The sequence below is a fragment of the Choloepus didactylus genome, chromosome 27, assembly GCF_015220235.1.
Source record: "Choloepus didactylus isolate mChoDid1 chromosome 27, mChoDid1.pri, whole genome shotgun sequence".
NCBI lineage: Eukaryota > Metazoa > Chordata > Mammalia > Pilosa > Megalonychidae > Choloepus > Choloepus didactylus.
In genome coordinates, this window is record NC_051333.1 from 4,254,189 (window position 1) to 4,396,204 (window position 142,016).

The 142,016-nt window shown below is 47.3% G+C and overlaps 4 protein-coding genes and 1 long non-coding RNA gene across 9 annotated transcripts; 2 read left to right on the forward strand and 3 right to left on the reverse strand.

Moving 5' to 3' along the window:
• Positions 1-1,532: 1,532 nt before the first annotated feature.
• Positions 1,533-19,837, reverse strand: CACNG7 (calcium voltage-gated channel auxiliary subunit gamma 7). Its single transcript, XM_037820554.1, has 6 exons — positions 19,708-19,837; positions 16,657-16,881; positions 15,989-16,075; positions 15,549-15,689; positions 2,269-2,414; positions 1,533-1,861 (listed from the first exon to the last, which is right to left on the reverse strand). The coding sequence occupies exons 2-6, from the start codon at positions 16,850-16,852 to the stop codon at positions 1,604-1,606; spliced, it is 828 nt and encodes a 275-aa protein (XP_037676482.1). The 5' UTR covers positions 16,853-16,881; positions 19,708-19,837; the 3' UTR covers positions 1,533-1,603.
• Positions 19,838-21,551: 1,714 nt separating this feature from the next.
• PRKCG (protein kinase C gamma) lies at positions 21,552-44,529 on the reverse strand. Of its 2 annotated transcripts, XM_037820311.1 has the most exons (19): positions 43,793-44,529; positions 43,082-43,285; positions 42,473-42,504; positions 41,403-41,485; positions 38,105-38,216; positions 37,840-37,971; positions 37,222-37,378; positions 34,850-34,984; positions 34,566-34,653; positions 34,244-34,273; positions 29,536-29,688; positions 28,991-29,179; positions 28,092-28,183; positions 27,928-27,990; positions 27,669-27,807; positions 26,520-26,600; positions 23,727-23,834; positions 22,634-22,774; positions 21,552-22,449 (listed from the first exon to the last, which is right to left on the reverse strand). In XM_037820311.1, the coding sequence occupies exons 2-19, from the start codon at positions 43,249-43,251 to the stop codon at positions 22,261-22,263; spliced, it is 2,094 nt and encodes a 697-aa protein (XP_037676239.1). In that variant the 5' UTR covers positions 43,252-43,285; positions 43,793-44,529; the 3' UTR covers positions 21,552-22,260. The 2 variants fall into 2 exon arrangements, with proteins under 2 accessions (XP_037676239.1, XP_037676238.1); XM_037820310.1 differs by lacking the exon at positions 43,793-44,529 and having other exon boundaries at positions 43,082-43,785.
• Positions 44,530-44,861: 332 nt separating this feature from the next.
• On the forward strand, positions 44,862-50,403 carry LOC119521617. Its single transcript, XR_005214385.1, has 3 exons — positions 44,862-45,080; positions 45,301-45,406; positions 49,259-50,403. It is a non-coding gene; the product is annotated as an uncharacterized LOC119521617 (long non-coding RNA).
• MYADM (myeloid associated differentiation marker) lies at positions 46,116-53,638 on the reverse strand. Of its 3 annotated transcripts, none has more exons than XM_037820065.1 (3): positions 53,464-53,638; positions 50,410-50,475; positions 46,116-48,430 (listed from the first exon to the last, which is right to left on the reverse strand). In XM_037820065.1, the coding sequence occupies exon 3, from the start codon at positions 48,426-48,428 to the stop codon at positions 47,463-47,465; it is 966 nt and encodes a 321-aa protein (XP_037675993.1). In that variant the 5' UTR covers positions 48,429-48,430; positions 50,410-50,475; positions 53,464-53,638; the 3' UTR covers positions 46,116-47,462. The 3 variants fall into 3 exon arrangements, with proteins under 3 accessions (XP_037675993.1, XP_037675994.1, XP_037675992.1); XM_037820066.1 differs by lacking the exon at positions 53,464-53,638 and adding an exon at positions 51,180-51,611; XM_037820064.1 differs by lacking the exon at positions 53,464-53,638 and adding an exon at positions 52,106-52,198 and having other exon boundaries at positions 46,117-48,430.
• Positions 53,639-105,956: 52,318 nt separating this feature from the next.
• Positions 105,957-138,827, forward strand: NLRP12 (NLR family pyrin domain containing 12). 2 transcript variants are annotated; one of them, XM_037819775.1, is made up of 10 exons: positions 105,957-106,375; positions 111,024-111,104; positions 115,896-117,588; positions 121,459-121,629; positions 125,763-125,933; positions 127,899-128,069; positions 130,783-130,953; positions 132,880-133,050; positions 136,391-136,561; positions 137,531-138,827. In XM_037819775.1, exons 1-10 carry the CDS (start codon positions 106,099-106,101, stop codon positions 137,616-137,618), a joined length of 3,165 nt encoding a protein of 1,054 aa, XP_037675703.1. In that variant the 5' UTR covers positions 105,957-106,098; the 3' UTR covers positions 137,619-138,827. The 2 variants fall into 2 exon arrangements, with proteins under 2 accessions (XP_037675703.1, XP_037675704.1); XM_037819776.1 differs by lacking the exons at positions 127,899-128,069; positions 130,783-130,953.
• The last annotated feature ends 3,189 nt before the right edge of the window (positions 138,828-142,016 follow it).

Below are 142,016 nucleotides of genomic sequence, written 5' to 3' on the forward strand. Positions count from 1 at the left end.
AAAAAACAGGTCAATAAACTCAACTTGCAATCTTGGAGAGAAAATTGAATGAAGTGATGAATTAAGTGGAAGGTGAGTTTTGGTAACTATTATAAAGTGGTCGCAAGCAACACTAAGGTGGTATTTAGTGAGGCTGACCTGCTGTCATTCTCTGCCCTACGGTGCTTTACATGGACTGCTGTTCGTAATTACGATAATTAAATAATTTAACAACGACCACTCTAACCTTATTCTGCCACGCTAGGGACAGAGCTGCAAGAAGCCGCTTCTATCCAATCCCCTCCCCCCGAGCAGGCGGAGACGTGTTTGAAATAAAGTTTATTGAAGTTTCTGTCGGTATTTACATATGATACACGGTAAATAACAGAGCCAGGCCCCCCGCCCCCCTGCCCCGCCCCCAGAGCCCCCCTCCCCCCAGCCTCGTTAAAAATCGCTGCGTAGACAGATTAACTGTGGCGTTCCCCCCTCCCCCCTCCTAAGATGCAAACTAAAAGCCCCCGCCCCCCCTCCCCCCACCCCGGGGGCCAATCTGGTTCCGTGTAACACTGTGCTACCCTGCCCCTCCTCCCCTAATGAGGGGGGTGGGCGAGTCTCTGGTGACCCCCTCCCCAAATCTGTCCAAGGGGGCGGACGGGCCCTTGAAAGAGGTCAGAGTTGGGGGGCTGAGATGGGAAAGGGGATTTCAATGACGGGAGCGGGGGATACCAGAAAATGGAAGACTTCGAGGTTGGGGGGCGTCGACCCCCGCTACTGCCCCTCCCTCCCCCGACTTTGGCTCGAGGGGGAAGAGGCGGGCACAGACGTGGAGATGGCGTCGGGGAGCTCCCTGCACCCGGGGTCCCTGCTCTTGGCGGGGGGTGCGGAGCTGAATGCACCTAGGGGCTTAGACGGGTCGGGGGGAGGGAGGCAGGAAGAGAGAGGAGGGAGGGAGTTAGAGGAGGAAGAGGAAGGGAAAAAAAAAAACAAAAAGCCAAGGAGAGCTGACAAAGCACAGAAATCCGTGAGAGCCCCATAAAAGGCAGGTAACCTTCAGGAGGCTAAAAAGAGCCCAGCCGGTGAGAAAGTAGAAAGAAAGGGGGTCTCCCAGAGGAGCAGAGGGGCGGGGGGCGGTGCAGGAGAGGGGAGGGGGGGCCCAGCTCTCGCCCCGCCTGGAGCCGTGGGAAGCCAGCAGCCCCCACAGCCCCCGGGCGCCCGGTGGGTGGGGTGGCCGGGCGGGGTCCTGGGCCAGACGCCAAGAGAAGTCCGGGGCGGGGGGAGAAGAGGGTGGTCGGCATTCCCCGGCGGCTGCCCGAACCTCCTCTCAGCCCTGCGCCCCGATGGGAGGGTGGGGGCCCCCGGGGAGGTCGGCGCCCGCTCCCGCCGCAAAAGGGGCCTAAGGGGACCGGCAGGTGGAGGGGAGGGGGTCACTTTGAAGAGGGTGGATCTAGTGAAGAGGAGCGGGGGGGACAAAAGGGGGGCAGCTGCAGAAAGGGGGGGGCTGGGGAGGGGCGGCGCCTCGGGGCGCGCAGCGGTCGGGGCGTCCTCCGGGCGGGAGCGCGGGGGCCCGCGGGGGGCGGGGGGCGCTGCGCGGCCGGAGCCCCAGGGCGCTCCGGGGGGCCGGGCCTCAGCAGGGCGAGGTGGAGATGTGCAGGTGGTCGGGGTACTTGATGGCGGGAGGGTAGTTCTGCGTCATCTGGATGGACACGTCGCTGGAGATGTCGGACGGGCTGCGGCCGCGGCGCCACGCCTCGGGCTGCAGAAACTGGCCCGAGTAGTCGGAGCAGTCGCTGAGACGCGGGCGGTAGAAGGCCGGGTGCGGGCGGTACATCTCCTCCTCCGCGTAGCGCTTGGTGAACAGGTACACGGACATCACGCCGGCCCCCTGCGGGCAGGCTCCGTCAGGTCCCCGAGGCGGCTCCCCGGGCGCGAGAGTCGGACTCCCAGCTTCCTCTCTCCCCAGGACCCAGGGGTCCAGAACCCAGCCCCTCCTCCCTCAGGCCCAGGGGTCCAGCCCCCAGCCCCCTCCTCCCTCAGACTAGGACTCCAGCCCCCAGCCCCTCCCCCTTCAGACCAGGGGTCCAGGCCCCCAGCCCCCTCCTCCCTCAGACCCAGGGGTCCAGGCCCCCAGCCCCTCCTCCCTCAGACCCAGGGGTCCAGGCCCCCAGCCCCCTCCTCCCCCAGGACCTCGGAGTTAGGCACCCCAACCACCATGTCTCTCCTGACCCAGGAATCAGGCCCCCAAACCCTTCCCTGTTCAAAACTTAGCGTCTGGGCTCCACAAGACATCACCTCTTTGAGTAAGAAGGAGGAAGCAGCGAAGGCAAAAGACCACCCGTAGCGATAGTGGAAATACTGTTCAGAGCTGCTGGGCCTGTTCATGACCTCGTCGTTGATGCTGGAAATGTAAAGAACCAAACCCACCACCAAGGAGAGGCCTGGGGGAGCAGAGGGGGTGCCCCTGGTCCATTAGAGGCTGACCCTTTTCCTCAGTCCCAGCCCCTCCCCATCTCACAGCCTTCTTCTCCCCAACCCCTTGTGTGCTGGGCCTTGGCTGGGTGCAGGGAACCCAAGATGAATCAACACCCACCCCACCCACCCCCCTCAAAAAACAAAAACCCCTGCCCTTTAGGCACTTCTCATGCAATCAAGGAAGACAAATATGGATATGCATCAAAAATCATGTGGACATGGTATGTAGTGTAGGGGAAGTAGCACAGAGCTCTGTGGGAGCACAGAGGAGGTACTGAACATGCCTGGGGCAGGGACAGAGAAGTCAAGGAACACTTCCTAGAATGGCCCTTACCTGGGGCCTAAAGGACAAGGCCCAGGGAAGAATGGGGGTGCCCTTTCACACCACCCCAGGCACAAGGAACAGCACTGGCAAAGGCTGGGGCGAGGGGGGGGGCATTGAGCTGATCCACGTGGCCAAATGCTAGGCTGGGAAGCTTGGCTTCATGCCAAGGGCACTAGGGAGCCATGGAGGGTTTGGAGCAGGGTGGGCAGGGCTAGATCAGGGTGTTAGAAGATCCATCTGGTTGGTATTGAGAACAGGCTGGAGGAGAGACCCTGGAGTTGTGAGCTGGGGCTGTAGGGATAATAACAGCTACTACTTATATCACCAATAATCATTATTATTTTTATAACAGCCACTTCTTACACAGGTCTTGCTCTGTGCCAGGCACTGTTCTGAGTTGTTCATATATGAATTCGTTCAAACCTCACAACAACCCTTTGAAGTAGGTACTGTTTTTATCTCCAGTTATGTTGAGGAAGTTGAGGCAATGGAGAGAGCGGAAAGCAGAGCTCTGTTTTGCAAATGTTTAAGAGGTCAATGTCATTTCCTCCTGATGAATTTCCCTCTCAGCAGAATACTGCAAATGGACATCTGTGTGTCCATCAGACTCAGAATAAAATCTGGTTTTCTTCCATTGTCTGTAACAGGGGTCAGCAAACTCTGGTGGTGGGTCCAGTCCAGCCCCCTGCCTGTTTTTGTCTGGCACATGAACTAAGAATGGCTTTTATATAACTAACGAGTTGGAAAAAAATCAAAAGAATAATAATATTTTAAGGTCCATAAAGGATTTATGAATTTTGTTAGACAATTCCTCAAAAAGTTAAATACAGAGTTGCCACATGACCCAGCGCTTCCACTCCTAGGTATATAGTCAGGAGAAATGAAACCATAGGTTCACACAAAAACTTGCAGCATTATTCATAATAGCCAAAAATGAAAGCAACCTAAATGTCCATTAACTGATGAATGGATAAACCAAATATGGTATATCTATTCAATGGAATATTATTCAGCTGTGAAAAGGAATGAAGTACTGTTACATGCTAACATGTGAATGAATCTCAAAAACATTACGCTAAGTAAAAAAGCCAACCATAAAAGGCCACATATTGTATGATTCCATTTACATGCATTGTCCAGAATAGGCTAATCCACAGAAATGGAAAGTAGATTAATGGCTGTCACAGGGTGGGGGGGAAGGGGGAATTGGGACTGACTGCTAATTGCTATGGGGTTTCTTTTTGGGGTGATGAAAACATCCTGGAATTAGATAGTGGTGAGGGTTGGACAGTCTTGTGAACATACTAAAAACCACTGAATTACACACTTTAAAGGGGTTAATTTTATGTTTTGTGAATTGTATCCCAATTTTTAAAAAATACATGAATTTCAAATTTCAGTGTCCATAAAAAATTACATTGGCACAGAGCCATGCCCTTTCATTTATGTATTGCCTATTGGCTGCTTTCACGCTTCAGCAGTGAAGTTGAAGAGTTGTGACAAAGCCCGTATGGCCTGTTGAGCTGAAAATATTTACAGAGAAAGTTTGCCTATCCCTGGGTTAAATGCCTGCAGGATCCGATCCCCGCCAACCTCATCTCCTATCGGGTTCCCCTTCCTCCTTCACTCAGACCCATGGCCATCTTGCTCTTCATTGACCACACCAAGCTTGGTCCTGCCTCACGGCCTTGGGACCTGCTGCCCCCTCTACCTGGAAAGCTTTTTCCCCCCAGAGTTTCCCATACCTCCCTCCATCACTTATTTACATCTCCCCTTACTGTCAGCTCTTCAGAAAAGCCTTCCATGACCTCCTTGTGTTGTTTTCTTTGAAGCTCTCTCAATGCAATGAAAACTATACTGAGATATACCTCTCAGCAATCAGAGAGTCAAAAGTTTAAAATATTCATGACACACCCTGTCGGTGAGGCTGCGGGAATGCACAATGGTGCAACCCCTATGGAGGGAATTCAGCAATATATAACATGACTACAGTCATCTAACCCAGAAATCCCACTTCTAGGAATTTAACCTGAAGGTAGCCCTCCAAATATATAAAGATATACGTGTATAAGCTAACTCATTGCAGCATTACTGGAAATTGCAAAATATTGGAAATAAACTAAATGCACTTACATAGGGGATTGTTAGAATAAACTATGAAATATTTGCATAGCAGAGAACTGTGCTGCAGTAAGATAAGAATGAGGAAGAGTTCTACGAACTGTTTTGGGGTTCAATGATATTTCTAGACTATCTCGATAAGTAAAAGAGTATATACAGTATACTATCTTTGAAGGGAGAAAGAAAGGTACATAAGAATATATGTATGCTTATTTTTGCCAAAGAGACATAAGAAGGAAAATAAACTAATGAAACTGATTAATTACCTACCTATAGGAAGAAAGAGTTGGGGATGGAGCGGCACTTCTTTGAGTACATATTTTTGAATGATTTTGACTTTTGGAATCCAGCTAAAATTTTATGCATTCAAAATATAAAAAATCAACTAGGTTAGGGGAAAAACTAAAATTAAACATAAACAGAAATAAATTTAATTTTATATCTACTGAATAATACAACCGTGGAGGTGGTGTACTAATCCAAGTAAGTAGCTTTTGACTATAGTACTTTGAATACATATCTCAGTCTAAAGAAAAAAAGGTCTATGAAGAAATCTTGACCATCCCTTTAGTAGGTTTGTGGTTAGGAGTGATATAGCTGTAGCAGTTCAGAAATTATTTTGTGTGAATTGTAGGATTGAGCAAATATGTAAATATTTGGATGTTTTTGGAGAGCAAAACACTCTGAAGGGAGGGAGATTTGAATACAGAATGGGGTAAGGCAAGGAAAACCCTGTGTGTTTAGGTATCAGTATAAACTCCTGTTATTTAAATAGACATAATTTCCCAGCTTTGTGTCCTGAAAGAGCCTAGAAACAATCACACCCCAGCAGCAGCGAGCAAACCTGGCAGCCACATCTTGTTCTCTAATATCATTCCCTGAAAAAAGGAACTAGGGCTTTGAGAAGAAATGGCTTATTTGAAGCCAGGGGCAGGGACAGTAAAACAGCACCTAAGATCACATTGTGCCACTAAGCAAGGAAATACTCAAAAAATGATGGGGACTACTTACTAAGTCAAGCCCTCGATCTTGAAGCTTGCTCTTGTGAAACTTACGGCTGTAAAAGGAAGGCTAAGCCTTCCTATAGTTATGTCTAAGAGGCACCTCCAGAAAACCTCTTTTGTTGCTCAGATGTGGCCTTTCTCTCTCTAAGCCCGAGTCAGCAAATTCATTAACCTCCCCAGCTATGTGGGACATAACTCTCAGGGGCATGATTCTCCTTGACCACATGGTACACGACCCCAGGAATGAGCCTGGCCCTGGCATCAGGGGATTGAAAATGCCTTCTTGACCAAAAGGGGGAAAAGAAAGGGAACAAAATAAGGTTACAGTGTGTGCTGGTTTGGATGTATTATGTTCCCCAAAACGCCATGTTCTTTAATGAAATCTTGTGGGGGCAGATGTATTAGTGTTGATTAGGTTGAAATCTTTGGATTAGGTTGTTTCCATGGAGATGTGACCCACCCAATTGCAGGAAATACATTTGATTTGATCATTTCCATGGAGGCATGGCCCCACCCATTCATTGTGGGTCTTAATTAAATCACTGGAGCCATGTAAGTGCTCAGACAGAAGGAGCTTGGTGCTGCAGGCAAGAGAGACATTTTGAAGATGGTCATTGAAAGTAGACTTTTGCTACTCCAGAGTTTGTCTGGGAGAAATTAAGAGAATACCCCAAGAGAGAAATGTCTGGGGACAAAGCCATTTTGAAGCACAACCTGGGAGCAAAGGAAGAAGATGCCAGCCACATGCCTTCCCAGACAACAGAGGTGTTCTGGATGCCATTGACCTTCCCTCACTGAAGCATTAGCAAACCAGAACAGAGTGGCTAAGAGATTTCAAATAGAATCGAGAGGCTATCCTGGAGGTTTCTCTTATGCAAGCTTCAGCTGGACATCCCAAATGGCCACACTTTGCCAAGCCCTAACCAACAGTAGTCCTGAAATAACTAGCTCCCTATCTGAGATTCTATAAAAGATTCACTCACTAAGTATATTTTTCAGAAACTTAAATCCACCGAAGTGTTCCTATGCCAGACAAGTCCTAAAACCAAGAGGAAACAGCCTCTTCAAGAACATCTTTATGAACAAGTTAGGGTGGTCACTGCCTGGACACCCCTGAAGATCGAGAAAGTGGTAAACAAGAGGTAAGGGTAGCAACAGACAAGATAGGATTTAACAAAGGGTTATGAATACTGAATCTTTATATAATTTTATTTTAGATGCTAGGGTATTAGAATAGCTAGAAGGAAATAACTGAAATGATAGAACTGTAACCCATAACATTCTTTGATATTTGCTCTATAGCTACTCATTAAATTGTACTTTGAAAGTTATTACCTTTCTGTATATATCTTATATTTCACAATAAGGAAATAAGTGAAACCGTGGAAATCTAACCCATAACATTCTTTGAAGTTTGCTCTCTAACTGCTTGTTAAATCTTACTTTGAAGGTTATCACTGTTCTGTATATATGTTAAATTTCACATTAAAAAATGTATTTTAAAAAATGATGGGGACATTTCACAAAAGATGGAGAAGTCAGCTAAAAGGGGTCCTGATGGTCAAATTGGGGACAATTTGAGCATCAGAATCAATAATAATGGTAATGATGTACAGTATATTGAAATTAAAAAAAACACATGAGTACATACTGATATTTTGATAGATAGGTAGATAGGCAGACAGATAGATAGATAGGAGAAAAGAGGAAGTCCTTCTTTTCAGTAGCATACCAATTTATAAATGTAGGTGGAACAGCAGAGTTAGAAGAGAACATCATTTGACAACCTGGTAGTAATATTACATTCAGGCAGCAATCACCAATGGATGCTGAATCGTTGGGTGACAGGATCTCCCAGTAGAATAACTATTCATTGCAAAGGGATAAAAAGCTTCCTTTGTAGTGAAGAAACCTAGCAGACACTGCCCTAACCAAGTGATCAAAGTTAACGTCACAATTAATGGGGCAAGCGGACATCATGCACTTCCTGACATGATACACACAGAGACTACTCTGTTTACATCATGTTCCTGCTGCAAGTGTGTAATCTGAACCACTCATGATGAAATTGTGGGATGCTCTACGAAACAACTGGCTGCACTCTTCAAAAATGTCAATATGAAAGATTTTTTAAAAGGCTGAGGAATTATAAATGATGAAAGACGACTAAAGAGACACAAGTAAATGAAAAGCGCAATCCTAGATTGGATCCTAAATTGGGGAAAGGATGACTATAAAAGACAGTATTGGGACAATTGGCAAAATTTGAAAACAGACTGAATATTAGTTATAGTATTGTATAAATGTTAAACTTATAGAATGCATTACTTTAGCATGGTTATATAAAAGAAATGCACTTGTTTTTAGGAGATACTTGCAGAAGTATTTAGGAGTGACGTGTCTGCAACTTACTCTCAAGAGGTTCCATATATAGGTAATTGTCTGTGTGGGTGCACATATGTGTACATGAGAGAGAGAGAAAAAAAAAGGAAGACAGGGAGAGCGGGAGAAAGAAGGAGAGAGGGGGAGGGGAAGAGAGGGGAAAATGTAGGAAAATTGTTGCATCTAGGTGAAGGATATATGAGAGTTCATTGTATTATTTTTGCAGTTTTACTGTAGGCTAAATTTTTTTCCAAAATAAAACATTTTAAATAAAATAGAATAGATATCCCACAAGAGAATTTATTTTCAAAGTGTCGCCCTGCAAATTACTTATTAATTGTAAAGAGAAAAATGTGCTTTTACAAAGGAGCAGCCTGATGGACAACACATTTGCCAAGTGATCCTACTTTGTTCCTCTCCTAGTGGGACAACCTGACATTATTTTCTACCTGAAGTGATGTGATATAAAGTACACGCCACCATCTCTGAGTTTTCTTGCCAAGCTTGTTTAACGTAAATCTGATCAAGCCTCTGGTCTAGACATAACTTTCAAGTTATAGAAAATACAGGGAAAGAGAAACAAATGAAGCAGTACCATGAAGACACAATCAAACAAATCCAGGATACAGGGTGTTCTCCAGGATATCCTTTCCTGCAGTCTTCTAAAGGATGATAACATGGATCAAGCCGACAATATCTAAACCATTGATCAATCTTCACCTCTCAAAAAGAGAAACAACCAGACATGCTGTGTGTCCTGACGGTGTAGGCTGTGAAAAGCACAGCCTATTTATGAAGTGTTCTCACCCCCCAAAATCGAACTTCTTATAAACTGAACTACAAGTTTTTGGAAAATATACATATCACAGGAACACCTTAAACCACGACACAGAAATGCAATGGGAAAAATCCAGAATATGGGAATTCTGCATGACTAATGACCAGACTTCTTCAACAAATAAATGACAAGAAAAAAATAGAAGGAGAGAAACTGTTATAGATTCAAAGAGCCTTCAGAGATCTATCAACTAAATGCAATATGTGGAATTTGGATCTCAATTCATAATAAACTAACTGTAAAGAGGCATTTATGAGACAAGTGGGGGAAATTTGAACACTGACTGGATAGTAGATGAAATTAAGGAATTTTTCTTAATTGTTTTGGCATGTAATGGCACTATCGTTCTGTTAAATAAAAGAATGCTTGTTTTTCAGAGATACACTGAAATATTTGTGGATAAATGATGTGCCAGTTTGAATGTATTATGTCCCTCAAACTCCATTATCTTTGATGTAATTTTGTATGGGCAGATGTTATCAGGGTTGATTAGATTGTAATTCTTTGAGTGTTTCTTTGGAATGCACCCCATCCAGCTGTGGGTGATGACTCTGATTGGATAATTTCCATGGAGGTGTTGCTCCTCCCATCCAGGGTGGGTTTAAGTTGATCAGTGGAGCCATATAAATGAGCTGACATAACAGAAGGAACTCAGTGCAGCTGTGAGTGACATTTTGAAGAGGAGCAAGCTTGCTAGAGAGGAACATCCTGGGAGAAAGTCATTTTGAAACCAGAACTTTGGAACAGACACCAGCCACGTGCCTTCCCAGCTAACAGAGGTTTTCCGGACGCCATTGGCCATCCTCTAGTGAAGGTACCCAATTACTGATGTGTTACCTTGGACACTTTATGGCCTTAAGACTGTAACTGTGTAGCCAAATAAACCCCCTTTTTATAAAAGCCAATCCATTTCTGGTGTTTTGCATTCCACAGCATTAGCAAACTAGAACAAATGATATGATGTTTGAGACTGGTTTAAAAATAATCCAATGAAGTGGGGTGGGGGACATGGGAGTGGGATTTTAAAAAGATTAGCCACATGTTGATAATTGTTAATTGTTGAAGTTGAGTGATGGGTACACGGGATCACAGGATTTCATTATAATTTTCTTTCTTTTGTACATTTCTTTTGTACATTTAGAAAGTTCTATAATTAAATATATTTTAAAAGTCAGTATTGTCAAAAAAAGTGGGAGAACTATTCTAGACAAAAAACATTTAACTAAATGCAATGCATGAACTTAGATTGAATCCTGGTTCTGAGGAAAACTACAGAAGACATTTTGAAACTACTGGAACCATTTGGAAATGAACTAAGTTACATTGTGGGTTTATTGAAAAAGTTTTAGGTATGAAAATGGTGTTGCATTTATGTAGACAAATGTCCTTATTCTTAAAAGATGCAGGTGGAAACATTTAGAGATGAGCTACCATGCTGCCTGTCACTTACTTTCAGATGGTAAAGCCAAAAAAGTGTGCACTTGTGTGTATGTGTGAGGGGAGACAGCACGGGAGAGGGGTAGGGAAAAGAGGGAAAAAGCATGCAAAAACATGAGTAAATGTTGCAGTTAGGTGGATCTGGGTGGAGGAATGTATACATTTGTAGTACTATTCTGTAGACTTGAAAGTTTTCATTTAAGAAATTGGGGTGATTGGGTTAGGATAAAATAATGACCCCCATCACTCTCCTTCCCCTTAACCTGCTTTATTTTTCTTCATAGCCCTTATCACCATCTATCCTTTTACTTTCTATTTATTACTATTATTATTATTATTTTAACCATATATCTTTCCATCCTCACTAAGATATAGGCACCATGATACTACGTCCTAGTCCATCTTGTTCCATATTGTATTGATAGCATCTGGCACAATACCCAGCACATAATAAATATTGAGTGGATGAATATTCTTGCAATGCAACTGGAACCTCTACAAAGCTTGCCAGCTGCTGTCTCCCTTTTAAACCACCTAAGCCCATATTCCTCCATCCCTTCTAAGAATGAATCTTTCCTTGCTCTGAACTTCCACAGATCTTTCAACTTCTAGTTTTCTGTAGCTTCTGCATTCAAGAAGAGGGAGCCCATGAAGCTGTGCATGGTGAAAAGATGAAGAGGCATCTGAGATTGGTCTTGAAGATACTGAAGGAAGCACAGAAACCACCACTCACTCAGGTACCCAAATCACTCAGGGAAGCATCCTGATCCCCTACCCACCCACTTTACCTGTCATGGATGACCAGTCACAATTCATGTCCATTTACTTCCTCAATCCCTCAAAAACCAGAACCCCCTTTTCCATCCTCAAGTCCCCTGCCCCATCTCAGGCCCTGTTCTCTATACCTGCACAATTGCTCCAAAATCCTTATTTCTCTGCTTCAGATTGGTTCTTTCAAAAACCCAGACCAGACTTTCTCCCTGCCTGCTCAAATCTCCTCCTGGTCCACAGGAGAAAGTATTTGTTCCTCAGCCTGACATTTCAGGCTCTCTATGATCTGGTTTCCACTGACATCTCTTGCCTCATCTCCCACTCCAACCCCAGACCTAAGACGCATGGGTCATGCTACTGCTGTAAAATAACAAACATTGTCCATGTGCAGACTCGGGAGTGGGGGTTGATGAGAAGAAAACAAATATTTTCAAAACGGAAGAAATTTTTTTGCATTAGTTGCAAATTGTCTGAAAACAGTGTCAAAACCTAAGTCATTCCTTCTACCTGGCTATTTCACAGTGGTTCTCTTTCTCCAAAAATAACCTTCTCTTGCCTCTTCTTTTTTTCTCCCTCCCTCCCTTCTTCCTTTCTCTGCAATCCAACTCTCCCCCTCCATCTCCCTCCAGACTACATCTGCTTCAGAATTCTTAGAACACAGTAGGCAAGAGTCACCTACATTCTAAGCTGAATAGAAACAATCCGGCTTTAGAGCAAAAAGATTTCAGAACCATGGAGAGCTGCACACATGCCTGCCTCAGAGGATGCTTTCTAGGCTAGGGCCTTAACAGTCTGTGATTCCCTCTCCAGGAAAGGCTCTTTTCTTTTTCACCCGGAATTCCCTATCACCCTTTCAGAACCACCTTAAATGTCACTTCCTCTTGGAAGCCCTCCCTGATTGCTCCCAACTTCCCCAAACCACCCTAATACATCCTTCTTTTTCCCAGAATGCCCTGAGCTGTCCTTCTGTTTCAATAGATCATTCAGTGTGTACTTTGTGCCAGCAATTAATTTGGCCTTGCAGTTGCAAATGAGAGAGCAAGTTTGTGAGGTCCCTGTCCTTTTGGAGCTTACATTCTGGCAAAAGGAGACAGAAAACGAATGAGATAACATTAGCAATAAGTGCAATGAGAAAATATATAAAATAGGTGATATGATAGACAGTACAGTGAGTCCAAGGCAACACTAGGTACTGTTTTCAGGGAAAATAACTCTGCAGAGGGAAACTTGGAGCCCCATGAGAATAAGGAGAAAGGGACCTCCTGGGAGAGAGGGGCCAGAGAGAATAATTTGGATTTATTCTAAGTGCAGTGGGAATCCACTGAAAGGACTTAAGGAGCTGTGTGGCAAATTTGGGTTACAGGTTGGGGGCTCTTTTGTCTTGTCTGTGCCTGGGGTCTCTTTTGGGATTCAGGGGTGTCTGGAACCCAGCACACAGCCTGGTATTAGGATGGAAAGCAGCCTTGCCATTGCAGTGTGAAAGCTACTGTTGACGATACATAAATGAATGAGCATAGCTGTGTTCAGTCAAACTTGATTTATGGGCAGTTAAACAGTTAAATTGCAAATGTATGAGTAGACACATGCAACATGTTTGAGGATCAGGGGTTATATGGGGCATGCATGGGGAGCTTGCTGGAAAAGAAAATCAATGCCACTCTAGACTTCTCCCCACTTTCTCACCAACCCTATCCAGCCAGGCGTCTGGTTCTATTGATCCATCTGTCGATATCCCTGTCCCTCACAGCTCACCAGTCCTCTTTAACCTCAGAACTGCCCCAACCCCTGGCACTCAATAAAGTGTTTGTTATTATAACATTTATTTATTTAATTGTTCGTTTGTTTTTATTTTTAACTACCACTCGTTGAGCGCTTATTTTATAGGCCAGGTACTGAGCAGAGTCCTTTACATTCATGATCTAGATCAGCAATTAGCAAATAATTTCCCGGGGTCAGCCAAATTTGGACACTCTCTATTTTGGTATGGTTTGCAAGCTAAGAATGGTTTTTACATTTTTAAATGCTTGAAAAAATCAAAAGAAGAGTCCTGTTTCACCATGTGTGAAAATTACATGGAATTTAGATTTTTAATTGTCCATAAATCAAGTTTGAACATAGCCATACCCTTTCACTTAATATTGTCAATAGTCACTTTCGCACTACAAAGGCAAGGTTGAGTAGTTGTCTTGGAGAATGTATGGCACTCACAAGGCTTAAAATATTTACCATTTGGCCCTTTACAGAAGATTTTGCCAACCCCTGACTGAGATTTGTCTTCCCCACAACTCCACAAAGGAAGGCTCATGCTCCATTAGCTCACACAGTCAGAGAATGGTAGTGGTGGGATTTGTACCATGGTCTCTCTAGATTCATGGCCTGTGCCTTCAGCCGCTGCACCCCACAACCTTGAAAGCACACAATTGGATACCTTGGGGTGGAGTCCATGGGTCATAGTCTATGAAGTGAGCTCAAGGAAGGGGTTGGCGGTGGCTTCAATGCCAAAACACCACTCTGTGGTCACTCAGAGCTCTGGCTTCCAGTCCTGGCTATACTACTGATCCTTAGCTTAACCTCGGGCTGCAGGGGTGTGATATGGGTTTTCGGATCAGAGTACCCTTGATTCCAATCCCAGCTCTTCCACTAACAAGCAGCGTTGCCTCTTCCAGCCCCTGTTTCTGTATCTGTGAACTGCAAACAATGGTGCTTTCCTTATAAAGCTTTGGGTAGGTTGAGTAATAGTCCCCAGTGCTACCTACCCTTGCCCCACTTTCTCTCTCTAGGCCACTATTTTTCCAACTGAAAAGTGATGAGACCTTTCAGCTCTGACACTCTGGCATCGTGATATTCTACATATCTTATTTTAGCTTGGTGTCTGGCTCCACATGCTGTGATTCAAGTTTGCACGGAGGTTGCACTCTGGTTTCCCTGGAAAAGGTCTCGTCAGGTTAGGTTGAAGGCACGGGGGAGGCTGAACCTGGAGAGAGCTGGGTGAGGAGCGGTGAGGAAGCTGGGGGAGGGGGTATTTGAAGATCCCTCTTTAACTGTTTGCAGAGCCAGCTTGGGAAAGAGGGAGGCTTGCACGGGCCCCACCAGAGACGGAATGGAGATGAGATAGAACAGGGTTTGTTCACAAACTATCAACTGCATTAAAAGGATTTGAATTGAGTTTAATTAAATTTGTTGAATTAATTTGAATTGAATTGAAGAACTGACTCAGAGTGAACTGGGGTTAGTTGGATCGGACTGAGTTAAACTTGATGAAGCTGAGCTGGGTTGAATCGGATTGACTGATCTGAAATTTCAAGAGGGGTCGCATTTCAGAAAGAACCGTACTCTGGACCTCCAGACTGTAAACTTCTCTGGCAGAAGCTTGTTCTGGTATCTTGAACAACTCCTTGCTCTCCTCAGGACCTCACTATATCCCCACTTTATCAAGTAAATGGTTATAATAACTCCTCAGTAGAGATGCCATGGTAAGAGTTTGTGATCACACATGCAAAGAGCCTTGTACCTCAAAAGGAAAACAAACAAACAAAAACTGGAAACCAATATTGTATAGCTAACGATATGCATGATGAAGCATTTGGGGTGATGTGTACTGACGTCTGCAATTTATTTTAAAATAAAAAAAAATAAGAGATTGTTGCTTGGTTAGAAATATAGATAGATGGGCAGATATGGGATAAGTAAGTCTAGCAATATGTTTATGATTAACTCTAGGTGCTGGATCCATGAGCATTCACTACAAAATTCTTTCATCTTTTCTGTCAAAAAATTGTATAATAAAACGTTTTTCAGAAAATAAAAGCATCCTGTAAACTGAAAATTACTAAAATATCAGTAGTGGTTAAAAATACAGCCTCTGGAGGCGAATCCTGTGAGTTTGATTCTCAGCTGTGCCTCTCACTAGTTGTATGGACTTGAGCAAAATGACTTCATCTCTCTGTTTGTTCCCGTATCTGTAAAATGAGGCTATTAATAGCATTTACCTCATGGGGTTGTTGTGAGTATCAGAATAGAGCCTGGTACATAATTAGCACCCAATAAGCATTAGCAATAATTTGGTCCTCAAAACAGCCCCGGGAAATGGGCGCTGCTCTCTCCTCTCTCCACTGAGGTCACACAGCGAGGAGGTGGCTTTCTAAGAGGAAGGCGTGAGGGGCGCACGGGTTCCTGGAATTCGAAGTTGCCCCCAGCCCCTAAGCCCTCTCCTTGGGCTCACCCGACAGGATGAAGAAGATGCCAGAGACGAAGGCCAGGATGGTCCTCTGCGGACGGATGTGGCCGATGTTGCTGATGACGAAGGCCGTGAACACCAGGAAGAGACTGACCATGGGGAAGGGGGTGGCCGTGCGCACCGTCTCTGCGGGAGGGGTCGCGGAGGAGGGGGTGAGGGACTCAAGCTCTGCTGGGGCACTTCCCGCCGCCCGCCCCTTCATCCAGGCCACACCCCTTGGGTCTGGCTCCACCCCTTCCAGTTGGCCCCGCCCACCATCCGGGCCCCGCCCCTCCCGCCTGGTCCCTCCTCCTTAGCGGATGACTCCGCCTCCTATCTCGCCTCCCCGCCTTCCCTTTGGCCCCCCGGGTTCTCCAGCCCTGCTCTTTCTCCAAGGCCCGCCCTGCGATCCTGCCCTTGGTGGCCCAAGCCCCGCCTCCCCTCACTCAGAATATTCTCCGTGTTTTCCGTCACCAAGTTGATCTCCGGTTCAAGGAAATATTCAGAGGCCACGCAGCGACCCTTCTCCCGACCTGGGAGCAAGATGAGAAGGTGAGACCCGATGATGAGCTGTCAGGGGCAGGGCGGACAGTGGGGAGACCCCTGGATGGGGAAGCAAGGTGGAACCCAAGGGGTATGGCCTGTGCTACTCTTTGGGGATGGAGGAAGGGAGTGACGGTAGGATATCTGGGAGCTCCTCTTGGGAGCTGCCCTAGAAACTCCTGGATGGAGGGGGACAGGGCTGGAACCCTGGGCTCTAAGCGAGGAGGGGCTGTGGCCTCTGGAGAACGGCTGCGGACCAGGATTCCTAGGAGGCGTCTTGGTGGTTGCTGGGAGGCATGATTCTTTCATCCTGCCCACTCAGCAGGGAACAAGGTCTGAACCTAGAGTACAGATTCCAGCGAGGGCTCCAGAGTTCCCAGAGAGTGGGTGACTTGGAGATTATTTGAGCTTTGGGGTTCCTAGGAGCAGGGCTAGACATTTGGACCCCAGGTTATGGAACTCTGCCCTGGGGGCGCAGGATCCTGAGTCCTGAGGGTGGGACCATGGGTATGGACACCAGGGCCCCAGGTAAGGAGGGGAGAGCTGAGGGGAGGGCAGGTAGGGTCTGTACCTGCAAAGAAGCAGACCCGCCAGAGGCCGGCGTGCAGCGCCATCTTGACCTCGGTGGTCTGGTTCTGCGGCAGCACCGTCCCCTCCTCCATGTACAGCCAGTAGTCAGTGCTGACCGCGATGCCCACGAGGAGCAGGCCGCAGGCACCAAACACGCTGCTCAGCAGGGTCAAGGCGCGACTACTGCAATGACTCATCCTCAGTGGCGGGGGGCGCCCTGCGGGGCCTGGGTGGGGGGCAGAAGGGGGGTGGGGGACCCAAGATAAGACTCACCAGAGTCCCCAACCCCATGCAGCAACCTGGGACGCTGGACCCCAGCCAGAAATGCAACTCTCAAACTGAAACCTCCTTTCCAACTCTAACCTCTGTGTCCTCACTTATGATCATGACCCCTAACCCTGGACCCTGACCAGACACTCCAACTGTTGACCTCCAATTCTAGAACTGGGTCCTCCAACTGTGACATCTGTTTTCTGTCCAGGACCCCAACCCTGGACTCTGAGCAGAAACATCAACTGTTGACCCTCAAGCCCCAGGAATGGATACTGACTAGGGTGCCAATCCCAGGTCCCCAGAGCCAGAATAAAATTTCCAACCACGATTCTTGGCCCAGATCCAAAGCCCCAGCTTCATTTCCAATCATGTGTCTGGCCAGAAACTCTCATTTCAGCTTCTTGACCCCAAAATCAGGCTCCCCAACTGTATCCTCATGCCCTGACCCAAGTCCCCAACATTAGATACGAGACCCCACCAAAGTCCCTAACCCTAAGCCTGGCCCATGACTGAGAAACTTACTCTGATCAGAGACATCAACTCTAGGATAAGTGAACCCCCATCCCTGATCCTGTGCTCTGATCTAAGACCCCACTCTTGGACACCAAATTCTAACAAGGTCTCTAATCTCAACTCTGAGCCAGGACCTGGGTACCTGGACCCCAGGTATTGGATCTTGAACACTGGGTGCTTAGCAACTTGACCCAAATCCAGGCCACCCAATTCTGATTTCACCCTGACCTGGAACCTGAACCCTTTTTGTGGACCCTGTCTCTGGACTGCAGATTCTGGTCAGAAATCCCCAAACTGGGTCACTAACCAAGAACCCCTAACCCCATGTCTTAGCCTCAGACCCTTGAACCCAGAGTGACCTAAGACCTGTAGCAAAGTCCTCCACCTAAGTTTAAATGCTTGGACTCTTACCTTGACCCTTAGCATCCAATTCTAACACCAAGACCTTGACCTATGACCTTCTAATGCTGATCCTGTTCCCTGACCTCAATTTGAGACCTCAATTCTGAGATCACAGCCCGCAACCCAGATCCAAGATTTGAGAACCTTAATTCATCCCCTTCCCCTCCAGATCCAGCCAGGCCCCTGAACTGGCATGCTAGAACTCCATCCCAGGCCACCGTACTCCAGAACAGAGAGTCCTGGGGCCAGGATCTTCATTAGAAGACTCCAAAATGTCAAAATCATGACCTGAGACACACCCCCCCAACCCAGTGTCCCAAACAGAGCACCCCAGTCAAACAAGGGGGGTGCCCTCCCTCAAACTAGGAATCAGTGCTCAGGACTCTAGAGCCCCAATCATGAAGTCCAGGGCCCCCATACCCCACCACAGGATCCCAAAATTCCCTTCAAGACAGTCTGGACCCCAATTTCCCGTGCTAGCAATTCCAATCACAGACTGCCCTCAAACATCCAACTTGGAATCCTGATCTCTCCTAAAACTAGGCCCTCAAAACAAGAGTGTTCAGTCTCACAGCTGTGATCTCTCAAATTCCAATCAGAAATCTAAGACCTCAACTAGGGAGCTTCTCACTGAGACCCCAAAGACTCCAAATCCCTTATCCACAATCCTCATCCCCCACTGAGAACTTTCCCCCCAAACCACACAGTCCCACAATTCAGCGGATCCAACTTCAGGACCCCTATCCTATCCTAGTCAGAGACCTTTAGATCCCTAAATACCAGGAATCCCATCATCCTTTTAACTATGAAGTTTGAGACCCCTAAACACTCCCTTAACAATCTTACCCAAACATGAGAGTCCACCTTAACCAGAATTCCTGTAGCCCTGAAACTCTGCCCCACCCGGATAAGGACCCTTGAGTCTGAGACAACCCTCCTTCCCACTCAGCATCCACTCTCCAGCCCCCTGGAGGACTCAGGTACTTGAGTCCAGCCGAAGTCTGACCAGGTTATCCTCCCATCCCCCGCGCGGTGGCTGCAAGGCTTGACCGACAGACAGCTGCCTGCCCCTTTTCCAGTCAGCTCGGCTCAGAAAAAGCATCAAAATCCCTGTCCCTCTGACTGCCTTAGTCCCAGGGACCGGACCCCAGCCTCCCACACTTGCGCCTCCGACCCCCCGCTGCGACCCTTGCCCACCGTCACCCTTCTCACTTTCCCTTTTGAGTCCCCCTTCCTGGTGCGGAGTCCTTCTCCCTCTAAACGGCCCTCCCACATCTGCCCACTCTCCTCCAGACCGCGCCGTCAGCTTACAGCTCTTCTTCCTTCGGGACCCTTCCCCGAGGCCCGGAGCCTCCTTCTCATCCTTTTTACCTCGGCCTCTCCTGATTCCAGGCATTTCAAACCCCAACCCCACCCCCACTCCGGGTCCCATTCTTCAGGTCCCAAGTCTAAACTCCACCTCCCTTCAGTCTCCGGGGCGACGTAACTCCCTCCTTCTGGGGACCCTCTCCCAGACTCGCGTCCTGCTCTTACCGGTCCTGGGCCCTCCATCCTCCTGCGGGACCCAGTACCGCCTCCCCCAAGGACCCGCCTGGCGCCCTCCCCAGCGCCAACTGTCTCTGAGATGTAGGCAATCAGGAGGACAGTTTCCCCGCTGCGGGACCCTCGCACCCCCTCCTCCGGGATCCCCTAGGCCCAGGTGCTCCTCCTTCCCCCATTGCCTCCCGAACTCGGGCGTCCTGACCGCCAGAATCCCACCACCCGACTCACTCAGGCCCCGTCTAGCCCCAACCCCGGCTCCCGGCCACCTCCTGGGGCGTTCCCCCCCACCCCCTTCCCGCCAGGACCCTCCCCTTGCGCTCACCTCGCTCAGGGCTGGGCGGACACTCCGGGCCGCGGGCCCCGCAGCCGCATGACCGGCTCCGCGGCTTCCCCCGGCCGCCGCCGCCGCCACCGGGGTCCCCGGTGCCCGCGCCCCCCGCCCCGGCCCCGGAGCCCGGCGTCCCGGCCCCCTCCCGGCCTCCCACCCCCCACCCCCCGCGCCCGCGGCCTCACTCGGCGGACGGAGCCGGGAGCAGGGACCGGCGGCCGCTCATTGGCTGCTGGGGAGGAGGGGAGGGGCGGGGGGAGGGGGGAGAGGATGCGGGGAGGGAGGGAGACAGCCCTGGAGAATGGGGGAGACAGGCAGCGAGAGAATAGAAACCGAGGCAGAGCGTCGGAGAGGGGCAGGGGCCCAAAGAGAGGCGGAGAGCGCAGGGATAGCGAGGCACCCCGAAGCTTGAGGCGGAGAAATACAGAGACTCACGGGTCTGGAGATTGGAGGAGACCCAGAGACTGCCAGAAAGACAGAGCTAGAAAAGAAGAGGCCGAAACGGAGCCTAAAACCCCCCGAGGCTCAGAGATTCTAGCGCCCTGGAAGTGGAGCGCTCAGAGAGCCGGAGACAGCCAGGGAGAACCTGGGACAGAAAAAGGCAGACAGAGGCCTTAGGCTGAGAGATGCTGAGACCCAGGGACCTTGAGCTTGGGGAAGAGAGAGGCAGAAAGAAAGAGAGAGACCCTGAGCAGGGGGCGATCCTGGGGGGTCCCCTGATGAAGACTGGGGCTCTAGCCAGGCCTGGGGCGGAGCCTGGGGTCTGGGCTGCTGGAGGAGGCGGGAGGGGGCGTCCCGGGCCGGGGTCCCCGGAGCAGCAGGCGGGCGCAGGAGCAGAGTCGGGTCCTGCAGCCGCCGCGGAGCCGGGAGCCGGGCCAGCCCCCCGCCCCCCCGCCGTGATGTCAGCGGGGCCACTCTTAAAGGGGAAGGCCGCCCGCCGAGGGTCGGAGCGGGGGCTTGCGCCCGCGGGCACGGGGTGGGGCACCGCGGCGGTGCTCCGGGGGAGACAGGGGCAGTCCCAGCATCCAGCTGGGCCGGGGCCCGGGGACTCGGGACCTTGCAAAGACAAAGAGACACAGGGGCCCGCGAGGGAGCCTGCGAATCTTTGGGGCTCAGTCCCTTCCGAACACACCGACACCAGCCCGCCACCCTGCTGGCCTGCCCCTGCCCAGGGACTGCATATCCCATCAGGCCAGGCTGCGAGGGGCCGCACTTGGGGGAAGGGTCCGCCGTGGTGTCTGCTGGGAAGTGTAGTCTACGCGGACCGGCCCCTCCGCTCCCCACACACGCAGGTGGGTCGGAGGAAAGAGGACGGAGGGCGCGTCCGCCTGCCTGCCGTCTCAGTCGCTGACTCCTCAGTTCACGGGTTCTGGTTGTTTCTACGGCTTGGGGTCTCTCCCTCTAGTTGATTGACTCGCCGGGTCACTCAAGAGGCAACCTGCCCTTCAACGACCCCCATCCCGGACTTCTCCCCGGTCTCTGGGACTGTGTGTGTGTGAGCTTGGGCTGCTGTGGGTGATGTGTGTGCGCTCGGGTGTCTGTGCCCGCCGGCCCCACCTGACAATCTCAGTGGTCCGTGTGCCCGTCTCTGCCTCGCTGAGGGCTCCACTGCGGCCCTCTCTCCGTGGGCCTCTCCCTGTCTCTGTCTCTCTCTGTCTCTCTGCTATCTCTCCCCGTGGCTCTTGGCTCTCCCACTTTGTGGGTCTCCACGCTTCCCCCCCCCCCCCGCTCCCCCAGCCTCTGTCTCTCTCTGTTTGTTTCTATGTACAGTCATCGTCCCTCCTCCGCACCCCCTTCATTCTCCAAGCTTAGAAGAAAACATCCAAACACTTCAGCATCAGCATCCCAAATTTATTCCCCAGCAGCTGTGGCCGGGTGGGAGAGGCAGAGGGACGAGGAGGAGGAGGCGGGAGCCCCAGAGAGTGGCGGGCATGGGGGAGGGAGTTTCCGAGCAGGACTGGAGCCATGCACTGGCGAGCAGTGATGGGTTTAGGACGGGGGAGTCTAGAACAAAAGCTGAGTGAGAACGGTGGTGGTGGGGGGGTGAGCCCCCCGTACATCCCAGGAATCCCCGGGGCGTCGAGGAGGGGGCGCAGGAGCCTGGCGGCACAGCCCCCCACTTACTCCAGAACTGGAGTGGAGGTGGGAGGAGCCTCGGAGGGGAGGGTTTGTTCTGGACTCCGAGTCTGGAACAGCCCCCCCCACCGTGAGACTATTTCCCAGAGGGAGGGGGTGGGAGGAGAGAAATAGAACCTACCAAGACGGAGTCTAGAACCCCATGGGATTGGGGCGGTGGAAGTAGTTCTGGAACCTGTGGGAGCTGGGGGGAGGATTGTAGGCCCCAGCACGGCAGAATCGGGAACACCGGGAGGCTCTAGCGCCCGCAGGGAGCCCAGAGTGCCAGGGATGCTCGGGAGGGGGATCCGGAACCCACGGGGCAGAGGCCAGAATGCTGGGGGAGGATCTAGAATTCAAGGGGGCGGTGGAGGGGGCGACGGCCGGCGCGGCGGAGGGGGCAATGGGGACACCCGGCAGCGGCGGGGGGGGTCACATGACGGGCACGGGGACCGGGCTGACGGGGCTGCGGGCATCCGGGTGCACGAAATCCGGGTTAATGTAGGTGAAGCCCTGGAACTCAGACTGGTCGATGCTGGCCAGGACCAGGCGGTCTGGGGGCGTCAGCGCCGGCGCCGCCCGCGTGAAGAACTTGTCGAAGTTCTCGCCGCTGCGGCCGCACTGCGGGGCGGACAGGAGGGAGGGACGCGGCTCGGTGGGCGCCTTAGGTCTGCGCCAGCCCCGCGGTGTCGCTCCCCGCACCCTCGTCTTTTCCGGAACATCTGGACCTCCCTTTAGGGGGTTTCCTCTGAGGGAGCCTCCACCCCACCTCCACGCAGGGATTTGCTCCCGGAGGGTGACTGACCGGGCGGGGGCGGAAGGGCGGCGGGATCTCCAGCCGTTCCAGCCGCTCCCAGTCGATCCAGCGGAAGAAGCCGTGGGCGCGGATGGTGGGCTCCCCGTCAGGCCCCGAGCCCAGGCGCTTCCCTGGGTGCTTGGTTAGGAACTGCGGGAAACAGGACAGAGTCCCGAACAGGTCGGCCCAGAGGAGGAGAAAGAGACAGAAAGAAAGGGGCACAGAAACAGAAAGAGGAGAGAGAGAGGAATAGCAGGGGGGACAGGGGTGGGGGGCGGGTAGGGAAAGAAGAGAGGGAGAGAGAAAGGGTGTGTGTGGGGAGGTGAGAATGAAATATATGAAATCCAGACCCAGAGACCCAGGGACAGACAGACAGTGTGGGGGTGGGAGGGGCAGAGAAACCCAGAGAGAGGAGAGGGGCAGGTGAGGAGTCCCAGAGTCAGGGGTGGGGGTTGGGGGTGGAGAGGGAGAGGGGAGGGAAGGGAGGGGAGCATAACACAGACCCAAAGAGAGGGACAAAGACAAAGAGGTGGACAGAAACCCAAAAGGAGGCAGAGAAAAGGTAGGAACACAGAATGCCCCATCAGGTGTAGATGGAGGGAGAGATCTGAGACAGAACCCCAGAAAGAGATGTTCAGAGAGGCAGAGACAGAACCCAGGAGCTACAAGCAGAAGTGTGCTAACGTTTGTTGAGAACCTGCTATGGGCTAGGTGCTTTCTCCTGAGTTAATGTCATAACCCCAGAAGAGGAGACTGAGGTTCAGAGAATGCCAGTGATTTGCCCAGGATCTCACAGGGAGAAGAGCAGCAGGAGTTGAGGTGGGCCCTGGCCTTGCAGCACTTCCTGCACGGGCTGCGGTGGGAGTGCAGCTAGCAGAGGCCATCCTTGGAACTGAGGAGGCACAATGGCAGCGAATTATCATTCTAACCCAAGGTGTGTATTATGTAAACTTTCCAGCAGCTGCAAGTCAAGTGGCTTGACAAAGGGGAGACTTTTACGATGGGCACAAAGGCTTGGCATGGGTTAGTCATAGCTCTGGGTGGCAGCAGATGGGCTGCGTGGTTTAGGAGTCTGGAGAAGTCCAGAGTCAGGGGCTCTCACCCCCTTGCAGATGGCCACAGCTTCCCGGGAAAGCGACTTGGGGTAGGTGACGGTTTGTTCCATGATGGCCTGAAACAGCTCCTCCTCATCTTCTCCATCAAAGGGAGGCTGAGAAAGTGGGGAGGGTAAACAGTCAGAGGCTTAACAAAGTGCTTCTCCCACACCTTCCACTCTTACATCACCCACCTGGAACATGAATCACACATACACACCCCAAATTCCTAAGGGGAAACCTGACCAGCCTACAAAAGCTTTGTCTTTCTCCTCAGACTCTCTTTTTTCCTATCTCAGATGCTTCAGCTCTGTTTCTCTTTGCCATTCTGTCTCTCTTTATCTGCTATGCAAATCAGCTGGGTGTTAATTATGCAATATGTCATTTAATAGAAGACAGTGGGGGAAAAAACACAAGAATAACCATAAAAGCATTCTGCTGGTTTGATGAGAAGTCCCTAGCCTTCTGAGGTTAGGAAAGTAATACTGAGGGAGGGATTCTTAGTGTGAAGTCTATGAAGGTTATGTATAATATTGAGGGGGATCATGAATTTGGATGGGAAAAAATGGCATCTTTATTTTTTAAACCTCTAATTAAAATTCAGCATTTCCTTCAGTTATGAATGTCGGCAACATACTGCAGAAGCATCACCTGCATCTTGTCACCAATAGAAATCACAGATATTTTCTTATCACATTAGATTTGCCGACATCTCAAAATATCTGGAATTTGCTGTTAGTTTCCAGTAGGCCTTACTATTTAATGCATCAATATGTGCTGGTTTGAAGCTGTTCTGTACCCCAGAAAAGGCCGTTTTCTTTTAGACATTTTTTAAAATTTAATTTTATTGAGATTGTTCACACACCATACAATTATCCAAAGGTCCAAAGTGCACAATCAATTGCCCACAGTACCATCATACAGCTGTGCATCCATCACCACAATTTTTTTCCAATTTTTAGAACATTTTCATTACTCCAGAAAAGAAATAAAAACAAAAAAGGAAACTCAATTCCTCCCCTACCCCTAATCATGCCCCCTCCAATATTGACTCATAGTGTTGGTATAGTACATTTGTTACTGTTGATGAAAGAATGTTAAAATACTGTTAACTGTAGTATATAGTTTGCTATAGGTATATTTTTTCCCTATATACCCCTCTATTATTAGCTTCTAGCTATAGTGTCATACACTTGTTCTAGTTCATGAAAGCAATTTTTAATATTTGTACAGTTAGTCATGGATATTGTTCATCACAAGATTCACTATTTTATACATTCCCATCCTTTAACCTCCCATTTTCCTTCTGGTGACATACGTGACTCTAAGCTTCCCCTTTCCACCACATTCACACACCATTCAGCACTTTAGTTATTCTCACAATAATGTGCTACCATCACCTCTGTCCACTTCCAAACACTTAGGTTCAACCTAGTTGAACATTCTGCTCTTAATAAGCAACTGCTTCCCATTCTTTAGCCTTGTTCTATATCCTGTTAACTTATATTTCATGTCTATGTGTTTACATATTATAATTAGTTCATATCAGTGAGACCCTGCAATATTTGTCCTTATGTGTCTGACTTATTTCACTCAATGTAGTGCCCTCATGGTTTCTTCATCAACCCATTTTTTTTAAGATGGTTTTGTTCACCGACCAACTTTCCATCCTAAGTAAACAATTGATGATTCCCTGTATAGTTACATATTTATGTATTCACCACCATCACCACTATCTATATAAGGACATCTCCATTTCTTCCACAGGTCATTTTCTTTTAATCCATCCCTGTGGGTGTAGACCTATTGTGGGTGGGAACTTCTGGTTCCATTATTTCAAGTAACATATGACCCATCCCATTCAAGGTGGGTCTTAATCCTTTTACTGGATGGAGTCCTTTATGAAGGGATAAGAGAGAAACACCCAGAGAGAATTCAGAGAGAGAAACATCCAGAGACGGTTGGAGAGAGAGGGAAAAAAAAAAAGCAAAAAACCCAGAGGAGCTGAGAGAGCCACTGAAGGCAGAAACTGAAAGCAACAAAATCTGGGAGAGAAGGACCAGCAGACGCTGGCCATGTGCCTTCCCATGTGACAGAAGAGTCCCAGATGCCAGCAGCCTTTCTTCTGAGAAGCTATTCTGTTGATGCCTGAATTTGGACATTTTCATGGCCTTAGAACTGTAAATTTGTAAATTAATAAATCCCCATTGTAAAAACCAGTCCATTTCTGGTATATTGCATTTTAGCAGCTTTAACAAAACCAAAACAAATAATAATGCTTATATATTTCTATATCCCAATTTTCAATATTTAAACAACTATATACATTTAAATTAAATTTAGTTAAATTTAAATGTTTTGGTAAAAATATTTCAATTTGATTTGTTTATGTTGGAAGGCCATGTATTTTACTTTGTGCTTTTAAAAACATTATTCTGTGAAAGGTCTATAGGCTTCACCAGACTGCCAAAGTGGTCCACAGCACACACTCAAAAAAGTTGAAGATCTCCTAGCCTATGTTAAGACAATTCTTCAGAACCACGGACAGCGCTGTTGACTCAACCATCCTCTATGCTCAACACAGACTACGTATGCATTTCTAGCCTATGCAATCAGTCCTAACCTGCCCCTACTGAGATAAAGACCATATTAGAGTTGATGCCCACTCCATGTTGCCTTTACCCCTGCCTCCAATTCTGGGCACTGCAGACTGAAGTTATTGCCCAAGACTGACTACGCTCCTGATCTGGGCTTCCAAAGGCTCAGCTCTGCCAAGCCAGTTTCTCCCGAGCTTTCCTCACCTGTCCTGCCAACATCTCGTAGAGGAGAACCCCAAATGACCACCAATCCACAGACTTCCCATAGGGCTGGTAGGCAATGATCTGGCAAGGAGAATGAAAGGCAAGCAATCATGATTGTTCTTTGCCCCCTGAGAACTCTACTCACATCAAGTACTCTCAGCACATGCTCCTCCCACTCAGAATACTTTGACCATAGCTCCACCCCTTGGGATATGCGGGAAACGAGTCTTACCTACTTAGAACATTCCTTTGGTTCCAAATCTAAAGATTACCTAAGGGCAAAATCACAGTTTCCACCCACCTGGAGTACTGGGTGGTTGGACCTTCCCCTGAGAATATCAGGTGTATAGGGCCAAATTAGAGACCAGTGATTTTTAAATCTGACTGCATTTCAGTTTCACCTGGGGAGCTGTTTAAAATTAGACCTTCCCGACCCTGAAGAATTCCAGCTTCCATAGGTCAGGTTCAACGTCAAGAATCTGTGTGTATTTTTCAAAAGTTCTCCCAGGTGATTCTGATTACCAACCAGGATTTTCAACCACTGACTTCGATTACTCAGGCAATAGGGACGATCACTTGGAAAGATCACAGCCAGCACCACCACCCTCTCCTCCTCCCCCAACTCAGGGAAGCCAGGACGGGGCTGCGGCCACTTGCTCATTCAAACATCAGCCCCACCCCTTAACAAAGAGCAATATTCAGCCCACGTTAAATACTCAGGGGACAGCATCTGCCCCTGCCAGCTCGGAATGTTCAATACAGGGGAACCATTTAGAGCAAAGATCCGTTTGGAAGACATATAGCACCAGCTTTCATCTTATTACAATACACCAGGGAAGCCCCACCCACTTTGAATACTCGGGGTACCGCCTCCACACACTCAGTGTTCTCCAGGGAAGGGCCCCGCCCCTTCAGAGTACACTGGAAATAGTCTCCACCTTCTCAGAGTCATCCAGGAACAGGCCCCCTTCGCTTAGAGCTCCTAGGAGCTGGTCCCACGCTGGGAACCGCGCCCCGATGCTCGGTGCCGGTGGGAGACCCCGCGACTCGGCAGAAAGACCCCACGGTCAGGCCTCACCCACCCGCTTTAACACCAGACCCCAGCCACACCGGCTGGGCAAACTCGGGGAGCAACAGCGTCTGCGTTACCTCGGGGGCTATGTAGTCCGGGGTCCCGCAGAAGGTGCGGGTGGTGGACCCGGGGAAGACGTTCTCCTTACACATGCCGAAGTCAGTGATTTTGATGTGTCCTTCGGCATCCAGCATCACGTTGTCCAGTTTCAGGTCCCTGGGGGGGGGGGGAGGGTGGAGTTCAGCCGCCCAGGGTCGGGTGTTCGAATCCCTTCCCGTCCCCAGGGCCCTGCGCCGCGCCCCCATCTCACCCCTCTGACAGGCTGGGGCTGCTCACCGGTAGACGATGCCTTGGTTGTGGAGAAAAAAGAGGCCGATGGCGATCTCTGCCGCGTAGAACCTGAAGCAGGTTGACCAGAAGGTCAGTGGCTAGAAACCACCCCCCACCCCAACCTTCCCATCAACACCGCCCGCCCTGCGCCCCTCCTGGCTGACACTCACGCTGCATGGGGCTCCTTAAACTTGCCCAATTGTTGAATGTGGTACATCAAGTCGCCCCCGGTGACATACTCCATCACGAAATACAGGCGATCCTGGGGGCGAGGGGCGGGGCTTAGAGGTGAGAACACACCCGCCCAGGAGAGGAAACACCCTTTTCCTCCCACTCAGGACAAATGTGGACAGCTCAGGATGCACCCAGCCAGGGCTCCGGAGCAAGTGGCGGCGCCCCCTGGGAGGCCCCCCCACCAGCCGCCCGGTCCCTCCCAGTCACTGCAAACTGGGGGGTCCCGTGGTCTCAGAAATGAAGATCGAGGCCCACCATCCCACACACACGCCTATCATTAGCGACCAAAGTTGTTCAGGCCCCATCTGCAATTAAGAAAAAATCCCCAAAGCTAGACACGCCCATCCAGGGGTCCCTGGAGGTAGAGTCAGATAGAGTCACTTCCTCTCAAAACCCCGAAGTTCTGGCTCCTTGCTCCATTCCACCATCTTGGGGAAACACCCCGTTTCTGACAGGTCCTTCACTGAGAACCCAGCTGCACCCCCCGCCTCTCGGAGCCCAGTCCTGGGCATGAGCACTCAGAAGGCTTTCTCCATACACTGCTCAGAAAACCAGGGCGCGGGCTACACCCGCTTTAAGACCCACGCGGCCTGGCCACGCCCACCCAGGACTCCCCCAGGCTTCTGCCCACGCCCACCCAGGACTCCCCCAGGCTTCTGCCCACGCCCACCCAGGATCCCAGCAGTCTGGCCACGCCCACACAGAACCTGTAAGGTCCTGTAGCTTCGCAGTAAGCTCAGCCTCCCAAAGCAGGTGCCTGGGCCCCTCACCCCAACCCCCCCCAAGCGGAGACGAGGCCGGGCTCAGGGCCAGCCTCAGCCCCCGCCTCCCTTACCGGGGTCTGGAAGGTGGAGTGGAGCTGGGTGAGGAAGTGAGGCCGACCGCCCGGGCCTCGGCCCCCCAGTGCCAGCACGCGCTTCTCCACCAGCGTGCAGTCCACGTCGTCGTCCTGCACGATCACGTCCTTCTTCAGGATCTTGATGGCGTAGAGCTCATCGGAGCCCCTGCGCTCGGCCAGCATCACCTACGGGAGGAGGCAAGGCCCGGTCCGCCTGGGGGGCCTAGGGCTGCAGTGCCGGGCCCCACTTCCCTCAGGGACGCTGAGGACAGGATCCCAGGTCCTTCGTCTCTCAGGGAGCCAATCCAAGACCCAGGTGACCGCTGCCCTGAATTTGCTGCCCACCTCCTCGGGGAAACGTAACCTCATCTTTATGCCTTTCCTCCAGGAACTGGAAGGGCCCAGCCCACACTTATCTGGGCACTCAGGAGCCTAGTTCCGGCCCACTCCCACCCCCACTATGCTTCTTCCTAAGGACCAGAAACTTCCTCCATGCCCCCACCTCATATCCTCCCCTTCTCCCAGGGCCCCAGGAATCCAACCTTCCCAAAACTGCCTTTTCCTAGAACCATGAGGAAGCTGAAGTCGGAGATGTGCAGGCGCCCAGGGCTCACCCCGAAGAAGCAGCGCTTGGAGTCGGTGGGGCTAGGGGATGGGGAGGGGATGGGGGAGGAAGACGGGCCCATCCGCACCCGCTGTTGGGAAAAGGGGAGATGGGGAGGTAATCAGACCCCAGGCAGGGATAAGCCTTCCAGGATGCAAAAGGGGAGAGACAAGAGATAGAAAATGTGCCCTTCCTCCCCTGCTTAGGAATTTTTCTGGCTCCCCATTGCCTGGAGTTTGTTTATCATGTAACTAAGACCTAGAGTTCACTATATGCCTGTTGTCACACCCACTGTACAGAAGAAGAAACTGGCTCAGAGACATTAAGTAACCTGCCCAAAGTCACACAGCAGGTAAACAGCAAAGCCAGGAGTCGAACCCAAGCAGTTCAGTTCTAGAGTCTCCCTGCTCTTAACCTCTAAGCCAGACTCTCCTGGAGGGCTTGGTAAAACACATGGCTGGGCCCTATCCCTAGATTTTATGATTCTGTAAGTCCGGGGTGGGGTCTGAGAATTTGCGTTTCTGACAAGTCCCCAGGTGCTGCTGGTCTGGGAACCACACCTTGCTCTAAGCTAAGCCATGGTGTCTGCTCCACATTCTCCTGCCTTGGCCCACGGGAGGGGGCTAGTGGCTGAGCTGCTGTAATAGCTTCCACGTTTGTCCCACTGTGTCTACTATCATCCTTTCTAGTGCATCCTCTACACAGCAGGCAGAGCGGCCAATTAAGAAAAAATTAATAAACCAGGCCACATCTCTCCCATGCTTGGAAACCTTCCAATAGCGTCCCACTGTGCTAAGACTTCCTTCCAAGTGGCTTGCAAGGCCCAGAACTGACTGACGCCTGCAGGTGGCTCTCCTCCTCCCTGTCCCCGGTCCAGCCACCCCTGGCCTCCCGCACTGTCCTCTCTCCCACCTCGCGGCCTTTGGACAGGCCCGATTCGTCTTCCCTCCTCATTCCTCCCGATTAATTCTGACTTATTCTTCAGATCTTAGCTCGTGTGCCCCTTCTCCCCAGAGGCCTTTCCTGGCTTCCCCAGCCAGGTGAGCTGCCCCTCTCACTGTCTCCCCTGCCACCGTGGGCAGCTCCTTGGCAGCACTTAGTTGGCTATAGTTTACATCCATCTGTGCAATTATGTGCTCGTGGTCAGTGAGCTCCTTAGGGTGTGTGTGTGTGTGTCTATGTCTGTTTTGTTGTCTGAGACACAAACACTGCCTAGTGCATAGTTGAGGCTCAGTGAATTTATTGGACGATGCAATTCTGTGCAGAGCTGCACTCTGGAGACTGACCTCGGTGTCTTGGTTCAGACCCTGGTGCTGCCACCTGCGGGGCTATCTCCCTGTCACCATGTGGGAGAAAGAGTGTTTCACACTCAGGGATGGCAAGAGGATTAAATAGAAATTAACATATGCCAGGTGCGTGGAAGAGTGCCTCAAATGCCACAGGGGTCATTTGTGTTGGCTATTACTGCTCTACCTCAGTCCCCAACCCAAGGCCTGGAACATAATAGGTGCTCACTGGTAATGTTAATTAGTGCCTCGGAGTGCTGGGGCACAGCTGCCAGCAACACAGACGCAGTCCTGCTCTGTCACAGACACTTGTGAATTAGGGAATTAACCAAGGAGCTCCCAAGATAAAATTTCAAAGGAAATTATATGCAGTATCTTTGTGCATATGTTTTGGGTTTTTTTTTTGTTTTTTGTGTTTTTTTTCTTTCCTCAGAGCAGAATCTCTACTTCTCAAAGAAGTCTGCTAGTCTGCAAAGGTTGAAAGGGCAAAACTAAATCTCAGGTTCTCAGTTTTGGGTGTTTCAGGCCCAGCCACCAGCAGCCACATCTCCCTTCACCAATATCTGTGAACTCTCCACTCAGCGCACACGCTGTCCCCAACTTTGGGCCAGTAGACCTCTGCCCACCACCTGCTGAGCCTCCACAGATGAAACCCACCTCAGTTAAATGCACAGATGCACCAGCCCTGCTCCGTTTCTGCTGAGGGACTCTGGGCAGAAGGCTGCACTCTCTGAGCCTGAATTTCCTCTGCTGTTACTCCTGTCTCAAGCACGGCCATTCTCAGGAACACCATGCAAAAGAACTTTTGTGGAGTTTGTTGAAAGGGCAGCTATTCAGGACAACAAAGAGATTCTGACTTAGGTCTACCTAAGCCCCAATAGTACGCTCCAGTCATTGCAATGCAAGTGAGGCAAGAGCCATAACTTGAAAACCCTAAAGTTTCCACAAGAGTCAAGGAAACCCAGAAGAATTGAAACAGGGATACAAACAGATGCTTGTTTATCAAAGTGCACAGCAGCATTATTCATGGTACCCAAAAAGTGGAAACAACTCAAATGTCCATCAACAGATGGATGGATAAATAAAATGCAGTACATATGTGCAAGGAAACACTATTCAGTCATAAAAGGGAAGGAAGCTCTGACACCTGCTACAACATGAACCTTGAAGACATGATGCTGAGTGAAAGAAGCCAGACACCAAAGGGCAAACATTGCATGATCCCACTTATGCGAATTATCTAGAATAGGCAAATTCATAGAAACAGAAAGTAGACTGGAGGTTGACAGGTACTGGGGGAAGGGGGAGTGGGGAGTTATTGATTCATGAATATGGTGATTCTGTTTGGGATGATGAGAAATTTCTGGAAGTAGTGGCGATGGCTGCATAATATAGTGAATGTACTTAATGTCACTGAATTGTACACTTAAAAATGGTTAAAATGGGAAATTTAAAGTTGTATATGTTACTACAATAAAGAAAACTTTAATGGTTAATATGGTAAATTCTAAATAGGTATACTGTACCACAATAAAAAAAATGGTCAAGGAAAGACTATGATGTGTTTTATAAATCTTGGAGATTCTTATCGCTAGGACTTGTCTTTCAGGCTGCAGCTTAAATGTCATCTCTTCTGGGAAGCCCCCAAACTGGGTGTCGATGCCTCCTCGGGCTTCTATGAGGCCCTATGAGATCTCTGCTATAGCCAGTCACGCTCTGCCGTAATTATTGGTGTATGAGGTCTCTGAGTGATGGAGAAGCTCTCCTCCATCAGACTGTGAGCAACTTAAAGCCAGGCACTCTGCCTGCCTCCTTTCTGTTTCTCCAGCCTCGCTAAGCACACAGCTTCACACACAAAAGGTCTCAGAAAGAGGGTGCTGAATGGCTGAGGGTTTCAAGAGATGGGTGCCAAAAGCATTCCCTATTGCCTCAACCTTCAGAATATACCCAGAATCTGACCACTATGATCACCTCCACTACTATCACTCAGGGCCAGCCAGTGTCTCCTGCCTTCTTCTCCCCACTTTCACCCTCACCTCCTACTTTCTATTCTCTGCATAAAGCCAATGATCCTGCCAAAACCTAAATCAGCTCAGTTTACTCCTCTACTCAGAACCCTCTGATGACTTCCCTTCTCGCTCAGTTTAAAAGCCAAAATACTTACAATGAATGACAAGGCAGCCCTCCACGTCCCTCTCTGACTTCATCTCTTCCTTCGCTCCTACTCTTTTCCTCTGCTTTGGCCACACCATCCCCCTTGCTGGTCCTCAAATGCTCCCGGCCCGCTCCCACCTCAGGGCATTTGCACGCTCCCTTCTGTCTGCCGGGAAGCCTCTTCTCCCAGATATCCCCAGGACTTGCCCCCTCATCTCCTTTAAGTCTTTGTTCCAAGCCACCTCAGTGAGGACTCCTTTAATTACTGCAATTAAAACTGCAATGGCTTCTAACCCTCCAACATCCCTCTTTTTCTTTAATGCTTATTTCTTCCACATCATTTATCATGTCCTAATACCTGCCATCTTCTAATGTGTTATCATTTACTTATTTATTGTTTGATGTCTTCCCCAGGCTGTAAAGTCTCATGAGGGCAAGAATGTTTTCTTTTTTGTTCCTTGCTGTATCTGCAGCGACAAGAACCGTGCCTTGCACACAGAGGTGCTCAACGACACATTTTTTGAAAGAATGAATGAGGGAGAGAGCACTCCTTCTGCTGCCTGGAACTCTTGCCTCCCCCTGCTTTACCTGGGATATCCTGCCCTTCCTCCAGGACTCGCCTCTCTGCAAACTTTCCCTGACTCTCTCACAGGTGGTTCCAGATACTTCTCCAGATGCTATTTCTATGACCAAACACATTCCCATTGTGAATTCTCTGTCCATAATTCTCGCTGGGAATGGCCTGAGCCTTCTCTAGATATCACCCAGAACAGGGTTTGGCTGCCAGGACACCTCAGCAACCAGGTGTCTAAGGAGTCAGCGAGGGAGGGGAGGGGAGAGGGGAGACTCAAGAATCAATGCAGGTGTCACCCTCTCCCTGACCTCCTTCTGCCAAGGCTGTGTCCATGTCTCCTCTCCACTCCTTCGGGGCCCTGTTCTACCTGCAATCCAGCACTTTGTCCTGGGTTTTAAATTATCTGTGACATGTCCCTGCCTTAGGGGGTGGAGGGGCTGCTGGAGGGTAAGGAGAGGCAAGGATTCACCTCTAGATCCCTAGGATCAGCAAGCACTGCACCTGGCACAAAGTATGCATTCAACCAACGCGAGTGGAATTGAAGACAGAAATCAGAAGAGGGAGAAATGGAGGAGAGGGAGAGAGGAAGAGAGAGAGAAACTGCTGCCACTCAACGTCTCAGCTCTACTTACCTCATACAGCTCCAGGGGATAGTTACAGGCCTGAGGGAGAAGAAAGCCAGTCAGAGCCCCAGAAGAGGAAGGACCTGACCTTGAAGCAGGGTATGGGGTCTACCATACCCCCAAGCCGTGGGGATGATTAGGGACTACAACTCCCATCAGGCCCTGGGGCTAGAGTCCGCTAGAAGAGCAGAGGAAGACGCCCAGTGTCTCCTGGGACTTGTAGTCCCCTGAGGAGTGGGCACTCAGAGATGGAGGGAAAGAGGCCAACTCTGAACTGTGGGAAGCAGGGAGGTGGAGGGGGGGGGGGTCCCCTGGGGAAGCCACGGGGTACCTCAAACTTCTGGAGGAGGCTGCAGTTGTCAGCATCGGCCACCGGCACATTGTAATATTCGCCCTCCTCCTGGTTCAGTAACTTGTACCTGGCGCACAGACGGAGACCAGAGCCGGGCAGGGGCCGGGGAGATGGGGGGTGGGGGGTGACCCGTGGGGAAGGGGAGACGTCAGAAAGGAGGAGGGAGACACAGGGAGGCGGACAGCGGTGGAGAGAGAGAGACGGCGTGAGAGAGGGAGTGGCCGGGAGGGAGGGACCCCGGCCGGCCGCGGCGCCGCGCTCACCAGCCGTCCACGGGCGCCTTGAGCAGCTCCGAGACGCCGAAGGACATGGCGCCCATGAAGTCGTTGCGGGAAGTCCGGTCCCAGTCCCACACCTCCACGCTGAGCCGGCGCTCCACGTCGCCCGGCTTCAGGTTGCTGCGGGGCGGGCGGGCGCAGTGAGGGGCCGCGGCCCAGGCTCCCGCCCGCCCCTCCCGGGCCCCCCAGACCCGGCGAGCTGGAGACCGGGGGCCTCCGCGTCCCCCCGGCAAAGGGCCTTGCGCCCTGTCTTCCTCCCAAAGGGGTCTCCTTCCCTGTCTCGTGTCCTTAAGAAAACCTAGACGGTTCTCTCTGCCTCTTTCCCTCCGTCCTGCACGGTCCCCTTCCCATCCCTGTCCCCTGGCGGATTTCCTTCCCACTGGGAGTCTCCGCCCCCTCCTCTCCCTCCAAGACTCCGTCCGTCTGTCTTTGTATCACTTGGCACAACCCGCCCCCCAGCTTGTCCACCCACCCACAACCACCCATCTCCTCGCACACTCCCTCCACTCCGGCTGCTTCTCTTTAGGTTTATGCCTCGTCTTTTGGGTCTCTGTCCCTTTCTCTCCTTTCTCCCTAGTAATTGTCTCTGTCCGTCTGTCCATCCCTTTCTGCACCCAGGAGACTACCATCCCACACACATCCTCTCTTTTTCCTCCTCTGGGCTCTTCCTTTCTTTGACTCTCCTTTTCTCTCTAGGTCTGTCCCTATAGCTCTCTGCCTCTCCCCACTTCCTCCCACCCCACACCTCTGAATATCTGTGCGACTGGCTGTCTGTCTCTGTCTCTTTATGGCCTATCCCTCTTGCTCTCTCACTGATCTCTCGTCCAGGGGTCTCTTTTGGTTTCTCTATCCTTCTGCCTCGGTCTCTCCCTCTAGATCTAGCTCTAGCACACTCTACTCCCACCCACCCCACCTCCAGTGTTTTCTCTCTTTTTGACTCTCCACTCCGTGTGAGCTCAGTTTGAGTCTTTTTTTTTTTTTTCTGTCTCATCCTAAGCCTCTCTCTTTCTCTCTCACCCTATCTTTCTGATTTTCTCTCTCTCTCTCTTCCTCTCTCTCTCTCTCTCTCTGTGCCCTTCTCGGGTTCTTTGCCTCCCTGATTCTCTTTCACGTTCTCTGCCATCCATCTCCATGTCTCTGTCTTTCTGTATCTTTGTGCCCCATTCAGTCTCTGCTTTTTTAGGGGTCTTCTCTGCCCCTTACTCTCCCCACTCCCCATTTCCTGAGCTCTGTCCCTTTTTGTCTTTCTTTTTGCCTTTGTTTTTCTCTTTCTGTGTCTCTGAGTCTCTGGAGTCTTCCCTGCCTCCCCATTCCCAGACTCCCAGGTCTCTTTTCCCTTCTCTCTCTTTCTCTCTAGACCTTCTCTGTCCTCACCCTCTCTAAGACTGACACACACACACACCACACACACACACACACACACACACACACACACACACACACACACACACACGGCCTCAGTCCCTGACCTGGACTGCTGTCTGTCTTTCTCTGACTTTCTCTCTGGGATTCTCTCTTTTTTTCCTCTCTGTCTCTTTGTCCCCTAATCACAAATCCCCCAACTCCAGATCTGTCTCTTTCTCTCCATCCCCCTCTCTGGGTCTCCAGCCCCCTTTCCTTGGGTCTCCGGCCCCTCCCTCTGGGTCTCTGCCCCTCTCTGCTCACCATTCTTGGTCCCTGGCTGACTCCCTCCCTGGCTCTGGCCTTTTGGATGGTGCTTCTCAGGAGGCTGCGGGCAGAGCCACAGCATCTCCCTGCCCTGAGTCCACCCATTCTCCATCTGCACCTTCCGTGGGGTCCCGCGCATCCCAGCCTTCCTCCTATCAGGAGGTTATTTTAGTGATCAACTGTCAGGACTCTGCTCCCCTGCTTCTGCCATTAACTGATTGTGTGACCCTAGGCAAATGGCTTAACTGCTCGCTGTCTCTGTTTCTTCATCATAATAGCACACTCTGGTTGATGTGAGACTTTGACTATGTACTGTCAAGCCAAGTATTTAGCACAAGGCATGGCATAGACTAAACATTTAACAAAAGTTAAAATATTTTTATCATTACAAAGTCTGAGGGCAGAAACTCAGAAACTGAGGGCAGGGACCAAGTAGGCTTCACATCCACATCCCTAGAATGAACTTCAATGGAGTTTACAAAGAGCCCAGGTTTGTCTACTTTGGCTTCTGTATCTCCATCTCTTTCCCTCAATCACTCCACTCCCTTCTCCCCACTGCCTTCTGCCCTTTTTTGGTTCCCTTTATTCCAACACCTTCTTCCAGCTGCTCTCTGGGGACTTGTGGGCCACCAAGACCCTCAGCTCGTTCTCTGCCAATCATCACATTCTCCCCTGCACCCCAGGCTCACAATACGAAGGTCTCGTTCCACACGGGGTTCAGTGTGGCTTTCACGGTCCGGGTCTTCTGTTTCGTCAGGTTCCGAGGGTCAGGGATGAGCTTCAGTTTCACGTAGGGATCCGACAGACCGTTGGGGTCCATTGGGATGAGGTTACGGGCCTCACCGACTGAGGCAGGGAGGCAAGGGAGGGTAGATTGGGTTAAAGATCCAGGAAGAAGTCCCCTAGCCCTCTCCCCAACCAGCCATCAGGAATTCCAAGCGCTCAGTCTCCTTCCTGGGGAGCCAGGCATCTTGACTCCCTGCCTTGTCCCCAACCAAAGAGCCAGGAGTCCAAACGGCCAGCTTTTCTCTCTCCTCCCTCCCAGCCAGGTCCTCTCATCCCACCCTCTCAAGGATCCTGATACATATAATGGCCATTAAGAAAGAAGCAAGGCTCAAGGGGAGCTTTGCTGGGGGAGGGACGTGGCCGAAAGGTGCTGGGCCTTTGACCTTGGGACGAGGAGCGTGGGCGTGACCTTGGAGAGGGGCGGCGCCTCCCCGGGGAGGTGTGCGGCTTGAGCTGGAGAATTCCTTCCGCCCTCTAGCTGGGGGGAAGAGACGGGGCCGGGCGAGAGCGCAAGGCCTCACCGGTGACGTGGATCTCGTCCGAAGTTGGGGCGCGGATCTCCAGCTGCAGGCGCCCGCGGCGCTCGGTGTGGTCCACGCCGCACAGGGACGGCACGCTGCGCACACAGCGCCGGTGCACGTTCATCTCGCAGCCTGCGGGGACAAGCCTGGGGTTAGCACTTCGGGCCCCGCGCCCAGTCCCCCCACCGCCGGCGCTTCCCCGGAACCCAGACCCTGCGCCTCTGGAGGCGCCGCGTGGTGGCGAGGGCGCAGAGCCGAGACTCACAGGAGCATTTCATGCCCTGGTGCACCAGCCCGTAGAGCAGGGAGCCGCAGTGGTCGCAGAAGGTGGGGCTGCTGTAGCTGTGCAGGCGGAACTTGTGCTTGTTCCGGGGGTCCTGGGGTGCGGGGAGAAGAGAGGCGGCCAGGGAAGCTTGTGGGGAGGAGGTCCTGGGGCTCTAGAGGGGAGCGCTTTCCCTTTGCCTCCTTCTGCCTTGATCTCTCCATCTCACTCACTCACTCACTCTACAACTGATTTATTGAGCACCTGCTGTGTGCCAGGCACCGTTCTTGGTGCCGAGGACCCTGGGGTGAACAACATAGAAATCCCAGACCACATGGGATTTACTTTCTTGTGGAAGAGACAAAAGTTAACAAATAGATAAAATATATAGCAAGATGGATGGTAATAGGTTCTCTGGAGAAAAATGAAGCAGGAAGGGGAGTAGGGACCGCCAGGGGTGAGAGATTGAAATGTTAAATAGGGAGGTCAGGAACAAGCTAGCATTTAGACTGAACCTGAAGGAGATGGAGGCTTCCAACATCACCTAGTCCCTGCCCTCAACACCTCCTGCAAGCTGGCCACTGAGGACTTGAGGACCACCCAGAACCCCAGATCGTTCTCTTCTGTTTCTGGGCTATACTCTAGCTTCTGCCAACATAGCATAGCCTGCTTTCTCTGAGCCCCGTGTGGAAAGTGGACTATGACCCCTCAGTTACAGGGATCCAAGAAGCCTAAATGAAAGAATAAATGTAAAATGCAGGATATTGTTACTCTTCCTACTTTTTTTTTTTTTAATTGCTGTGGCTATTATTAGTAATTTTATTGCAGTCTCCACATAGACCTTGGTTTAACTAAGAGCTAGGTGATTTGGGGCAAAGTTTGTTCCCAGTTTTGAACTTCGGGGTCCTACTCTGTCAAAACAATCCATGTCTGGGAGCAACGTTAAATTTCCAGAGTCTGCTGAGGCATGGATTTAGGACATCAGCAAAGCAGATCTTTCTCCTCTCCCACGATGTCTCATTGTTAAATAATTTGATATTTGCCTTTTTCTAGGATGCATTGAAAGAGTTATCATGGGGCAAAAAGTAAGAACTTTCTTGGACTTCCGTTTATTTTGCAGTTGAGTGGGGTTTCTGTTTGGGTGGTGGGAGGGTTGGCAGGTGTCACAATGCCTGTTAATGTTCCAGGCCTCTAGACGGAGAGAGCTGCAGCTGACCCTAACTCAAAGGGTTCCTGCCAGACATGATATCCAGCCAGATACGAGCTACTATACTATACGTGGAAGCTCTCGGCAGGGTGGCAGCCCATCCGCCATCCCCAGGTAGAAGCTGTTATTATTATTCTCCAGGTCAAAGTCATCATTAAAGAGGAGAGAGCACTGGAGCTCCAATTACAGAGATGAAGCTCCAAATCTCAACTGTGCCCTCCACCCAGCTGAGTGGCCTCCCCCTGCCTGCCCCTTCTTCTCACTGTCCTCACTGTAAAGCAGGTGCCATGGGTGCCTCTTATGCAGACTCAACACCCTCCGCACTTCCTGAGCACTGGATCCATTTTGCTTACAACAATGTCAAAAGTGTTAAAATGAGAAGACAAAGGCCATCAAGAGGGATGCAGGAGAAAAGCCTCCTCCTCACTCTTCACCTCTGTTTCCCCATTGGGAATAATCTGTTTTAATAATAATAATGCTTCATGTTTTAGCTCTGCGTACGTGCCAGATACTGTCTGAAGTATTTTACTCATTTAACTCTCAAGGCGATCGTCAAAGGGGAGCACTTTGATCACTCCTATTTTATAGATGGGGTACTCAAGAGGTGTGGAAAGGCAAGTTAGCTTTCGGAACTAAGTGGTGGAGCTGGAATTCAAATCCAGACATCCCGGGTCCGGAATGACATTAGCAGGGCCTTGCCTTTTAAGCCGTTGGCAGGTTCAGTGATGCGGGCACTCCATGAGTGAGGGCTAGTGTTGGCAGTGGAGGTGGACAGGGAGGTGGCCACGAGTGAAAAAATCAGGAATGTCTGTAGGTGTTGGTAGACAACGGTGCTCAACGAATGCTCTAGGAAGTCACATCCTCTATGTGAACTTCAATTTTCTTCATCTGACAAGCTGGCAAAATGCCTCACGGACGTCTGTCTCTTTCTCTCTCACAGTTTCAGTGTCTGTCCCTAACCCCGGGTCTCACCATCTCTGTTTTTGATCTCCAGTCTCAGACTCACTGTGCCTCTTTCTCCATCCATTAATCATAAAACCGTCTTCAACCCTCTGTCAAACTCATTGACATAACTTCAAATTGACTGTCAAAACAAGCCCGACGTTGCCTAGATTCGTGCAGTTCCTCTCGGGCACTTGCCATAGGTGGCTATTTAAATTGCAATCAGTTTGAATGAAATGAAATTGAAATTTCTGTTCCTGGGGCCCAGTGGCCACTGTTTCAGTAGTTACGTGGGGCTGGGGACTCCTGTGTGGGACAGGGCAGACAGAGAACTCTGCCACCACCACTGGCCAACAGCAGATCATCAGCCCATTTTACAGGGGAGGAAACTGAGGCTCAGAGGGAAGAGCTGACATGACCACAGCCAGACAGAAAGTGGAGGGGGGAACAGGGATGAACACTCAGGGTTGACTGTTCCGTAACACTGGGGAGGACAGAGAGAAACTGTGTCTGTGTGTGCACATGTGAGCTTGCACGGGGGGGTCTGTAAATGCACACACGTGTGTATGTATGTACTGCAGATTCTCTCTGGGTCTTCCTCTCTCATCACCTCCTAAGCCGTTCTTCTTATCCATTTTCTATTTTAGTCTGTCTCTCTCACCCCTTTGGTCTTTCCTGATCCCCTTCTATTTCCCCTTGTATAGCTGTCCCAGCTCTCTCTTTCTGCTTCTGCCTCAGTTTCTCCTTCTGGTCTCCATCTCTTTCTACATCTTTGCTCCTTTTCTGAGATTCTCTCTCGTCTTATCTTGAGATTTCGGCATCTGCATCAATGTTTCTCTCTTTCTGTCTTTCAGCCCTCGATGTTTTAAAATCTCTTGGCCCCTGGATTGCAGCCCAGGCCCCCCCCCCATTAAAGAATGCCGGTCCTTGGCCCCTCACCCCTGCGTCCTCTCCACACCCCACCTGTGTCCCCGGCTTGTCTCGGTCCCCCCTCATTCCCCCTTTCCAGGCCAAGGGCAGGGAATCTGGGCCAGACTAGCTCCCCCTATCCTCCCAGCCCTGCTCCCCTCCCAGCCTTAAAAATAGCAGGAGAAATTGGGACGGACGCCGAGGGGGTGAGGGCGGGGGCGCGCCCGCTGTCCGGGCACTCACGTCCGTCTGGGGGCCCTTCCCGGCGCCTGGACACTCGAAGGTCACGAATTCGTGGCATCGCCGATGAACCACAAAGCTGCAGACTGAAGGAAAAAACCACAGAGACACAGAGACAGATGGAGACCCGGATAAACCGAGAGAGGCCCAAGGAACAGAAAACCAGAGAGACGCCCCAACACAGAGAGAGAGAAAGGGACCCAGAGAGAGAAAATCAGAGGAGAAACCCCCAACATGCAGAGAATGAGACAGACAGAGAGTCAGACAGACAGACTCCGGGGGACAGACACCCAACCCAAAAGACAGACCCAAAGAAAGAGGATTCAGAGAAGACACAGATGCACAATGCAAATGCTCACAGCCAAAGGGAGGAGAGAGAGAGGCAGAGAGAGATGGAGAGTGGACACAGGGACCCAGAGATAGTCCGACATGCGCAGAGACCAGAAAGCCAGAAGGAGAGATGCAGAGACATTCAGAGAGAGAAAACACGGAGAAATATTCTCAGGCAAGCAGAGAGAACAGCAACTTGGGGCAGAAGTGAGTCTGGGGGTGCCTGCTGCCGGCCCACCCCCCTCCCTGACTCACGCTGTTCTCAGCAGTGGCAGCTGGTCTTTTGGGACTCGCCCCCCTCTCCCGCCCCCCATAGCTGCAGGCCTGCCCGGCCCCCACCCGCCCATCAGTGACCCCACCCGGCCTGCCCCTGCCTAGGATGGTTGGTGTTGCCATGGAGACGGCAGCCTGGAGGGGGGGTGGGCTCTGACTCTGCATCTCCAGCCCCCCCCCCCTTTCAGTTCCCCTTCTCCAAATCTCCCTGTTTCTATGGTAACAGATTCTCCAAATATCTGTCCCCACCTGGAGCCGCCCGAGGGAGGGGCCCCGGCACCACCTCCGCCTGTGGCCCCACCACCGGAGCTCCCTCCCAACCCAGGCTGCGTCTCCGCCACACCCCCCCGCCCCGGGCTCCCCCACGCCTCTCTGGGGACTGGAGAACACGTGTGTCAAGCAGCCTCAGCTGGGGGGCCCCAGCCTCCACCCTCCGGAGGGACCCAGGAGTCCAGGTCCCCGGTACTCACCTTGACATTGCAGGCCCTGCTTTCCAATCCCCCTGGAAGAGGTGAGGACCTGAGGTCAGTGCAGGGAGGGGCTCTGGACCCCCCTCTCTCTGTGATGCACAGGGGACCCTAGTCCTCAGGGCCTCCTCCGGCAGGACCCAGGAGTCTGAGTCCCAGTCGCTCCTCTTCCGAGAACCCAGAAATCCTGCCCCCCCCCATTCCTTCAGACCCGGGAGTCCAAGCCCCCAGCCCTCTCCTTCCCCACAACTCCGGATTCCAGGTCTCCTGCCCCTTCCTCTCCCAGGACTTGGGAGTCTGAGTCTGCGGTCCCCTCCTCCCTTAGACTCAGGAGTCCAGGTTTCTGGTGCCTTTCCCCCTCAGACCCCAGGACCCAGGAGTCCACAGCCCCCCAGTTCCTTCCTCCCTCAGACCCCCAGCCCTTCTTACCCCAGGACCCAGGAATCCACAGCCCCCCACTGCCTTCCTCCCTCAGACCCCCAGCTCCTCTTACCCCAGGACCCTAGAGTCCCGGCTGCAACCCCCTCCTCCCTCCTCACTCAGGGGTCTGCTGTGACAGGAGTCTGCCCCTCAAAACCCTTCTTCCTCAGGCCCCCAGCCCCTTTCCCTCACCAGATGAAGTCGGTGCAGTGGCTGCAGAAGGTTGGCTGCTTGAAGAAACGAGCAGTGAACTTGTGGCTCTTGACTTCGTGGACCACCTTCTGCCTCAGAGCCCCCTTTCTGCAAAACAGGGGCCGGGGTCCCCCCTCTGAATCGCCTCCACCGGGGCCCAGGCCCGCCATGGCCCCCGGAACAGCTCAGGAACCAGGATCCTGCCTATCGGGGGGAACAGGTGGAAGGGAAGGAGACGGAGATCAAAGGTGCCCCAGAGAGATTCCGAGATGGGAAAGGGAGCGGAGAGGAACCTCCAGGCGCCGGGCGTGCGGGGCGGGGAGCAGCACCCCCGGGCGCGCCTGCTCCTCCAGGGGGAGCGGGCGAGAGGGGGGAAGAGCGGAAGGAAGGGGCGCCGTGGAGCCGGAGGCACGGGCGGCGGCGGTGGGAGCTCCAGCTCCGGCACCTGCTGAAATGTGGGAGCCCTGGGTGGGGGGAGGCGTTGCCATGACGACCGAGGGGCGGGGTTTCGGCTTAAAGGCGCCCCCCTCCCGGAGACACCGGACGAATGCCCTCCCCCCGCGCACGTGCACACGCCCACTCCGGGGACTGGCCGGGGGGCGGGGGGATCCTCTGAGCCTTGCCCCCCACTCCCGGCCATCTGTCGTCCTGCCGCGTGCCTCCCCCTCTAGGGTGCCTCGGGGTGGGGGTGGGGGAGTCCTGTGAGCCCACCGCGGCGGCACGCGGAGCTCTGTGTCCCGGGCTGGGCCAAGCTGTTTTCGTGCACTCAATCAACAAACTTTGCGTTTAGTGCTGAGCTCCACTAGTGAACAGGCAGGCTCTCTCCCATGTCCCTGCGTCCTTATTTCTCTCTGGGTCTCTGTGAATTTTTATGTCTGTCTCTGAGATTGTCTTTCTCTTGGTCTCTCGCTCTCTCTGGGCGGATCTTTTTTCTCTCTCTGTGTCTGGGAATTTCTGTTTCTGCACCTCTTGCTTTCCCTGTGTGTCCATCTGTGTCCGTCATCCGTCCCTTGACCCTCTCTGGGTCGTGGTCTCTCCCTCTCTCTCTCTCTCCCATCCCGTCTCACTGCATTTCAGTCTCCCTGGCTGGGCGTCTCCCTGTGTGTCAGTCCTGTAAATCCTTGGGTCTCTGTCTCTATTTGTCTCCCTGGCACTGCGAATCTCCCTCTGTGCCTGCGTCTCTGAGGCCCCCTCCTCTGAACGCTGCTTGTCCTTCTGTGTCCCTCTGATCCAATCTGTTCCTGGGCTCTGCGCGCCTGTCCCCCTCTCTCTGACACGCTCCCCACGCGTCTCCTTGGCTCTGTCAGTCTCTCTCTGCCTCGGGAGGTCCCTCTGAATGTTTGCGTCTGTTTCTTCCTCCTTCTGTGTTTCTCTGTGGTTCAGTCAGTCACCCTGTTTCTGGGCTTTTCTCTCTGACCTTTCTCTCCATTCGTCTCTGTGAGCTTCCGTCTCTGGGGTTCCGTCCCTCCCTCCCTCCCTGTCTCTCTGTGATCCAAACCCTGTTTCTCTCTTTTTCCTTCCCCCTCTCTGTCTCGCTGGCCCTGCGAATCTCTGTGCCCCTCCCGGAAGCTGGTCTCCCCCCCGTCTCTGTGCCTCCAGCCGCCCCTCTCCCTTGCAGGTCCCTCTGCCCTCCCCCAGCTCCGCGCGCTTCCTGGTCTGGGCTCTGCGGAGTCCTGCTCTGTTGCCAGGAGCAACGACGGCCCGCCCCGGACTGCGGGCGCAGTGCCTCCCGGGGCTTGTAGTCCGAGCCCGCAGGCCGGCCGTTCTCGGGACGAGGCCGAGGACTTCCTTTCCCGGCGTGCACCGCGGGGCTGGGTGGGACGCTGTGGCGGCGCCCCACCTGCTCTGGGAATTATGGGGTCAGGGTCTGGGATCCCGGAAGCTGAAGGGGAGGGGGAATCCGAGTCCTCCCCTCCTCCCTCCAAAGGTGGGGTCCTCCGTCCACTGACCTTCCGGCCACCTTCAGACGTGCGGCCCCACCCCAGGACAAAGGAAGGCGGTGAGGGGAAAAGCTCGAACTCGGCCCTGGGAATCCCACCGCGTTCTACTCCAGCTCTCCTTGGGTTCCGGAAGGGGGGTTCAAGCACGGGATGGGGGAGGCGAGGGGTGCAGAGCCAGACGCCCTTTGGAAGAAGGGATTGGTTCAGGCCCTAGTTCTGAGGGTACCACAGACACCGAGTGTGCCTGTAGCAGTTGACTCTTCCCCGTTGCTTTTGCAGGTGTAGGCGCTGAAAAGGGGTTGCATGATCCTGGAATTTCTTGGACTTTTGTACCCTGTGGTGCAGATTCATTGCTTGAGGAATTCGTTTGTCTTCTATTGACCAGGTGTGTTGGAAAATTTAAAGCTGGGGGTAAGAGGGGGCTGGTGGTGGACAAGTAGGCAGAGCTAGATCCTAAAGACTTTGCAGGGGAGGTGAGGGGGGCTTTGACATTACCCGTAGACAAGGTGGAGTGGGATGTGGAAGATGTGCAAGGGTTTGACCAGGGAGGGTAGGATCAGATCTTGATGCCTCCGAGGCCAGTATGAGCTGGAGGTAGGATGGCAGCAAGGCTGAGGCAATAGCACAGGTGAAAGTAAATGAAACGTGAACTGGGTCAGGTCTCTGGAGAGAAGACAGATATGAATGGAATTTAGAAGGAAGAACAGGCCATGTTGGATGAGTGACTGGCCTGGGGGAGAAGGTGAGGACAAGGTTCCGGGTTCTCAGCCCTGAAAGACTATCAGGAGATGGGGAACTTGTGAGAAAGTCAGTTTTGGAAGAAAGATGCAGCTCTCAAGTTGGGACATTGTATTTCTGAGGTGCTCATGGAACTCCAAGGATGGACAACTCTTGTTTATTTCTAACCCAGCCAGCTCTTCTGGTCTGAGGGAGTAATTTGGAAGACCCCACTAAGTTAGTATTTCTGATGAGATTAAAGTTATCTGGCCCCAACCCACCTCTCCCAACTGATCCAGGAAATCTGGACCTTGCCACCTATCCTGGAGCCCTCCCCAATAATAAAGAAAGCACAAATCCTTCCTATATCTTTATATTGAGGTAAAAAAAAAAAAAAAAAAAAGAAAATGAACATTATGGATGTGGGAACTGTGAAGGTAGGAGACATCCTCTGATTGACAGCTGGAGCTGATGGGAACCAGAAGCTCCAGGGAATTAAAAAAAAATAAAATATATATTTATACATTTATATATATCACGTTATGTGTGTGAGTCCCAGAGAAGCAGGAAGCAGCAACAGGAAGCAACTAGCACACAGAAACACGTGTGTGTGCACCATACACTCAAGCAAAGCCATTCCTCTGGCTATGGCAGCAGCAATCCCTGCCACCCCCACCCCACCCCCCAAAAAAGACACTGAAAAGAAACTTCCCCCTTTAAGAGTAGGGCCACCCAGTAATTTTTGCCCTTATGACCAGAAAAAGAAAAAAAAAAGAGAGAAAAAGCAGACTGATATCACCTTTAAGGCCGCAGTGGCCATTTTCTTCTCCCTGCAAAAGCAGGACAGGCTATTTTTAACACTGAGGATGGAGGGCCACACGAATGCCCCCCAAAGTATTTAAGCTGTCTTCAAGACAATGTGGTTCCTGGCCTGTCTCCCTTGTTTGATCCCATAGAGAACGGCTGGGATGGAAAGCATCTACCTCTGGCTTCCTTTAAGATATCCTCCAGGCAGTGGTTTTTTAGTAAGCCAGATAAAAATCCTGGAGCCAGATGGGGCCCAGGGAACCAGGGTCTGGGCTCCCAACCACTGTTAATTATCAACCTCTGGCGATTTTTTTTAATCTTAAAGGGGAGGTGTACTGTGTACCCTAGGCATTGGGAGAAAGGGGGCCCAATCCCTGCCCAGCCCCACTCCCCAAGAACACACACACACACAAACACACACAAACACGCTAAGGCACGGCAAGGGTGGGCAGGCATGCTTTGGCAACATAACCCCTTGGGGGCTCCAGGACATGAATAGCTGCAATGAGGGGTGGGGTGATGGAAGTGTGGAGCTCAGCACCTTTGGAGGTGGAGAAGAAGAAGGAAGTCTTGGGGGCTCCCGAGGAAACCGGAAGAAGACAAATGGGAAAGAGGTGGGCAGGTTATAGGTAGATGGGAAAACAAACAGGGAGACCAGAAAGAAAAAGAAAAACAGCTCGGAGGCCAACCAGGATATGGGCAACAGGGCAAAACTTGAAGGAGAGGAACCAGAAAGGAAGAGGAGAGGGGAGAAAAGGAGTAAAAGAAGTGGAGGAGAGAGCAAGGTGGAGCAAGAAGTGAGAAGGGCGGGAGAAATGGGAAACAGGAAGAAAAAATAACTGAGCAAAGAAACCCCAAACAGGAGAAGAGGCCGACGAGGCCGGAGAGCGGGAAACGGGAGCCCCTGGTGAGGTCCTTCAGACCCTGACAAAGACCAGGCGGGCAGAGTAGACCAAGTCAGCCAGGTAGGCCAGCAGGTTGATGGCCGTCAGGATGGCCACGGCCAGACGGCGGTCCCAGCTGCAGACGTTGCTGGGGTGCCTGCTGCTGCAGCCCGAGTCACGCGACCGCTGGGGGTAGCCGCCGTGCCTCTCGTCGAACTGGTAGAGGGGCCAGAGGACAAGCGCGGTGGCGTAGAGGAGGACAGAGAGCAGGGCCAGCCCCGAGAGGAAGCTGGGGAAGGGGATGGGGAGCATGTTGGTGCAGTCGCCGAGGTTCAGCAGGATGGCCACGGCCGCCAGGATGAAGCAGATGGCGTAGACGGCCACGCACCACTCCAGGGCCGGGTGGCGCTGGTACAGGTAGGGGTTGCTGAGGAAGGCGAAGATGATGCACGCCACGAAGGTCTCCAGCACCTTGAGCAGCCCCGGCACAGTGGCCATGTACCCGGTGATCTCGCCGGGCCGGGCGCGGGTCCAGGCCACTTCGGTGGCATAAGCCACGCAAGCGATGCAGGAGAAGGCGGTGGCCGCAATGGCGTGGTCCCGGACACGGCCGTGGGACAGGAACTGGACGTAGGTGGTGGGGTAGATGATGGAGGCCGAGAGGCAGAAGAGGGCAGCGTAGCAGGCGTAGGTGATGGGGAAGTTGCGCCAGGACAGGGGAAAGCGCAGCTGGAGGCCGCCGACCTCCACGATGAGGATGATGAGGGTCATGGCGAAGCAGAAGCACCAGGTGAACATGGACCAGTTACCCATGGGCCCCACCCAGGCACCCACACTGGCCACCAGAGAGAAGGCCACGCAGGTCGACAGCAGCTGCAGCAGGCGGAGGAGGCCCAGGGGCTGGGTCAGCGCCCGAGGGGACCCCACGATAGTGGAGGAGCCCAGGCCCGAGGACGACGTGGTGGTCGTGATGGTCGTGCGGGTCACTGTCACCGGCATGGCTGAGGGGAGAAGAGGGTGTCGTAAGAACACAGGAGTCCTGGCCCCCAGGGTCTCCTCCCTCAGACACAGGAGCGCAGGCCCCAGCCCCTCCTCCCTCAGACCCCAGCCCCTCCTCCCTCAGACCCCAGCCCCCTCCTCTCTCAGACCCCAGCCCCTCCTCCCTCAGACCCCAGCCCCTCCTCCCTCAGACCCCAGCCCCCTCCTCCCTCAGACCCGGGGGTCCAGGCCCCCAGCCCCTCCTCCCTCAGACCCGGGGGTCCAGACCCCCAGCCCCTCCTCCCTCAGACCCCAGCCCCCTCCTCTCTCAGACCCAGGGGTCCAGGCCCCCAGCCCCTCCTCCCTCAGACCCCAGCCCCCTCCTCCCTCAGACCCGGGGGTCCAGACCCCCAGCCCCCTCTCCCTCAGACCCCAGCCCCCTCCTCCCTCAGACCCGGGGGTCCAGGCCCCCAGCCCCTCCTCCCTCAGACCCAGGGGTCCAGACCCCCAGTCCTTCCTCCCTCAGATCAGGAGTTGGGGCTCCCCACCCCCTTCTTCCTCAGACCCAGGAGCCCAGCCCCCTGCCCCTCCCCTTGAAAAAAAGGAACCTGGGTTCTGGCTAGGAGGTTCTTTGAACATGGAGTCTTCAGTTTAAAAAACCAGACAGTCCTAGGCATACAGGGATGAGTTATTCACCCAGATTATAGCCCCCTCCTATCTAGGACTCAGGTTCCTCCCTGACCCATGTCAAACCCAGGAAATCTAGGCCCCTACCTCTCCCATTCCCAAGAGACCCCTCCCCTCTCTTTGGGACCCCGCGACTTAACTGCACTTCTTTCTTGCCATTCCAGGCACTCAAAGCTGCGCGGGCCCTGCCCTCATTCTCCGAGAGACCCAGCAACCCAGCTACTGAAGACTCTTTAGCCAAACACCCGTCACCCCCAGGTGTCAGCTCAAGAGGCCCCATCTTCCATCTCTCAACTCCCTCCCCTTGGGTACCCAGGGCTCTGCACCCCAGGCTCTGGGGCCAAGTTCCTTCTTTCACCCGAGGAGCCTAGACATTTCCAGCCTCCGTGCTCTTACTTTCCCAGAGACCCACATCTGATCAGGGCTCCCGAGTTCTCACTCTATCCCCTCTTACAGAGCAGGCTTCTGCTCCCAGCTTGTGGAAGGCCAAGAGTCTCCCCCTTGGTCTACAACTGGGTCTGAGCCCTCCGCGGTACCCCCTCCTCTCTCCACCCCTGCCTGGATATCAGGACTGTAAACTCTCTTGCCCACTGGGTCCACAGGGAGTCAGGCCTGCAGTGTTTCGGCCCCAGGAAGCTGAGCCTCCTCTTCCCTGCACCCCCTGGGGCTGAAAGAGCAGCCCCCTCCCCTGAACACAGCCAGCTGGTTCCCCAGCTTCCAGCAACCTCAGCTCCCCAGATTCCCGATAGTCAAGTGACCCGCCCCTTCCAATGTTCAGCTATCCAGCTTCAGACCTCAGAGCTCCAGGCCCTCAGGCCTGAGTATACCAGGGGTCCTACACGCTGGGAAACCACCTTCTTTCCTGTGTCCCTCTAGAGCCTACAGCTTTTACATCTTCCTGCTGAAAACCTTCAGGAATTGGATGCCGAGACTTTTGGGAACCAGGTTCCAGATCCTTCCTCGGGTCCTAAAATGTCTAATAGCTCTGCTGCCACCACTAAAAAACTCAGGAGGTCTGCCTCAGCCACACGGAAATAAAACTTCCTCCTTCTGGAGACAAGGACATAGCAGTGCACCATGAGGCTTCAACCCCTTGCGGGCCCAGCTGTCCTGGCACCAGACAGCTCTCCAAGAATACAGGAGCCCGGCTCCTGAACAGCTTCTTCCTCAGATACCCCAGTGCCCGGGACCTTCTCCCTAAGGATCCAGGCTCCCAGGCCCTTCTCCCAGGATCTAGGAGTTCCAGGCCCCAGGCTCCTCCTCCCCCAGACCCGTAAAAGGTGCCCCGTCCTCCTTCAGACCCCGGCCCACTCACCGGCGGTCTTAGCTCAGGACCCAGACGGAGAAAGATCTGGCTCTGGAGGCGAAATTGGTCAGACAGCTGGAAAAAGCCAGAAAAGGCATCAGCGGGCGGCTGGGACTGGGCTCCGCCCTCCCGGAACCCCGGCGACCAGCCGACCCCACCCGGGGGCTCGCCAAGAGCGCGGCTCCTCCCCGGGACAGGGCTCTCGGCCACCAGCCCTGAAGGGGTCCGGGCGGTGACCCCGCAGAAGCCCCGCCCCTGCCCTCCCCCCGCGGCGCCTAAGTGCGTGGGCGGGAGCCCAGAGTCAGGCAAAGTGCGCGACCCGCGGGCGACGTGGGGGCGCGAGCGAACTTGACCCCGGCGCGCCCCAGGGCAGCTGCGAGGCTGGCGGGCGGCAGGGCCTGGGCGGTGGCTGCGGTGGCGGGCGGCCCGGCCAGCCCCGGCGTCCGCGCGCCTTATAAGGACCTCAAATCGGCTCAGCCGTCTGGAATGTGGCTGCGGAGGCGGCGCCGGGACCCCCGCCCCGGCCTTTGGGTTTCCGGAGGATGGGAGCCCGGACTCCCAGGTCCTGGAAAGCGAGGATTGCAAGCCCCAGCTGTTGGGGCTTTGAAAGAGTGAGTTCTGGGTCCCCAAAAGGAAGGGCTGGAGACCTGGGCTCCGGGTCTCTAAAAGAGGAGTGGGCTGGAAACCCGGACTCGTGGGTTCGCCTTGCTGAGCCCCCCACCTTGTGGCCGGAAACTGCATAGGGTGTTAGCAGCAAATCCGGAGATAAGTAACCACACCTCACACCCCCTTCCGGAACTCCAGAAGCAGAAACGCCAACATGGGCCTCCCGTCCCCGACACATCGGGGTGCCACGCGGGAGCCGGCCACCGCCTTCTCCCCCACGCCCCTGCAGAAGCCGTTAGGAGGAAGTCGGGACTAGTGCAGCTTCTGGGCTCTAGAAGGCGGGCTGCTGAGCCGACCCGAGGAGGAAGGAGGGAGAAAGAGGCGCACAGCCCATTCAGGCTGCGGTGGAAGGTGGATTAGCAGGGAGACCACTCGCCCAGCCCTCTAAGGGGTGGGGTCCGTCCCCGCCCCTGGGGCCTCCAGCCGTCGCTAGAGGTCAGAGCTCAGGAATGCACCGCAACAGGCAGGAGGAGCAAACTCCCCTTCAGGCTTTTTGGAAAACACTGGAGGAGTCCCCGCGCCACGCCCAGACCCTCCTATCCTCCCCACCTCACTCCAGAGACCCGGAGTCCGGCCCCTAGACCCCATCCACTGCTCTGACCACCCAGAACGACCGGCCCGGAGAGGTTCTCAGCTCCGTCCTCACTCTTAGGAGCAGCCCCTGGCCTTTCAGGGGGTCCGAAATTCGGATTGTGTCTCCTGGAGAGGGAGAGGGGTCAGTGATTCTGAACCCCAGCAGTTCTCCTTCCCAATCCCAGGCCTCCCAACCCCAAACTACTCTCCTCTTGAGGAGGGTCGGGATCCCAGCCCCCTTCAACCTGTGGGTCTCATCCCTCTGCCCTCAGACCCAGGATCCCGGGTCTTCTCCCTCACCCCGATCCCCTCCTCTTTCACGTGTCCAGACCCGCAGCCCTTTCCTCTCTTAGAACCAGGAGTCCCGGCCACCCCTAGTCGTACCAGGGATCCAGACTTTCTGACTCCCAGCCCACTCCTCTTTCTGCACCCTGGGATCCCACCCTCTGCGTCCCCGCAGCCTCACCTCCGGGTCTGCGGCTGCCGCGGCTGGAGAGAAGGAGGAGGAGGCGACAGCTGCAGACTAGAAGGGTCTGGGCTGGGTGGGGTCGGCGGGCTGGGGAGCGAGCGCGGGCGGGGCCGGGGGCGGGGCCGGGGACCGAGCTCGGGCGCCCAGCTGGGCCCGGGGCAGGGACTTCCCCGCATCCGGGCTCCCCCGCCCCGCCCCGAGGGGAGGGGCTAGTCCCGGCCACGCCCACCGGGATAAAATCTCGCGGACCTCCCGCGCCAGCAGCGGTGGGGGTGGAGGGCTGAGGTCACCGTTGCCGTGACGACAAAACAGGAAGACACAACAGCTGGCGCTGTGGGGGCTCCTGGGGAGTGCCCTCCCCGACCCAGCCCCAGAGGCGTCTCCAGGGGCGGCGGAGGAAGGCCGTTGCCATAGCAACCCGTCTGTTTCGGGTTTGTTTAGCTCTGAGACCCCCAGCCCAGGCCCTCCGTCCCACCCCTCTCAGTTCTCCCCTCCCCGCCTCTGCTCCGGCCCCGTTCGCGATGGCCGAGCCCTCGGACACCTGGGCGGCCGCGGGCTGGGGGATCGGACCCCCGTGGTTATGGGGTCTCTGGGCTAGGGTCTGTGTCTCCTGGGATCCTGACACAGAAGGTCGAGGGTGCATTAAGGGGTTTCTGGGCCAGGCCCCTGACTCCCGGGTCCCTGGAAAAGCGGAGGCTGGATTCCTAAATTTCAGGATCCTGAGCGAGGAAAGGGCACGGGTCGCCTCATCCGGGGGCCCGCGGTGTGAGGGGCTGGAGGGCCGGACTCCTGGGCCTGAGACATCGCAGTTGACTGGGGCGGGGGTGGGGTGGGGTGGGGGAGCTGGGGCAGAATTTCTGCGCCCCAGGCGGTAGGAGTTGGGGGCTCGGACTCCCGGGTTCCACGGGCTGCCTGGCTGGGGGCCCAGCTTTCGGGCTCAAAGGAGCAGCATCAGCTTGCGGCTCAGACTCCTGGGTTTGGGGAGCAGATGTGATTGGAACCCGAGCCTCCTGGGTCTGGAAGGGAGAGAGATTTTTGGCCTGCATTCCTGGCTCCTGGATAGAGGGGGGGACTCAAAGCCTGGGTCCCTGAGCGAGGATGGGCCTGGGGGCTGCGGGCTCCGGATTCCCGGCTCCTACCAGCGGGGAGGGGGCGCAGGGGCCCGGACGCCCCGACCCCGGCGCAGGGAGGGGCCGCGGGCCGGGCGGCGGAGTCCTCCTTGTGGGCGGCTCTGCGGCCTTGAAACGGGTTGACGCGGCGCAGAAGGAAGGGGAAGCTTCAGGATGGGATGCGGGGCCCTGGGCAGGGGCGGGTCCCGGGGCGCCGTGTTCCTCCCTCCCGGCCGTGCTACTCACCGCGCTCCGCCGCCGTCCCCGGGCGCGGCCTGGCTGGCGGGGGACGCTGGGCGGGGTCTGGCGGCGGCTGCGGATGCTCGGCGGGGCTGAGCTAACCCGGCGCGTCCCTGGGCGCCTTCCAGGCCGACGAATGAGGGGGCTCGGGGGGCCGAGACCCGGCGTGGGAACCGCGCGAGTCGCGAAGGGAGGGGGCCGCGGAGCTCCGCATTCCCGGCCACGTGCCCTGCGGGGGCGGGAGGGGGACCGGCATGCCGTGGGCTGTGCAGAGGGAGGGGTCTCCCTGCCCCCAGCCTGAGGTCCTGCCCAAAGAGGGAGAGGGGTCAGGTGGAGGTGCCCCAGGGACCTCACCAGGTTCCATTCGCAGTAGCCATCCCTCCAGCCCCCACCCCACCTAAACCAATCCCTCCAGTCAATTCCATGCTCTCCTCGCTTGACCCCACAGTAGCACTCTTGGTCTACCCCAAACAGCCCAGAGGCAGACCCCACTTTGCTGTTCAGTGTTACTATTGTCCTGTCCTCTGGAAGAAGCGTTTCTCCTTTAGATACCAAAACCCGTCAACGGGGGAGTTCAGGGTTGCCTGGAGAAAGCAAACATTTAAAGAGTGAGTCATCCGCTGTTCTTGACCAGTGACACCCTGGGATGCCCAGATCTGGGCTGTGAGTTCAGAAGCACAGCTCCCCAATCCCAAGGATGTCTTCTCCAGCCTGGCACTGAAACTGAGTCTTATTCAGGCCGGGCCCGGTGGGGCTCCTGGACCTGCGCTGTCTAATAAATGGAGTCCCTTGATCAGGAGCAATATTGTCTGTATCACCATGATACACGATAGTGAATAAGGCTATTCAGTGAGTCCACAGACTGGCAGAAGTGTGAAGGGCAAGGAAAGCAAATAACAAACCCAGAGTTCTTTATTCCAGTGAGGAAAAACCATTGCCCAATCCGTAATGGAAGGAGTCCAGTGTAATCCTTCTGTGATCGGGTATCTGGCGGGTGTCCCTAGGAAACAGTGCCTCATTGGGGGCTCAGGGGTGGGGGCTGCTGCCAGCAAGTTGGATGCCCATCAATGACATGCCTAGCTAAACCTCAGGGAGGCAAGTCGGTGCATAAATAACCCATCATAACCATTTTGTTAATGAATCCCTTAAGCAAGCAATGGGGAGGCTGGGGAGAGGCTGAGTGACAGCCACAGGATGGTCATCTTGTCTACGTGACTGCTGGTACCATGCTCTGTAATAGAGACTCAGCAGGGAGAGCTCACCTGGCATAGAGATCTTTCCATACTCTGGGCCTGTTTGAAAGGTTTCATTCATTCATCAACAAATATTTATGAGTGCTTTTTATGTGAGAACAAAACAGACTAACAAATACCTACTTGATTGGGGATTTTATCTCTTTCATTAGTGGCAAAGGGCTTGTGATAGAGCAATTTCTTCATTTGAAGGGGATATTTCCATTCTCTTCAGACCATTGAATTTTCAGAAATTTCTCCAAGGGGATAGGCTGCTCAACTTCCTTGGGGTTTATCTTGCGTGTTCTGGCATGTATGAATAAAACATAGACTCTCTGCTTCTTCTTGCTATCTAGAACTTCTAAGCATGATGTCATCAATATAATTCACAAGAATAATATCTATGGTTGTCAAGCAGATCAAGTTTCCTGAAGCTTTAGGGGACAGTGAGTTCTGTGCCTCTCCCAGCGTCTGGTAACTGCAGGCGTCCCTTGTTCTGTGGCCAAATTATCCAGTGTGTCTGTGTCTTTGTCCTCTTCTGTCCATCTCAGCTCTCCCTCTGCTTCTCTTACAAGGAACCTTGTTGGATTTAGGGCCCTCCCAGATAATCCAGGGCCATCTCCACATTTTAAGATTCTTAACTTAATCAGACCTGCAAAGGCCCTTTTTCCAAATACGGTTATGTTTACAGGTTCCAGGGATTAAGATGGGGACACATCTTTGGGGTCACCACTCAACTGTCTACACCATCCCAGGTGAAAGCAAACAACTTCTAGTTTCTCTGCCTGCTGGGATAGAGTAAGTAGATTGGCCACAGTAGACACCAAGGGCTGGGTTGATTTGATCCAGTAGGGAGATCACATCTGGAATAGTTGCTGCAATTGGAGTTACTTGTCTAGTGCCCTGAATTCTGGGTACTGAGCCCTGTGGAAATGGGCAAGAACTGGGGGCTGTGTGGATGGAGACCCCACGCATCCAGCACCATGCAGAAGGAGGGAGTCTCCTAGATATTGACGCTCTCGGTCTTCCATAAACCTGCTGCCCCAGCTCCTCTCTGCTCAAGGCCTTCAAAACCTTTGCTCTGTGCCCTTCGGAATTGTTCCAGAATCAGCAAATTCCCCTAGAAGCACAACTTCTTTTATCAATGTTCTTTCTTCTATAGCTGTTTTGTTGACGTGGATATCTCCCCTAGGCTGTTCTTATTTGCTTACCTGCTGGCCACACCCCTCATTCTCCTCAGATGATTTTCTGAAGTTCTCTAAAGATCTCCCCAGGGGCCATGAGCAGGTTAGGGGTGGGCTGAGACACTGACTCCCTCGGCCCTCAGGAGGGCCTGGTTGCCTCGGCTGTGACAAGCTCACCTGTTTACCCCAGCATGCTGTGAGAACATTGTCACGGGTCTGTCTGCCCATGGTATGCAAGTGTTTGGGATTCGCTGACTTAGAAGACAGCAACCCTGCCTCACCTCCATCCACATGGACATCTGTCCAGTCGCCCACACCTCTCTCCATCAACCACTGCTTCCATCTTGCTTTCTCAACAACATCCACTGTCACTTTTTCTTAACCTGATAGGAACCCTCAGTCCTTTAGTTACCTCCTTTCTTCACCATTCCCTTTATTCAGAGATGATTCCACGATCCGTCATTTCAATAACAGTGTCAATACTCTAACACTCTTTGCTCTTCTGTCTTTTTATTGCCCTCATCAGAGAAAAAAAAAAAAGCCCATCTATCAGCTTTTTTACCCTGTGCTTGCCCCCAAGCAGTTGAGTGCTACTGGAGGAAGTTACAACTCTGGGCAGAATATTTCTGCCATAAATATGTAATCAGCAAACTCAAATGTGCCTTCAACATCACCCAGAATCCTATTACAATTCTCTGGTCAAGTTGTTCTCTTTCCCCAAAGTGGCAAGTGCACTATTTCTGTCTTCTTCAATCTCTGGCACCTCCACTTCCCTTTATTCTCAGCCTGTGACCTGCCTTTTATTTACAGAAATAATAGAAGCCATCAATTGGGAAGCCCCTCGACTTCCCAATACTAAAACCATGCACCTGAGTACATCTCCAGGCCTGTCCCATAACAATAAACAAGTTTTTCTCATCTCATGCCAAATTTGTCTCATTCCTCTTGAATTTTTGATCCTTAAACACATCCTTCATCTCATAACTTTATGCTATTACCATTCCCTCTTGTAAAGCCAGCATCTTCTGCTCAAAGAACCTTTCATTGGCTTTTTTAAAATCTTTTTTTTTTTGGTAAAATTAGCCATTTTAGCCATTTTTAAGTTTACAATTCAGTGGTATTAACTGCATTTATAATGTACAACCACCACCAACCACTCTCTATTTCCAGAACTTTTTCATCACTCCAAACAGAAACTCTGTCCCCATTAGGCAATATTGCTCCATTCCCCCTTCCCCCAGCCCCTGCTAACCTCTAATCTAATTTCTGTCTCTATGAATTTGCCTATTTTAGCTGTTTCATAAAAGTGGAATCATGCAATATTTGTCCTTTTCTATCTGCTTTATTTTGTGTCTGGTTTGTCCATGTTGAAGCGTGTTTCAGAACTTCATTCCCTTTTTTTAGCTGACTAGTCATTAGTTTTTAAATATTCTCCCATTTAAAAAAAAAATCAAGAACTCCCTCAACTTCTCCTTCACTTCAGTGACCACTCTCTATTTATTCTGTCTTACAGAATCGGACTCATTATATTAGTTATCCACTGCTGGTAACAAATTGCCACAAAATTAGTGGCTTAAAACAACACACATTCTAGTTTGTTCTGGATCACTAAAGCTGCCAAAATGCAATGTGCCAGAATTAGGTTGGCTTTCGCAATGGAGATTCATTAGCTCACAAGCTTATAGTTCTGAGGTTGTGAAAATGTCCAAATTGAGGCATTATCAAGACCACACGTTCTTCCTGAAGACAGGCCGCAGGTGATCCTGGATCCCCTGTCAGAGGTAAGGCACATGGTGGCATCTACTGGTCTCTCTTTTCTCTTCCAGGTTTTGTTGCTTCTAGCTTCTGGCTTCAGCGGTTTCCTCTCTTTCTTTTGCTTTCTCTCTTAGCTTCTGTCTTTCTTTCTGTATATCATCCTCTTATAAAGGACTCCAGTAAGAGGATTAAGATCCACTCTGAATGAGGTGGGGTCACATCTCAACTTAAGATCCTATTTGCCAAAAGATCCTACTTACAGCAGATCCACAACCACAGGAATGGATTAACTTTAAGAACATGCTTTTCTAGGGTATATACAGCTTCAAACCATCACCCACATGTATTATCCCACAGTTTCTGTGGTTCTGGTGTCTGAGCACTGCTTAGCCAGGGTCTCCTAAAAGCTGAAGTCAAGATGTTGGCCAGGGCTGGCTTTCTATCTAGATGTTTATGTGGGGAAGGATCTGCTTCCAAATTCACTCAGGATGTTGATAAAATCCATTTCTTTGTGGCTCTAGGGCGAGTCTGCCAGTAGGAAGTCTTATAAACATATAAGACATTCCATCACCTTTGCTATACAATGCAACATCATCACCAGAGTGGTATCCCGTCACCTTTACCTTATTCTGTTATTTAGAAGCAAGTGACAGTCCTTCCAACACTCGGGGGGGGGGGTGTCATTTTAGGGTTTGTCTGGCACACAAATTAAAGCAGCTGTTTATGATCAAGAGCTTCCCTTAACTTGCTTTTTCTTCCTTAACTTGCTCCAATGTGGTTTCTAACTGCATCAATCCACAAAAATTGTTTTTGTTTTGGTCACTGTATGAGTTTCTTATTGTTGTTGTAATAAATTAGAAGTTTAAAACAATACAAATATATTATCTCATGGTTTTGGAGGTCAGTCGGTTCGAATGAGTCTCATTGGGCTAAAATCAAGTGTCAGTAGGGCTGTATGCCTTCTGGAAGCTCTAGGGAAGAATCTGTTTCCCCTAGCTCCTCTTGCAACTCCTAGAGGTCACCTACACCCCTTGGCTCGTGGTTCATCCCTTCATCTTCAAAGCCAGCAGTGGCCAGTCAAGCCCTTCTCCCGTCCTATCACTCTGACACTGACTCTTCTTCTGTCTCCCTCTTCCACATTGGAGGACCTTGTTGTTATATTAGGCCCACCTGGATATTTCAGAACACTCTCCTTATTTTAAGGTAATCTGATTCGCAACCTTAATTCAATCTGTTGCCTTAATCCCCCTTTGCCATGTAATATAACATTTTCACAGGTTCTGGGAATTTGGATGGGCCACCACGATTCTGTCTACTACAGTCACCAATGACCAACCTGTATTTGCACGTCATCTCACCTGATGTTCTGGCAGTATTCAACTCAGTTGGCCATTCCCTACCTTTTTGAGACAATTTTTTTCAGTTCTCATCTTTTTGATCTCTTAAGCAACGGATGCTGCTAATATCTTCCAACTGGAAACACTATCCTCCAGGGTCATGTCACATCACCTTCCTAGTTTTCCTTTTGCTTCTTTGGGCTCCTCCTCTGCCTTCTTTGGAAGATCAGCTCCTTTTCCTGGCCTTTAACTCCTAGAGTTACTCAGAGCTCCTTCCTAGCCTTCTGCTTGTCTCATGACATTCTCTAGCTCGGGGATCCCACACACCACAGGATTTAGTTACCACCAATGAATAAATGACTTATGGATGAGTTAAGATGCTAGTGCAGCTGCTATAACAAAGACAAAATATCAATGGCCTAAATTAGCACCATCCAATAATGTGAGCCACATAATTTAAAATTTCCTAGAGTAGCCTCATTTTTTTTTTAAAGTAAAAAGACATAGGTAAAATTAATCTCAATAATATGCTTTATTAAACCCAAATTATTGGTGAGATGTTTTACATCCATTTTGGGGGGCTGTCTTTAAAATCTAGTGTGTGTTTTATGCTTAAAGCACATCTCAGTTTTCATGGGAAATAGTTGATCTTGAGCTATGTAGAATTCATACCATTTACAGTAAAAAAAAAAAAAAAAATAGACTCACACACACCCAAGTTGTCCAAACAGACTTAAAAGGTATCTAATAATGGAATCAAGTGTCAGTTTTTAAATTTAAATTAGTGCAATGTAAATCAAGTTTAAAATTCAGTTCCTGAGTCCCACCAGCCACATTCCAAGTGTGGCCAGCATTGCCAAAATGTATGTGAGTTCCTTATGCTCAGAATGGAGCTCTCACATTTTGGGAGTTTGTCAGCCTGTATCAGCATTTGGATTACATACTAAAACACAATATGTCACGACCAAGAAGGGTTTATTCTAAGGATGCAAGGATGGCTAAAATTAGGAAACCATTAATGAAGTTTATTGTATTAACAGAACTAAGTGCAAAAAAATCATATCACCCCCGTTCATGCTAAAAAGGTGCTTGATAAAAGGGCGTTAGACACCCGTGGCCTGCGGGGTCCCCGGCACCTGCTCCGTGAATGGATTTCTCTGGGCTCCAGTGTCAGGATGCGTGAAGCTTCCACTTTCCAGAATGCTCTTGGAGGACTTGAGCATATATGTACCTTGTAGCCACACTTAAATCTCCAACTTATTTTGGGGTGATCTCTCACTGTGGGCACACTGGTGGAAGCCAGGGTCCAACTCACTAAGAAGCTTACAGGGGCCGGGCTGGCCACCTCCCCGCTCCCCAGTAGGTGGGGGGTGTGCAATTGGATGCTTCTCCCTGTGGCCTTGAATTAGGCAGGAACAAGGCAAGGGAGTAGGAAAATTCGAGAGCAGCGAGGGTGAAGTTGTCAGTGGTCAAGTATGAGTGGAGGGGAGTGACCACTGGTGCTGGCGGCAGCGGCAGCTCCCCAACCCGGCTGTGGTTATGAGCTGCCCTGGGATGTGCTCCTCTCTCAGCTGCCAAATTCCTGTGCCTTGTTCCCTAGTCTTCCCGTGCACCCTGTGATTCACTCACTGGCCTTCCAGTAAAGCCCTTCTCTGCTTCAGAAGTCCACAGGCAACTTCTGTCATTTGCAGTCAAAACTCACAGTAAATAGCAGTAGCAACCTCTTCTTGCCCCACAGCCGGAGACTCTCAGGAATTCCCCTTCGTTGGCCTGCAGGAGGTTCTGCCATCATGAAACGATTTCCTGATTTCCTTTCTCACGTGGCTGAGTGGATGAACAGATGGCCACTGTTGTCTTTAAGAAGGTTATACGGAGGTCTTCTGTTTTGAAGAAGTAGGATGCATCTTGCAGTGGGGGTTGGGTGGGGAGCGAGAAAGGAAATCTGATGTGTACAACTCCCCTGCTGAACATACTTGTCACACTGGAAATAAATCAAATCTCCATCTATGGAAACTATGGTACATAGATCTGATGGAATAATGTGCATATCAAAAAAAAAAAAAAAAAGAAAATTAGGAAGCCATATTTACCTAAATGAAACAATGTTTGGGATATAGTCTCATGTGAAAAAGGCAAGATGGAGAACAGTGTTTGAAGATGTCTGCCTTTGTGTGAACAAATATAAAAATAAGAATATGGATTCCTATTTTACTATATTTGCATAAACACTGGAGGGATGCACACAAAAAACATTGACAGTGGTGACCACTAAGGAAAAGTTAAACAATGAGGTGCATGGTACAGGTGTGGGAATGAAACTTCTTAGTATATATAAACACATTTTTAATTTTAAATATACTAATGTATTCCTTATTTAAAAATTGTATATATGGACTTTATGACTCAATGCATGTAAAATACTTAGAACATTGTCTCCTCATTAGTATATGCTATTATATGTGTGTGTGTGTATCTGGGTATGTTTATATATTTTATATATATATCTATGCCAATGGATAGTTCTGTAAAGATACAGAAGAAATTGGTGAGAGCAGAGGGGGAGGGGAGCTGGGCAACTAGAAAACAGGGATGGGTGAGAGACTTATTTTCCCCCATCTACCCTTTTGTATTTTCTGAGTTCTCTGCCGTGGTAAATATATTACAAAGTTGAAACACACAACCATGTGTGCATTTCAGTGAACTATTTATAATCTGCCAGGCAAGGAGCCTCATGATGCCGGATGAATACAGATGCCTTTTTCTACCAAGCTTCCAGGAGCAGGCAAGAGGGACCCCGTCACTGGGAAAATGTCACAATCCCAGAAATCCCCAATTTCACGGATAAAAATAGCATGGATCGAAGACTCACAGTTTGAAGAACCAAAGGCCGAGATTTATGCCCACGTCTGCGATGTGCACCCCTGGGGTTCTCCTCGTGCTGGGCAGCTGAGTTCCGGGCGCCAGCGTGCGCTCTCCCCCCGCCAAGCCCGCACACTTGGGCCCCCTCCAAGGCCAGTGTGGTGCTCTGTGTGACCTGGCAGGGGGCCCAGAACACAAGAGGCGTCCGTGAAAATATCCCATTTCAGGTCGGTTAGGGCGGAACCAAGGCTTTCACCACTTGCGGTCTCTCCTTCTAAATTTAACTGGTGTAGACAAAGTTCAGGGAAACAGCTGGGGATTGTGTCCAGAGCCAGCCCCGCGGGGCCATCCACAGGTGGTTCGCCCACTAGGGGCTCATACAGGTAAGTGCGATCATCCTAGACAGGGAAGAGGGTAATTGTTCTTTCATTCAAAGTGAAAGGGGGCACCTCAGTGGCGGGGGCACAGCTCACTGCTGCCTCGTGCACAGGTTCAGGGGAGACACACAGTATTCTCCAGACACATGAAGAAACTGTTTTGCATGGGAATGCATAACGCAGTGTATCCTGTGCTGGGCTATGACTGTGATTAACCGTACAAATACAAAATAATACTACAAAGTTCTTTCATGAACTAGAACGAATGTACAACACTACTGCAAGGAGTTAGTAATAAAGGGTACAAGGGGGAAAATGTACCTATTGCAAATTGTGGGCTGGAGTTAACGGTAATATTTAATATTCTTTCATCAAATTAGCAAACATACCATACCGATACTATGGGTCAACAAGGGGAATGGGAGGATTTGTATTTTATTTTTTATTCTTATTTCTTATCTGGAGTAATGGAAATGCTCTAAAATTGATCATAGGATGTAGGCACAACTATGTGATGATAATGTGAGCCATCGATTGTATACTTTGGATGGTTTGTATGGTGTGTGAAGATATCTCAATAAAACTGAAAAAAGGAAGAAGATATTTCTGAATAGCAAGAGATGTAATAAGAAGATTTAAAGATGTGGGGAACGCAGGGGGTCTGTTTTAGACTGAGGGGCCAAGGAAGGACTTTTGGGGGCTGACATTTGAGCTGGGTTTTAAGGGATAAGGAGCTGCCTCCACCCAAAGATTCTAGGGAAGTCTGGGTGGTCCAGTCATGGGGAAGAGCAAGTGTGAATGCGCAAAGGAAGAAGGCTAATGTGGCTGGATCCAAAGAGATAAAGGAACTGTGGGGAAATGAGGCAGACTCTGTGGCACTGCAAAGGGTAGTTCTGTGATTGTCACAACGTGGGGTTATCATAGTGGGCAGTCAAGGTGGTAGTGTCGCAAAGAAAGATGCATGGACTGATTAAACAGAATAGAGAGCTCAGAAACAGATACACACATAAAGCCACTTCATTTATGATCAAATTCACACTGCATTGTGTGAACTTTTTTTAAGTGGTGCCGAGTCAATGACCCTTACCTCACACCATAGCCCAAACACATTTCCAGATGGCTTGTAGGTCTAACTGTGAATGATAAAACAGTAAGAATCTGGCAATAAATCATTTAAAAACAACTTTGTGATGTGGGAATTGGCAAAGGTTTCCCAGACAGGACATGAAAGCCTTGTGAACAAATGGAAAGTGATAAATTGGACAGTCTTCACATTAAGAATTTCTGTCCATCAAAAGTTATTTTTGGCAAAGGAAAGGGGATTAGTTAGGAACAAAGGAATTGCTGAAGAGGAAATGAGAAGTGATAGAGAGAAGAAGCTACTGTGCTTCTGCTGTATGCTGGTTAATTAGGAGTTACCCCCAAGCCCCAAGAGAGCGGAATGGACACTAGAACCTGAAAGAGTCATTTCCAATTTGGGGAAAAGTAGAGAAATGAAAGAGTTTGATACAGGGACACTGGGTGTCCAGAGGGACTCAGAGGATTACAGGGGTTGAAAATACCGTGAAAAGGGATGCTGACAGGAATGAGAGTGGGAAGTGTGAGGGACAAATGACTTCTCAAGTCCAAATCCCCACTACAGATTTTTCTAGGCTTTGTCATCTCTGAGTGAACATATGTTTTTTGCCTATTTGGGTCTGGCCTCCAGGATATACAAATCCCACATCACCCTTATATTCTTGTATGGTTTCCAGATGTCTTAATGTGTCAGTCAGGTTTTGAGGCAGGAAACAGATAACATACTCCAATGAGATAATTTAAGGAGATTTTAACTATTTTCAAAGGTGTGGGTAGGGTGTATGGGAGCCCATGTGTAGACAAATACCCAGGTGGGAGTAGCCGTGAGGTAGCATTACCACCCCCGACATGACAATGGCAGGCTCGGCTCATTGCTCTCAGGGGCCCTTGGAAACCCCCTCACTGAGCTGGGCAGAGCTGATGCCCCAGTGGCATGATCTTTATTTTGCTCAGTGTGCATCCTGGATTATCAAGTGGGAACTTTTATTTCTAAGCAAAGTTTACTGAGGTCTTCTGTGATTAAATCTTTTTTTGATTTCAAAATATTGTATATTCACAGGAAATGAAAACACAGTACAGAGGGGTCTTGTGTGCCCTTCTACCTGTTTCCTCCAATGGCTGCATCTTATGTAACTACAGTACAAGATCGAAACCAGGAAATCGACACTGGTATAGTGTGTGCAGGTAGTTACATGCCATTTTATCATGTGTAGATCAGTGCAACCACCACCACAATCAAGGTTCAGGACTCGTCTATCACAACCAAGTTCTCCCTCACCCATTCACCTCCCCACACCACACCAACCCCTGCCAACCTCTACTCTGTTCTCCGTCTCTATTATTTTGTTATTTTACGGATGTCATATAAACGGAATCAGAGGCCATGCAACCTTTTGCAATAGCATGTGATGGTATGTGACCTTTTGAGATTGGCTCCTTTTTTTTCATTCAGTATAATATCTTTGAGATCTGTCCAAGTTTTTGGGTATCCCAATAGTTCATTCCCTTTTTGGGGGAGTAGTATTCCATTGTATGGTGTACCACAATTTGTTTACCCAGTCACATATCAAAGACCATTTTGGTTGTTTCCAGCTTTTGGTATTATGACTTCTATGATCTTTTGAAAAAGTGGGCCGCATAATTGTCATGAGAAGAGAGATATGTTGAAATTCCAAAATCTCAATTCAAAAGCACATTTCTTGGGTAATGGAATTCAGTTGGATCTTTAGGCAAAATTTGATAGGCCTCTCCAAGGAGACAAAGTCTTTTCAGAATAAACAGATTCACTGTTAAAAAAAAAAAAAAGTACATTTCTTTGTAGTAACAATTTAATGTTCCATGTGTAGGAGATCAGTTAAATAACCCAGGCTAATAAAGTCACATGATGGAATAATACACATACACAAAAAAATAATTAGGAAGCTATGTTTTTACTGGCAAGGAAGGATCTCAGGATCTCTTATTCAGTGAAATAAGCAAAATGCAGAACAGATTAGGAATATGCCATCATTTGTGTGAGGAAATGTTTAAAAAATGAGAACATATTTTCCTGTTTGCCGGTTTTACATAAACACTGGAAAGATGCATAAGAAGCAAAGCGGTGGCATCCAAGTGAGGAAGGAAGATAAAGTCTTCAGGTGCGGCTGTGGGGATGAAACTTCTTAATGTGTACACTTAAATAATATTTGGATTCCTTGAACCTATAAATGTGTTGCCTGCTTAAGTTATTATATTAATTACAAGGCTCAAAGCAAGTCAAGTATTTAGAACAGTGCTTCAAAACTGTGACACCTCAGTACATGCTAACTATTAAGTAGCTTCTTGTAAATGCAGTGAATTTCTGGAAAGAATACAAGAAAGTGGTGAGAGTAGAGGGCAATTGAGAAACTGGAAAACTGGGATGCATGGGATACTTATTTGACACTGTCTCCTCTTTTGTGCTTTGTACAAAAAGTACTTTACACTTTGCCATTTATCATGTAAGTTTTTCCTAAGAAACTAGATACATAAATTGCTTTCTGGCCAGCAGGAGCCTAATGATGCCAAATGAAAGCAGCTGCCTGCTTTTTGCCCAGTGCCTGGGAGGAGACTTGAGTCCCTAGGGAGATTCAGCCTTATTACGAAGATAAAGGCAGTGATAAATGAATACTGATTATTGGCATGCCCCCAAACACACGGCTGGAATGCCAGAATTCAAATCCAAGCATCTGTGATTCCTAGACTTGGACTCAATCCTAGCTCTTTTTACTGGGAACGAGGGACCCGTGAGTCAGGCCGTGTCCACCCCGGCGGGCTGGGAGCTACTTCAGGGCTGATGCCACATCCAGTTCCTCTCTGGGTCTTCGGGAGCCGGGATGTCAGGAGGCTTCCAGAACCATGCGTCATTTCCCAGAGAGACTTAGCTCTGGAGTATGAGAGAAAAGCTGGCCAGGGCCCAGGGACGGGGGCCTCACTCCTTGTGATCTCACTCTGTATATTCTTAGGCACAAGCTCCAGGGTGGGGTGGCTCAGCTAAGGAACTGGCCAAGTTTCATGGGTGGTTCTGGGTCCTTGAGGCTGTAGAGTGCTTAGATCTCCCTCTAGGGGGTGATAATGGGAAATGCATTTATTCTAGATATTGATGAAAACAATGATGATGCCTTCTTGTTGACTATGTCTGATGTACCAGACACCGTGTCATCATGTTGCGGAGAAGCTATGGCAGTGGGCAAGACAGACACCATCTTTGCTGCTTGCTAAAGCTGCTGAAATGCAGGATACCAGAAATGGGTTGGCTTTTACAATGGGGGTTTATTAACTTACAATTTACAGTAAGTAAATTGAATAGCAACCTCTGTCCCCAGGCTCCTCATATCTTATTATGCTTCTTGCCCTTTAACTATCTGGAAACATCTTATTCATGTGTTTGCTTATCGTCTGCCTTTCTTCATAGAATGATACCGTTAAAGGGCAGTGTGGTAGTTTGGAGCTGTTATGTACCCCAGAAAAGACCATTTCGGGCTACGTAGCCCGAAAATGTCCAACTCAAGGCATCAAAAGGACAATCCCTGGACTCTGAAGAAAGTCCGCCAGCATCCAGGACACCTTTGTCACATGGGAAGGCACACGGCCGGGGTCTGCTGGTCCTTCTCTCTCAGGTTTCGTTGCTTTCAGCTTCTGGCTTCAGTGGCTTCATTTGTTTTCTGTGGGTCCTCTCTTACTTTCTCCAGGGCTTTTCTCTGTGAGCTCTTAATTTCAACTCTTAGCTTCTGTATGTCTTTTATCCTCTTATAAAGGCCTCCAGTAAGAGGATTAAGACCCACCTTGAATGAGGTAGGTCACATCTCAACTGAAACAACCTAACCCAAAGGTCCCACCCACAGTAGGTCTGCACCCACAGGAGTGGATTAGAAGAAAATGGTCTTTTCTGGGGTACATAACAGCTCCAAACTACCACACTGCCCTTTAACGGTATCATTCTATGAAGAAAGGCAGACGATAAGCAAACACATGAATAAGATGTTTCCAGATAGTTAAAGGGCAAGAAGCATAATAAGATATGAGGAGCCTGGGGACAGAGGTTGCTATTCAGACTGACCAGACAGAGAAGGGTCATCTGAGGTGGTGTCGTTAGGTTGAGGAGGCCACCAAGAGAGCCCAAGGAAGGCTGGACATTCCAAACCCAGGAATGCGTTAGTGTGAGGGCGCTAAACAGAAGGGATGCGATTTAAGTGTGAGAAGAACAGACAGATGGTGGAACAGAGGCAGGACATGAAGCTGTTGAGGTTAGGAGGAACCAGATCACGGAAGGCATTTTAGGATGTGCTCAAGATTCTGGCTTTTGTTCAAAATGAAAAGGGAAGCAATCAGAGGCTTTTAAACTGGATATGACATAATCTGATTTCTGTTTGTAAAAGACTCCTGCTGTGTGGAGAAAAGATAGCAAAATGGTGAGAGTTAAGACAACAAGTCAAGTGAGGCTTGAGTGGGGCCCTTGGGAAAAAGGGTGGTGGGCTTCAACCAGAGGTAGCAGGGGAGACAGCGCTACATAGCCCGACTGAGGAGATTCCCTCACCCGGCAAATATTTATCGAGCACCTTGTGCCTTGTTATAGGCACTGGAGACAGCGGTGAAGAAAACAATGTCCCATCTTCATGGGGATCCCATTCTACATGGGGAGATAAATGATTAACTGTGTGAATAAATGGATAGAGCTTATCATGTCAGACAGTGACAGAAGCAATGAAAGAAAATAAAGCAGGGCACAGGGATAGGAGTGACTTAGTGTAATTCTAGGTAAGGTGATCAGAAAGGCCTCTCTGGAGATGATGGTGTGAGAAACAAGCACTATTCCTAAAAAGGAATAAACGCTCACCCAATTGTGGAGAGGAAAAGAATTTATTCACAATCTTGCAAGAAGGGGCGTGCAACCAAAGTGTGGTGGCTAGTGCACAGAACAAAAGACCCAGCAGTATTTATTCCCTACGCCTAACCCGCAAGTCCCTCCTCTGTTTCTTCAGTGGCTGGTACTTCAGAGGTTACATTCTATTGGAACTAGCCCCAGCAAATCTGAAACATGCAGCCCCAGCAAATTGACACAGTAGAAATAAGTCTCCCTAGCGAATTTGAAACATTTGAAAGAAGTCTCCACCCCTGACTATAATTGTTATGCCCAGGCCTCTTTCCTTTGTTCTTTAACTGCAGAACCAGTCTGAGCTAGTTTGGTAACAAGTTATGAAGCCATTTTAGGAACCTCTATCCTGTGTTTCTCCACCTTGCAAGGATAGTGGGCGGATAAACAGGGGGACCGACTGACAATAACCTTCTGCCAATCCCTGAACTGCCCCCACCCTGTGTAAAAGCTAAACTTAACCTAATTCTCACAGTGGTGAACTTGAGGCCTGAAGGAGGTGATGGAGAAAATGAGGAACGTCCTCCAAGAAGAGCCCCAGGCAGAGGGACTAGCAAATACAAATGCCTGGGAGTGGGAGAGTGTTTGGCTTATTCTAAGAAGCACTAAGTGGACAGAGTGGTTAGAATAGAATGAATGAGGGGAAGGAAAGTGGGAAATGAGATCTGAGAACCCGCAAAGTTTGGGGAGACACATGGAAAGTAGATCCCTAAAAACTTGGCAATGGATCCAGCTGGACTCCCTATGAACAGCATGACTTGGGCAAGTGGGGATTGACAGCTGTCACTCATGCTGTCCACAGTGAACGCCCCCCCCCCATATGTGGCAAGTGTCCAACTCATGGACCGGTTGTTTCTTTTGTCCTTTTTTTAAAAAAAAATTTCATGAGGCGTTTTTGAGACCATATACTTCATTATACATCTATCTATATCAGCACACTCAAAGACGGACAGTCTATTAAGGGGATTGTAGACTCACTCTGCTACAGATAAATCCATCCAGGGATTATTGGCTGAGATAATCTGAGGCTCCCGTTAGACTCGTGATGACGTAGAGGCATCCATTCAAGGCAAGGCAGCCCCGTCACTCAGTCAGGTGTATCAGATAATATCATAGGAGGGAGCCCTGGGGCATTTCTGCGTGTTTCTGCTGGATATGCCAAGAATGCAAGGCCCTGCCTACTCCTTGGCCATTTCTCAGGGTTGAGTTTGCAGCAAGCAACCTTGATGGATGAGAAAACGTCTCCCTCTGCTACGAGAGGTGGAGTCCCCAAGCTCAGGGCCCTTCAGCTCTGACACACCCAGTGCATGTGCAGCACCCACCTGGTCCTTCTTTGGGGCTTGGGCGACGAGAGGAACCAACACAAATGTGAAGGCTCTGTGCCGTGAGCGATGAGGTCCTTCGCCTCCAACTCAGGAGCCTTGTGCCTTTTGCTGGCATTCGTGAAACAGGAACACGAAAATATTCTAGCTTATAAGTACGTGAAATTCCAGACCCTGAAAAATATGCCTTCAAGCAATAGATTGTTAATCAGTGTACAGTCTCTGAGAAGTTCACCAGAGGATGTCGGTTTGAACACCCTAAATCCCAGTCTTCGAGGAATAGAATCTTGGTCTCCAAGGCCCAGGGAAGTATATGCAGGGAAAGAGCTGTCTCTAAAGGATTGGGAAAGATGTCTGGACCATAGTAAAAGGAGCTGTTCTTCTTAAAGTTATTAAATTATTATTTGTTAGGTCGGCATACGGATACAGGAAGCTATCATCTGGGGATATTCTGGGAAGCAAATGAGTAATCAGATTACTGTTGACTCTGACGCAGTAATGACAAACAAATCAAGTAAAGGGATTTGGGGAGAGTGTCTGAAAGACAAGTCATGCCATGTAGGATTTGTTTTCAGACCCAGGGCCATTGCTTTGGGCTGGGTCCATCAGGAGAGGGGCAGTTGTTTGAACAGAGATAATTTAATATAAAATCATCAACTAGGCATGAAACGATGCTAACTAGGTAATAGAAACGGCAAGTGTACTCTGAGGTATCACAGAGATAGCTACTTCAGGAAGCAGAGGCCAGCCCTAGAGCTGAGGAAAAAGGGAAGAAGTTGGAATTATTACAGTTTAGAAACACAGAGGAGGAGCCCCAGGGAACTAAAACTCAGACCCCCGATGAGGTGGCTCCACGTGTCTGGTATTGGTGTCTCAGTTGGGGGACCCACAAGGCTGGTTCTGCAGAGAGTTAGAAAAACTGAAAATGGGAATCGAGTGTTGCTGCAAGAAGCAAAGTTGGGGAGATATTCTCAGGAAGAGGAAGCTGACAGGAAAGAGCAAGTTCTTTTCCCTTGCTCTAGCCTTGCTTTTTCTCTCTTGTACCTCCTGTGGGCAAAGCCACATAGGGAGCCAGCACATAAAAGTGAAATATATTTTGGAGAGTCCCCAGCATCACAACCCAGAGTACAGATGGGTGGGTTTGGGACTGAGAGACAATAGCCAATGACTATCACAATCAGATAATCTGGTTAGGAAATTATCAGACACTGACTGAAAGGCATATAGGGATTGATTCTGAAGATTATAAATCCTGACAAAGTTTTGGGAGATAAATTTATTCACCAGATTATGGGATCAAACAACATGAGGGAGAGAGAAATAGCTGAAGTCATTATTGATCCATCCACTCTGACTGGGAGATGAAACATTCGAGGTGATAAGGGTTCACTTGCTGTCAAAGGCTGATAAATTCATCCAGAGATCATGGACTCAGAAATTGGGAGGAGCAAAAGAAATCCATCTAGAAATTATAGACTCAATCATTCTGAGGGACAGATAAACTTACTGAGGAGATTATGGATTCAGACATTCATTGGGATGGAGAGTTTAACTCCAGACAAGGGATTCTGGGCCGAGGTGCTCAGACACACTTGCATAAATCAAGAGCTTCTGGAATTGTAAACATTCAGTGGGAAGTCCATTCTGTATGTCATCAGATACCCTGAAGGGCACGTAAACACGTTCTGAGGATACAGGGGTCATGCAGTCATAGAGTCACTAAATCAATTAAAGAATTAAGGACTCAGATACTCTCGGGGATACATAAATCAATTCAGTGCACATTGATCGGCTCTGATGCCCTCATGTATAAATACATCCTTTCAGGGGACTCTCCGTTTGGCAGGTGAAAACAGAAAGGGGTCTAAGGCTCAGATACTCTCAGATCAGTGACTCATGTGCTGGCAAGATGGTGGCACAGTTCCAGATATCACACCCGGACATGAAGACGTCCAGGGGACGGATCCAAACCCAGGGCTTCCTGACACCAGCATCTGCATGTTAACCACAGGTAGTGCCACCACCCTTCACTTATTGGGGCTGGTCCCCAGAAACTAGGGCATAGCCTTTATTCTGAACTTCCGAGAAGGAAGCTCTGCTTCTGAACTTCCTTTGACACATGTCTTTGGAGGTATGTGGGAAGAGGCAAAATAGCATCATGGCTAGAAGCAATGGCACTAGTGGAAACAGCCTAGATTCCAACCCTGGTTCCATCAACTAAAGGTCTGTCTGGAAAGAGGGCTGGGAAGAGGGCTGGTAACACTTCCTGCCACATCCGTATTCTCACGTGCTCCTCCCATCAGGAGGTGGAGCTATTTCTCCTCTCCTTGAACCGGACAGATTGCTAGGTAATGACCCAGAGAAGAGCTCTGAGTATTAGCCCCGGGTTGTTTGCCTCTTCACAGGGGAAGCCCCAGGAGCCCCCTCTGGCTCCAAACTCAAATTCGTACACATCCAGTTGCTTTAAAAATTGCTCATACAAGAGACTTTTTAGCCATTGAGAGCCAGTCTGCTTTGTGTACCCATTATCCCACAGAATTGCACCCTACACTTGTTGGCCATAGATGAAAAGAACCATGTAGTTAAAAGGCCTCGAGCTCTGTTTCTGCTCTGAGCTCTATGACCAAGAGCTGATGGAGCAACACCCGCCTAGACTTGTGAGCACCACCCCTGCCGCCCCTTCCTCCCTCCCCCAGGACTTTCCCTTGCTCTGCCTCCTCTTCTGGTGGTCCTTTGAGCAACCTTTGGTTAGGTGTCCCACTGAGAGAGAGCCCCCTCCCAACAACCTGCCCAGTGTCGTCCCATTAATAGTTTGTACAACACTGCCATCTAGTGGTCATGTATTTTTCCTTGATCAGCCCCCAAATCCCTCACACTCATTGCAACATCAATAGAATGTGGTGAAAGTGACACTGGATTTCAGGCCTAATAAGCCTTGCAGCTTCTGTTTTTGCTCTCTTGGGAGCCAAGCACCAGGTTAAGAGCCGATGATAAGATAACACCTGGGGAAAGAGATGTCCCGGTGCAGCAACTGCCTCAGCCGAGGCCTCAGGTGTCAGGTGAGGCCACCCTGGGCCTGCCAGCCCGGCCCACCTGTCGGAATGCAGCTGCCCGAGTGACTCTATCAACAACACATAGAACCTTCCAGCTGAGCCCACCTAACTCACAGAATCATGAACATTAATAAATCATTATTGTTTTAAGCTATTTAAGCTATTGTTTTAAGCTATTTTTGGGAGGTGGTTTGTTGAACAGCAGCAGATAATTGAGAGTGTCCTTGAGTAAGCAACTTCACCTCTGTTTCTTCATCTGTAGACAGAGAAGGATGACGACATAGATCTCATGGGGTTGCTGTGATGATTAAATGATTTAATGCATGTAAAGTACACAGATCATTGCCTAACACAGAGTGATACTGATCAAAAGTGGTGGGTTCTCTGCCTGATGTGCTCAAATGACCAATTCCTGAGACACTGGGTTTCAAAGAGTTTATTGCTAAGCAGGAATCAGGAGATCAGGTGGCCTATTGGCCTAAAAATCTGTCTCCCTGAACTGCAGTAACTCTGAAAATTTTACAGTATCAAAAGATGGGCAGGTTTTAAGGATAATGAGCACAATGGCTTGAGATGACAAGTTTAGAGGTGATCTAATTATCAAGTATGAGCAGATTGATTACAAGCTTAGTCACAGAATGTATGTAAGAAAATGGTGGCTTAATATGATGATGGGTGTGATTTTTAGCATTATAATAAGGTAGAGGTCACTTATATGTTAAAGTTTAAGCTACTGTGCATGTCAGGCGGGCCCATTTTGGTTAGATCCAACTCCTTCTAAGAAGATAGTTTTGGAATTAGAATGGGTTATTTCTGGGCTGACTCAAGGCCTTTCATTAATAAACATTAGGGGCTGTCTTTAGTGATCATAAGACTCTAAAGTTGAAAAACAGGATAAGGGGGTACAAGTGGGGGTTAATCACAAGATTTTCACAATCACAAGATAAAGGCTAGATAGTTACACAATAGTTATCAGAGATCAAGGCAGCTGGATTACAATTCAGAAATTTGAGGTATTTCCTTCTGGCTAATCTAATACACTAAAAAGTAAAAGAGATATCTATATAATGACTCAATAATCATAGTCATTTCTTAAATCCTAACTTCTTGGTTACAAAAGTTAGTGGTCAATAAATGTTAGATATGATGATTATTTAAGCTCTATGAGTATGAAACGTGCTTGGCAAGGCTGGTTTCCAACATGTGTTTTTCCAGCTGTAACCTCAAGGTTTATTAATCCTGTGGAAATACAAAATAAATAAAAACTATAAGCCTTATCTATATGATCAAAGTTATAGTTGAAACCAGAGACCACATGTTTCAATTCATAGTTAATGAGAAAATCTTCAGAAAAAAATCTCTAAGTAAAGAAACTGTTGACACAAGTGAGCACTGGGTGAGTCTTTGGTCTTTGCTTATATAGCCAAGAAAAAAGTTAGCAAATATTTACATGCCAAATGCCTTAAAATTAAAGTCAAATATATATTCATTCCATAACCTTCCATCATAAAAAGTCATATGTTTCTAATGTTTGGAGTTTTGTTTTTACCATTCCAAGGATTATGAACTTGAAACCTTGAAACAATGCCTGTTAGCTATGGACAGCTATGTTTATTGGAATATTTGTTGTGCAAAATTCTGTTGATCAAAAGCTATAAACCATGTTTGTAAAAGGAGGGTGAGTTTGCTGAGCAAACTTGTGATAATTAACCATGGAGTAGGACCTTGCTGGTGTAGTTTCAAGTGCCTCAACCTGTAGAGAAGACTGCATAGATTATCTTAGAGTTTGGAACAAATATAAAGTCATTTTTTCCTTGCAAAATTATTCTGTGTGTATAATAAATAAACAGCTCTAACAGATTAAGTTTAAGAGAGTTGTTCTCAACTGGGGATGATTTTGCACCTCTAGTGGACAATCTGCCATGTCCTGAGATAAATTGGTTGTCATGACTGGTGGAGGTGCGTGCTGCTGGCACATGGTGGGTAGAGGCTAGGATGCTACTAAACCCCCTGGGACGTACAGGATAGTCCACAACAAAGAATCATCCAGTCCCAAATGTCAACTCTGCCAAGGCTGGGAAACTCTGGTTTAGAACAAAAGTTGAAAACCTATTTTTCCACAATTGACTTATTCAACAGTTTCTTAATTTGGTAATCTTTTACAGAGACTTCCTGTATGCTAGACCTCAGGCTGGAACATGGTTGAAGACACAAATTGGACATGGTGGTCCCTGCCTTGGAGAGAGCCATAATCTGATATAACTGGCTGCCTCAAGACCCAGATGTTCAAAATGCACTGTGACCACGGTTCTAGAAAGAGTTTATGAAGCGAGGGTCCTACATGTCAACTGTGCATTCTTATTCCTGAGCTTTTGATTTGAAGAGAAAACATGAGCAATTATTTTGCTCTGCAATGCATAGGTGGCATCTGTGATACATTCTTAGCTCTCAATACATATTTGTCAACTGACACATATATATGCATATGAACGACTGTGCCTTAAACAACTAAACGAGTGAGTGAATTAATGAAATAATGAATACATTTTCAAGGAATAATAAGTGCATTTAGAGAGAGGTAAAAGTGGCTGGATTTGGAATTTCCCTAATTCCTTCATGGAAAAAAAAAAAGTACAGTAAAGTAAAATACCTATAGACAATATCTTCTGTAAAACCAGTGATCAAACATCCCATGGACCTTAGAATACAGGTGTAGAATACAGGCTAGAATAGACAAGACTATTCTAAGTCAGGAAAAGGAGAGAGCACCCACTCACCTACTGGATCTGAGACCAAGAAATGAAATTGGGAGGGGCTATCGGCTTCAGTCTGTGGAGACACGTTTGTAGGATACTGTAGGAAGATCTGAGGGTGTTGGGTGTCCAGGCTCTTGAGAGTTCTCAGTGCAAGCACCCTGGCATGCTGAAGACACACTCGGGGATTAGAATACACCTTCATCAGGGCAGGAACTCTGGGACCAAGAGAGAGGGAGAATTTGGATACTAGTTAGAGAATGAACCAGGGAGAGAGATGCATGGAGAGGCTATATAGTTTCAAGTACCTTCTTATAAACACAAGAAAAAAGAGCCCTGGAGCTGTGAAGGTAGGCCTTTCTATCGAGTCATCCTCAGCACCTACATGGGAAATCACCTTCTGAAACGGCAGGAAAACCCATCTCATTTAACATGAGCTAGAGAAAAGGATCATGTTTCAATCCCTTACAGAGACATTATAGGACAAAAAAAGAAAAAAAAAAAAAAAGAGAAATGAATGATGATCTTAACAAGATGCTGAAAGAAAATGAAGATACATCAGAAAAAAATATGGCCACAAAACAGAGGGAAAATATAACCTAACTCTACAAAAGGAGCAGAGGAAATTAAGCAAACAATAGAAATTATGAAATAACACCTAAATAAAATGAGAAGATTTCAGAAATAAGATGTGCATGGGGAAAAAAGATGACTTGAAAAGAGAGCTGAGGAGGATCAGAAAAGAACTAGAAATTTTGAAAACAGACATTTCAAGAATGACTACCAAACTGTAAGAAACACAAGAATTAATAGACCCACAGAAAGTAAGTTAAGTGAAACTGAGGACAGAAAGAAGAAAAAAAAAATCAGATATGAATGAAGAAATAAAAACTATTCAAAAGAAAGTGATGGATATAAAGGAGAGACAAAGAAGATCCTGAATACCATAATAGAAATTGCTGAAGGAGAAAACCAAAACAATGAGACAAAACAAATAATGAAAGCCATGATCCAATAATTTTCCCAAAATGAAAGATTTGAAGTTTCATACTGAAGGGCAGAGTATGTAACTAGGAAAATTAACCAAGAAGGTCAACAACTAGATGTTTTCTACGGAAAACTACTAGATCTTTTTAAAGGAGGAAAACGGACATTTAGCTATCCAAGCACTAGACCAAGCTACTTAGAAGGGAAAGAAAATCAGATGGGCCTCTGATTTTTGGTACTATGTTCCCAAAGAGAGTGGTTTAACAAAATTATGACACTGGTGGAAAGAAGATGAGTCATGGCTTTAAATCCAGCCAAACTGCCCAAGGATCCACATAAACAGCAATGAAATGTAAGAACTTAAGAGAATATCATTCCTATACACCCCTTCTGAGTAAAATACCAGGGCATGAGCTTAGTAAACCAAGAAATGACTGAAGGAAGTTTAGACATATGGACTGGTAATGGGCACTAACATCTATTTAATGATAGAACTAAGATCGAACCAACACAATGGAATAGTACATAATTGCCAAATACACCGATAACATGGATAATAAAACTCTTGCAGAGAATATATGGAAAATATAATAGGCTCATTGGTTGCCTTCTAAGAATTGACTTGGAGTTCCCCTTAGACAACAATGGTATTCTTTAACTTGCATTTCTAGTGATTTATTAGGTAATACAATCTTTGCCGCTTTGTTGAATGATAGCTAATATCATTGTTGGTTGAGATATTTCCGTTTTCTCTCACTTCCTCACCGGTGAGTCACTTAGAAGTTTATAGCGCAAGGCTTTATTGGTTTCACTGCCTCTTGAAAGCTCTTTGCAGAAACACTTCCTGCATCTGGGCCCCTCTGCTGGTGCTCAAGACACAGACCAGTGACTAGCTGGAGCTACAGAAGACAGGGGTCAGTTTATATAAGATTATAAAAGAGGGCACTCTTCCTTGTCTCATGGGAAAGTGATTCCAAATTTGAGCATCGCCATTCACGGAAGCCCAGGTTTATCTTATTTCCTTCCCTTAATTGACTGCAGGGTAATTAATCTAAAGACAACACTGTTTGTGATTTTCGGTTGCCGTTAACCTATAAGTTGCCCAGAGACCTAGATAGCTTAGCTCAGTTTGCTCATCTGCAAAAGATGGGTCCTATGTTTCCTGGTGTGTCCTTCAGCTTTCTGGGGTACAGGCACATGTAGGACCTGAGATATTTATGGTCAGTACAGCTAGCACTGGTCCCAATACTTTTATATGCCAATTTTCACCAGTGGAATTGTTCCCAAAACTAGCCAGATGGGGTAGTTATTCTACAATCATGTCTCCACTTGGCAACAAAACCACATCCCTTCTGTTTGAAGCCTGAATCATGAATTTACTATTTCAGGTAGGATGACCCTAAAAAGATCTAGAGCATATGTTTACAGAATCACTTTATCTGTTGAGCTCTGTTCTAGTTTGCTAATGCTGCCAGAATGCAAAACACCAGAAATGGATTGGCTTTTATAAAAGGGGGTTTATTTGGTTACACAGTTACAGTCTTAAGGCCATAAAGTGTCCATCAACAAAGGGTACCTTCACTGGAGAAAGGCCATTGGCATCTGGAAAACCTCTGTTAGCTGGGAAGGCACATGGCTGACGTCTCTTTCTCCCAGGTGGTGTTTCAAAATGGCATTCTCCAAAATGTCTGCATTAGCTTCCAATGGCCACCTTCAAAATGTCTGTCTCAGCTCCAGCTAGCATTAAGCTCCTTCTGTCTGAACTTACATAGTGCTCCAGTAAACTAAACAAGGCCCCCTGCTGAGTGGGTGGGGCCACACCTCCATGGAAATTATCTGAGCAGAGTTATCACCTACAGTTGGGTGGGTCACATCTGCATGGACACTGAACCAATAAGTTCCAACCCAATCTACACTAATACGTCTGCCCCCACAAGAATGCATTAAAGAATATGGCTTTTTCTGGGGGACATAATATATACAAACCGGCACAAGCTCTAATATGGACCTTTTTGTTGTTAAGCGGTGTTTACTTCCAACACAGTGAATTTGCATTTATATGGAGAAATTTATTCACATTATCATGAGTTTCCTACAGTTTGACTGAGTTGTGTATAGCTTAAAGACAATCCAAGTTGCAGAGACCTTGCAGAGTCAGATAACAAGAAGGGTGTGCTTGTTTTCTACTGAAGACACCCAGTATTACTTTTGGTCCATTTCAAAGTCTTTTACAATTTTTGTCTAAACTTATAATTTTGACTTCTTATCCGATAGCCATGCAGGATGTGAAGAAGGGAGGTGAACAAGCGAGTATAGACAAGGGTGACCCTGAGGGCTTACCGTGGTGACCACATTCCAATCAGCAATATGGAGGAAGTGGAGAAGAGACACAAAAACGTGTGTCTGTTTCTGTCCCTCTCTATTCCCTTTTCTTGTCTCTGTCATTTTTATTGGTTTTGTTGAGCACCTTCTCCTTTTGTCTCTGAGTCGTATCATTTGCTTCTCCAGAGAAATTCCAGAATCAGAACTTTGACCCTTTGTGATAAAGGAGGCTGTATAAATTCCAGCAGGTAAAGTCAGTGCTGTTACCTGCTCTGTGGGTGCCACTCAGGCCATTCTCCAGGAGGCTGGGGGACGGCAGGAGGGAGAGGGCTGGGCATATAGAAGGAATTGAAGATGGGGAGAGCTCCCGGATACTAGACAGGCACTGTAGAGGGGGCTGGTGATTCCTTCCTCGGGGGGTCTTTGAGGCGATAAGACTCCCTGGGTTATCCGTGCTGAACAGTTGGATGAGGGTAGCCTGGCTACCTGCAGGTACTGGGTCTTATCAAAGCACGGGTGTCAGTTTGGGTGTGTATTAGTTAGGGTTCTCTAGGGAAACAGAATCAATGAGAGGTATCTATGACTGTAAAATTTATAAAAGTGACTCACGCAACTGTGGGTATGCACGAGTCCAAATTCTGTAGAGCAGTCAGCAAACTGTCAACTCCACGGAAGATGTCCGATGAACTCCTCAGGAAATGAACCGGCAACTTCAACGAACTTCTCAGGCAACGCTTCACTGGGCAGCCAAAGAAGTGAAGGTCCTCTATCTGTCTTGCTTATAAGTCTTCAACTGATTAATTGGATTAAATCCAGCCAATTGCCTTCTCTCATTGTGGAAGACATGCCCTTCGGTGAGTCATCAGTCACAGCTGCAGCCAACTGACTGATGATTTAATAAACCAGCCTGTTGGTTTATTAACCAGCCACAAATGTCCTTGCGGCAATTGTTAGGCCAGTGTTTGCTTGACCAGACAGCTGGGTACTATCACCTGGCCAAGTTGGCACATGAACCTAACCATCACAGGGTGTTATATCTTTAGCTGGATACTAGCCACAGAAGTGAAAACATGTCAGCAGAGTGAGAAAATATGATTATTTTAATAACCCTCATGCTTTTATCACATGTGATAATTTGCAAAATACTTTCACATCCATGGATTTGTTTGGTTCCCACAGAACATTTATGGAACAGGCAGAGCAGGTGTTAGTCTCATTTTAGGAATGGAAAAACTAAGGCTCAGAAAGGGGAAGCCACTTCCTCACAGCCACAGACACGATGAATGGCAGAATGGAGGCTCCAATCCAAGTTGGTCTAACCCCTCGGATAACGGTCCTTTCTGTTCTGTTTTGTTTGTTTGTTTGTTTCTGATTGAAGGGAATGGAGCTCTGGGGAACCTAAAGCAACTGAATTGGAGACATTTCCATCTGTTATTCATTCACTTTCATCCCCTCTGAGCCCCTCTTTTCCCTCTCATTAGTTCACCCATTCGCTCAACGACCCATTGCCTCATCCAATCGGTGGTACATCGTCCACTCACATTCTCATCCACTAACAATTCATAAGACTCATTATCCATTGGCTCAATTAATAATCATTAACTTATGGGCCATGACTCACAGGCTCTGCGTTAGGTTCTGGGCATAAGGACGACTCAGACATGTCCCAGAGCTGGAGTTACTGCTTAAAGAGCACAGCCTGTTGGCAGTGATGAAAAAGTTCTGGTAATAGATGGAGATGGGGGCACAATATTGTGAATGTAACTGATATCACCAAATGTGCTCATATATGTGATTAAAATGGGAAATTGTATATTGTGTATATGTTACACAATAAAAATTAGAAAACAAACCAAAACCAAACAAAAGAAATGCCCCTAAGGTACTAGTGACACTATATGCACACACACAGATATGCACATTTATATAAAGATGCATGTGCACACACACACATACATATGAGATGGATGAACAGTGTTCTGTTTGCGTAGAAGAAATATTCCAGTCCAAGAGATTCAAAGAAGGCTACATTTTTCTTGCAATACACACACACACACACACACACACACACACACACACACACACAAATGATCTGGGAAATATCCACCCTTTATATAATTTCAACTCTTGCCACACTCACAAATCTTGGACACTTACACCTGTCTCTTTCCAAAGCTCTGGCTTCCCCGTGCCCGAGGACCCTCTGTTCACCATGTCACAAACTCAACTCTTGATCTAAAACCTGTTTGCTTTCTCTTCCCTCTCTCCATGAGGACCCCACCCAGTGACAAGGACAGATAGAGACATGTCCTTCATGCGTTCCCCTCCCTCATCGCTCCCACAGGCGTCTTGTGGTCTTATCTCTGAAATGCCTCCCAAACCTGTGTCGTCTTCTCACTTTCTGGCATTCATTATGAGGCACATTTGTTATTATTGCACCAGGCTCCTTATTCCTCAGCCTGTGCCCCTCAGGCCCCCACCCTTTCCTTTGCATGTCTAGGTTTGTCCTTCCTCTGAAGCCCAGACTCTCCAGCACCACCCAAGGGCCCTCTTGATCCGATCTTGAGTTCTCCAACCCAACCCCCAGTTACGTCTTTAACACTAGATTAATATGGAACAATTTGCTGTTCCCTCAGCAACTGAGGCTGTTTGGGGCCCCGAGGTCGTTGTGCATGCTCTTGTCTCAGCTTGAAACGCTCCCCTCGCTGTTAGAAATTTATTAAACCCTTCCTTGACAGAGGTGAGTCTGATTTCCTCCAGGAAGCTCCTCTGCCTTGTATTTTTCCCTATTTCAGCACAGCATTTGCCATTTGTTTGGGTGCTTGCCTTTCTCCTCTACTTCACTCTAAGTGTGTTCTTCGTTTCTGTGTTTTCATCAGGATCTCCTATTAAATAGATGCTCAATGATTGTTTATTATATTAAATAAAAAAATCTTAAAGCCCGTGCATGCCTTAAATGTGGGTCTTAAATGGATGGCTATTAGTTCATAGGTAGAATGCCCCAAGCCAAAGAAGGACAGGTGACAGGTGTATACCTTTTTTTTTTTTTACTGTATAGTTTAGTATTAAAAAAAATTTATTCAATTTTATTGGGATATATTAATATACCATACAATCATCCAAAGTGTACATTCAGTTGTTCACAGTGCCTTTCTATAGTTGTGCATTCATCACCACAATTAATTTTTGAACATTTTCATTACTGCAAAAAAAAAGAATAAGAGTAAAAATTAAAGTAAAAAAGAATACCCAAAACATCGCATCCCCCATCCCTCTCAATTATTCATTTACTTTCTGGTCCCCGTTTTTCTACTCTTTGATGCCAATAGTCTCTTACGTCTTGTTTCCAGCTCTCTCCCCCCCCAGTCAAATCCCTTTCCACAGTAACTCAGGCCATGTAAAGGAAAAGTTGCACGTTACTGGTCTCCTGCCCGAGCGGATGATCCCTCAGCAGTAACAGGTCTCTTGGGGGCAGGGAGCAAATTCTTCTGCGTACAGGAAACAACAGTTTTTTCACTCTACATTTACAGCAGCTGATACGGGGGGCAGCAGTGCGCGCCGAGCGCCCTCCTAGGTCTTCATCGGGCTGTCTGCGGTCACCCCTGCCTTACCGGGGCCCCCGGACTCACACACGGGGCTGACCCCCGGGCTCCGCTGCCCTCACGGATGGGCCCCCCCGGGCCGGGTCTGGCCCCAACCGCTCAGCGGCGCTGGAGTTCGCGCTCTCGGGGATCACCGAGGTGCGGGGGCTCCAGCTCCTCCTCTTCGCCCCCTTCGCGCGGCCCCTCCCGGGAACCTGGGGGTCTCGCCCTGGCGCTGGCTGGCCGCCCCCTCGCCGCCCCCAGGTTCTGCTTCCTGCGCAACTTCTCCCCGCTGGAGCTCGGGTTCACCTCCGCCGCCCCCCTCAGCTCCCGCCCACCTCCTCCCCGGCCGCAAGCCCATCCCACGAGCCAGGTGCTTTGCGCAGACGGGCTTCCACCTCCTCCTGGGACCGCGGAGACCCTGCTGCAGGCGGTGATGCCTGCCGACCGCCACTGGCCATCCGCCACCCCCTGAGGTGCCCGGCGCTCCCGACGGCGCGCGCCTGCCGCGTCCTGGTGCCGGCGCGCTGGGGGCGCAGCTCCTGTTCCTCGTGGGGCCCACCCTGGACCTTCTCTCCTGCCTTCTGTGACCCCAGTGTCCTCAACCACTTCTTCTCGGACGGCCCCACTGCCGGAGCTGGTGCGCGCCGACACCAGGCGCTGCAGCCGGTCTCCTTCCGGGGGGCCGTGGGCACCTTGCCCAGCGCCGTGCTGGTGAGCGGCGGCTCCTGCGGCGCATCCCGTGCGCCCGGCTGCACCTGCCTTCCCCCGGGGCGCCGCCAGGCCTCTCCACCTGCTCGCCCACAGCCCGGTGGGCTCCCTCACCCACGGGCGCTGCGTCTCCACGTACCTCAGACCCCGCAGACGGGGCGGCTGAACCCCAACAGAAGCGTGGCTTTCTTCACCACCACCCTGTCGCCCCTGCTGAGCCCCTTCGTCTACTGCCTGCGGAACGAGCTGGCCCAGGAGGTCGGCAGGGACGTGCTGGCCAAGGCGCCGGTTCCTTCTGGGAAGCTCGGGGCGTGAGACTCCCCGAAGGCTGCTTCGCATGGGTTTCATTGTCTTCCTTTTCATTCCTTTTAATTTTTTTCCCATTTTAGTAGGAATAAAAAAAAAAAGCTAGTTTAGAAGGTGATTGTGGTGAGTTTACAGTGGAGAAATCTGACAAACACGACCCCAGCCAGGCGATCAAGGTCAGCATCAACAGGGATAAGCTGTGTTGATGTTTTGGAGGATGGGGTGGAATTGAAATGATCTGTGCATCTTTTGGATCATGGTTTCATAAGGCAGTTGCTCGCTGCCTGGAGAATGTTGACAACTGGGGCAGGCTCCTTAAGACAAGGCATGGAAGCAACCTATGGAAGATGGCAGAGATACCAGCTGGGTCCCTGGACAAGTTTGGGGAGCAGAGGCTACCTTTGGACCACCCACCGAATTCTGACTTCTTATGTGAGAAAAAATTAAGGTCTGACTTGTTTAGCCACTGCGATTTGCGTTTCTTTGTTATAGCAGCTGATGGTGATTATTCCCTAACTACAGAGCTTTAAAACATAGGGCCCAGAGCATAAACTAGGATGGGAAGTCACAGTAAAGGGAGTAGAACTGTTGTACCCAGTAAAGTAAAAAGGCATTCACTCTGGGTTGGAGATATTGTTCCCATGCAAAACGGCTGCGTCCTAAAGGTATAGCTATTTGGGAACCCTGGAATTTGAGGAGAGGACATGGGAGACGAGATTTGCCTGAGGAAGAAATGGTCCTAAGAGCTTAACAGCTTAGTGGGTATAAGGCAAAGGTACAAGGTGAAAGGTGGCAACCAGCAGGAGACTCCAAAGAATGGATTAAATTAAATGGACTCTGTGAACGGTGATGTCTGAAATTTAGGTTTAAGTTGTTTCTTGTTCTGTGCTGCAATCCTCCAGATTTGCCCTGTATGCATCTTTGATAAAGCTTTATTTAACAATTAACTTGGGATCTGGCTTGAAGGTTGAAGGGAGGGCTGTGGCACATTCTGGAGCAAAGCAGCTGGAGAAAGATGGAGCAGCTGGAAGAGATCATGTGGCAGCTAAAAGAAATTGCAAGAGCTGACTAGTCATAACCAGAAGCAAGGAGCCCCTTCCCTGCCCCAGGAGCCTCGAAAATAATTTGAATGGAACTGAATTTCCTGCAGCCAAATATCATTTAGGGGCTCAAATAAATTTTTTTTAACTATTAAAGGTTAAGAAGCATCTAGGGACACATGAAACAAGAAATGCATGTTTCAAAGAGATGGTGATGTTCAAATTGACTTTTGTAGGGCAGTCAGCTTTCCTGATAGTGAAGAAGGAAAGGATGAGAATAAATAAATGTGAAAGAATATAGTCTTAATGAATATAGTAAATAGCTGATGTTTGCTCCCTGTTGATCTGGGAGATGTTGAGATTTCCCAGGTTTGATACAGTTCTGGTTGTCTTGTAGACTGCCTTATAGTCAGACCTCTCTAGGGGTGTTATTATAAAATAATAGTTTATTTTCTCCTCTCACAACTTTGAAAAGTTAAAAGAAGAGAAACAAATTCTCTACTTGGACAAACTCAAAACATAGCTCTTTATATTCTGTTGTATTTCTTTACAGAACTTTAAGCATAATATTTTGCATTCCCCTACGCAATTGTTATCATATGTTATAGATAATTCTGTACCTATTTTCACTCAACATCACATCATAAGCTTTTTTCATATGATTGTAATTGTTTCATCTGTTAATAAAATCTTGAATAACTTCATTATATTATGCTGCGTGAATGTGCCATGATTTATTTAATCAGTCCCTTACTTTTGGGCACATTTAATCTGCTCATAGTTGGACTATTACAAATAATACTATTTAGTACATTATTGTACATATAACTTTTTCCATATTTAGTACCGTTCCCTCATGATTTACTGCTTGAAATGGAATTATTAAGTAAAAGAGCACCAATATTTTTGAGTCATGGCTCAGTTTGCTACAGCTGCCAGAATGCAATATACCAGAAATGGGTTGGCTTTTGCAATGGGGGTTTATTTACTTACAATTTACAGTTCTAAGGCCTTGAAAATGTCCAACTCAAGGCATCAGCAGGACTCTGAAGACAGGCTGCCAGCATCCGGGACACCTCTGTCGAAAGGAAAGGCACATGGCCAGTGTCTGCTGGTCCTTCTCTCCCAGGTTTTGTTGCTTTCAGCTTGTGGCTTCAGTGGTTTCCTCTCTGTCTTCTGTGGGTCCTGTCTTAGCTCATCTGGGGATTTTCTCTAAAATTCTCTGGGCTTTTTCTTTTTTCTTCTGATAAAGGACTCCAGTAAGAGAACTAAGACCTACCCTGGGGCAGGCCTCAGCTGAAACAACCTAATCAAAAAGTCCCACTTCATTGTTCACGATTACCAAGAGGTGGAAACAATCTGAATGTCCTTCAACAGATGAGTGGATAAACAAAATGTAGTGTGTACACACATGACGGACTATTATGCAGCAGTAAGAAGGAACAATATCGTGAAACATATGACAACATGGGTGAACCTTGAAGACATAATGCTGAGTGAAGTAAGCCAGACACAAAAAGAGAGAGATTGTATGTTACTAATGTGAACTCTGTGAAAAATGTAAAATAAAGGTCTTATATTGTAGAATGTAGGGGACCTAGTGACAGACAGCAAGTAGTGAAGGGGAAACAATAATCTAATAAGAACAGATAAGATATTGAGGGTAATCTTAATGATATGAGAATTATCAGGAATGACTATGGTTTGTTAATTTTCTTGGCATATGGTAAGAACATGTTGGAAGCAATGTAGTTATTTTAGGTTATTTGTTTTTCTTATTCCTTTGTTTTGTTTGAAATATTTTTTTACTTTTTTGATAAACAAAGTTTAAAAAAAAAGTCAATACAATAGAATAGCTGGAAGGAAATACCTAAAACTGTTGAACTGTAATACAGTAGCCTTGAATCCTGAATTCAAACTTATAAGGTGTGACTGTGTGATTATGAGAACATTGTGGCTCACACTCCCTTTATCTAATGTATGGACAGATGCGTAGAAAAATGGAGACAGAAAGTAAATGAATAATAGGGGGGATGGGGAAAAGGGATGTTTTGGGTGTTCTTTTTTACTTTTATTTTTATTCTTTTTTTTTGGAGTAATGAAAATGTTCAAAAGTTGATTGTGGTGATGAATACACAACTATAGGATGGTATTGTGAACAATTAAGTGTACACTTTGGATGATTGTTTAGTATGTGCATATATCTCAATAAAATTGCATTAAAAAATGGTCCCACTTACAGTAGGTCTACACCCACAGGAATGGATTAAAATAACATGATCCTTTTTGGGGTACATACAGCCTCCAGACTACCACAAGTCATGTTTTATATTGGCAATTGTTTACTCAAAGGGTCATATCAATTAATCCTTTGACCTAAGTGATTGAGAGGGATTCTTTCTCCTTAGATTGGTGGAAGTATTTCTAAAGTAAATAAGAGAGGGGAGGAAAGGAAACAAGGAGTAAACAGGAGGGTGTAGTAGGGAGACAAACGATTAAACACTGACGACCACAGTTTTTCTTACACAATGTGTTCCTTTGCTGACTGTGACTTCCCCACAATCCAAAACTAGGATCTATCCCGGCCTCTTCCTTCTCTCTCACCACCACCATGCAATTAACTGATCACTTAATCCATCTATTTCTATTTCAAACATCCCTTTCCAATTAATCTTTTCCTCTCCATTCGCAGAGCTCCAGCCCCAAATCAGGCTGCATCCTTATCATCAACTTTCTCGTGGAATAAACCTGACTTTGTCAGACCATAAGATTTTTCCTGGTTGACTCAGGTTACCTGGGCTAGGATAATATGTGATTTCAAACCATGCTAAGTCCTGTGAAGGACATATCCAGGATTCTGGGAGGGTCTGTAACAGGAGACGTGACCTGGTCTGGGAAGTTAGGAACACAATACATTTTCTTTCCATGCCACTCGCATCCCCACGATGGCAGGATTTAACGTCATCACTGAGTTCCTGAGCTTCCCGATTGATCAGGGCAGGGGCGGTGGGAGCCTGGTGGGCTGAGCTGTCGGGCTGTCCGTGAAACCTACTGTGGGAGGGGGCCAGCCCTGCTGGGAGCTTCCTGCTGGGCTCTGTGGTTGGAGAGAGTGAGGACACCGCCAGGAAGTTTCACAACCCCCTGTCCTCAGGCCCCAGTGGTGCTGTGACTGTGATGGTGGGCAAAAGGGGCCCTGGCCAGTGGGGCACCGACTGGCTCTACCCGACAGCTTAGGGGTACTGTATGATGGTCTGCAGGTAACTTCACTTGTTTGGGCCTCAGTTTACCCCCCTTCCAAATTTGAGGAGTGGCCTGATGGGTCTGATAAGTTCAAGAGCTTGGACTTTGGAGCCAGACAGACCAGGGTTTGAATGTCAACTCCATCATTTTCCATCTCTGCAGTGTAGGTCACACCCTCTGAGCCTCAGTTTCCCCATTTTTAAAGTTGGAAATGATGATTTCTATTTTATGGCCAGTTGGCAATGAGCTGGAGATGGTGGTGGTGGTGGCAGAGCCGAGTGTGTTTGGAGGGGGCTAGCTCCTGCTGTCCTCTCTTTTTGACACTGAGTGTAGATGTAAAACTCACATGTGACCATCCATGGGCAGCTTCTGACCCCATCCAAGCCCACTTGAAGCCTCAGCGTTTTGCTCTATCCCCTGTAAAGGCAAATCCAGCTTCACAATAAGTTGGGATGTCACCTTTCCTGATGATGGGGGCAGAAGAGAGTGTTCATCATACAACATACAGTAAAACAATTAAAATTCCCATTCGTTAGCTCTATAGACCATCACAGAGTCTCTCTGCCATCTGACGCTTGGCCTCTCTTCTCTTTCTGCCTTTCCACACGGGGCTTCTGAAATTCCTTTTCACCCTGAATGATTCAGCTCGAGCTGCAAACCAGCACACCTCATGCTGCAAAACTAAATCCCTGCAGGTCACAGGTCTCAAACCTCAGTGACTTCTCAAAGTATCCCCTCAACTAAAACAGGTCTTTTCTGGAATGGAAAAAAGGAGAATTCTTCTGTTAGAAAAATAATAATTTCCCTGTGCCTTTATACATGGAAACCAGTATTAACACAAAGAATTATGTTAACATTCTTTAAAGAATTATGCTAACATTATGTTAAGAATTATATTTATATTATATATTATATTATATTATACTATACTATATCATATTAACATTCTCAGTACAATCACCTGGAGAGCTTTATGAAAATACAAATTTCATGGCCTCACTTTCCCCCAAATTCCCACCAAGAGTCTGATTCAGGAGGTCTTGGGAAGGGTTCAATCCCATATTCATATATAATGTTTTTAAGTTTCCCTAATGATCACGCTCTCTACCCTCAGCTGAGAGCCAAGGAGGTGATAAAAAGCCTGATTTGGAAGGAGTTAGCCCTAGAACTGCCCCTTGCTGTATCGGCCGTGGGGCACTGAACACATCGTCACTGTGGGTGCGTTTTCCCCTTGGGTATAAGGGGTACAACGCAGTCCCTACCTTCAGGGTTGATACAAAGTATCATATGCAGTGCCTGGCACAAATTCACTCTTTCATTCCCTCCCTCTCTCATCATTCATTTAATGCATTTATTCAGATATTGATTGGGCAGGATGTATGTGCCAGGCATTGAGAAATCTCTTGATTATCTCTCTCATTACACTACTCTCATAACGGTGATGGCACATCCGGGTTACATCCAAGCCTCAGCCAACCTGCTCTTGCTGCCCATTGGCTCACACAGGAATCAGTCACTAGCAAAGAATAGCACCCACCGTTTATTGAGGACCTATTACACTAGTTCATTCAATCGTCACATCAACACTGTAAAGTGGGTGTTATGATTATGCCCATTTTCTGCTGAGGAACCTGAAAATGAGAGCTGGGAAGTGGTTTTACTCAAGGTCAGGCAGCTGAGTCTGTCTACCTCCAGGAAGTGTGGTCTTGCGATGGCATCACACAGTCTCAGGCTTGAACTTTAATCCTGAGAATTTTGGAGTTTGACGTTATGACAAACTTGTGAGGCCAGATTCAGGAACTTGGGGTTGGGGTTAGATTCGGGTCAGAAACAGGGCTCTGAATATGGCAGACACGTCTAGACTACGGTGGGAGGGCCTATTAAGAAATAATTTTGCTTATTGAACTCTGTGCTGGTGCTTTGTAGACCTCTAACCCTTACTTTTATCCTTACCTGCAGTAGGTAATGCTTAGGGAGGGGGATCGACTGATGATGAGATGAAGGTGGACGTTTGCTGCCTCCTGGGAAAGCATTTGCTTTTCTTGATAAAATGATGGCACCCATTTCCTGGTGCCTTGTGCCTTGAACGTGGCTGGGGTGCTGGGAGCTGTGACAACCACCTTATCCCACAAGAGGAAGAAAGCTCATGCTGAGGATGGGACAACCAAGCCGTAGAGTAAAGTCTGTGTTCCTGATGCATCATTAGACAGCTGAACAGCTTACTCCAGATTTATGTGGAAAAAAGAACTATTTACTTAAATGACAGATAATTTGATAGCCAGATACTGTAAACTACATTGTGCAGATCATCAAGGTTTCTCTGGGACTCAATCAAACAAATTGTGGGATAAACTATTTTTGTCATATGTAAAGGAACAACCATCTGAACAGTGGGATTTCAGCGATTTTCTTACAAGAACTTCCTTGACCCTAAAGATCTAAGAAAATTCTGTTGAACTCCTGCTAATTATATTACCCCATCAAGATTTCTATAAAGTCCTGGGAGATTATAATCACCTGCTTTAAGGACTCCTTTGTCTCTTGGGGGTCTGATTCCAAATGTGCGTCGCCTGTGTTTTTCCAAAAATGAAATTCAGAACCTCTTTGAGTTCTTCAAGGAACATCCACTCACACAACACATTTCTGAGAAAGGTAGACTTTACTGAAGATTTCACAGGGGAGGCAGGGAGGGATTTCTATCACAGAAATGACAAGGAGTTTGCACAATATGCATCACTATTAAAAATATGCAACCCGAGGGTCCATCGACAGATCAATGGATAAACACAAAGTGGTATATCCATACGCTGGAATATTATTCAGCCATAAAAAGGAATGAAGTTTTGATACATGCTACAACATTGATGAACCTTGAAGAAATAATCCAGACACAAAAAGACAAATGTATGATCCCACTTCTATGAAATACCTAGAATATGCAAATTAATAGAAACAGAGAGTATATTACAGATTACCGGGGGTGAGGGGAGGAGGGGAAATGGGGAGCTAATGCTTAATGGGTACACAGTTTCTCTTTTCCTAATGGATGGTGGCGATCGTGGCACAATATTGTGAATGTAATTAATATCACTGAATTGTACAGGCGAAACTGGTTAAAATGGAAATTTAGTGTTGTATATATGTTACCACAATTAAAAAAAGAAAAAACAAGCAATAAAATCTAAAAACCTTTTTTAAAATGTCTGTAATACACTCATCACCAGGACTTTTCTGATTACCTCAACTTGTTCCAGCCTTTCTTTCTCTCCTATCCATCTCCTCTCTCCCTATGGAATCCACATGTACTGCTTACGTCTTCTCAGCATCTACATCCCATTCTCTGGTCACAGAAGTGTCTTCCTCTTGGGAGCCATCCCTCCCTTAATTTTAATCTGTGTGCTTTGTGTGGGGTAGAGCACTGGGTCCCAGGTTTTGGCTGACCAATTAGCCACAGCAATGGGCCCATAAAAACTATGGGGAAGTTACACTCTCTCTTCTGGCTGCTTAGCAGGTGGTGTGTATGTCTGGAGACGCTGATGGCCATTAGCATCTGTGCAGGTTTGAAGCTGTTATGGACCCCAGAAGAGCCATGATCTTTTCATCCAATCCTGTGGGGTGGGACCTTTTGATTGATTGTTTCCATGGAGATGTGACCCACCCAAGTGTGGTGAGAACTTTGATTAAATTATTTCCATGGAGGTGTGAACCCGTCCATTCAGGGTGGGTCTTGATTAGTTTACTGGAGTCCTTTAAGAGAGCTCATGGAGAGAAGGAGCTCAGAGAAGCTGAGAGAGACATTTTGAAGAGAAGCTAAGATATGTAATCCAGAGTTTGCCCCAGAGAAGCTAAGAGAGGACCCCCTAGATAGTTAGAGAGAAACGCCCTGGGAGAACAAGCAAGGATGCACAGGAGCTGAGAGAGAGAACCTAAGAGAGACAGAAGCTTAGAGACATCTTAGAGAAAGCCATTTTGACATGCAACCCAGAAGAAAATGACCAGCAGACACCAGCCATGTGCCTTCCCAGCTGAAAGAAGTGTTCCAGATGCCATTGGCCTTTCTTCAGTGAAGGTATCCTCTGTAGATGCCTTAGTTTGGACAATTTTATGGCCTTAGAACCATAAATTTGTACCTACTAAACCCCCTTTATTAAAGCCAATCCATTTTTGGTATTTTGCATAATGGTAGCAGTAGCAAACTGGAACAGCCTCCATAAGAGGAGGAGAGCCTGTCTGAAATGAAAACAGTACAAAGCAAGCTAAGCAAAGAGATTCTCAATGGTCTGTCATATACCTGGGTCAGCTGTGCCTGGAGTGAGGACAACCCCTGGATGCTTTTTCACTCATACAATTTTTTTAGTGAGTTATGATTCACATACCCTAAATTCACCCTTTTAAAGTATACAGTTCGATGATTTTTCATACATTCTCAAAGTTGTGCAACCATTACCACTATTTAATCCCAGAACATTTTCATCTCCCAAAAAGAACCCCCATACTCATCAGTGGTCACTCCCCAGTATCTTCTCCCCCCAGCCCCTGGAAACCACTGGTCTACTTTCTGTATCTGAGGATTTGCCTATTCTGGACATTTCATATAAATGGAGTCATACAATAGCTGGCCTTTTGCATCTGACTTCTTTGACTTAGCAAAATATCTTCAAGATTCATCCATGTTATGGCATGTATCAGTACTTCAATCCTTTTTATGGCCAAATAATATTCCATTGTATGGATATATCATATTGTATTTACCCATTCAATAGTTGATGGATCCTTGGGTTGTTTCCACTTGTTGACGATTTTAATAATGCTGCTATAAGCGTTCATGTACAAGTTTTGTGTGGACATGTGTTTTTTTTTTTTTTTTAATCATCATTTTATTGAGATATATTCACATACCACGCAGTCATACAAAACAAATTGTACTTTCGATTGTTTACAGTACCATTACATAGTTGTACATTCATCACCTAAATCAATCCCTGACACCTTCATTAGCCCACACACAAAAATAACAAGAATAATAATTAGAGTGAAAAAGAGCAATTGAAGTAAAAAAGAACACTGGGTACCTTTCTCTGTTTGTTTCCTTCCCCTACTTTTCTACACATCCATCCATAAACTAGACAAAGTGGAGTTTGGTCCTTATGGCATTCCCAATCCCATTGTCACCCCTCATAAGCTACATTTTTATGCAACTGTCTTCGAGATTCATGGGTTCTGGGTTGTAGTTTAATAGTTTCAGGTATCCACCACCAGCTACCCCAATTCTTTAGAACCTAAAAAAGGTTGTCTAAAGTGTGCGTAAGAGTGCCCACCAGAGTGATCTCTCGGCTCGTTTTGGAATCTCTCTGCCACTGAAGCTTATTTCATTTCCTTTCACATCCCCCTTTTGGTCAAGAAGATGTTCTCCATCCCATGATGCCGGGTCTACATTCCTCTCCGGGAGTCATATTCCACGTTGCCAGGGAGATTCACTCCCCTGGGTGTCTGGTCCCACGTAGGGGGGAGGGCAGTGATTTCACCTTTCAAGTTGGCTTAGCCAGAGAGAGAGGGCCACATCTGAGCAACAAAGAGGCATTCAGGAGGAGACTCTTAGGCACAAATATAGGGAGGCCTAGCCTCTCCTTTGCAGCAACCGTCTTCCCAAGGGTAAAACTTATGTTAGAGGGCTCAACCCATCAAACCACCAGTCCCCTATGTCTGTGGTCTTGTTAGCAACCATGGAGGTGGGGTAGGCGAATACCCCTGCATTCTCCACAGGCTCCTCAAGGGGGCACTACATCTTTTTTTTTTTCCTTGTTTGTCTTTTTTCTTTTCTTTTTTTTTTTTTTTTTAACTTTCCCTTCTTTTTTAAATCAACTGTATGAAAAAAAAAGTTAAAAAGAAAACAAACATACAATAAAAGAACATTTCAAAGAGACCATAACAAGGGAGTAAGAAAAAGACAACTAACCTAAGATAACTGCTTAACTTCCCACATGTTCCTACTTTACCCCAAGAAAGTTACATAATATAGCAACATTTCAGTGAACTTGTTCCTACTACATCCATCAGAAATTAACAGACCATAGTCATTTCTGGGCATCCCCAGAACGTTAAATAGCTTATCTGTTCTTCTTGGATTATTGTTCCCCCTTCCTTAATTGCTCTCTACTGCTAGTTCCCCTACATTCTACATTATAAACCATTTGTTTTACATTTTTCAAAGTTCACATTAGTGGTAGCATATAATATTTCTCTTTTTGTGCCTGGCTTATTTCGCTCAGCATTATGTCTTCAAGGTTCATCCATGTTGTCATATGTTTCACCAGATCGTTCCTTCTTACTGCCGCGTAGTATTCCATCGTGTGTATATACCACATTTTATTTATCCACTCATCTGTTGAAGGACATTTGGGTTGTTTCCATCTCTTGGCAATTGTGAATAATGCTGCTATGAACATTGGCGTGCAGATATCTGTTCGTGTCACTGCTTTCCGATCTTCCGGGTATATACCGAGAAGTGCAATCGCTGGATCGAATGGTAGCTCTATATCTAGTTTTCTAAGGAACTGCCAGACTGACTTCCAGAGTGGCTGAACCATTATACAGTCCCACCAACAGTGAATAAGAGTTCCAATTTCTCCACATCCCCTCCAGCATTTGTAGTTTCCTGTTTGTTTAATGGCAGCCATTCTAACCGGTGTTAGATGGTATCTCATTGTGGTCTTAATTTGCATCTCTCTAATAGCTAGTGCAGCTGAACATTTTTTCATGTGTTTCTTGGCCATTTGTATTTCCTCTTCAGAGAACTGTCTTTTCATATCTTTTGCCCATTTTATAATTGGGCCGTCTGTACTATTGTCATTGAGTTGTAGGATTTCTTTGTATATGCAAGATATCAGTCTTTTGTCAGATACATGGTTTCCAAAAATTTTTTCCCATTGAGTTGGCTGCCTCTTTACCTTTTTGAGAAATTCCTTTGAGGTGCAGAAACTTCTAAGCTTGAGGAGTTCCCATTTATCTATTTTCTCTTTTGCTGCTTGTGCTTTGGGTGTAAAGTCTAGGAAGTGGCCTCCTAATACAAGGTCTTGAAGATGTTTTCCTACATTATCTTCTAGGAGTTTTATGGTACTTTCTTTTATATTGAGATCTTTGTCCATTTTGAGTTAATTTTTGTGTAGGGGGTGAGGTAGGGGTCCTCTTTCTTTCTTTTGGATATGGATATCCAACTCTCCCAGCCCCATTTGTTGAAAAGACCATTATGGCTCAGTTCGGTGGCTTTGGGGGCCTTATCAAAGATCAGTCGGCCATAGATCTGAGGGTCTATCTCTGAATTCTCAATTCGATTCCATTGATCTATATGTCTATCTTTGTGCCAGTACCATGCTGTTTTGGCAACTGTGGCTTTATAATAAGCTTCAAAGTCAGGGAGTGTAAGTCCTCCCACTTCGTTTTTCTTTTTTAGAGTGTCTTTAGCAATTCGAGGCATCTTCCCTTTCCAAATAAATTTGATAACTAGCTTTTCCAAGTCTGCAAAGTAGGTTGTTGGAATTTTGATTGGGATTGCATTGAATCTGTAGATGAGTTTGGGTAGAATTGACATCTTAATGACATTTAGCCTTCCTATCCATGAACATGGAATATTTTTCCATCTTTTAAGGTCCCCTTCTATTTCTTTTAGTAGAGTTATGTAGTTTTCTTTGTATAGGTCTTTTACATCTTTGGTTAAGTTTATTCCTAGGTACTTGATTTTTTTAGTTGCTATTGAAAATGGTATCTTTTTCTTGAGTGTCACTTCCGTTTGTTCATTTCTAGCATATAGAAACATTACTGACTTATGTGCATTAATCTTGTATCCCGCTACTTTGCTAAATTTGTTTATTAGCTCTAGTAGGTGTATCGTTGATTTCTCAGGGTTTTCTAGATATAAGATCATATCATCTGCAAACAATGACAGTTTTACTTCTTCTTTTCCAATTTGGATGCCTTTTATTTCTTTGTCTTGCCGGATTGCCCTGGCTAGCACTTCCAGCACAATGTTGAATAACAGTGGTGACAGCGGGCATCCTTGTCTTGTTCCTGATCTTAGAGGGAAGGCTTTCAGTCTCTCACCATTGAGTACTATGCTGGCTGTGGGTTTTTCATATATGCTCTTTATCATGTTGAGGAAGTTTCCTTCAATTCCTACCTTTTGAAGTGTTTTTATCAAAAAGGGATGTTGGATTTTGTCAAATGCTTTTTCAGCATCTATTGCGATGATCAATTGATTTTCCCTTTTGACTTGTTAATGTGTTGTAATACATTGATTGTTTTTTTTATGTTGAACCATCCTTGCATGCCTGGAATGAACCCCACTTGGTCATGGTGTATGATTTTTTTAATGTGTCTTTGGATTCGATTTGCAAGTATTTTGTTGAGGATTTTTGCATCTATATTCATTAGGGAGATTGGCCGGTAGTTTTCCTTTTTTGTAGCATCTTTGCCTGGTTTTGGTATTAGATTGATGTTAGCTTCATAAAATGAGTTAGGTAGTGTTCTATTTTTTTCAATGTTTTGAAAGAGTTTGAGTAAGATTGGTGTCAGTTCTTTCTGGAAAGTTTGGTAGAATTCCCCTGTGAAGCCATCTGGCCCTGGGCATTTATTTGTGGGAAGATTTTTGATGACTGATTGGATCTCTTTGCTTGTGATGGGTTGGTTGAGGTCTTCTATTTCTTCTCTGGTCAGTCTAGGTTGTTCATATGTTTCCAGGAAATTGTCCATTTCTTCTATGTTATCCAGTTTGTTGCCATACAGTTGTTCATAATATCCTCTTATAAGTTTTTTAATTTCTTCAGGATCTGCAGTTATGTCACCTTTTTCATTCATTATTTTGTTTATATGGGTCTTCTCTCTTTTTGTTTTTGTCAGTCTAGCTAGGGGCTTGTCAATCTTGTTGATCTTCTCAAAGAACCAACTTTTGGTGATATTTATCCTCTCTATTGTTTTTTTGTTCTCTATGTCATTTATTTCTGCTTTAATCCTTGTTATTTCTTTTCTTCTACTTGGTTTGGGATTGGTTTGCTGTTCATTTTCTAGCTTCTTCAGTTGATCCATTAGTTCTTTGATTTTGGCTCTTTCTTCCTTTTTAATATATGCGTTTAGTGCTATAAATTTCCCCCTTAGCACTGCTTTTGCTGCATCCCATAGGTTTTGGTATGTTGTGTTCTCATTTTCATTCGTCTCTATATATTTAGCAATTTCTCTTGCTATTTCTTCTTTAACCCACTGATTGTTTAGGAGTGTGTTGTTTAACCTCCAGGTATTTGTGAATTTTCTAAGTCTCTGATGGTTATTGACTTCTAATTGTATTCCATTGTGGTCAGAGAATGTGCTTTGAATAATTTCAATCTTTTTAAATTTATTGAGGCTTGTTTTATGTCCCAGCATATGATCTATTCTGGAGAAAGTTCCGTGAGCACTAGAAAAGTATGTGTATCCTGGTGATTTGGGATGTAATGTCCTGTAGATGTCTGTTAAATCTAATTCATTTATCAGATTGTTTAGGTTTTCAATTTCCTTATTGGTCTTCTGTCTGGTTGATCTATCTATAGGAGAGAGTGATGTGTTGAAGTCTCCCACAATTATTGTGGAAACATCAATTGCTTCCTTTAGTTTTGCCAGTGTTTCTCTCATGTATTTGTGGCACCTTGATTGGGTGCATAGACATTTACGATTGTTATTTCTTCTTGCTGAATTGCCCCTTTTATTAGTATGTAGTGGCCTTCTTTGTCTCTCAAAACATCCCTGCATTTGAAGTCTATTTTATCTGAGATTAATATTGCTACACCTGCTTTCTTTTGGCTGTAGCTTGCATGAAATATTTTTTTCCATCCTTTCACTTTCAGTTTCTTTGTGTCCCTGTGTCTAAGATGAGTCTCTTGTATGCAACATATTGATGGTTCATTTTTTTTGATCCATTCTGTGGATCTATATCTTTTAATTGGGGAGTTTAATCCATTTACATTCAACGTTAAAACTGTGAAGGCATTTCTTGAATCGGCCATCTTATCCTTTGGTTTATGTTTGCCATATTTTTCCCTCTCTCTATTAATATCCTTTATTTTACCCATACCGAATCTCTTTAGTACTGAACCTTTCTCCAAGTCTCTCTGTCCTGTCTTTGTTTCTCTGTCTGTAGGGCTCCCTTTAGTATCTCCAGTAGGGCAGGTCTCTTGTTAGCAAATTCTCTCAGCATTTCTTTGTCTGTGAAAAATTTAAGCTCTCCCTCAAATTTGAAGGAGAGCTTTGCTGGATAGAGTATTCTTGGCTGGAAATTCCTCTCACTCAGAATTTTAAATATATCGTGCCACTGCCTTCTCGCCTCCATGGTGGCTGCTGAGTAGTCACTACTTAGTCTTATGCTGTTTCCTTTGTATGTGGTGAATTGCTTTTCTCTTGCTGCTTTCAGAACTTGCTCCTTCTCTTCTATGTTTGACAGTGTGATCAGTATATGTCTCGGAGTGGGTTTTTTTGGATTTATTCTATTTGGAGTTCGCTGAGCATTTATGATTTGTGTATTTATGTTGTTTAGAAGATTTGGGAAGTTTTCCCCAACAATTTCTTTGAATACTCTTCCTAGACCTTTACCCTTTTCTTCCCCTTCTGGGACACCAATGAGTCTTATATTTGGACGTTTCATATTATCTATCATATCCCTGAGGTCCATTTCGATTTTTTCAATTTTTTTCCCCATTCTTTCTTTTATGCTTTCATTTTCCATTCTGTCATCTTCCAGGTCACTGATTCGTTGTTCAGCTTCCTCTAGTCTTGTACTATGAGTGTCCAGAATCTTTTTAATTTGGTCAACAGTTTCTTTAATTTCCATAAGATCATCCATTTTTTTATTTAGTCTTGCAATGTCTTCTTTATGCTCTTCTAGGGTCTTCTTGATTTCCTTCATATCCCGTACTATGGTCTCATTGTTCATCTTTAGTTCTTTGAGTAGCTGCTCTAGGTGCTGTGTGTCTTCTGGTCTTTTGATTTGGGTGCTTGGGCTTGGGTTATCCATATCGTCTGGTTTTTTCATATGCTTTATAATTTTCTGTTGTTTTTGGCCTCGTGGCATTTGCTGAACTTGATAGGGTTCTTTTAGGGTTTGTAGACCTACTGAAGTCCTTATCTCTAATTTATCAGATCTACAGCTTCGTGGAGTACACTTTCTGTAACTAACCAGCAGGTGGCGTCCACGAGCCACCTGTTCTCCACAAGCCAGTTCTCCCCTGCTTAGCCTTTTTGGTGAGTGGGGGAGTGAGTCTTGTGGGGCCCAATTGGTGTACCAAGCTTGCGTGTGTAGTTGGTGTTGCCTGCCCTGTATGTGGGGCGTGTTTCTGGGCAGTCGGGGAGGGGGGGTGGCCCTAACAATCAAATCTCCCTGATGATCCTAGAGTTTTAAAGGTGCTGCAATAGTCTAATCCTTCAGTTCAGTCCTGCCACAGTTTGTCTCTGCCACTGACCCACAAGTCTTTGGTATTGGCGTATGGCTCCTGAGACTTGCAAGTGGGCCCCTCTTCCAGGCTGTGCACCCCGGGTCCTCTGTTGAGGGATGACTGTGCTATGTCACAGGTGAGTGCCGTCCCCCCAGGGCAGTTCTGGGCTGCTGGGCTGTGTAGGAAGGCTCCCAGTCTGCTCAAATGATGGCTGAATGGGGCTTTGTTAATTCACACTGCTCCACCTTCCCAGTTCTGGGACATTCAGCTGAGGTTGCAGGGAAGGCTAATGTCCACGCCCAGTTTTGTGGTGTGTGCCTGTTATTTGAAGCACTTCCGTCACACTGGGTTGTCTGGGGCAGCTCTGGGCTATGGGGCTGGCGATGGGCAGGAGTGTTTCCTGTCCACCAGGATGGTGGCTGTGAGCGGACACCCCCCTTTTCTTGGGAAGTTGTGTTGTTTATTGAATTTTCTCAGCCACTGGATTATTGCCTTTTGTCTCAGAGCTCTCTTAGTTCTGCTCTTGACTTGATGTGCCCAAATTGCAATTCTTTGAAGCTTTCTGTATTGGGCTTCTTAGAGTAATTGTTTTAGAAAAAGAAAAAAGGATTTAAAAAAAAAAACAAAAAAAAAAACGGCCCTCCTCAGAGATCTAATGGGTTATTGAAATGCTAATAGACGAAGCAACCAGGGTCATTAAGGAAAGGTCCACAGGGCAGAGAGATCAGCTTTTCTTCGGGATTTGCATATGCGCCTCAGGGCCTGAGCTCGGGCTTGAGCTCTGCCCTTCCCCCTTCTATGTTCACCAGAACTCCAAAAATCTTCCGCTTTTATTTTGGAGTTTTTCGTGTTGTTTTTTTTTCTATGCCTGTCTCCTCTCTGCTGGGCTGGCTGCTCTCAGAGTCTCTGGTGTCTGGTCTCAGTCTATCTATGGTTGGAGTTTGAATCAGTAGAATGAGTTTCCGATAAGAGCAGCCACTGCAGTTCTCCCTTCTCCTTCCCGGAGCTGACAGCCCCTCCTCCCACGGGACTGAGCCTGGCATGGAGGGGCGCGGGTCCCCTGGCCGCAAAAACTTACAGATTTCGCTGATCTCAGCAGTTCCACGTTTTCATGAGTGTTGTATGAAGTATGCCCAAAGTCAGATTGCTCTGTGGTGTCCAGTCCACGCAGTTCCTGGCTTTTTACCTACTTTCCTGGAGGAGTAACTAAAACTTACAGCTCACCAGTCTGCCATCTTGCCCCGCCTCTCCTGGACATGTGTTTTTAATTCTTTTGGGTGTATACCTATGAGTTGACTTGTTATATCTGATGGTAATTCTATGTTTAACTTGTAAAAAAATATTAATGAAGTTGAGCATCTTTTCATGTTCTTATTTGCCACCATGTATATGTGTTTAACTTTTAGGGGAACCACCAAACTGTTTTCCAAATTGACTTCATTTTACATTCATCCCTAGATTTTTTTTTAGATTGAACTGAGTTTTATGTCTCTCTCGGCAGTAAGAGTTTTGATTAATATACTGTCCCTTACAGGAGCAAATCAATATATTATTTTGAACCCATATCATGCACAACTGCTTTCTCCTCCTTTAAATTCTTATTGCCTTTTTCTCTTCCAAACTCTTTGAGAATTTTTTCAGACCTACACAGCTCTCCTTAACATAAATCCTGCCGTCAATCATTATAATAATAAAAATCCCTATATCTCTTCAGCTTTCTTTCCACTTACGAAGACATTAGAATGTTTTACAATAAAGAAATGGCATTTTTATAATTGGAAGATCATATTCTTTTGGTGAGGAAAAAAAGTTCCAGGAAACATTGACAGTTTTTCCTGAATTGCTATCAAAAAAAAAAAAAAATCCTGCTCCTTATGGCTTTGGACTGGGAAGCCTTGGAGGCAGGGACGAGAATGGATTCGTTCCCATTTTTCCAGAGATGGAGCCGAGCTGTAGAAGTGTCTTCCTCCTTATGAGAAAGAAGGACTGTCTTCAAAGTGGGAGGCAGAAGTAGGCTCTGACTCAGCTTCCCTCAACCCTCCCCTCTGAAATCCTAGAAATTTTTCTTTCCCCACCTGCGTCAGTGGCTTGGAAGGAAGTTGGGTAGTGAGTCATTTGGGGAAACTCACATCAAGCCCACACAGAATCCAACACAGTGACTTCTTTCTCTCCCCATGCTGTAGAACTCTTTGCCTGCTCACCCTCCATGCTCCTCAAATACGTCCACTGTTCTAGCTCAGGCCCCACCCTCCAGCCCCTCCAGCCGCAGCCTTCCTTCCTTTAGTCCATCCTCCATAAGGGTCTTCCCTTCCCATGTGACTCCCTCCCTTCCCAGCTCAAAACCACTCCTGGCTCCCCATCGCCCTCAGGATAAACTCCAAGCCTTGTTCAAGGTCTTTCTGCCCTGTCTTACACTTTACATTCCTTTTTTTTTTTTTTTTTTTTTTTTGTATTTCCCAATAATGCCCTTTTGGGCCTTTTTAGCCAAAAACTATTAAGATGAATGTTGCCCAGATATCAGTTGAAGCATCTTTGGCACCCAGTGCCCCAAGTCCATGGCTTTGGAAAATTCAAAGTTCTCTTACTTTGACACTAGGGTGAAATAATATGTTCATGATTTCCTCTGTCTCCTGCTTCATGCCAATTCTGTTTCACCCTCCTTACCAATCCAGACATCAAAAAATAATAATAGCCTTCACAGCATATCATGAACAATCCTCCTACTCCAAGCATTTCTTGACTTTTGTATGGAAGTGGGAGGTGGGATCAAGGAATGGCCCCACCATCTCATAGGATCTCCACTCTGCCTTCCATCCTGTCCCCACCCCACCCCTCCTCTCTCTTCTTCCCAGTTTCTCTGAAAAACTTCTCCCAGTTTTTTTCCTCATGCTTAGGTAGCCTTAGGGTCTTATCTTCCATTCCAAGTGGTTTAACAAAATACTCTTTATATCCTCCCAAGCAAATACCACGATTCCACTTGGATAATTTTGGTAAATAAAGTCTTATCTTTCTTGGAACACATAAAATACTACAAATATATGTGATTAATTCGTTCATTAGCTCAAGAAATCAAATTGAGCACTTACTATATTCCAGACATTGCTTTAGTTGCTGGGAATAAAATGGCGGCTCAAACCAATGGAGAAAAGTCACAGGCCTTGCTTCAAGGAGGACACATGCTGTTTAGAGAGACAGAACTTAGACAAGTTAACCAGTCAACAAGGTAATGGACAAATTAGCTAATTTCAGAAAGTGATAATTGCTATACAGAAAATGAAAAAGGATAATGTGAGTAGAAAATGACCAGGATGCAGTTGATATTGGGGAGGTAGAGGCATGCTTCTCTGCACAGGGGACATCTGCACTGAGGATTAAATGATGAGAGTTGCCACGTGGAAATCCCTGAGCGGAGCCTTCCAGGCAGAGTTCAGCGTGTCCAAAGGCTCTGAGGCAGGAACGGATTTGGCATACTTTAGAGGCCGTAGTAAAGAGAATGAGTTTTATTCCGAGTGCAACAGGATATCATTGAAGAGTTTTTTGTGGGTGCATGGAAGGATTCAGTAAAGGCTAATCCCCAGGATTTAGGAATAATAGCGATGAGGCTTGAATCCTGGCCCTGATGCTCACTACCTTGAGACTTGGGCACATCCTCATCCTCTCCAAGTCTTGGTTTTCTCATCTGTCCTGCTGGGCTAAAGAGCCAAGTATTACCAGGATTTTTGCAAGGATTCTGAGAGGGATGCCTACGAAAGCATGATGCAAACTTTGAATCTTTTTATCACTGGTAGCTGTGAGAATTATTTCTGCCCCCCACCCCCACCCCACAATGTGGCTAACTCAATATATAATTTGTTGAATTGGATTCAGGGCGAAGGAAGTGATAACATTTACTGAGTACTAACTATGTGTCAAGTTCACATCTCATTGAATACAAATACTTCTTAAATTTTAAACTCCACCGGGGCAGGAAATCTTCATGGAGCATGGGGTCTGCACATAGTAAGCACTTAATAAATATTTTTTGGGGGGAAATCAATGAATGAATAGGAAATGCTTAATAAATAAGTATAGAATTTTAATTCTTACCAGGTAGATGTTCTTAACCACATTTGACAAATCAAAATCAGAACCCAAGGGAGGGGACATCAAAGGTCACCCAGAGTAAGGGATAATGATAAAAGTGAGTCACAGGTGCAAGTCTCTCTGATTCCAAAGCCCACGTGTGTTTATAATAGTGCCAGTGTTTGCCTCCAAACCGCCATTTTTCCTTTCCTCTTTGCTGGGTGAGCCCAAAGATTGTCCAGGTCCTTCATCTTTCTCTACTTAGCCATTTGGTTCATGAAGCCAACTATAGTAACCTCCTTCTCCTCGCCAGGAATTGGTTTAGGACCCATCTGATCCAGTTCTGGTCTGTGAGATGTGAGAAGTCTGCTGGAAGATCCTGGGAAAGCTTGTTGTCCTGAATAGAGATACATGAGGGAAAAAGGTCTTTATTTATTCTTTCCCTGGAAATCAACGTACGTACACGCTGTGCCTGGAGCTTCAATAGCCATCTTGAAAATGAGAGGGGATCTGTCTTGAAGATAAAGGTGGCATGTCGACGAGGACATTATGGAGCCAGCAACTTAACTAAATCTCTAGGAACTCTACTCTTAGACTTAATGAAATGTGAAATAACAAATCCTCTTATTGTTGTCAACACTTAAAAAATTTTTATACAATCAGTCGTAAGTGCACAGCTTGATGGATTTCCATAGATTGAAGGCATGCCTATAACTGCAAACAATGAAGAAACAGTATATGCCCAGTCTCCTAGAAGCTCCCTTAGGGTCCCTTCCAGTGTCTACCCCCTTTCAAGGGTAATTGATATCTTAACTTCTAACACTATTTTTTAGTTTTACATGTTTTTGAACTTCATATAAATGGAATTATACAGCCTGGCTTTTTGAGCATTTTTATGCCTGGCTTGTCTTGCACAATGTTATGCTTATGAAATTCATCTTGTAGTTGTGGTTTGTTTCTCTTTACTGTTGAAGGAATTTGGAGTTGGGATTACTAATTACATCAAGGGCTTCCTAAGTGATGCAATGTTTTGACGGTTTTCCCTAAATCATTAAAACATTGTATCAGTCAGCTTAGGCTAAGCTATACTCAGTAATAAATGATCCCTCCATTTTAATGACTTACAGCAACACTGTTTACTTCTCCCTCACATACAAACCCACTATGAGTCAGTGGGCTATGGCTCTGATCTACGGTTTCTTCTTTCCTGGCCCAACACTGAAAAAGGAGCCTGTATGAGCTTCCTATTGCTGCTATAACAAGTTACCACAAACTTAATGGCTTAGAACAGCAATAATTTATTATCTTACAGTTCTGGAGACCAGAAGTTTGAAATGAAACTTAACAGGGCTAACGTGAAGGTATCAGCAGGGCTGAGTTCTCTTTGGAGGGTCTAGGTAAAGTTCATTTCCTTGCCTTTTCCAGTTTCTAGAGACTTCTCTCGTCCCTTGGAATCATGGCCCCAGGCAGCAGCCATATCAGCCAACGCCTGCTCCCGTCATCACATCTCCTTCTCTGACCCTCACCTTCCTGCCTCCCTCTTATAAGGACTCTTGTGATGACATGGAGCCCACAGGGATAATCCAAGTTAATCTCTCCATTTCAAAATTCTTAACTTCATCAAATCTGCAAAGTACTTTGGCCGAGTAAGGTAACATATTCACAGGTTCTGGGGATTAAGATATGGACATCCTTGGGAAGTCGTTACTCTGCCTAACACAGAGCCCCTATCTGGGATATGCCAGTCTGGTAGCTGAGGGCAAAGAGAAAACAACACACCCATACCACTCAGCAGAAGGTCTTAATGCTTAAAGCATCCACCAGATGTGGCCCTCTCTCTCTGGCTAAGCCAACTTGAAAGGTGAAATCACTGCCCTCCCCCCTACGTGGGATCAGACACCCAGGGAAGTGAATCTCCCTGGCAACGTGGAATATGACTCCCGGGGAGGAATGTAGACCTGGCATCGTGGGATGGAGAACATCTTCTTGACCAAAAGGGGGATGTGAAAGGAAATGAAATAAGCTTCAGTGGCAGAGAGATTCCAAAACGAGCCGAGAGATCACTCTGGTGGGCACTCTTACGCACACTTTAGACAACCTTTTTTAGGTTCTAAAGAATTGGGGTAGCTGGTGGTGGATACCTGAAACTATTAAACTACAACCCAGAACCCATGAATCTCGAAGACAGTTGTATAAAAATGTAGCTTATGAGGGGTGACAGTGGGATTGGGAATGCCATAAGGACCAAACTCCACTTTGTCTAGTTTATGGATGGATGTGTAGAAAAGTAGGGGAAGCAAACAAACAGACAAAGGTACCCAGTGTTCTTTTTTACTTCAATTGCTCTTTTTCACTTTAATTATTATTCTTGTTATTTTTGTGTGTGTGCTAATGAAGGTGTCAGGGATTGATTTAGGTGATGAATGTACAACTATGTAATGGTACTGTAAACAATCGAAAGTACAATTTGTTTTGTATGACTGCGTGGTATGTGAATATATCTCAATAAAATGATGATTAAAAAAAAAATAAAATAAAGCATCCACCAGGAAGTGGCACAGCCACGTTTGCCCATATTTCATTTGCCAAAGCAAGCCACATATTCAAGTCTGAAACCAATAGGCTGGTATGTCCAGTCCTCTGCCACTGATAATAATACAATCTACCACGGATACTGGGAAGGCAAGGAAAACAGGAGGAAGGATGGAGGAGAGAGAGCGGCTTTGTTTTGTCAGGGAAGTACAGAAGAGGGAGCAGAAGTGAAAAGCTTTCTCACGAGTCAAAGGGCTCCTGTGATTTCTTAATCTCTCCCCAACTTCCTTCTCTTCGGAGGGATCACCCATTGGTGAGCAGGGCAGAGTGGGAGGGAGCTGAAGGGGGAGGAAGCACTATTTCAGCAGAAGGACTTCTTTCCCCTCTCTCATTCCTACAGCTGCTAGCAGCAGGCAGCAAGCCCCAGCCCTGCCTCTCTTCCGCCTGCAAATGATCAGCTGGGATTCATGCTGGGATCGCTGCCACTTGTGCTGCGTTTAGGATCCTCCTAACCTCCAGCTCCTCTCCTTCCAGGCTCACAGCACCGCACACCCTGAACCCCGGGCAGGGATGGCAGAATGTGTCATCTGCCGCCTGACCGCCTACTTGGAAGAGCTCGAGGCGGTGGAACTGAAGAAGTTCAAGTTGTACCTGGGGAATGTGGCAGAGCTGGGGGAAGGCAAGATCCCCTGGGGACGTATGGAGACGGCCGGCCCTCTGGAAATGGCCCAACTCCTTGTGGCCCATCGAGGGTCAGGAGAGGCCTGGCTGCTGGCTCTGAGCCTCTTTGACCAGATCAACAGGAAGGACCTGTGGGAGCAAGGACAGAGAGAGCTCCTGGGGAGAGGTAAGGAGAGGGCAGGATGGGCAAGGCTGGCACCCACCGTTTCCCTTCTTGATAACCCCTGAGCCCTGCAGACCTGGGGTTCAAATGTCACCCCTTTGGTCTTTGTGTAGCTGTGTCTTCTGGTCTTCTGGCTGGAACACCTTGGCTCTATCTTCTTTGCCTGGAAAATTCCCATTTATCCATTGAAAACTTGAAGACACTACCTATTCTGCAAATTCTTTACTCCTCCTATCACCATCACCACCACATGTGTGTCCCTGTTTCCCACCCTTGACCATCCTGGCTGGCTTAGAAATCCCACTGTTGTACTTCCTAGGACTCTTGGATTTATCTTATTACATTTTTTAGCCTATAAAACAATTTCCATGGTTCTAACATTTATCGAGTTCCTCCTAAAACGTGCTATCCACTGTCCCTAGCAATACATAGGTCAACATATTCAATGTTTAAAATGCTGAGTGATAGATGTTATTATCCTTATTATGTAAATGAGGAAAGTGAGGCTCAGGAAAAAATTATTTGCTCAGAAGTTTGTGAGATAATACATAGAAAGCGCTTAACTCCATACTCAGCAAATGTCAGCTATTGTTCAAAGTGGTGGAGATGGCAGTTAAGCTCAGGTTGTTAATGTAATTTCTGACCCATCTCCTCTGCTGGAACATGGGCCTCTCAAGAGTGGGGACAGTTCTGACTCCTCTCTGCAACTCTCTGTGATGCCAGGAATAGAGTAAGCTTTGATGAACGTTTGTTGAATGAATAATAAAGCTCTGCCACCAACTGGCTGTACAGTCACTTCTCTGAGCCTTGGTGTCTCATCACTAAGGAGGGGTGAGGCAGAGGTGTGCTGGTAAATGTTTAGCAACAGCTCTTCAAAAACAATTTGTAGCTTTTGCTAATTTCTGTGGTGTAAAAACTCCCATCCTGGCTGATTTCAAACTACCAATGTGACCTCTAAGGGCTTGCAATTCCTAGAAATTAAAATGGGTTCCCTTGAGCAGGTAAATGTGTGAAGGGAACCTCTTAAGGCCTGGTCAGATATTATTGTCCATGATTCCTCCTCTCCTTGACCCCTTTCTTGGAGAATATTTGGAAGTGCCTTGGGCTTGGGGTAAGTACGGCAGGTGAGGTGAGGTTGGATCAGTTTTACTTAGGGAGATAAATGAGAACCAAAGTGTTGTCAGCAATATATTTATTTATAATTTTATAGAATTACTTTTAATTATATGCTTATAGAATTACACTTGATTATAGAAATTTTGTATACTTACTTTAAGAAATACAAGTAATGTATGAGTGCATAGTAAAAAGTCAAGTTCCTTCTTTCTCCCCGTTCTGCCTAAATTTCTCCCCTGCGTCAACAATGATAACCATTTGGTGAACATTGTCCCCCACACCAACTGACCACGAGTCCCTTTAATTTATCAGGAGGAAGCCCTCCCTTTGAGAGGTCTGAGGTAGACCAGATGTCCAGCTTTGCTCTTTTCTACCTGTGTGATACAGCAGAATTGATGTACCTGTCCAGACCTGTCTGCTTATCTGTAAAACAAGGGGGATTGGACTAGATCAGTGGTTCTCACACATTAATGTGCATCAGATTCACCTGGGACACCTTGTTGCAAATGTGGAATCCAAAACCCTAGCACTGGAGGTTCCGATTCAGCAGGTGTGGGGCACCAGGGGTCCAAATTTTGATGCAGGTGGTCCTCGTGGCATGCTTTGGGAAATACTGAGCTAGGACATCTCTGAGGTCTTTCTTAGCTGTAATAGTCAATGGTTTTTCTTTCAAATTCAAAAAGCTTCTATGTTCTTTAGTGCTGGGCAATGCCGGGACAGGAGACAGGCCAGACCCTGTCTCTTTCCTCTCGGCAGGAAAGGGCCTGGACTCAGACGCTCACAATCGAGGGTGTGAGGGAGGGAGGCAGCACCAGGGAAAGGGGACTGTGGGCACCCCAGGGTTAGTTTTGGAAAGCTGCTGCTGAGCAGCGAGTCGTCCCTTTACTTCCTCGAGGCCCAGAGAGCTGCAGAGACTTACCTAAGGTCACACAGCAAGACAGGGGCACAAGGGAGTGTGGATCCTTAGATAAGGCAGTGTGAGCTGCAATAGAGCCAGTTTCTAGAAGCGTGTTTAGCACACAGTAGGTGCTCAATGACTATATGTGGACGGAAGGAATGAATGAATAAATGCAGACATATGGACCCATTGACTGGCAGATGCACAAATTCTGAGATATAAGCCAATACATATACATGATTTGTAGACCCCCACCAACATGCAAACTAAAAAGGAATCTCAGACACAGAACACACCGATTCACAGATACAGGAATCCCTTCTACAGACTCAGAAATCTACTACATTTCTATGTTTAGCTGGTTTATTCATCAGATTTCCTGAGGCTTCTGGGGAAAGACCAGTGGTGAGAGATGCTGAGTTCACAGTCCCTGTCCTTGTAGATTTTCAGTTAGAGGAAAAAGCAGACAGGGGCTGGGAGCGACAAGCCACTGGGCTCAGATGTGGAGGCCGGGAGCATCTCGGCCTGACACTGAGGATTTGGGGAAGGCTTCATGTGGAATATGACTGCAAGCTTCAGCCAAGAAGAATCACTAGGACTTTGGTAGGAGAAGGAAGGGAGGCAGGGAATCCCAAGCAGAGAGAGCAGAAAATACAGTCTCAGAGGCAGGAGAGAACATGGGGAATGCTTAGCAGAGGCCGAGTTCTCAAAGATGGACCTTCGTCTTCCTAATCCAGGGAGGAACATGGATTTTAGCAGAAAGGTGGATCGAGACAGCCTTACTAGATTGGAAAGTCTGCTCTGGGCTATGGAAAACCCTCACAAGGTTTCAAGTGAGTCTGGAAATGACATGGCCAGATCTGTATATAAGAAGAGATTCCCTGGAGAGGGGGGACGGAGGTGGGCACACCGGTGTGGAGCTGGCGAGACAGTCCAGGAAGAAAGAGACCCTTTCCCTTTCCTCCGGCTCCATCGGTGAGAATCTCTTCTTCATCATATCCCCAGGCAAGACCTCAGAGCCAGCTGGGTGCTCCCCAACTGCTCTTTTACAGTATCTGGGCTTCCTCCATCGCAGCCGTAAAGTTGAAGGAATTTTACAGCGAACAACCAGTGTGTTCACCACGTGGAGTCTGTTGTTGATATGTTACTCTACTTGTTTTACCACGTTTATCCACTTATTTTGCTCTATATCCACCAATCTGTATTAGTTTTGATGCACTTGGGAGTACATTGCAGACACCTGTATTTCGCCCCCTGCAGTTGTTCACTTGCACATCAATATGTAGGGTTCAGTGTTTGTTGAAAGTCTTTTTTTCTTCTGATGTAAAATTTACATGCAATGAAATGCACAAAGTGTACATTTACTAAAATTTGGCAAATGCATACACCCTTGTATCCCAAACCCCCATCAAGATATAAAACATTACCATCACCCCAGAAAATCTCCTATGCCTCTTCCCAGCCAGTCCAATCAGGCAAACAGTGTTCCGAGTCTCTTCCATCATAGATTAGATTTGTTTCTTCTAAAACTTCATATAAATGGAGCCATACAATATATTACCCTGCATTTTAGTCATTGTCTGTTTACTTGTATATCTCTCTCACAGGTCTGTGGGGTTCTTCACAACAAGCATACTTCTGTAATGTCATCTCTATATCTTATTGCGGAATTCACAATGTCTAGTAAAGTTTGTGCAGTAGTAGCCCTTAAAAATGATTTACAAATGAATGAATGAATGAATGAATGAATGAATGAAGATGTGAGGTCCTGGACCAAGGCAGTGACCCTAGAACAGAGAGGAAGGGTTCAATTTAAGAAGTAGGTAAAGTATAGAAATGGCCAGATGTGGTTATCAATGTAGAGCATGCAGGGCTTGCTTCTGGACCCTCTTCACTTCCCTCTCCCTGAATGATACTTCCTAGTATTGAAGATTTATCAACTATCTATATGTAATGACACCCACATTTACATGTCCTGAAGCCCAGACATGTCTATCTTCTGCCTATGCAGTGTCTTCACTTGCGTGTCTCCCAGTCATCTCAGAGAACCATGGCAAAGAACTCCGGGTGATCTCCCTGTTTCATCTAGCCTGATCCTCCCTTCGTCTTCCCCATCTTAATACATGTTCCAACTTCCATCCAGTTGCTCAAGCCAAGGCAAAACATAGATATTGTTTTTAGCCTTTTTAAGCTTTTTTAAAATCAAAGTAAAAAATACACATAGTAAGGAAGTGCACAAATCTTAACTGTACAACTCAATGAATAATTTACATACTGTATACACCTATGCACTCACCAATCTTATTAAGAAGTGGAACATTTCCAGCAACCCAGAAAGTTCCCTGGGGCCTCTAGCAAATCAATAACCTTCCAGAGGTAATCACCATTTTTACTTCTATCACCTTCAATTAGTCTTCCCAGGCATCATCCTGAGTTCCTCTTACGTGGACCCTCCCCAGGTAAGTCCTACAGATAAAGAACTCAGTTTTCAACATAGTGAATGTGAAGTGACCACAGAACATCCTGGGTGTGGATGGACAGTGGGGTATCATGTGGGCATTTTGATGTAATATTAGCTAATATTATTGAGTGCTATCCAGATAGGCACTAGCTGAACTCCCCAAATTTCTCTTCCAGATGCCCCACCTGGTGGCCCGTCCTCACTGGGAAGGCAGTCAGGATGTCTTCTGGAAGTCTCTTCTGGCACTCCAAGGAAAGGTGAGCCGTGACACCTGTCTCCATTAAAATGCATTAGGCTGTAAGTAATTGAATACCTAACTGACAGTAGATGAAGCAAAAAGGTCATTTATCTAATACTCACATATAAGAAGAAGTCCTGGGGTGGACGGTTGCAGAATTAATGTAGTGAATTAATGATATCATCAAAGCCCCACATCCTTCCTCTGTTTCCACTCTGTCAGTCTCCATGTTGGCATTCGTTCCAAGGCGTCTCATCTCATGGTTACAAAATGGCCACCAAAGCATCTCACACAAGTGAATTACAAGCAGGGACAGAAAGAGAGGGAAAAGACTTTCTTCCTCAAGAAACTGTCATTTTATCCAGGGGGGATAATAAACCTTTCAATAAGCCTCCTTCCCCATAGCTGTTGTACCCATATAACTCACTGGCCAGGACTGGGTCTAAAGTCCAGTCCCAGAATAGCCACTGGCAAAGGGGAACGAGATTACCCATGACTGGTTAGAAAACCATAATTCATCCCCTGTGCATCCCCTGGGACTTGTGAAGGGGCAACGTTCACTGGAATCAAGACATCAATACCCAACACTCACCCAGAATCAGGACTGCTGGCAGGGACGAAACACTGTCAACAACGCAAATTCTTCTGGATGCTCTATTGCGGGCAGCATAAACGCATTGGCTCCAGAGTCCAATGTATGGATCCTAATCCCTGCCCCACCACACATTTAATGTGTGCTCTTAGGCAAGTCATTGCCCTCACTGGGACTCAGTTTCCCCAACCTGTAAAATATACCTTCTCTGGGTATTCCTTCCCAGGAGGCAGGAAGCATCAGATGAAACTGCATATGTGACTTGTGAAGCTCCAAAGCAGTACTGTGCAATAAAAATATAATGCAAACCACATATATATGATTTCAACCCTGCACCCCGTGAGTATGTTATGTTCTGTGGCAAAAGAGACTACAGATGCCATAAAAATAGGGAAATTATCCTGGGTTACCTGTATGGGCCCAATGTAACCATGCAAGACCTTTAAAAGCAGAGAACCTTTCCCAGCTGGAATAGGAGAGATGTGGAAGGGGAGGGCAGAGAGATTCTACGCAAGAGGCGGGTCCCTGCTTCCTCGCTGGCTCTCAGATGTCCGAGCTAGAACCAGACAGAGGCCTCTAGACGCTGAGAATGACTACCAGCTAACTGCCAGCACGACACGGGTGCCGCAGGCCTAGACCCGCTAGGAACGGGGTTCTTTCAACAACTTGGAGGCAGACTGACCCCAGAACCTACAGCTAAGAGCCCAGGCAGCTGACGCCTCGACTTCAGCCTCGTGCAGCCCAGAGCAGGGAAACCCACTGAGCCCCCCCGGGCTACCAACCTTCAGAACCGAGAGCTGGAAAATGGGTGTTGTTTTAAGCCACTAACTTTGCGGTGATTTGTTAGGGTGGCAATAGAAAACGAATACAACCTCCTTAGAAGACACACTCATTTTCCAGGACTGCCATTGCAAAGTAATACAACCTTGCATTAAAACAACGGAAATTTAATCTCTCACAGTTCTAGAAGACAGAATTCCAAAAGCCAGGCATCAGCAAGCCGTGCTCTCTTGGAAGCTTCTGGGGCAGGATCCTTCCTTGCCTCTCCACGGTTCTGATAGTCCCTGGTGTGTCTTGGCTTGTGGCAGCATAACTTCAACAACCCCTGCCTCCGTCTCCACATGGCGGCCTTCTCTCTGTGTCCTTATAAGGACACCAGCCATAATGGATCTGGATCTCACTCTAACCCCATATGGCATCATCTTAACTATTTACATCTGCAAAGACCCTATTTCCGAATGAGGCCCCGTTCCCAGGTACTGGAGTGAGGATTTGGACAACTCTTGTCGGGGAACGCAGTTCAACCCACAGCAGAAGGTAGTGAGCATCTCGTCTCCAGAGGCATTCAACCTAGGGATCCACGAACAGGGGCCAAGGTGGCCTTGCTGACCGCCGTGCTCCTGCAGGTTGTCACTTCCCCTTTTCCGGACGGAGCAACAGTCCCCAGGCCTCGCGTGGCTTCACCCCCTGCGGGTAGGTAGGACCTGCTCGCTCCGGGAGGCCCAGCGCAGGTGCAGGTGCAAATCCGGGGCGCCCCCGTTTCTCCGGGCTCAGAAGGTGCGGGTGCGGGGCCCGAGCAACCCGCCCATTCCCGGGTATTTTGCTGCGCGTTATTACCATGAGTCCTTATTATGATGCGCTCGCCCCCTCGTTGGCTTCTCTGCTCCCGCCCTTGCTCCCTGAGCTCTAGTCTCCATTCAGCTCCCAGGGAGATCCCTTAAAAATATGTCAGGTCATCTCTCGCCTCCGTTGGCAAATTTCCCACTGCTTCCCATCGCGCTTAGCACAAAATCCCTCTTTCCCGCGGCTGCAAAGACCCCGGAGTGATCTGAGCCCGCCTGCACCTCCCATCTCATCTCCTACCCCCTTCCCCATCCTCTGCCTCCCTCTGGACCCCCGGCCGTGCCTCAGGCACCGGGCGTTCTCTGCTCAGGACTTTGCATTGCTTCATCCAGGTGACCCCTGGCTCTCCCTGTCCCTTCACTCGGGTGTCTCCTTCTCGGAGTGGCCTCTTTGGCTGCCCTTGTAAAAACAGCATCCCTTCACTTCTCGTTTCCTCATCCTCCTTAATTTTTCTTCTTAGTGCTTATCATTAGCTTATAATATAGTGGATAGAGTATAGCAGAGTAGAGAAAAAGTGTCCGGTTGTATCATTATATTTATTATTTATCATTATATCACTTATTTTATTTTATCGTGTCATGCCACATAATCTATCATTACAATTTTGTTATGCTATATGTGTTATATATATGTTATAATAATGTATCATTTTGACATAACAGATTAGATTACATTACGTAATTAATTTGATTTCTCTTCTGAGCCTGCAACCAGAATGTAGGTTACTCGAGGGGAGAGTTTTTTTGTGTCTTGCTCACTGCTATATCCCAGTCCGGAGAAGAGTGTTTGGTGTATGATATGTAGTAGATGCTTAATATATATTTGTCAAATGAATGAATGGATGATTTTAGTGATGTTATTTTAGTTATTATAATAAGTAAGATATTATCCATGATAGAAAGAACGCCAGAGCTTAGAGTAGACGCAGTCAGACTACAACCCATAGACCAAACCCAGTCCAATTCCTGTTTTTATAAAATTTCATTGGGACACAGCTGCACCCATTCATTTATGTATTGTTTGTGTCTTTAGCAACACAGCCACAGAATTAAGATTATATGATCTGCAAGCCTAAGATATTTACTATCTGACCCTTTGCAGAAACTTTGCTGACCCCTGGCTTAGAATAACACTACTAACGTTAGAGAAAAGAATAGCAGCTACTGATTCCGAAGCACCTTCCCATTTCATCCTTAGGGTACTCTGGATTAGGAACTTTTGCTGCCCTCCATTTACTAGATGGAAAAACAGGCTGGGTAAGGTGGAGTGACTTGTCTGAGGTCACGCAGGTGGGCAGCAGTGGCAACTGGATATTAACTCAAGGTGAGTTGATTTCAGAGCTGGAGAAGGTATCAGTTAGGTAAACTGGCAGTGAACTGACACTATGTTCAGGAGAAGTTTGTGATGGACAGCAAATAAAAATGCAAGACATCCAGATAAACTTGAACCTCAGATAACCAGCAAACTTTTTTTTTTTTTTTTTGGTGTAAGTTTATCCCTGGCAATATTTGGGAAGTACTTATACTAAAAATCTATTTGTTGTTTACATTTCAACTTTGCTGCTCCAGCAGTTGGGGATAGTGTAAATAAAGTTCCTCGCTGAGTTTCCAGGGTTTTCACACTTGCCCCAGTATATAATTGTCCTTTAGAGCCTGCCTTGGCCAGAGTCTATTTTGATTCTTTTCACAGTAGGCAGCTGGAAATTTCAGGACATGAAGAGACAGCTTGTCACAGAGGTTCATTTTTCTTCTTTATTTCCTATAAAATACAGTATCAAAAATGCCCAGGTATCATCCTCCCTCCCTTCATTTTTCTCCCAAAGTTGGGTTTCCTCCATGGCGGGAACAGCCTGAGCCCCAGAGCGGGAGGGGCTCGCTCGGTGATGGGATGGACGTATGGGTTTTGTCCGCGGCTCACAGGCCCTACAACTGAAAATGTCTCCACTGTTTAGCAGCCTCCTTGACTTCCAGCCACTAGATGCCAGTAGTATTCCCCAGTTTTATCAACCAGAAAAGATCTCCAGACATTGCCAAACGTCCCCTGGGGGACACATCGCCCCTGTTTGAGAACCACTGTTTTAATTTATTCACAGACATCTATGTCATGCAGGTTTTCCCAAGGAGATTTTAAGTGAAGAATTTACAGAACATATAAATTCTCCACCTTCAATGACGATGTGCACCACCTTTTTTCAAAGGGGGCACAGAAAACTTTCAAGCACAGCTCCCCAAACTTTAATGTGCATGCAAATAACACAGCTATATTTTTGGAAATGAAGTTTCTGATTGAGTAAGTCTGGGGTAGAGCCTAGGAGAGGTTTTGTGTTTCTAACCAGCTCCCTGGTGACATGACGTTGCCGATCCGATCCGTTGCACTACCCTTTGTGTACATAAGGAGATCAGTGATAATGCCTCTGCTTCCCATGGAAAAGGAAAAATCTTCACACCAAGTACCAAGGTTCTCAAGCTCCATCTAGAAAACTGTCCCAAGGGTGTTTCAGAACAAACAGACACTAGACCATGGTTTGACGTCATGAATGATTTCATTGAAGGTCGTTGACGAGTCTTTCACTGATCCTTCATTCCTCTCCACTAGGTTCCCAGGAAACCTACCGGGACTACGTGCGGAGGAAATTCCGGCTGATGGAAGACCGCAATGCCCGCCTGGGAGAATATGTCAACATCAGCCACCGGTACACAAGGCTGGTCCTGGTGAAGTCACACTCCAGTTCTAAGCGGGCCCAGCAGAAGCTTCTGGCCATGGGCTGGGGGCACACAGGAACCGTGGTGTATCAGGCCAGCCCCATCCAGGTGGAGACCCTCTTCGAGCCAGACGAGGAGCGGCCAGAGCCACCTCGCACTGTGGTCCTACAAGGGGCAGCAGGGATGGGCAAGTCCATGCTGGCCCACAAGCTGATGCTGGACTGGGCCGAAGGGAGGCTCTTCCAAGGCAGGTTTGATTATCTCTTCTACATCAACTGCAGGGAGATGAACCAGAGCACCAAACGCAGCCTGCGAGATCTCATCTTCAGCTGCTGGCCTGACCTAAGCATGCCCCAGGAGCTCGTCCGGGTTCCTGAGCGCCTCCTTTTCATCATTGACGGCTTTGATGAGCTCAAACCCTCTTTCCACGACCCTCAGGGCCCTTGGTGCCTCTGCTGGGAGGAGAAACAGCCCACAGAGCTTCTCCTGAGCAGCTTGATTCAGAAGAAGCTGCTTCCTGAGCTGTCTTTACTGATCACCACTCGGCCCACAGCTTTGGAGAAACTCCATCGCTTGCTGGAGCACCCCCGGCATGTTGAGATCCTGGGCTTCTCCGAGGCAGAGAGGAAGGAGTATTTCTACAAGTATTTCCGCAACGCGGAGCAGGCCGCCCAGGTCTTCAACTTCGTGAGAGACAATGAGCCTCTCTTCACCATGTGCTTTGTCCCCATGGTGTGCTGGGTCATTTGCACCTGTCTCAAGCAGCAGCTGGAGGATGGGGAGCTTTTGAGACAGACATCCAGGACCACTACAGCTGTGTACATGCTCTACCTTCTGAGTCTGATGCAACCCAAGCCAGGGACCCCCTCCCACCTGCCCCCACCCAACCAGAGAGCGCTGTGCTCCTTGGCAGTGGATGGCCTCTGGAATCAGAAGATACTGTTTGAGGAGCAGGACCTCCGGAGACACGGCCTCGATGGGGCAGATGTCTCTGCCTTCCTCAACATGAACATCTTCCAGAAGGACATCAACTGTGAAAAGTTCTACAGCTTCATCCACTTGAGTTTCCAGGAATTCTTTGCCGCCATGTACTATATCCTAGATGGTAGGGATAGTGGATCAGGCCCAGAGCGGAATGTGAATAGGCTGTTGGCTGAGTACGGATTGTCCGAGAGGAGCTTCTTGGCACTCACGGTCCACTTCCTGTTTGGACTCCTGAATGAGGAGACACGAAGCTACTTGGAGAAGAGTCTTTTCTGGAAGGTCTCGCCACACATCAAGATGGAACTGTTGAAGTGGATCCAGAGCAAAGCCCAGAGTGAGGGTTCAACCCTGCAGCAAGGCTCTTTGGAGTTCTTCAGCTGTTTGTATGAGATCCAGGAGGAGGAGTTCATCCAGCAGGCCCTGAGCCACTTCCAAGTGGTCGTGGTCAGCAACATCACCACCAAGATGGAGCACATGGCCTCTTCGTTTTGTGTGAAGAATTGCAGGAATGTCCAGGTGCTGCACCTGTATGGGGCCACCTTCAGTGCAGATGAAGATGGGGTGAGAGGGACTTCAGGGCCCCAGAAGCCACTGGCACCGATGTAAGTACCTGTTGGAGCTCACTCTCCTGTTTTAACTGGTAGTTCTCAATGGGGGGTGATTTTCCCCCCAGGAGACTCTTGGCATATCTAGAGACATTTTTCATTGTCACAGTTGGGGAGGGGATGCTCTAGGGGCAAGGATGTAGCTCAATACCCTGCAACACACAGGACCCATCCTCATTACAAAGTATGATCTGGCCCAAAATGTCAGTAGCAGTGACAGCAAGAATCCTGTACTTCACAATGTTAGAACTAAATTGGGGCTGATGTCGGGGGACATGTATTCAAACCACATATTACTCAGTGCCTTATATTTATGGTGCAGGCACTCTCCTGAGGGCTGAAGACAGAATGAATAAGGCAGCCAGTGTCCCTCCCGCTGCAAATATCCCAGTGAGAAGGGAGAAAGATAGTAAAAAAATGAACAGGCTAATGAGCAAACAACCAAATAAATGAAAAAAGTTTCAGGGAGAAATGACTTCCATGAGGAAGATAAATCAAGTAATGTGAAAGACAGTGACTTGGAGGGGAGAGGCCACGCTGAAGGGATGGCCAGAGGACGGCTCTGAAGAAGTGACATCTGAGCTGAGACTTTGTTTTGGCTTGGGTTGCCCAAGAAGTAATCTTGGAAATGGGAATTTGAATGTATGTGGCTTATTTGGGAGATAGTCCCAGCACGACCAGGAAGGGAGGGCATCCAATCAAGGGACCATCACCCAGCTGTTAGTTATGGGGAATGGAGCTCCATCCCAAGGATGGGGCTGGGTAGTTATGCAGTAGTGAAGAAGTGCTGCTGAGACGGGGCTGATTCTCAGGCCCTCCTGCTCAGCTTAGCGATGTCGGCTACCGACTTCAGTGAAGAGGTGGAGCCAGACATGAGGACGTGGAGGAGGGAGTTGGGATCCTAGGATGAGGGAAAGCCATATGCAAATGAATCTAAGAATGGAGGAGAAAAGACCCCAAAGGACATCATTGGAACACATGAAAAAATTGGAGTACAGATGTAAGTTTTATATCAATGTTAAATTTCTTGAACTTGATCACTATACTTAGGTGGTTATATACTTTGTTCTTGGGAAATGTTCAAGGAGCAAACTGTATACAACATACTCTCAAAGGCTTAGAAAACAGATAAATAGATGCAGAGATGTTTAGATAGATTGATAATAGGTAGATACATACATACATAGGTACATAGATGGGTAGTTAGAATGATAACCGCAAATGTGACAGCATGCTAAGAATTAGTGGATCTGGGTATCTGGGTGGGGAGTGTGTTGGAGTCTCTTATGGGTTTTGTATTCTTTTTGCAACTGTCCCATAAGTTTGAAATTATTTCATATATAAAGAAAGGGAAGTGCAAAGACCCAGGGGATTCAGGCTGATCGGGGTTGATGTGTCAGTAGTCTGGGTTTTGGCCCTGCTCTAATTTGGGACTCATTTCCATTCACCAGACTCTGCCTGGCTCTTTTTGACTGTGTATCCCAAATGGAATCATAATTCTGGTAACCAGGATCCTCACTGAACCAGATGCCATAAATGTATACTAAATTCTTTTATTTAGGGCCATGTGCCCAGGACTTTAAATTACTGTGCTAGCAAAAACAATATGGTGTGGGGGTTAAGAAGGCTTTGGAATCAGATATACTAGGGTTGGAATCCCCAATCTGCCTCTCATTAGGTGCATGAACTTGGGCCAGTCACTCTCCTGTTGAGACTCAGTTTCTTTGTTTGGAAAAGGAAAGTTTAATCCCTTCCTGTTAGGAGAACACTGTGTTGGGTATGGGTAAGAACTCAATGAATGTTAGATGTCACTAGTTTCATCATCACCCAGAACATGACCATGTATGTGCTCTAATATTCTGGTTTGCTAATGCTGCTGTTTTGCAAAACTCCAGAAATGGATTGGCTTCTATAAAGGGGGTTTATATGGTTACAAAGTTATAGTCTTAAGGCCATAAAGTTTCCAAGGTGAGAGGGCACTTTCACTGAAGGGTGGCCATTGGTGTCTGGAAAACTTAGCTTGGAAGGCTCGTGGCTGGTGTCCGCTTGCTCAAAAGGCATTCTCCAAAATGTTGCTCTTGGGGCATTTTGTCCTCTCTTAGCTGCAGCTCCTCCAAAATGTCACTCTTAGTTGCTCACTCTTGGCTGAAGCTCTGAGATCCTTCTGTTTGTCACCTGTTTTATATGGCTCCACTGATTTAATCAAGACACACCCTGAATGGGTGGGGTAACACCTCCATGGAAATCATCCAGTCAAACATTTCCACAGAATGTTTGATCTCCACAGATCACATCTCCACAGAAATACTCAAAGAATTCCAATCTAATCAACACTAATATGTCTGCCCACACAAGATTGCATCAAAGAACATGGAGTTTTGGTGGACATAATACATTCAAACTGGCACATCCCACCCCCTGGACCCTAAAATGACATGATCTTTCCATATACAAAATTCATTCATCCCATCACAATATCACAGAAAATTAAATCATTTCAGTAACAATAGTTAAGTACAAGATCTTATCAAAATCAGTCACATGTGTGGTCTTGTTCTAAAGCAAAATTCCCCTCTGGCTGTGGGCCTGTGAAACTTAGAGCAAGTTATCTGCTGCCAATATACAAAGGAGGGACACTCATAGGATAAACATTCCCATTGCCATAAGGAGAAACAGTAAGGAAAACAGGGTTTAAGGGACCAAAACAGTTCCTAAAATCCACAGGGCAAACTCCATTAGATTTCATATTCTGAGAGTCATTTATCGAATGAAGTTTTATTTTTGGGGCTTGAGAGAGAGGCAGTCCCACACTTTCCAAAGGCTTACGTAGCAGCCCTTTTCTCTCCAAACGCTGGGGTGAGTGCTCCAGCAAATCCACGCATTGGGGAGACCACCTTTTTGGCCCCACCCTCCTCAAACATCGGGTGCCACCTGGACTCTGCCTCTCCAGGCCAAAGGCTCTCCCCTCTCCAAACAGTGGGGTGGCGGCCAGGCTCTCCCCAATCCCTGGGGAATGTGCTCCACCCTCTCTGGGGCCTGGGGTGACAGCACTCTTCCTGAGCATCGAGGCGGAAGGCCCGTGCTCTGCCTCCAGGGCAAACTCATCCTTTCCACTCCACTCTCCCAGCCTGAGACCTCTTGACTCCAGACCTTGGTCTCCCTGGCTCTGTCTCTGAAGACATTTTTCCTTCAATTTGTTCCTTCTGTGTCCCATCCAGTCCAGACCAGCTGTGGTTGCATCTATATAGACCTTGCAAAAACCGGAAACCTGGGTCCCACCCGGACCTCCTCACTCCAATTCTGCATGTTTAGAAGATTCCAAGGTGATTCCTATGCACAGTAAAGCGGAGAAACACTGGTCTACCAGGAAAGATAAGAACAAGCACATATCCTGCTCTGTCCTCCTCCCGCACCTGTGACAAACTTCACTCATTGGATCCAACATTCTTTCCTGATGCAGCGGGGGGAGGGGGTGTCTCCATTCTTTCCAACACATCCTTTTCTTTTTTAATGTATTTTTTTTAATTTTTTAATAATTTTTTAAAATTTTTAATTTTCTTTTAATTTTTAAATGTATTATTTTCTTATTATTTTTTAACATTCTTTCCAACAGCAGCACCTGCCAACCCATCAGAGTGTGTCTGTGAGATGAACTCAACTTTCCATCCCTGATCCAAGCATAAGTCTGGTTTCTACAACTTACTAGATATGGGACCTTGGGCAGGCAACACAGGGTCATTCTGAAGATAAATTGAAATAAAGGACGATAAAATGCTCCATAAAATATCAAGTAGCACACAAGTGTTAAGCATAATAATTGCAAAGCTACCAGTAAAACTAGACTTGGCCTGTCTTTCCTTCATTCAGACCAGAGAGGAACATTCTGCCCGACACCTACAGTAGACACCTCACTGCTGCCCTGCACGCCAATCCTCATCTAATAGAGCTGGCTTTGTACCGCAACGCCCTGGGGAGCCGGGGGGTGAAGCTGCTGTGTCAGGGGCTCGGACACCCCAACTGCCAACTTCAGAACCTGAGGTGAGTCCAGGCCAGTCTCTGAGTTCCTGTGGACCCCCACCATCTCCTCTCACGGAACTGAGACAGAAAGGACTTGGGATGGAGATTATGGGGAAAGTTCAGGTATTGCTCTCCCACTTTCATTATTTCTATCTCCTCCTCGCCAGTCTCTTTGTCTCCAATCTAGTCTCCTCCAATCTGACCATATTACCAGATTAAATTTTTTAAAATTTTGAGTGTAATATTTTGCAAAAATAATGCAAAACCCATACAGAGAACTCATCCAGATACCCATATCCATTACTTTTAACATTTTGCTACATTTGCCATATCGTTTTGTCTATCTATTCATCCATCTATTTGTCCATCCATCCATTCACCCATCCATCCATCCATCCATCCATCCATTCATCTACCATCTATCCATATGTTTAATAAATGTCAGAGAATAAGTGGATGAACATCTGTGAGTGTGCTTACTGGGAATCGGTTGCTCTAAACCAGTTGTCTTAGTTTGCCAGGGCTTCTGTAACAAAGTGCTGCAGGCTAGTTGACTTAAACATCAGAAATATATTGTCTCACAATTCTGGAGAACAGAAGTCCAAAATCAAGGTGTTAGGAGGGTCCTGCCTCTTTCTAAGGTGAGAATCTGTTCCTTGCTTCCCTCAGGCCATGCTGTTGCTTGGTCTCTGGTGGCATTCCCGAATCTCTGCCTCTTACTGACCATGTCCAAACTTCCTCTGTTTACAAGGACACCGATCATACTGAATTAAGATCTGCCCTAATCCAGTTTGGCCTCATCTTGACTAACCACATTCTCAAATATCCTGTTTCCGAATCGGGTCACATTCATGGGACTGGGGGTCAGGATCTCAACGTATCAGTTTGGGGGATACAATTCAACAAGGAACACAGGGCTTCTCAACCTTGGTGCTACCAACATTCTGAGCCAGATCTGGGGGGCCATCCCTGGCCTCTACCCATTAGATGCCAGTAGGCCCCTCCCCAGCTGTGACAACCAAAACTGTCTCCAGACATTGCTAAATGTCTCCTGGGGAACAAATCCGCACCCCCCCACCCTACCTCCCTCCATGACAACCACTGCTGTAAATTCAGTTACCCCCAGCACAGTACTGTTACTGGACATACAACATTAAGACTACTCTGTAGCTGCTGCCTCTTCCACTCTGTGGGCAGATTACCATACTAAGTCCTTTACTTTAACCATGACATCAAAGTCTTTCACCAACCAATAGGGTAAATATTTTGTTTTGGTTTGCTAAAGCTGACAAAATGGGATATACCAGAATGGCTTGGCTTTTACAATGGGGATTTATTAACTTACAAGTTTACAGTTCTGAGGCCATGAAAAATGTCAAAATTAAGGCATCAAAGGAAATACCTTCTCCCCAAAGGTTGCCAGTGATCTGGGACTCCTCTGTCACACAGCAAGGCACATGGCCAGTGTCTGCTGGTCCTTCTGTCCTGGGTTTCATTGCTTCCAGCTTGTGACATCAGTGGCTTCCTCTCTCAGCTTCTTGGGGCTTTTTTTCTGCCTTTTATTCTCTTATAAAGGACTCCAATAAGAGGATTAAGGCTCACCTTGAATGAGATGGGCCACATCTTAATAGAAGCAATCTAACCAAAAGGTCCCACCTACAATAGATCTATACCCACAGGAATGAAGTAAAAGAAAATGATATTTTCTGGGGTACATCCAGCTTTAACCATCACAACTATCAGTCCCATTTTACTGCAGTTTGGAGGGAAGTGAAGTTATTTGAACAAGGTTCGATAACTACTCTGTGGCACAGTTGTTTTTCAACTCCAGATCTATCTGAGTCCAGAGCCTGCATACATCTCATTTTCACTAGACTACCACTCAAAGTTATTTTAATACGGCAGGTCAAGACTAGAGACCCAAGGGCCTCCTCTGCCCAGGGGTGGCCAAATCTCACATTCTACCCAAGACCAGTTGGCTTTCCAGAAGTAAGCCACAGAAAATAAAACAACAACAAAAAAAATACGTCTTCATTCCAGGAACCTGAAGGGAAGAAGAGTAAAGAAACTTCCACACTCTGGTGCTGAGCTTTTTTTTTTTTTTTTTTTTTAATCTTCATTTTATTGAGATATATTCACATTCCACGCAGTCATACAAAACAAATCGTACATTCGATTGTTCACAGTACCATTACATAGTTGTACATTCATCACCTAAATCAATCCCTGACACCTTCATTAGCACACACACAAAAATAACAAGAATAATAATTAAAGTGAAAAAGAGCAATTGAAGTAAAAAAGAACACTGAGTACCTTTGTCTGTTTGTTTCCTTCTCCTATTTTTCTACTCATCCATCCATAAACTAGACAAAGTGGAGTGTGGTCCTTATGGCTTTCCCAATCCCATTGTCACCCCTCATAAGCTACATTTTTATACAATTGTCTTCGAGATTCATGGGTTCTGGGTTGTAGTTTGATAGTTTCAGGTATCCACCACCAGCTACCCAAATTCTTTAGAACCTAAAAAGGGTTGTCTAAAGTGTGCGTAAGAGTGCCCACCAGAGTGACCTCTCGGCTCCTTTTGGAATCTCTCTGCCAATGAAGCTTATTTCATTTCATTTCACATCCCCCTTTTGGTCAAGAAGATGTTCTCCGTCCCACGATGCCAGGTCTACATTCCTCCCCGGGAGTCATATTCCACGTTGCCGGGGAGATTCACTCCCCTGGGTGTCTGATCCCATGTAGGGGGGAGGGCAGTGATTTCACCTTTCAAGTTGGCTTAGCTAGAGAGAGAGGACCACATCTGAGCAACAAAGAGGCATTCGGGAGGAGGCTCTTAGGCACAATTATAGGGAGGCCTAGAGTCTCCTTTGCAGCAACCATCTTCCCAAGGGTAAAACCTATGGTAGAGGGTTCAACCCATCAACCACCAGTCCCCTATGTCTGTGGTCATGTTAGCAACCATCGAGGTGGGGTAGGCCAATACCCCTGCATTCTCCACAGGCTCCTCAAGGGGGCACTACATATTTTTTTCCTTGTTTTTCTTTTTTAAATCAACTGTATGAAAAAAAATTAAAAAAAAAAAAACATACAATAAAAGAACATTTCAAAGAGACCATAACAAGGGAGTAAGAAAAAGACAACTAACCTAAGATAACTGCTTTACTTCCAACCTGTTCCTACTTTACCCCAAGAAAGTTACCTAATATAGCAACATTTCTGTGAACTTGCTCCTACTATATCCATCAGAAATTAACAGACCATAGTCATTCCTGGGCATCCCCAGAACGTTAAATAGCTTATCTGTTCTTCTTGGATTATTGTTCCCCCTTCCTTAGTTGCTCTCTATTGCTAGTTCCCCTACATTCTACATTATAAACCATTTGTTTTACATTTTTCAAAGTTCACATTAGTGGTAGCATATAATATTTCTCTTTTTGTGCCTGGCTTATTTCGCTCAGCATTATGTCTTCAAGGTTCATCCATGTTGTCATATGTTTCACGAGATTGTTCCTTCTTACTGCCGTGTAGTATTCCATCATGTGTATATGCCACATTTTCTTTATCCACTCATCTGTTGAAGGTCATTTGGGTTGTTTCCATCTCTTTGGTGCTGAGCTTTTAAGGGACAGTGCCTACCAGCAATTGTGCCCAGGGAGCATCCAGGGATCTGCTTGGGATATGGCACCTCCTCTTTCCTAACCTTGAATTCCTCCCTTAGGGAAACCTCTGTGTGAGCATTTCACTGACTGCAAAGCAATAAAAATATCAGTATATTATTCTCAGAGCTTCTATTATTTTTTATTGAGATATAATTCACATACTGTAAAATTCACCCCATTAACACGTATAATTCAGTGGTTTTCAGTATATTCACAAGGTTGTGCAACCAACACTGCTGTCTAATTCCAGAACATTTTCATCACCCTAAAAAGATACCCATTAGCAGTCACTCCCTGCCTCACTCCTCCCAGCCTCTGGAAACCACTAAGCTACTTTCTTTTATGTCAAAAAAAAAAAAAAAAAAAAAAAAAAGGAAAAAAGTAGGTGTCTTCCATAAGAGGGAAGGAGAAAAAAAGGTAAGGAACAGAATTCCCAAAACCACCCAAAAGGAAGTGACCTGGCTTTTTCTTTTCTCCTTTCCATATCAGGCTGAAGAGGTGTGGAGTCTCCAGCTCTGCCTGTCAAGACCTTGCAGCAGCTCTGATAGCCAATAAGAATTTAATAAGGATGGACCTAAGTAGCAACAATCTCGGGCTACCAGGCATGGCACTGCTTTGTGAGGGGCTCCGACATCCCAAATGCAGACTGCAGATGATTCAGTGAGTCTCCATCCTGAGAAAAAATTCTTAATCTGCATGTTCTCCCCAGGCAAGCTCATTGTCTCCTGGGGCTTGAAGTATATCCAAATGCTGTTAATTCCCAAATCTCTGTCTCTAAATTATGCATTCCCTTAGACCCCCTGGCCTTAGACCCCTGCCCTGTACTCTGTACACTTTAGGGGGTCTCTCTTGGGGATACTCTGACCACACCCATCTCCACATGGGGAGGATTCCTTGGGGACTGCTATGACTTCCACCACCAACTACAGTGCAATTCTGTCTCTAACTACCTGGGGTTAGGTCAGACACCGCAGGTTAAGAGCACAATCCTCTACAAGATTGCCCTTCAGACACCAGCCACAGGTTTTGTGGTTCCCAGGCCACCCTCATGTCTGACCATCTGGCTAGAAATTGGGAGTCTCCTACCACTCCCTCACATTCAGTATTTTCTAGAGTACTCACAGCACCCAGGAAAGTCCTATACTTATGATTACAATTTTATTATGGTAAAAAGGATACAAATGAGAAAAGACGCATAGGGCAGGTCTGGGGGGTCTCCCATGCTAAGTTTCCATGTCCTCTCCCCACGGAATCAGGACACATCACCACACTGATGTGTCACCTGACCTTCTGTGTCTGGAGTTTTTGTTGGGGTTTTACTACATAAGCATGGTGATTGAATCAGTGCCCACATGTTTGAACTCAATCCCTAACCCCTCTCCCCTCCCCAGAGGTAAGGCTGATTTGACTTCAAAGCCCCAACACTGGAATCACATGGTTGGTCTGTCTGGTATGATTGTCCCCAATCCTGAGTCATCTCCTTTAGCATAAATGATCAAGTGTGGTCTGGAGCCTAACGTGAATAACAAAGACAACTTGATCATGGGAAATTCCAAGGATTTAGGGGGTTACTCCCCAGGAGCCAGGACAAAGGTCAGACCTCTTTTTGGAGGCCAAATTCCTTACTCTATGGGGATGCATGTCCACCCAGAAACCACATCACATCCTGGGTAGTCAGGATCCAGAGCTCCCCTCTCAATGAGATTCTGTTTTGTGGCTCCTGTTTCCAACAATGGTGCCCTCATCCCATTCCTCTGGGTGAGTGCCTACTTAGCCTACAAGAAGCAGCTCAAACTTTTCCCGACAGCCTCTCCCAACTGGACCTGTCTTCCAAGACTGAGTTAAATGGCCCCTCCATGGTGATGGTTATAATAAACAGTGGCTCACATTTACTGAACTCTCTCTGTGTGCCAGCCCCTTCTATATCTTTTCCTCTTACTAGATTATTTTAATCCTCACAACAACCATATGAGGTAAGTACTATTATTATCTTTATTTTATAGGTAAGGGAACAAGCATGGCAACACATGAAACATAAAACTGAGACCTAATAAAAATTTGCCTGAGTTACCAGGGGCTGTGGGGGTAGAGGTGGGGTGGAGTGTGTTTGAAGTGGAGGCAGGGCAGGGAGAAGGAAAAGTAATTCTTTAACGGGTACAAAATTTCTGTTTGAGGTGATGAAAAACTTGGGGTAATAGATACTAGTGATGGTAGCACAATATTTTGAATATAATGAATACCACAGAATTGTACACTTGGAAGTGGTTAAAATGGGAAACTTTTAATTGTATTTGTGTTATAAAAAAAGTAAAAAAAATTGCATGAGATTTTACAGTTAGTGGATGATGGAGAAGGATTCAAACGCTGGTTGTTGGTCTCCCCACTTTTACTATTCAGGCTCTGCACTAACTACCTTGTGGTACTACCCACACTGACCTGTAACCACTTACCTGCTTGTCTGGAGAGCAGGAAGCTCCTTGAGCTGGAAATGACTAAGTCTTGTTCATCTTGTAGCTTTGGCGACATGTATGGGCTCATGTTGGATGGTTCAGTGGGCCATGGGAAGAGCTATCAGCATATGAAAGAGTAACCTGGCTCCCTCTCCAACGTCTCTTTCCTCCCGAGGTTGAGGAAGTGTCAGCTGGATCCTGGGGCTTGTCAGGAGCTGGCCTCTGTGCTCAGCTGCAGCCGGCATCTGGTGGAGATGGACCTCACCGGCAACGCCCTGGGGGACGTGGGGCTGAGGCTGCTGTGTCAGGGCTTGCAGCATCCAGCCTGCAGGCTCCGCACCTTGTGGTGAGTTCTTCATGGTGCCACCTTGATGGCACATCTCCTAGCACGGAGAGACGGGTCCACGTCAGTGCTTGCCAGTGACAGAAACCCGTCCCAAGGCGGATTTGTTGGCTTATGGAACTGAGAAGTCCAGAGGTACATGGGCTTCAAGCACATTTGAATCCACTTGCTTGTGCCTCCCCTTTACGTATTTAGAAGATACGATGGCTACATGTCAACGGAGGTCACTTCTGGATAGTGAGTTTATGGGTGATGGTTAAGTGTTTGGCTTTATCCTTGGAACAGTTAAGATGCTTATAATAGAAACCTAACCCTAAATTGGCTAAAACAATAATGAATTTTATAGGCTCAAGCAAATGGAAATAATGAAGATGAGACACACACACACCCCTGCCCCTGCCAAATCTGGGTCCCTTCCTCGGTGTGGCTTAATGCACAGACACACTGAACACGGCTGAGGAGGAAAAGGAGGCTTTAATTTATGCCGGCGGGGGGGAAAAAAAAGAAAAAAAGAAACAAAATAACAGTTTATGCCAGCGGAGGACGGGGGAAATTCTCAAATCTGCCTCCCCATAGTGATTTTTCTTGTGGCTTTTATACACGTTACAAAGAAAGTAAATCATCTTGGGTAACATGAAACATTTAGCAGGGATCTGGAGAACCTCATTAGTTTCTTATCTCAGTTGTTTCTGACATCCTTTAGGATTACATTCTTCAAGATACATGGTGCATGGTGCCCCCAGTTCTGGGGCGATAGATGAGAGAACACAAACAATAGTGATGAATATATAGCTTAATTGGTGTCTATCCATGTCTGCAAGCACATCCTACATTTTGCTTCTCTGTGAGACTAAAACTTAAATCCACAGCTTGCTTACAGTTTCAGTTACAATTAAAATGCTAACCCTACAATAAGAGATAAGGAAGGCTTCAAGAGAGATTCTTTGTCCTCCAGTGTCCTTGTTGTGTCTCAAAAGTGACTCCTTGCCTGATGTGCAATCAGTAGACTCCAGAAAAAGTTTTGAGAAGAGAAAAAGTTTATTTAGCGAAGGCCATCCTTGCAAACACAGGAGGGCAGTTTCCTCAAATCTGTCTACCTAAACTGAAGGAACTTCAGCATCTTATCGAGTTCAAACAAAGGCAGACAGGCTTTGGATACTGAGCAAGGGGGTCTGAGATGACAAGGTCAGAGAGTCTAAAGGCTGAGTATGTGTAGAGTGATCACATACTTCAGTTACTGCACGTGTCCGCTGTGCTAACCTTGATTAGAACTGCCTTCATTCAGCAAGAGAGTTTAAGAATTTGGGGTGTTTAGTTCTGGGCTGACTCATGTTAATCAGTAAGGAGCTATGTGCAAGGGCATCTGACTTTGGGGATGCAAAACAAGAGGAGGGGATACAAATGGGCCAGTCATGAGTTGTCTTGTTATTGTCTGGTTAAAGGTGCAGTTTCGAAACTTAGCATCAGCAAAACAAGGCATCTGAGTTACATTCAGTGAGTGTTATTTTTACTGCTATAAGTAGACAAAGTTTTTTTCCGAGATTGACCTTCTTTGTATGTGCACCTGTCTTTGTGGCTAAAGCCAATCAAGACTGGTCTGGCTGAAGCTGTTAAAAACAAGAACTTATCTATGAGGTGTGTAGGTGGGGATTCCGGAGATCAGAAAAAGAGAAATGGAAACTTTTGCAACCTAGTCAGGAAGGTTGCTGCTTTGGAAAGTGGGTGAGCACTGGATGGGGTGGGAGTGGTTACGAATCATGGCTCAGAGGCTCTAGCTCTGTCCTCAGGTTCCTTTCATTTGTAACTCCAAGATGGCGCTGAGAGCGATGAGCCTGGCTCCCCATGCCCCATGTTCTAGTTTGCTAATGCTGCCAGAATGCAAAACACCAGAAATGGATTGGCTTTTATAAAGGGGGTTTATTTGGTTACACAGTTACAGTCTGAAGGCCATAAAGTGTCCATCACCAAAGGGCACCTTCACTGGAGAAAGGCCATTGGCATTTGGAAAACCTCTCTTAGTTGGGAAAGCCCGTGGCTGGCATCTGCTTGCCCCCAGATTGTGTCTCAAAATGGTGTTCTCCAAAGTGTCTGCATCAGCTTCCAACTGCTGTTTTCAAAATGTCTGTCTCAGCTACAGCTCGCTGGAAGCTCCTTCTGTCTGAGCTTATATAGTTCTCCAGTAAACTAAACAAGGCCCGTGCTGAATGGGCGGGGCCCCACCTCCAGGGAAATTATCCAATGAGAGTTATCACCTACTCACATCGACACTGAACCAATAGGTTCCAACCCAATCCACACTAACATCTGCCCCCACAAGAATGTATTAAAGAATATGGCTTTTTCTGGGGGACATAAATATACAAACCAGCACACCCCATCTCTTACTCAGAGGATTTCCAAAACTTCTCTTTGCATCTCACTGACCAGAATTTAGTCATGGATCCCTTTATAAACCAAGGGTGGGTTCATTGTCATACCAATCTGTTCACCCTTTGAGTTGAGGTGAACTCCCCCAGACACATTTCTACTAATTTATGGAGTGGGGTCTACTGGAGGCTGAGGAGTCACACATAACAGCTATAGAAATATTTCTGCGTATTTTCCTGATTTTCTACCAATATAATGCATTGCCTTTAAGATTGAGGTGGGGGTGGGGCTATAAAATCAGCATAATATAGAAAACACCGTGAAACTCCTTCACTCGGGTTTTGTGCAGGTTGAAGATTTGCCACCTCACAGCAGGTGCCTGTGAGGACCTGGCTTCCACTCTGGGTGTGAACCAGAGCCTGACAGAGCTGGACCTGAGCCTGAATGAGCTGGGAGACCGCGGGGTGCAGCTGCTGTGCGAGGGCCTCAGGCATCCTAAGTGCAGACTCCAGACCCTCCGGTGAGCCGTGCTTTGTCCACCATCAGAATGGGCTCAGAGCCATAATTTTGCCTTTCTCTCTGGGCCCACTGGGGCCATGCTCCCCACTTCCTTCTCCTGAATTCTACCCCATCATCCCCTTTCAAAGGTTTTTCTGCCACAGGGCCTTTGCACAGGCAGATATTTCTTATCACCATGCCTTTCCCCCTGCTGTCTCCTTTTTGCTCCAGGTTCATCTTTTAGAACTCAGAACAAATGCCACTTCTCCATGGATGTCTTCCCTAAATCCTAGATAAAGTCTATGTTCCTAGTTTTATGGTCCTAGATAACCTTGTATTTCTTTCTCCTTGATATTACTTATCAAAATTTGTGGTGCATGTGTGACATTCCAAAGGGAGTGCAGGAGCTAAGTCAACTCTATTCCAGTGACTAGTATATGACCTGGCTCTGAAATGCCTAAAAATACATATATTTTTAAATTAACAGATGACTGAACACATGAAAAAAATGAGCCCTTTGTAATAGGGAAAGGGACATTTTTGTATGTGTGTGTGTTTGGAGGGGGGGGGAGGCTATCAAATTTGAGAAACCTTTTTCATTTTATCTTCCAGAGGCGAGGCACTAGTCTTTCCCTTCAATAGCATCATCATTTAACTAGCGCCATTCACTTTTTTTAATTAAAAAAATGTACATTGTGGTAACAAATACAACACAAAATTTCCCATTTTAACCACTTGAGTATATATGTTACAGTGTTATCAATTTCATTCTCAATATTGTACCACCATCACCACCATCCATTACCAAAACTTCATCATCATCCCAAACACCTTCTGTACCCATTATGCAATTCGTCCCCATTCCCACCCCCACCCCCCACAGCCCCTGTATATCTTTTTTTGACACCTTGAGCTGTAGTGTGGCTTCTATAGCTTTTCTTATATTCTGATAATTAGAATCTAGAATAAACCTGTGCCCCATTTCTTCACAGACTTCTCCCTCACCATGCTGCTTCTTTGGGACATTTTCTTTCTGGATGGCAGAGAAGTGTAATTAGAATGTTCATAGCCCTTGATGGGTACAATATCACGAGCCTGATGGGACCCTGACTGCTTAATTTTCCTCTGCTCCATTGCTCTCCCCAAATCCAAATACCCGTCTGTAGACACTCATGGCTTTATTTTACATAAACAATACATCTCACCATCCTCTTTTTTTCACTCACTTTTGTAATTTTGAGATCAGTTCCTATTGGTATAAGCCAATCTTACCCATTCCTTTTAGCCAATCTATAGCCCATCATTTGCATATACCAAAGTAATTTATCCATCTCCCTATTGAGACATTTCAGCCATTCCCAACTCTACACTGTTGTGATGAATATTCTTCTCCACGTGTCCTTCTGAAATCCTTATAAGATCCTCTGGGGCATCCCCCTAAGGGTCAGACTGAATTTCAAAATAATTCCAAATATCTCAAATTAATTCCAAATTGCTCTCAAGAAAGATACTGCAGTAGTTTACACTCCCATCAGCAATTTAAGAAAGCTCCTGTTCCCCTATACCTTTTATCGTTGTTCAACTTTCTATGAAAACTCTGGTTTGAAACTCTGGTATGTTTAAAATGTTTCTAAATTGAATTTTTCTCCTAGTTAGTGAGGTTGAGCATGTACCAAATGCCCAATACATCGAAAATTTTATCCTTCTTTCATACCATTTTCCTGAGTTGCTTCCTTCCCTTCTCCATTTCTCCAATTGTACCTTTCTTCTAACTTCCCATCTACCTGCTCTCTTCTTTTCCCTTTTTTCCCCTCTCAAGGGTAGCTACTGAGTCTGACCATTGTGGTTTTTCAGCACCCAGCACAGAGCCGGGCACATGGACCCTCCCAGGAGGTGCTTTTGCAGAAGGCATGACTCAAGCTCTCCTCTGGGCATCTTGTCTCTCCAGGTTGGGCATCTGCAGGCTCGGCTCTGCCGCCTGTGAGGGTCTCTCCGCTGTGCTCCAGGCCAACCGACACCTCTGGGAGCTGGACCTGAGTTTCAACGACCTGGGAGACAGGGGCCTGCAGCTGCTGTGCGAGGGTCTGCACCACCCCACCTGCAGACTCCAGAAACTGTGGTCAGTGGCTGGGGTGTCAAGGCTGGTGGTCATTGGGGTGGGAGGGTTTTCTTGCTCTATTTGTTCCATTCAAAGATTATTCCTCCAGCACTGTGCAAACTAGAGGGAGAGAGGATAAAGATGGGCAGACAATACTCTGCAACCCATTCTGTGGGAATGCAAACAAACGGCTTAATTTTTCCTTTGATCGTTGCCTATATACATTCTGTAAAATCTCCCCAAACCTCTTGAATGTTTACTTGGGCAGATCCATAGCTTTTTCAGTAACTTCAAAGTAATAAAAATGCAACCTAGTCCAGTTTAAATTCCATTCAACTATGAATGACCACTTCCATCCTCCCCTTCTCCCGATACCAGCCTGGCACTTAAGCCCAGAGGCTTGTAATGAGATAAGGCATCATCCGCTTCCTCATCCTCTTCCATTTCTGGGTCTCTTGCTCCTCTGGGGCAGCATCTCTCCTTAAATGGTGCTGGAGGACCCCTTGTGGCTGTCGGTACCCCCCATGTGGCCACATCCGAGCGCTGTTATGGATGGGGCGAGTCCTCCCACTGAGTCAATCGAGTGTCACCAAGATTTTGAGAAAAGTTTATCCTGCAAAGGCAGCCTCATGGGAGACAGGAGAACTTGCTGCAGATCTGTCTCCCTGAGTCACAAGCGTAGCAGCATAATATTGGCTTTTCTGGTGGGGTTAGGGTGATGTGGTTCAGGGGCTGGCTGAGAGGGTGCTTTACTTGTGCAGGTGTAGCTTCGTCATGCTAAAACACGCTTCTCCATGCATCACATGCTCAGAAAGTAGCATCTAAATCCTCCCAGAGGTGAATTTACTATGATGAGCTAAGGCGACTCCAGGTCAAGGTTTTATTTAATTGTGCATGCTCTTAGGGCTGGTTGGGGTTGGTTATCGTTGCATAAGGTAAAGGGGAAAACAGGATCATGATGTCAGCTGAGTTAGTTTCACTTCTGATTGGGTGCAGGGTTTTGTGGTTAGCGCCTAGCAGGTGCTGAACCAGCGGATGGAAAGAACCTTGTGGCTAGGGTATGGGCATGGAGGGGTGTGACGGTTCCCAGGCTGTCACAGTGACTCCAGGGGAGGTACCCCACCCCCTACAGCTTCCTGGTGTAGAACAACCTGGCTTAACTGTAATGAAGCCATTTCCTCCCCAGCTCTCACCATAATTCTTTATTTCTGACCATTTAGCATCCATGATGTGAGTGGCTGCATCATCCTGCCAGATTTTTTTTCTGCCTGATTGTTATTTTGCACCCTAATTTGGAAACTGACCTCTATTTCCTTGGGGCCTCACTCAAACCAAGATAAAATATTTTGATTTAAAGCTCCAGCTATGATACGAGTTTTATTCCAAGATTGTAATGAGAAATAAATGATAAACAAAGCTGTTAGCAAGCCCCTCAGCTGTCATCTTCAATAAGTGTACCTATTCTTTTTTAATGTAGCAGCAGTGAATATGGGAAAGAAACACACTGTTAAGACAGAATAGAAATCAGAATCAGATGGCCTGCTATCAGAGGTGGTGGCAGTTTGATTCATGGTGTTTTCTTTTTTTTTTTTTTATTAAATTCAGTCTTATTGAAATACATTCACACACCATACAATCATCCATGGTATACAATCCACTGTCCACAGTATGATAACATAGTTATGCGCTCATCACCACAATCTGTTTCTGAACATTTTTCTTACATCAGAAAGAACCAGAACAAAAATAAAAAATAAAAGTGAAAAAAGAACACCCAAATCATCCCCCCATCCCACCCCATTTGTCCTTTAGTTTTTATCCCCATTTTTCTACTCATCCATACACTAGATAAAGGGGGTGTGATCCACAAGGTCTTCACAATCACACGGTCACCCCTTGTAATCTACATTATTATATAATTGTCTTCAGGAGTCCAGACTGCTGGGTTGGAGTTTGGTAGTTTCAGGTATTTACTTCTAGCTATTCCAATACATTAAAACCTGAGACGTGTTATCTATATAGTGCATAAGAATGTCCACCAGAGTGACCTCTCGACTCCATTTGAAATCTCTCAGCCACTGAAACTATTTCATCTCATTTTGCATCCCCCTTTTGGTCAAGAAGATACTCTCAGTCCCACGATGCCAGGTCCACATTCATCCCCGGGAGTCATATTCTGCATTGCCAGGGAGATTTACACCCCTGGGAGTCGGGTCCCACGTAGGGGGGAGGGCAGCGAGTTCACCTGTCGAGATGGCTCAGAGAGAAAGAGAGGGCCACATCTGAGTAACAAAGAGGTACTCAGGGGGAGACTCTTAGGTACCATTACATGCAAGTTTAGACTCTCCTTTGTGATAATGAGCTTCATAAGGGCAAGTCCCATGCTCGAGGGCTCAGCACATCAAACTGCCAGTCCCAATGTTTGTGACAACATCAACACCAGTCCATGTGAGGATGTCCAACACATCCGCACCTTCCCCCAGAACCTCGGGGCTGGGGAGGGGGAGGCTGTAAATATGTTTTTTATTATCTGCCCAAATTACTCTGGGATGTGTCACTATTTCACTCCAGCCTATACTAACCTACCATATCTCACTTCCTATTCAAAGTTCCATGCAATTGTGGTGCTTGAACAAATCGACTGTAGAGTTGTACCATTTAGAAAATTTAGATCCTGTACCTTGGTTTACTTGGGTAACAGAAAAGGCTGGTTTCAGGTATGGCTGGATCTAGCCATATGGGTTCCCACAATTCCCATTTATCTTCTCTACCTGTTGCTATATGGCCTGTGTTACCAGGCAGGCTAAAACCTGCTTGGGGGTAATACACAGTTGTACAATACTTCCTTCCAGTTTCAAGCCCTGAAAGAAAAAAGCACTTGGGAAAAAATGGTTTCAATTCCCTGGCATTTGGAGCCCAATCTGAACCAGTCAGGGAAGTTGGGAAAATGGGATGCACCAATAGACATGGGCCTGGGTCTCATGTCCAGCCCTAGAGTGGAGAAGTAAGTTAACCCAACCAGACCAAATGGTCTGAGACTGGAGTTCCCATGAAATTTTGGGGTACAATTAAAAGGCACCAAGGGTGGTGTTGGGGAGTGTAGAATTAAAGCTCAATGGCAAGTTTGTTTGGGGTGATGATTTAACCTTGCCAATGGCAGTATGGACTGAATTGTATACTTGAATGTGGTTAAAATGGGAAATGAAAGGCCTTTCTTAAATTCTGCCCACCACCATTTTATTCGGGAGTAGTTTTAGAATACTTGGCTTCCCCTTAAATTGCCACCCTGAAAATGTCAACAGTTCCGATGAGACTTGAACTAGCTCCCAATGTTGCGTCACACACTTGTTTCTTTCAACAGGCTGGATAGCTGTGGCCTCACTGCCAAAGCTTGTGAGGATCTTTCGTCCACCCTGGAAGCCAACCAGACCCTGATGGAGCTCTACCTGACCCACAATGCCTTGCAGGACACAGGTGTCCGGCTGCTGTGCAAGAGGCTCAGTCATCCTGGCTGCAAACTTCGAGTCCTCTGGTGAGATGGCTCCGCTCCTGGTTCTGGATGGAGTGGGGAGTTGGGCAAAGGGGTGGCGGTGGTGAAATAATTGACTCCAAACTTGTATGGACAGAAATGAGCCTCAACATCTCATTTTCAACCATTCTTGTTGGCGTATGTGTGGAATACACATCAGGCCTTGCCTTACCTCCTGGGAATTTAAAATAAATACCTTGGAGACACCTATACCATCTATTGACTCCATGACCTTGGGTAAATGAGTCTGTCTCCTAATTTGCCAAACAGGAAGCCATGTGCTTCACTGAGAATCTGGAATGTCCTGTCTAGAGTCAAACTCTTAAATCCATCATTTATCAGCAAAATGAGAAAAATTATGCCTTCCTTACAGGTTATTACAAATTAAATAAGCTAGCATAGGACACTCAAAATTAATCTTAGTTTAAACGGTGGAAGAAAATTTCCCAACCCAGAAAACTAGTAAACAAAACAATTTTACTGAATAAGCATGAAATCTGGATGTGATAAATCACAGGCAATCTTCCAGCGTACAAGAATAGAATGAAATCAAACCAATATACAGCAAAGCAGATACAGCACTTTACATGTAAAACTTTGGCAACATTTGCATAGTTCAGAATAAATTCACCTAATGGTAGAAGGGGCCTTTGATAATTTGATAAACTGAGTTGGAATTGGAGCCAGACCCCTAAAGATAAACTGCCGTGGAAATGAGAAGGGTGCTATCTTCCTTGACGTTTGCATTTCAAAGGGGGAAAGTATTTAAGTTCTGTGTAAATACATACTCTAAGGCAGGAGGTGTGGTGGCCATTTTTCCCTTTCTGCAACTGGGAAAAATTTACATTTATCCTTGCATAAGTTATCAACATGTTTATCATTTCCCCATAGTAGATTTAGGTCTCAAATGTATTGGGTAATGCTTAATGCCTGATGTATGGATAAATTAATTGACAACATTTCTGTTCCCAGGTTGTTTGGAATGGACCTGAATAAAATGACCCAAAGGGCGTTGGCAGCACTTCGTGTGAAGAAACCTTACTTAGATATTGGTTGTTGATCAGGCACTTCTGTTGCTTTAATACAAAAGAATGATGGGGTGAAAGAGATCACTACCCAGGACCCATTTATCAACATAGCAGTCTTAACAGTCCAAACCGCAGACTGAGACTAGCCGTTTCTACTGGCAGGTCTGAGAAACCAGCTTATGATGGAAACAGTTCTGATGGGGAGAACTTTGAACTTAGGACAGGTATGGCTGATTATAAGACACTTTAGGGAATGCAAAACTCATAATAGGGAATTCAAAAGCCTCCAGTGGTGGCTGCCTATTGAGGGCACAGGAAAGCACCAGCCATATCCAACCAAAAATGGACAGTGCCCAGACTGACAAAACTGTGCCTAGAACACAGAATCTGAAGGCACTACACAGTTGGGCCTACTAGACACATCCACTCCTAAGATGCTATCAACAGCCTTTGTTCAAAGGATGAAGACATTTCTACCGTGATTCTGTCATCTCACTGGGACATTGAGATCTGACACCTACTCATTGTTGGCCCATCTGTAAACTGGCCAATAACCGAGGTGTGCCCTGGATGAAAACATCAAATGGACCGACTTCACTATTGGAAATTTGAACAAAGAAACTAAGCCCAATGGCATTGGGGAATTAAGTTCCCAGGAACATCATGAGGTAACTCTAAGCATGTCACACAGAAGACATATACTGGCAACATGTTTTGTAAGAGGAAGCCAAAGGAAGATTTTTAGGACTGGAGAAGGCAGCTGATTTCATCTCCATCCATAGACCTGTTCCTGAGTCCCGTTCCTCTGGGCACTGATGAATGCCCTATCAGCGCACAACTGCCCCTTGAAAGTGTTAACAATTGGGCTCCTCAAAATATGTGGTTACCTGGATTCTAGAATCCTTTCCACAGGTGCTTCTGTAAGAAGCTCTGCCACAGCAAGGTCAACTAGTGTCTGGTTACAACAGAGTCTGGTTGCAACAGCTTCAGTCTCCTCTTATTTTTGTTCCTTCCTCAGTCTTGAGGGATATGGGACGATGACCGTTCTGGCTGCTTCAGGCTGTGAAGGGACGTAGATATTATGGGGCAGAGGAATGGAACTGTTTTGCTTGTAGTTGAAGATATGAGATCCTGGTGGTTCTTCTTGGAGGGACTGGTACCCCTGGGTTTCAGGGCTCAGCTGGCATTGGAACAATCTGGAATAGACGTCCCTGAGAAATAAACTTCACAAGTGAATGAAACCACACCGTTGTTGCTTAGCATTTTGCATACACTGCATACTATGAGACTGCATAAGAGTAACCTCCAGAATGACCTCCTGACTCCACTTGAAATCTCTTAGCCAGAGAAACTGCATTGTTTTTATTTCTTTTATCTTCCCCCCTTTAGATCTTTCTTCAAAAGCATGGCCATCAATCCCTCGGTGCCAGGGAGGCTCATCCCTGGGAGTCATCGCTGATAAAACGTTTGCCATCAAAAGCATGGCTGATAAAACGTTTGCAATCAATCCCTCGGTGCCAGGGAGGCTCATCCCTGGGAGTCATGTCCCACGTAGCGGGGGAAGGTGGTGAGCGTAGTTGCAGTTTGGCTTAGAGAAGGGCCACATTTGAGCAACAAGGAGGTTTTCAGGGGGTGACTCTTATGCATTAATTATTAATTATTTTATTTAATTTCTCAATTTAATTTAATATTTAAATTATTTAAATTAATTATTATGATTAGGCTTAGTTTTGTCATTACAAAAAGGCTTAGTTTTGTCATTACAAAAGTGAGTTGCCTAAGCAAGCTCCAAGATCAAGGCTTATTAGCTTATCTTTTTCTTACTAGGTTAAGTCTCATATTCCAGTTTTTTTCACAGGTCTCCCTGTTATAAGTTTAAATTGAATAATTTTATGTTTTCTAAAAAGAGTGGACCTTAAATTTGTAAGACTATAGGCAAAGCTTTTGGCCATGGTAGATTGAGGATTCCATAAATTTCAGCAGAGTTTTAATGACACCATGTTCATTTTACCTTCTGACTGTTGAGGATGGTAGACTGGTAAATCCCTGGCTGATGGGTGAGACCCCGCAGTCTCCTGACCACATTTTCAATAAACTGGGAGCTATAAGCAGGAATTGTGCAGGTGGGGAGGTTTCATTGTTTAGTTAGTTGAGAGCCAGTAGCCTTATGGCAAGGAAAGGTCTTTCCATCCATAGGATAGCCATAACAAGGACACATTCATATCCCATAGAAGTGGGTAGCTGTATGAAGTCCATTTGGAAGTGTCCAAAAAGGTCCCTGTCAGTCATGGCACCTGATCCTGTCCCACTTTCACATTCTTACCAGTTATGTTAATTGACAGGTAAAATCTAATTTATATATTCGACATACTCGCCTTCCTGTCCAAAGTCCTTCCTCCCTGGAGGTGAGGCTGACATGCATTTGACCACATGCACTTTCAGAGAAGCATCAGAGTAAAGCAAAGCAACTGAGAAGGAAACTTGGGTTTCTGTAATATGTAACATTTTTCTATTAAAACCAAGGCCAAAACCGTATTGTCTAATATCATGCAGATAAGTATCAGGGCATATCATGGAGAGAAAATCAGTTAAATCTCTAGGAACTCTATATAAAATAATCTGACAACACTTTCTATTCTCATATTATCAAATTTTAGTCAACACTGACCATACTAAAAAATCACTTCCATAAGCCTAAAACTTTCTATAAACATTTAAGTTTTGTCCTATAGCTTTTTGCTTTTCATTCTGTGAAAACTAGTCATTTTACTTGAGCACAAAAGTACACCCCTTTTTCCTTAAGTATATTTTGCCTACTTTATACTTCTGCATACCTTAAGTTAGCAGAAAGATTTTTGAAACATCCTACAAAACATTCTTTAAAAAGCTTGTCAAATTTTGTTAAGTCATATTTTTGTTCCTTCCTCAGTCTTGAGGGATATGGGACAATGGCCGTTCTGGCTGCTTCAGGCTGTGAAGGGACGTAGATATTATGGGGCAGAGGAATGGAACTGTTTTGCTTGTAGTTGAAGATATGAGCTCCTGGTGGTGTAGAGAAATACTGCTTTCCTCAGTTTACTGCTTCACCAGTATACCAGTGATAGATTATGAATAATTTCCAAAGATTTTTTGGAGACAAGTAGGGAGGACTGGTTTACTATTAGGGCTAAGTTATAATTCAATTTCAGGCTTATAAAAACAGCCAAAAATTTTTCTTTTCCAATAGTTGTTTCAAAAAAGTCATGTAAAACAGGAATAGGACTCCTTTGTTGCTTTTTTTTTTTTTGCAGTTCTATGCAATGTGGTTACCAGTGTTTTCCTCCGTATTTGCCTGAGAATAACCCGAATTTTAATTATAGCCTAAACCTTTGATCAAGTTATAGTATCTAGCAATTTCTTAGCAGAAGAGTTTATTTTTCCTCCATTGGAGGTCAAAAAAACCTCTATGACATCCAAAAATTATGATCCTCAAAGCATACTACCAGGCTATGGAAAATTTACAACTGTTTATAATTTGTCCCAAGCATAATCCAGGAAAGCCTTCCCATCCATCGCTCAAGGACACTTTCCTTTACCTTTTGGGCCTTTTGAAATTTGGCAAATGGATTTTATTCAACCACCCCCGCCCCGCCCCGCCACGTCCCTGGGGCCCCAGGGGGCAGCAGGAGGGACTGCAGGGGCAGGGCTCCGGAAGGGGGCCCACCACGCCCGAGCTCCAGGACGGCCGAGGGTGGGTGCCGCCTCCCCGCAGACGAGCTGAGCCCTGACAGGACGGGGTGGGGGAGCCGAGCAGCACCCGCGCCTCTGCACGGCGGGGCCTGGGCTCCGGTCGTCCTGGTCGGCGGAGTGGCGCCCGCAGCCCGCCCGGGACCCTTCCCGAAGCCCCCCACCCCAGGCACCCCTTCTGATGACCTCTGGCCGAGCAGCCCGTAACCCCCCCCCACGGAGCCCGGTCGCCGGGAGAAGCGCGCACGGCTAGCAAATTTCCCGTTGCGCAGCGCCCGCGTCTCATGCGTCCATCGACACCCCTTTTCCCCTCCCACACCTCTCCCCGGATTGACCCAAAGACGGGGATCTACCGGCCCCCTCACCCATTTGTGCTGTCCCCTATAACCCTCCACCCTCCTGGAGCTGGGGCACCAATCCCCCACCCCCTCGGCTGGCTCGTTCCCCATCGAGGATGCCCACGTCCCCTCCCCGGGGGCTTCCGGCACCCTGACTCTGCCGATGCCCAGCCCGGCTTCCAGTGGGTCCTCCCCTCACATGGCGACGCCCCCCGTCCCGGTCTGCCCGCCTCAGGGCTCCCCCACCTGCCACCCCCATAGTCAAGCAGTAGCCCGACGCCCCCAGGCTGAGCACAGCAGGGAGCAGAAATCACAGTGATAAAGAAACCCCTCGTGAAGAAGTCTCAACGCCTGTGTGCCATATAC

What these genes read in the sequence shown, in the direction of transcription:
- PRKCG (XM_037820311.1), bottom strand. Translation starts at nt 43,251, where the DNA reads ATGGCGGGCCTGGGCCCCGGTGGAGGCGATTCAGAGGGGGGACCCCGG. An exon ending in ATCCCCTGGAGCTGTATGAG is followed by an intron (nt 29,689 to 34,243) that starts GTAAGTAGAGCT and finishes TTTTCCCAACAG; the next exon opens with CGGGTGCGGATGGGCCCGTC. An exon ending in CTGTGGCCATCTGCAAGGGG is followed by an intron (nt 22,775 to 23,726) that starts GTGAGAGCCCCT and finishes TGTTTCCCGCAG; the next exon opens with TTCCTAACCAAGCACCCAGG.
- CACNG7 (XM_037820554.1), bottom strand. Translation starts at nt 16,852, where the DNA reads ATGAGTCATTGCAGTAGTCGCGCCTTGACCCTGCTGAGCAGCGTGTTT. An exon ending in AAACACGGAGAATATTCTGA is followed by an intron (nt 15,690 to 15,988) that starts GTGAGGGGAGGC and finishes CCCCTCCCGCAG; the next exon opens with AGACGGTGCGCACGGCCACC. An exon ending in CATCTTCTTCATCCTGTCGG is followed by an intron (nt 2,415 to 15,548) that starts GTGAGCCCAAGG and finishes CTGCTCCCCCAG; the next exon opens with GCCTCTCCTTGGTGGTGGGT.
- NLRP12 (XM_037819775.1), top strand. Translation starts at nt 106,099, where the DNA reads ATGGCAGAATGTGTCATCTGCCGCCTGACCGCCTACTTGGAAGAGCTC. An exon ending in GAGAGAGCTCCTGGGGAGAG is followed by an intron (nt 106,376 to 111,023) that starts GTAAGGAGAGGG and finishes TTTCTCTTCCAG; the next exon opens with ATGCCCCACCTGGTGGCCCG. An exon ending in TGCAAACTTCGAGTCCTCTG is followed by an intron (nt 136,562 to 137,530) that starts GTGAGATGGCTC and finishes TTCTGTTCCCAG; the next exon opens with GTTGTTTGGAATGGACCTGA.
- MYADM (XM_037820065.1), bottom strand. Translation starts at nt 48,428, where the DNA reads ATGCCGGTGACAGTGACCCGCACGACCATCACGACCACCACGTCGTCC.